General features: G+C 38.9%; 4 protein-coding genes and 1 pseudogene across 8 annotated transcripts in view; 3 read left to right on the top strand and 2 right to left on the bottom strand.

Moving 5' to 3' along the window:
* Positions 1-7798: 7798 nt before the first annotated feature.
* On the bottom strand, positions 7799-13124 carry LOC141440470 (xaa-Pro aminopeptidase 3-like; annotated as a pseudogene).
* Positions 13125-14107: 983 nt separating this feature from the next.
* Positions 14108-49714, top strand: LOC141440461 (histone-lysine N-methyltransferase EHMT2-like). The gene is given in 25 exon segments (XM_074104979.1): positions 14108-14115; positions 14199-14311; positions 14314-14399; positions 14432-14843; positions 15282-15380; positions 15383-15395; positions 16496-16717; positions 17922-17990; positions 24048-24172; positions 25707-25906; positions 27397-27599; positions 29040-29242; positions 30087-30254; positions 31011-31192; positions 32180-32343; positions 32522-32634; positions 32637-32682; positions 33276-33339; positions 34321-34454; positions 34564-34708; positions 36220-36378; positions 40768-40990; positions 43843-43989; positions 43992-44040; positions 45823-49714. Coding segments are annotated over 25 exon segments (3456 nt in total). The 3' UTR covers positions 45932-49714.
* Positions 49715-50593: 879 nt separating this feature from the next.
* LOC141433375 (amidophosphoribosyltransferase-like) lies at positions 50594-106499 on the bottom strand. Of its 4 annotated transcripts, none has more exons than XM_074095431.1 (14): positions 106358-106499; positions 86741-86856; positions 76537-76645; positions 75325-75471; positions 73055-73178; positions 71295-71425; positions 70590-70708; positions 67039-67074; positions 62752-62841; positions 61556-61714; positions 60612-60739; positions 59540-59761; positions 57774-57894; positions 50594-56398 (listed from the first exon to the last, which is right to left on the bottom strand). In XM_074095431.1, exons 2-14 carry the CDS (start codon positions 86850-86852, stop codon positions 56085-56087), a joined length of 1812 nt encoding a protein of 603 aa, XP_073951532.1. In that variant the 5' UTR covers positions 86853-86856; positions 106358-106499; the 3' UTR covers positions 50594-56084. The 4 variants fall into 4 exon arrangements, with proteins under 4 accessions (XP_073951532.1, XP_073951611.1, XP_073951685.1 ...); XM_074095510.1 differs by lacking the exon at positions 106358-106499 and adding an exon at positions 105969-106247; XM_074095584.1 differs by lacking the exon at positions 106358-106499 and adding an exon at positions 90109-90307.
* An 869-nt stretch (positions 106500-107368) lies between these two features.
* On the top strand, positions 107369-116795 carry Paics (PAICS bifunctional enzyme). Its single transcript, XM_074095763.1, has 8 exons — positions 107369-107532; positions 110586-110789; positions 112194-112451; positions 112975-113100; positions 114225-114310; positions 114681-114849; positions 115655-115872; positions 116477-116795. The coding sequence occupies exons 1-8, from the start codon at positions 107514-107516 to the stop codon at positions 116672-116674; spliced, it is 1278 nt and encodes a 425-aa protein (XP_073951864.1). The 5' UTR covers positions 107369-107513; the 3' UTR covers positions 116675-116795.
* A 5455-nt stretch (positions 116796-122250) lies between these two features.
* Uck (Uridine-cytidine kinase) overlaps positions 122251-135261 on the top strand; it is an 18297-nt gene continuing 5286 nt past the window's right edge. The window contains exons 1-6 of one of the 2 annotated variants that reach the window (XM_074095928.1): positions 122251-122431; positions 123532-123791; positions 124811-124953; positions 125954-126051; positions 126800-126848; positions 133616-135261. The exon at positions 133616-135261 is cut by the window's right edge and continues 5286 nt beyond it. In XM_074095928.1, coding sequence (XP_073952029.1) covers positions 122255-122431; positions 123532-123791; positions 124811-124953; positions 125954-126051; positions 126800-126848; positions 133616-133782 — 894 coding nt within the window. In that variant the 5' untranslated portion in view covers positions 122251-122254 and the 3' untranslated portion in view covers positions 133783-135261. Of the gene's footprint in view, positions 122432-123531; positions 123792-124810; positions 124954-125953; positions 126052-126799; positions 126849-127112; positions 127191-133615 lie in introns of those variants that run through there. The other variant, XM_074095995.1, reaches the window with a different exon arrangement.

Genomic DNA, 135261 nt, shown 5'->3' with positions numbered 1-135261 from the left:
GACCTCCAAAGTTCTGCTATCTCATCTATATTAGATATGTTGGCTGTGGTCCCATGCCTTTCAAATGACCGGGTCCAGATGGGTTCGTGATCGAAAATCTGAACCAGCTATTACAATAATAAGTAAAGACCTTTATTTCGGACAATATGGCCCAGATTTCATTCAAAACATTTCAGTCAAGCATATTGAGTGATTTTGAAAATTGACAAATTTGAAATTTGGGACACTAGATGGATGAAAATTAATGTACAGCCAATAAGACAGTTTTGACCAACCTAACTTCTATACTTACTTAGTGCCTATAATGTAATGCAACTCAAAATCAAACATTATTATGATGCCACTATAATGAAAGCAGTGACGCGAAGATACAATTTGTAAGCGGAGATCTTATAAAACTAGCTACTAGCCGCGTGCACCTACCATGCAATAGTCCTAAATACAAAATCAAGGTACCTAGAAGCTTTAAAATATATAATTTGTAATAATTACACATAATTAAAAAAAAGTAAGCTCACAATAAAAATTATCAATATGAGCTTATACAATTCTTCTGATTTTGGTTCTTGATTCTGGGTATCTGTATGCGAGATTGTCATTTTACACGAGTTTCCTTTTCTTCTGTAAGGCAACCTGACAGTTCAGTAGCAATGACACTCGAAACGAACGCCATACTACCTACTACTGTTATCGCGGCCGGCTCAGTCAAGAATGTCTCTAAAGCTAGACATGAGCAAAGTCTAAACATGAGTGATATTATTATCGATATGGATAGTCAATATTTAGTCATCCTGTGACATAGAGCATAACACCAACTCGTTTGTTAAAAAAATTGAACATATAATAATTCTACTATTTTTCTACTACAATGTTTATGTTTCACGTAGAAGAAGATTAAAACTATCGCGAAAAGACTTGTGCTAGACGTTACTAGTGACAAAACAATAAATAAGTTTCGGAATAAGATGTCAAGTAAATATATCGATCTATGCGATCTCCAGGGTGAGACAGCTTCGAAGTTGAGTGTCATACTTCCTGGCGGTGACATGGTGTCGCATGGAATTCACTCATATCAAAAAATTTAGGTACATGAAAACTTATTAACAAAAATGGAACCGACTAAAAAAAAAATAAAAAAAAATTCTACTAGTTTGAAGTACTTTCTGGCGGGCGCTATCTTTTTCACTATGAAGCAGTCTGCTTTTCAAATTTCTTGTAAATCAGAAAAAACGTACGAAATTGTACGCTTATAGATTCTTCGGTTACGATAACTTATATGAAAACATGTTTTGTCGAAAATGGTATGAAATGTTGCCAATACAACATCAAAAACGTCGCAGAAAGTAACGCATCACGGAGACTAGGCTAAGTATCCAGGAAGTAACCTCGTACTGTCCAGTAAGTAAATATGTAATATGACAGTAACGGCTCCTTAAATTTTTGAAAAAAGCAAGCGGGCCATTTACATCACCATCATCAACATCATTTTTATCACCTAAATTATTTACATCCACTACATCATCATCGTCATCATCACTATCATCATTATCATCATCAGCATCACCATCATCATATACCTCCATAATCATCACCATCGCATCACTATCGACCATCATCATACTCATCATCATCATCATTATTATTATCATCAGCATCACCATCATCATAAACCTCCAATTAATCACCATCGCATCACTATCAACCATCGTCATATTATCATCACCATCATCACGATCATCATTGCCATTGCCATCAATTATCATCAACATCGTCATCATCGTCATCATCATCACTATCACCGTCACCATCAATCATCACCATCCTCACCATCATCATCATCATCACCATCCTCACCATCATCATCATCATCATCATCACATCGAAATCACCGTCATTATCATCACCATCATCATAATTTTTCATCATCATCAATTTTGTACAAAAGTTCAAACACGAAGGGATAGAGACTAGGTCATAAGTATAAACTTATTTGATTGAGTCATATTAATAACTTCAACGTTTTCCTTTGCCACTCCGCAAACACAAGTGCAAGACAACTGTGTTTCTGCGACACATGTGTGTGTGTGTCATGCAGAAATCCTCAATAATGCACTTTCATAAAAAGTCAAATTACATATGGTAAAGGCCTAACAAATAAACATTAATGTCGTAAGATATTTAGATATTTTGGTTGTTTTTTTTCTGTGAATATTTAATCGTCACTCAGAACACCAGAACACACATACATACAGAGCAGCAAATTCACGAGCTGCATGACAGTCATGTAACACCATTAAATAATTTACTACATACATAAACACATTTAAAATCCTTCAATTATTGGTCGTTCGTTTTCTGTTATAAATAGAAGACTATTTTTTTTGGTACTATAAAACCGTCCAATTTTGCCCTTGATATTTATTTTGCCCGCGGAGTTAAATATAAGCTGTAACAAAAAGGCCTTAGCAGGATAAAAAAAGGTCCAGTTCGAGTCGGACTCGTACATACGAAGGGTTCCGTACGTACAATGTTTTAAAACAGTTCACTAATAGTTTTAGCAACGCCTAGTAACCAAAAACGCTGGGAAAAAACACGTTTCTTGTAAGACAACTCCATTTATTTTTAATTTTACTTACATTATTATTAGTATTTGTTGTTATGGAGGCCACAGTAATACCTACATAATCTGTCAACATTTCAAGTGTCTAGCACACACAAACATGTATGCCTAAATGGGTATGCAAAGCACACGAAACTTTACAGCTTCGGAGCCACTTTTAGCAATTTTAGGTTTTAAGTTTGACAAAACGGTACAATAGTGACAGGTTGCTAGCCTATGGCTACGGTCCTCAGTCGCCTCTTACGACATCCACGGAAGAAATGGAGAGGTCTAATTCTAACCCGACATCACACGGGTAGCTATTACAGCTCAAGAAATAAAGCCCTGTGACAGACGGATGGACAGATAGACAGACAGACAGACAGACAGCAGAGTCTCAGCAATAGGGTCCCGTTGGCACCCTTTGGGTACGGAACCCTAAAAAGAAGAAGTAACTCCCGTCAGGAATAAAGAAATATTCTAATATCGAGGGAAAAGAAAAGATTTATTCGTGACAAAAGGAAAAAAATGCACAAAAATTATTTAGAAATGTGCATGTCACAAAGTGGTCACAAATCAGTCAATTTTGTTTTATTTCAGATATTTAAAAAATGACAACTTGGGCAAAGTTATCTCAAAAGTCAAAGTTGTACGGTTTTATAGTACTTTATATATAATGTACCTCATCATCTGAAATTACTGTAGTTTCATTCAACAAATAAAAACTACATACTGTTGGTATTCTTGTTTTAGAATCTCCACTAAAATTCCACCCACGGAACGCTAAAAGAAAGATGCCTACGAAGACTTTATTTCATTGTGTACATCATATTTATTTAGAACAAACTTTTTAACACAGCGTTAATAAATAAATCTAATCAGTCGGATATTCCTAAATTTCTTGCATATCAACATTAAACGTTTCTTCTTTTCTTCACCTTGAATATTGCATGACAGCACCATGGCTACTTTCGCAATATAATGATTCCAGGCAAAGTTATATGCAGTTAGTTAGCATTGAATCTGAAAGGAATTGTGCATTAATAAATACAGAAATAGTATTAGCAGACAGACTATAAGATACTTAGGTGGAGGAATCAAGTGACCGATGCCTTTTAGTTACAGCATAAGGACGTAAATCAGACTATCAGTAGGTAAATTCCCTAATGTACATACTGTTGCACGCAACTCTGTCCGCGTAGAATTCGTTTATAGCTATTCCGCGGGAATTATGTGATTAAAAAAAACTACCCTATGTTTTTCTACGGGACTCAAACTATCTGTATCCCAAATTTCATCCTAATCGGTTCAACGATTTAGACGTGAAAAGGTAATAAAGAAATAAACAAACAGACTAACAAACTTTCGCATTTATAATATGAGTGGGATTTTTGTCTTATTTAAGTCATCATCATCATCATCATCATTATCGGCCTATCTTAGCCCACTACTGGACATAGGCGTCTCCAATTGCACGCCACTGAGCACGATCCTCGGCCACTCTCATCCAGTTACTGTCAGCTACCCAGTGAAGATCATCGCTCCACCTAGTCTGAGGGCGTCCCACGCCACGCTAGGCTTTTACTCGTTTACCCTAGCAGTTATCGGTTCTTCGGCTGATATGGCCGGCCCACTGCCACTTCAGTTTGCTTCAGTTTTAAGTAATCCTATAGAAATAGACGGACGGACAGCGTAATATCAAACTATCTGAACTAAGTCTTTGTGACAAAGTTTCTCCATGTCTTTCATTGAATAAAGTAAGAATTCGGCAGCGATGACATACGACCATCATCATCATCATCATCACCATCATCATCGTCATTAAGATCGGTTTGTAAACAATACTTATCTTTTTCAAAATATCCTGATATTGAATTTAGATTTTTGCTATTCCTTTCTGCCTGCATGTCAATTTACAGAGATTAGTGATATGGAGATAGAGTTGTAAAATTAAATATATAACATTGAATTCCATGCTACCTACCCTGGGTATTAAAAATAAACTGGCCAGTCGGATTCGCGCACGATGTCTTCCGTACCATTATCTATACAACATTAGACATAAAAAAAAAAAAAGCGGCCAGAAAAACAAGTTTATTGTATGGAAGTCCTCCTTAAATATTTGTTTTATTTAATTTATTTATTTATTTTTAAAGTAATTATACAGCTAAATATTCTGTGAATATTTCAAGCGTCTACCTGTTGCCGTTATTAACATCATGCAAAAAACGGCTAAACAATCACGTTTGTTGTATGGGAGCCGCCCTAAATATTTATATTATTCTGGTTTGAGTATTTGTTGTTATAGCGGCCACAGTAATACATAACCTGTAAAAATTTAAAGTGTCTAACTATTACGACTCAAGAGATAGAGCCCTGTGACAGACGGACGGACAGACAGACAGACAGACAGCGGAGTCTCAGCAATAGGGTTCCGTTGGCACTTTTTAGGTACGGAACCCTAAAAACTAAATAATAGTTACGAACCAGTAGAATTTTATGTAGGTACATAATAAATCCCATATTTTCCTTATCTTAAATTTCAGCTTTTTAGGATAAAAGGTTTGGTGTGTGCGTTGGTAAACAATCATTAAAAAAATAGGACAATGATTCACTTCGAAACACAGACAGACAGACAGACGGACAGACAGATGGACAGATCAACAGACGGACGGACGGATGAGGCGACGGAAAGGTACACTGACAGACTCACAGTGGCGGATTTATGTTTTTTTATGAGTGTAGGCCACTTTATATCCGCCGCCCTATGTAACTTTCTAAAATAATATTTTTTTCAAATCTGCCGCCCCTAGGCCGCGGCCTATACGGCCTATTTATAAATCCAGGACTGCAGACTCACATACGCATAAAATTAACAACCTGTGTAGTGACACCTGTGTTAGGAGTGCCTAACAGAGACAAATCTAACGATACCTCTTCTGATCTCTCTATCTCCTAACATGAGCTATTTCCCAAGACTCTGCTTCTAATTATCAATAAAATACTTATAAATTTTAAAGGTCATAGTAAAATTTTCGACTAAAGTACAGTTGGTACAACTTTATTCACCATCATCATCATCATCTCAGCCGTAGGACGTCCACTGTTGGACATAGGCCTCCCCTACAGACTTCCAGTTGCTTTGGCTGGCAGCGGCCTGCATCCACCGTGAACCTGCGGCTTTAACCAGGTCATCCGTCCATCTTGTTGGTGGACGTCCTACGCTGCGTTTGCCGATCCGCGGCCTCCACTCGAGAACTTTTCGGCCCCAACGGCCATCCGCTCTCCGTGCTATATGGCCGGCCCATTGCCACTTCAACGAGCTGATTCGCTTGGCTATGTCGGTGACCCTTGTTCTTCTACGTATCTCCTCATTTCTGATTCGGTCCCGTAGAGAAACCCCAAGCATAGCTCTCTCCATAGCTCGCTGAGCAACTCTGAGCCTATTTATAAGGCCTAAAGTAAAGCACCACGTCTCGGATCCATATGTCATCAATGATGTAGTTTTCACTTCACAGACAGACAGACAGACAGACGGACAGACAGATGGACGGATCGACAGACGGACGGACGGATGGGCCGACGGAAAGATACACAGACAGACTCACATACGCATAAAATTAACAACCTGTGTCACTCCTAACAAGACTTATTATACATATGCTCCAAAACCATAACCCTTGCCGTTTCTCACACTTATAAATAAAATAAAAAATCTTGAATCACTTCATAATAGAGTACATACAGTACATACTCGTACATATGCAGACAGACGGTGGGAAGCGACTTACTTCTATGGAGTGAAAATGTTCACGGCGCAACTAAGAGTTAGGGAAATTTGGTATGTTTTCGTAGTAGGTTGCTGCAGACCACAAGTTTGGTACACACGATAAGCCATACTTTGGCCACCCAGTAGGAATGAAATTCTTACAGCCCTGTCTCTGGTGTTCTTGTAACAAATATTAATGTTTCTGACAAAAATGATAAAATTAACATACCCGTGTATTCAATTACATATGTTATCCTCATCATCAAATCGTACATACATAAATAGTTTAAGAGTTGCACTCTTGCTAATTTCCTCTCGTCCGCCAACTTTTTGACTTCTTGATTTGTGTTCAAACCATAATTATTCAAACATAATTGCTTTGAATATCAATCTCATTGACTTGACGTTGTGACAAAAATGTATTATAATGACGTTTAAATTTACTTATCTAGCCAGTATAATAATAAAAAGGTACGAAAAGTACTTCGATTGTGAAAACCTTTTTATTCACTGAGCCTAGATTTAGCGGCCGTAAAAATGCCGTGATGATATGTAGGAATTTATTTGAGCCTCACTGTTAAACTTGATATTCATACACATGCAATGTATGTTGAATGTAGACCTTATTTTTTAACTAATTAGTTTAGTGATTACACCTAGCACCTTTTATTGTGAGAATATATATGCTTTATAAATTAGTGGCGCTACTGTCTACGTAAGAGTAAATAACTAATATCTGTTCAGAATTTGTAAGTTGAATTTAAACCACTTGTCCTAGATCGAAGCACCGCATTATAATGTATGTAAAGTATGCAATGAAATAATTTTTGCCGAGGACTGGGTCTGTTACTTAAATAATTATTATTTTAAATGACAATTTTAAAAGTAACTTACCTGTTTTTCGTCCTGCTTAAAGTTTGTGTCCTTGCATTAATCAGAAATAATAGTTTAGGCGTTTCAACTTCCGAAAATAACAGATTTAAAAACAAAAAAAGTAAATACTAGACTCAGAAACTTGAACTTGATCTCTCAGTGATCTCATGCTTTCTTCATTTAGTTGTCGTATTATCTGAGCCAAAGGTGATGGTCACGTGACCACACGAAATAGTCGATACCTATTTACAATAGTTTGATTTTGTGACACTGACTCACGCACCCATATAAGATGTCACTACATGCTCGCTGCGAACACTGTCAGTTGTACTCATACAATGGTAAAATGCATCAAAATTTACTGCATCACGCTGCACTTTTGATGCAATAAAGTTACTTTTTTTTGGATTTTGCTTGAAGAGCATATCCATAATTTACTATTCTCAAAAATCCTCTAAGAAAACATGTCCGTGGAAGCTATGCGGGGTGTCCGTAGGTTTGTATGGAAGAGCAACCCCCTTAATATGATTTAAGGTATTATTTATCTATAAGTATGTTTATTCCGTTGCCTAGAATACATAGTACAAGCTTTGCTTAGTTTGGAACTATGATATTTATTTATTATTATGTATTATTTAAATGCATGTTTGGCAAATTTGAATCCTATATCATACGGTTTAAGAGTGATCCAGGAGACAGTAACTATAGCAACGAGTGACAAGAATAACCTAACCAACAAAAAATTTAAACCCCCGACTTTGTCACTTCAAAGTTCAATATCTCAAAAACAGCTGAACCGATTTTGATAAAACATGTCTAAGACCATCGCCAGAAAACCTGCTTTCAATAAATAAAAACGCATTCAAATCGGTCCACCGTTTAAGAGCTACGGTGCCTTTTTGCGTTGGGGGTTTAGTCGAGCACATGTATGAAGTTGAAGGCCGTACCAGAGTCCACAGCACCATATCCTCGCCAGTCAGCAGCTGATTGTTGGTCACGTAGTGTATGTGCGTGGCTCGGGCGCCGCCGGCGACCACCGCGGGAAGGCCGGGTGCTCCGGCCGGCCACGCGCGCGCTGTAATCTAGCACCGCTGTCAGATAGTGCTCGCACACGCCTGACACATGAAGGTGTTCAATTAGCTGCACAGTTCATTGAGCTGGTTATAAATAAATATAAATATCACGGGACAATTCACACCAATGAGGGCTATCGCGTATGAATTCGCCGCTAGAGGCGCTAGTGTAGCGTGAGGTCTCCGAAATGTCAAATCTCATAGATTTGGGTGAGCTACGCGGGTTTATTTATAATTAGAATAATTTTGTGAATATTTTGCAATATCTGAAATTAGTTATGGCAAATATGCGTTCCGGGGCAATGAATGTCTGTGTTTTGAGACAGTTTTGTCTTTCGGAAACCTTTGTCCTCCCTTTTTTCCGAACAAAACGGGGACTATGCAACACTGTGGCATGCTCGATATTTTTATGGTGCGGTTTTAAGGTGTATTAAATATGATTTTAATCTAAACTTTGTTTTTCACGCCCGTAACAGACTTTGAAAGCCATACTTAAAAACCTCACGCAACAGTGCGCCATCTAGTGAGACAAAAAACGATAGCCCTCATTTATGACCAGTCTTTACGGATAACTCACCAGGTTTAGTGACAGCCATGGCCATATTGATAGCCTGGCTGCCGATGTAGCATGTCTCTTTCATGAGCTCCTTCTCAGCGGGACTCTTTATGGACCTCATCATGTGGAGGGCCTTCTGGGGGTCCCCGGACGTGGCCCCCGCCTGCCGGAGGGGCGCTAGCAGCAGACTCAGCTCGGGGTTAGACGACTGGTTGTACCACAGGATCAATGGACGAGACGGGGTGGCTAAGCTGTGGAAGGTTATGCCCAGTTTTTTTTAGGGTTGAGGCACCTTAAAAGCCAAAGACATTAGGTCCTTGCTTTTGTATAGTTGTTTTTGATTTTTTTGTTCAGAATTAATGTTGAAGCAGTGAAAAAATCTAAATTTTAAGTACAAACAAATGTGTATGGCAGAAGAAAGAAGATATATCTGAAAGTTTAAAAAAAAAGTGTACAGTCACCAGCACCAATATCTGACGCAACAAGAGTGCATAAATATCTGATACTGTAACGATGTCATACAGCTCGTTATCCTAACTCTTTGTACTGTAGGTTTAGCACCGAAAAATACATTTAAATTCAAATTTTTTCTTTACACCGCAATTTACGTCAGTAGCCATTCTATTCAGAGCTCGAGCTGAACATACCTTTCTTCTATCCTGTTCCTTAAATCTCATAATAAGCCATAATTACCTCTATCGAGGGAAGTTTTTATATTTTACTGTGATGTGCATTTGTGAATGGTCATAAGATCATTAGATCGTAATACTGCTGGATTCCAATGATTTATATAATAAAGAACTGCACGGAAACGTAAGTGATTTTGTATTTATAACTTGATACAGTGTTAAAGCATACCTTTTAATACTTAAAGTCTGTTTGTGCAGGTGTTTTTATTATACATAAATAAATATCACTATGATTCTGTCTTTCCTTCATCGAACAATCCGGACACCACCGTGACATACGACTCTATTCTAGTGTCAGATATTTGCACGCTCTGTGGCAGATATTAATGCTGTCTACCTGTTTTTTTTAAATATTTGGGTAAAATTGGTTTTTCCAACTCAGAATCAGAGCACAATCGATTTAATCGTTAAAAAAATGTGTGTTTTTTCATACAAAATTTTATGAGTCAGTTTTGTCACATCCATACTGTGTACGAAAAAAACGTCGCAAAACTGTCATTTTTTTTTTTGGGGACATTGTTTAAAACTATCGGAATGGATTGTGCTCTTGATTCTGAGTAGGAACCATAATTTTTGCAAAATTTCAAAAACAATGAAAGCGTACACTTTTTATCTACTATGTAGATATTAATCTAGCTTTTTGAATCCTTACTTGGCCATGTAAGTAGCGAAGTTGTCGATGGGCCGGGCCTCGTCGACGGCGAACAGCTTCGCGGCGCTCGCGCAGCCGGTGCGCGGGCCCTCCAAAGCTCCGCGTGGCTGTCCTTGTCGTGCACGAACAAAATTGACTGGGGCGAAAGCCAAAGATCTATATTCGTACAAAGCGATTCTTTTTTCATTCTTATTATTGTTGTGTACTTCGTTTTTCTTGACGCGTCTTTTATTGAAAAACACTTATGAATAATTCACAGCAAATATGTAACACTTTATAAGGACATATGTGTATATGTGTGTGTATGTGTGGGTGTCTGTGTTTTTGTTGTCAATAAATGTTGTGAGTTTCATGTGATCATTTATTCTTTTGGTATCTTAAGTAATATTAACCGTTTTTTTTTTGGCAAACAAGCAAGTGGGTCACCTGATGGTAAGAGATTACCACCGCCCATAGGCACCTGCAACACCAGGGGGATTGCAGATGCGTTGCCAACCTAGAGCCCTAAGATGGGATACCTCAAGTGCCAGTAATTTCACCGGCTGTCTTACTCTCCACGCCGAAACACAACAATGCAAGCACTGCTATTTCACGGCAGGATTAGCGAGCAAGATGGTGGTAGCAATCCGGGCGGACCTTGCACAAGGTCCTACCACCTGCAGATTTGATAAGTTTTTCAATAAAAAGACTCGTCAAGATTGTTTACCCTTTTTCTGATGCTACAAAAAACGAAGTAATACTTAAATAAAGACTTTGAATAAAGTCATCGAAAAAATTGACAATTTGAAATATTAATTATTGACATTTTCTAACATTTTTTTTCCTTGTCACACCTATTGCTATGGAAGTCTCAATTGTTTTCTTCCTGTGTCATAAACCGCGATTCCTCCCCCCACCCCAAATGTGTGACGTAATTTGTTGCTTCGCAGATATTAGGTAAAAATGTGTATAAAAACTAAAAACTACATTGTTACTCTTTCATTTTACTAAAATAGGGATTGCATACAATGATACTATTATAAAGTTTGCAAATATTATAAATGTAATCTTTATAAGGGACCAATTAAACCCCTATCCTCTTGCATATTTTTCTATTACTCTTGTATATTTTTGTGAACCCCTCAATGCAGCTGACTGTAATACTTAGCCCAAATGATTTGTATCAATTAACCTTAAAGTTGTCAGTCTGCGCAGGTTTGATTATGACAAGCACGGCAGCTGGTTCCAGGCATCCTGTCAGATAGAAGAAGTCCGAGTTCTGACGGAACACATACGGTATCTTGTCTGACATGTACTGTTTGTGAGCCGCTGGTATTACTATCTGGAATAAATATTTAAACATGAGTTATTTCACAATATTACACAATCGCAGTCATAACAAATTTTATGAATTAAATTTGGTTTTGTTCCGCGTACCTTGGTTGTCTCGTGATCATGGCGCATGCAACTGTGCCGAAATTTCGAGCTTCGTTAAAATCAAGGTATGCGGCACAAAACCCGAATTAAATCACAAAAAACGTAAGTTATTTATATATTTAAAAAAAAACACATTGTCAGTGACACCGCAATATACTGCGATTACTTGGAGTTAACACTTGACAGATGGGCGTGCCTTCAGTCAATTTTCAACTTTGAGGTCATACAAATACAATAGTTTTTACATAATCTGTAAACGTGGGTAGCGGTATACTAAAAATGGCTTTATTTGTATGACGTCAAAGTTGAAAATTGACTGAAGGCATGCCCATCTGTCAAGTGTTAACTCGAATTAATCAAACTGTACTGTACATATCTTTGTATTCTTTTGCCATCTGAACGAAAATCATCATCACTAGACTGTTTGCGTCTCACTGCTGGCATAGGCCTCCTCTCAGAATGAGAGAGCTTGGGCCGTAGTTCCCATGTGGGCCCAGTGTTGAATTACTTCACAACTGTGTGCAGGTTTCCTTCACTCAAGCATTAAAAATTATACATTATTTTGAATACATAAAAGCCTTTAAACAATATTCCATCCTTCCATCCATCTCCTTTGTACATCTCTCGCTTGTTAACTGTTACTTTCATGTGTTTTAAGTACAATAACCTTAGGCCCTTGCATACTTGGACTAGTCAATGCTAAGAATAACAACCAAATGTACTTCATAAAGTACAAATTGTTCATTACAAAAAGAATCTTAAGAATATTGAAATATAAAAGCTGGTGAACCACGTCTAGGGCGTAAGTAATAAAGTCTTAAAAAAGTCAGGTCCCTGAACAATAAAGAGTTATACAATACAATAAAGTACTCACTATATGAGACTTGTGAACATTATTCACTTCCAATAACAATTTCTGAACTAATATTTCCCTTCTTTCTTTATATCCATTTGAGTAATACCGCATGTCAGGAAGTCTGGTGGGATCATGTGCGGATGAGTATGACATGTTGGCTGACCCATTATGCCCTTCGGAATTTGGAATTTGGGCACCATCTTCTCATCAGAGGGTTTATCTATGATTGACATGCATCTTATGCTCTGTTCCGGTCTTCTTGTAATTTTCCTTCTGCTTTTTGCAGCTAAAAAAAACATTTTGTTTACTATTTTATTTTTTAATTTAGTTGCATATTACATAGTCTTTATTATGCAGGTATTTTATAAACACTTTAATACGCAGCAGCTAGTGGCAGGTGATAAAAAAATGAAAATAAGTTAGTGCTTTGCTTTTGATATTATTGTAATATTCATGGTATTTACGGTTATGTTTATAATTTATATAAGAGCTTACCTGTACTCAGTAAAGTACGCCTTAAACTGTGCATAGTTCTACTAAACAAGTAGTATTTCAAAATTTAGGTTTATATCTCTCAAAATAGTAGGGGCAAGTGGAAGATTTATCGGAAGAATTTTGACCAAAGATTTTGACGTGCAGAATCCTGCGACTGTATTTTTTTTTAAGAATTTTGACAGGGCATATTCATGGCTACTTTTATTTTGCCAAAATTAATAAGGCTCGCCTCACATAATCTACTTTTAATACGCGCTTATACTTATTCAGCAGGGTTACTATGAACCACGCGACTCGAACTTCGTATCGTACCGTCCCTCTCGCTCTAGTATTAAATAGTATAAGCATCAGAGGGCTACTCCGACTCGAACTCGAAGTTCGTGTCGTGCGTCCCTCTCGCTCTTCGTATTAAATAGTATTTTGTCAGATCACGAACTTCGATTCGGTTTCGGAGTAATTCTAGAAAAACTTCTATTTCTAGTCGCCTATCCTCTTTTGTCGAACTACGAGTCGAATTCAGAAAAACTGAAGTAGCTTTTCTTTACAAGAACATTATGCCTATCCGCCTATCCTCTTTACTGCTCTTTACGCAATATAATTAAGTACGGTTTTTTTAATCTTTACCTTCGAAATAGTAAGTACTACGCTAAGGTACTACCTGCAGGGCTACTACAAAATTCAAAACTCGAAGTTTGTGTCGTGCGGTCCCTCTGACACTTATACTATTTAATACGAGAGCGAGAGGGACGGTACGATACGAACTTCGAGTTTTGAGTTTCGTAGTAGCCCTGCTGTTTTTGACTAAAGGGAAAGAAAGAAAGAAAAGATAGAAAGGATGGCAACACTGCACTGTAATGGGTTCCTTTTGGTTTTGGTTTGTGTGTGTCAAAGAGGTTTGTGTTGTACTTGTACTGTTGTGTGGAAGTTGCGTGTGTGGGTTTTATTTTTAATTTACTTTGCACATCGTCGAAAGAATGTAATAGTGTGTAATAGTGTTAAGTATTTAGCTTTGACTCGAATCTACTGTATACCTATAAAATATACTAAAATGCCTAAGCAAATACAATGTTACTTAACATGAGAAACTGAAGTTATTCCTTGACTAAAAATACTTTTTTATTGTGATACTATGTTGAGGTCAGTTGGTGCAAAGTGTGACGGTGAGGTACCCAACGACCTCGAGCAGCGCGAAAACATGCTACCAACGCCTGATGCCAAAGGAAAGCCCGAAACAGCCGCAAATCCTGCCGGGAAGCAAGAAAAACTCGATGCCAAGCAAAAACTAGCGAAGACGACCCGAAGCCTAGGATAGTGCTCACCTTCCGGTCCGAAAAACAGGAACACGCAGCAACAACATGAAAATTGTTTCTTCCGAGGAGAAACACGAGGAAATCTCTCCTAGACGCTCTAGTCGCATTCGTGTCCCTGTTATGTGGGATTCTGAGGAAGAAAGCGAATTCGCGTCACCAAGAAGGAAAAAGCGGTAAGCAGACCCGTCTCTGAGAACGATGAGACTTCTGATGGCAGCACACCCAAGCGTTCCACTCGCAGGCGGAGCAAAGAGTTCTCAGATAGTGTCATAGCTAACGCAATTGCTAGGAAGGAGAAGTATAACGAGCCAGGCCCTACCCAGCGCCCGTATAGACGCATCAAGCCGACCTCCAAAGTCCTCGGTAACAAGGAGCTACGTTGGTTGCAGTCCGCATATAACTCGCAGGAAGCAGATCTCATAGAAAGATGGGAAGACGGTGTTATGACACGGAGGTCTGCGCGACGTAAGAGCTTTGAAGCTGTGGAGGAGAAGAAGAGTGATCGAGGGTATGATGAAGAAGAAGACATGGAAGGCGAGGAGATGGAGTTAGAAGGTAATGTTTTCATTTAGCCTTTCATAGGTTTGGTCATTAGAAAATAGTAAATATCACTAGCTTATTCATTCAGCAGCATTTACAGAACACCCTATTGCATATAGTACATATTTAATAGTATGATTGGGAATCCTAGGCTTGACTTCAGTGAGCGCTGGAAAGCGAAAAAGCTGCCCTGGATCCTCTGCTGCGTTGACTTGTCAGTCCACATGAACCATCAGCCAAACATGTTCTCTACAACCCTAAACTTGATAATCGTTTGCATGTCACAAAACATTAATGCCAATAGACGTGTCTGACAACTTGAAAGTTCAACTAACAACATATTCATTTGATAGGAACTTGTTTAAATATTGATAGACCACTTATATGGCTGATGGTACATTGGGATTTTCTCTTTGTATGATCTTGCGTTTATTGGTTCTCTTTGTACATAAGGTGAGAGTGAAGTGCAATCGCACAATGTCAAGAAGCTGAAGCATCTCTGTGAGCTGGGGCTCCGCGCTATCAACCCTACGGGCATTGACGAGAGCAGCCAGACGGCAAAGATGGGTAAGAAACAATTTTAATAATATAAGTCTATTCAACAAGGCTTTAGTAGTCTATTTCACTAAATGTGACTATGTCAGCCTCATGGGGAGCCTCAAGATACATTTTACACACTCCCTTGCACCGAAACCTAGTCTCTTGATGCATAGGCCTGTCTAATGAAGTTGTAAATCGGCATTGCTTCTTCTGAAAGTGGTTGATTCATCAACACATTTACACCTCCATTCAAGAAACCCATACCATTTCAGATACCTGTTTCTAAATGTCAGTCTTAAAAATACAATACAATTAAAAAAAATCATATAAATATCCAAGGCTCAAGTGCTAATATTGTTCTGTGATATTTTGTTATTGCTAATATAAGCTATCCTAATTTACCTTAGCATAAGATAGCAGTTTTCTCTTTGCTAGTGTTTATTTAATTTAACTTCATTTATATGCATAGTTATTTCTAGTTAAGTCAGTCAGTTTTATGCCTAAAACACAGGATTCATCCTCTATACTTGGTTTGGATAGGTATTTAAGTAAATGACAATACAGACAGAATATATTTCAATACAGAAATGTAAATGTTTAATAGTTTAATGGGGGAATTTCAATATTTAAGACACAATTGAGTTAAATGAACTAAAATAATTTCCTTGCTCACCCGCAACCTTACGATAGCTAAGCTTATGCAAAATATGCGCGTTCATGCAGTTCCTCCACCTCCACACTGTAAGAACACACACAAATCACACAAACCCATCTATCACCACCACCACACTACACTGACGCGTTTCGAACTCAACCAGAGCTCATTTTCAGAGTGACACAACCGTACACCATGCTACCAGTTGTTAGACTCAACAACTGAGTAGTAACAACGGAGTCTAACAACTGGTAGCATGGTGTACGGTTGTGTCACTCTGAAGATGAGCTCTGGTGGAAATTATTTTAGTTCATTGATATGGACCTCCGCAAAGTAACGCCTGATTCAATAAATTACCAATTGAGTTGTTTTGTTTACATTTAGTTTTCTGTTCACTTTTAGTTTTATTAGGCGCATTTTTTTTTATTGTAAAACGTATTTTGAATATAGACTTATTGTTACTATTTTACAGTGACGAGGACATGGATGCAGACATAGACGAGGACCAAGAACTGGACGAGGAGTTGATCAGCAAGCTGGCTGAGGTTGAGACCGGCTCTGACATCAGCGATGACGACGAGGAGTTCTACTGCTCCACGTCGGTCAGCAAGCGGCCGAGGAGGTCCACCAGACTGTGCTCGGGGTATGGGGGCGAGAGCGAGCAAGCTGCTTCACCAACACCTAGCGATGCCAAGTGAGTGTCACAAACCTCATTGTTTCTACCAAAAAAAAATTAATCTAGATTGTTCAGCAGATTATTTGGACATATTTGCTAATAGGAATAGGGTATTTGACAATTGGATATTTCTGGGTAGAAGAATAGTAATCTATTTAGTTGGGTGACAAGCAAGTCACAAAAAAAATTGGTAAAATATTAACCTTACGATGTTATGCATAAGTTTGATTATCCCTCGTGACTTTAAGTGATAATGAGGGCTATCGCGAATGAATTCGCCACTAGAGGCGCTAGTGTAGCGTGAGGTCTCCGAAATGTCAAATCTCATAGTTTTTGGGTGAGCTACGCGGGTTTATTTATAATTAGAATAATTTTGTGAATATTTTGCAGTATCTGAAATTAATTATGGCAATTATGCGTTACGGGGCTATGAATGTCTGTGTTTTGAGACAGTTTTGTCTTTCGTAAACCTTTGTCCTCCCTTTTTTCCGAACAAAACGGGGACTATGCAACACTGTGGCATGCTCGATATTTTTATGGTACGGTTTTAAGGTGTATTAAATATGATTTTAATCTAAACTTAGTTTTCACGCCCGTAATAACAGACTTTGAAAGCCATACTTAAAAACCTCACGCAACAGTGCGCCATCTAGTGAGACATAAAACGATAGCCCTCATTATTGACTTTTGATTCTCACCCGACGATTTAGTCTGTCAAGCGCGTCACAGTTCATAAGTCGGGACCCATTACGTCCAGGGTTCAAGGATATATATCAATGGATATACATCATGATATATATAGTATGTTTAATATTGAATCACATATGCTTTATTTTATGAATGCAGCATACACCAGTTAAATGTTTTAGGGCAGGGTTTCTTAAAATGTTTGCGGTCACGGACCACTTTCACAATTTTAAAAATTCCATGGACCCCTGTTTAAAAATATTTTTGGCAATTTCCTAATGAATATGTTTACAGACTGACCTACTGCGGACCCCTAGGGGGTCCTGGACCCTACTTTAAGAAACCCTGTTTTAGGGAGACATACTATTATTGTGTGAACGGCTGAACTGTGTCGAACACGCATGTGTCACAGACGCATTTACACGTGCCGCGGGGCGTTAAAAGGGAGTTGATTCTTCTATAATGTAGTCGCCAGTCATAGTCTATGTCCCGTATGGTATCCCCTGAACGTGTAACGGGTACTTAATGTCGGCAGATCGCAACCGCGTCGCTCCTCAAGGAAGCCTAGAGCCAATGAGCCCTATTTGTCTGAAGAAAACGAAAGGTAATGATAAAGGATGGCCGTTTTTCCATTAGCCGGCCGCTTTGGGCTTAAAACCACTAAATTTCATAATACCTTGTTCACTAATACCCCAAATTTTCAAATTACCATGGGCTCATAATACCTAAAATGTCAAATTGTCTCTTGTATTATTGTTGTTGTTGTTGTTTCTTTAAAAAAATATGGCTCTGTCCATCGGAGGACAATTTTGCCAGTGGCTAGTAGTTTTTGCCGTTGTACGGTAAAAAAATTCTAGAAAACGAAATATGAGAGGTAATGGTGGATGAACGATGACAGCGCGAATCCATCAGTCGTCTCTTGTATTAATATGAACGAAATTCATTATGACTTTTACTTAAAATGTCATATTGTCTAAATACCTAAAGATTGAAATGCACAATTCATTAAAATACCGAATGACAGAAATGACAGCACACAAAAGGCAAAATGCCTAATTTTTTTTCATGGGTGGTGTTTGAGAAATTTGATGTTGATTATTGACTTTTAGTATAGTTCCTGTTCAACGTTCACATTTAGGTATTTTAACTTTTGGTTGTTTTTAAGCATATGTTGTTTTGCCATGAAAGTGATTTTGAAGTTTAGGTATTATGAGACTAAGGTATTTTGAATTTCAGCCATATTAAGATTCCGGTGTTATAAGAAAACAAAATTAGGCATTCTGCAATTTAGTTATTTTGAGACCAAGAAGTTTTGAAATCTGGGAATATTGATAAAAAGGTAAAATGCAATTTAGAAGTTATAAGCCCAAAGCTTCACTTCAGTGCCGGTGCTGGGCCGGCTCATGGTAAATAAAACAGCCGATGTCTTGCAAATTGGCTTTCAATTGTTTAAGCGTAAACCAGAAGCCACAAGGCTGTCGAACACACGTGCAATCACAATCGCTTTCACCACTTCACTCCGTCACACGGTAAAAGACGGGGGTAGAAAGAGATGGTGAATGCGTTAGCGAAACAGCGCGTTACACAATGAGGGTTTTCCGACAGGCGAGAAATAAATAACGCTAGATGGTGAGGTCCGTTTGACGTTTCAGTCTTGCTTGCGATTGGCTCATTTAGTTGTTTATCCAATCACAAACATGGCGCAAACGTCAAACGAATCTCACGATACTAACGCCATCTAGCGATATTTATTTGTCGCCTGTCGGAAAGCCTTCATTCGGCCTTTGTACGGCAGCGGGTTGGGAGCGCATCAGGTCGGGAGTGCGGCGGATCTTTTTAAGTGGTTGAATACACCGTGTTTTTTTTTTATATCCGTTCCGGCAGAGGACTATAATTAACTTACGAATTACCTGATAACATATCAGAGATTTTGTGATGTTTGTTTGGTTTTTGTTTTTTCTTTTTGACTATTATACATATAAGTATTTTGTTAATTTAATGACAGCGTTTAGTTTAATTTTGTTTATTGTTTCATTGTTTTTTTTTTTTATAATTTGACATGATCTGACATTAAATATTGCCATTACTTGATAACTAGCTTTTCAAAAAAAAAAACTATCTTTTTTTCTTGCATATAACAGCTTCACATTCATTGTTAATTGTTAAAATGTAAAATAAACAAATTTGACAAGTGACATTGACGTGACACATAAGAGAGGCACCAAAAAAATCCACATTAAAATTTCTTTTGCTAAATATATGTGAATTAAACACGGATTAGTTATGGACTCTGAAAAAAAATCATAAAATAAAGACCTTTACGCTGTTTTACTGCTAATAATTAATTATGTTAACACTTGATTATCTTTAAAACAGTAAGTTAGCACACTAGTGTCTTAGAGAAATTAACTTCATTTGGCCTGTACATTGTCCCCTTAAAGTTAGCGGATATCAAAAATAACACGGTGTATAAACGTGACTTCGCCAGCGAGCGCTGGTCGGGTCGTTCCCGGGTGCCGCGGTGTGATGTTCATATACATACAGCCACGTAAATAGGCCCGCTGTGGTCCCGATTCGACCCACTCCCGACCCGCCGTCCGATATGGTTTACGCTTGAATTACTAACTATTTAGCTGCTACGCACTAACACGAGGACTGGTTGCACTAACATATAGTACATTGCTATTTTTTACTAGCAACAGTGAAAGACTCCTCCTTTGCTTCTAGTAAGGTTCGGCCGAGACTGCTTTTTTAATCTCGGGCGAGACCGATTATAAAATATATATTTTCGGCCGAGACCGAGACGCAAAAAAAAAGTACATTTGTTGGCTGTAGGGCGTAATATTTTATATGGCTAGGAATGCCCATACTTAATAATATTAGCGTTTCGCAAGTTACTCTTGTTAGCGGGTGTCAGTAAGTTGCAAGTACCAGACGCACGAGCCCGGGCGAGGCGACCAATCAAAATCCCAAGGAAAGCTTGTGTCGCCGCGGAGTCCCGGTGGCGGCCGAGAAACTCGGCTATTTTGGGCCGAGACCGAGACCGACATCTCGGCCCGATTTTTGGCCGAGATTTGACGAAACCGTCAACATTTCTAGAACCGTCTTTTACATACATACGGAGCTCAGTCCCTGGATTTAGGATCATAGAACATATTTAAGATCACTTTGATCAAAGTCTATGCTCGCGAAACGTACATTTCCCTAGGCTGCCTGTCCTGGAGTGGAGCGAGGCAGCGGAGCGATGAGTGAGATAAAAAAACACCAATAGAATTGCATAAAATCTCCGCTCATCTTCAGTGGTCAGAGAGTTGGTAATTATCTTGAAAATTCTTACAAAAGCGGGATCGGAGCGAGGATGCGAAGAGAGAAAGAGAAGCGGGAAAGCGGGGAGGAGAAGCCAGATAGATAATGATTTAGTTAGATTTCAATATTTAATACACCAATTGACGTTGTTTTGTTTACATTTAGTTAAACAACTATCCAAACCGAGTATAGGGTAAGTATCTGAAAACGCATCGCAGATATTCAACGCGAAATAAAACAGAGGGCCTACTCCGTAAATCGAAGTTCGTATTGTACAGTCCCTCTCGCTCTCGTATTAAATAGTATAAGCGTCAGAGGGACGGAACGACACGAACTTCGATTTTCTAATTTCGTAGTAGCCCCGCAGCTTGCTAACGTTCGCAATCGCATTCAGCATCTCTATCTACCCTCGTCTTATACCGTGTCACAGTAGAAAGGAATGGTGAAAATGATTGTGATTGCGAGCGTTACAAACGTTAGACAATACGGACCATTTATTTCGTAATAAACAGCTTACAGCGGCAACATTCCCGGAGCGTTACAACTTAGGGATCTTTAAAAAACGAGCCTACCAATTCCTTAAAGGGTCGGCAACGCACCTGTGATTCCCCTCGTGTTGCGGGTGTCCATGGGCGACGGTGATCGCTCTCCATCAGGTGACCCGTCTGCTCGTTTGCCCCCTCGTTTTATAAAAAAAAACAATATTTCGGGCTGATTGGTTTAAATGAACTAAAATAGATAAAGCTAGATTCTCCAGTAAAATTGTGGCTGAACCCTACATAGATTAGGCAACGAATTCACACGAAAAGTATGTTTCGAAAAATCTTACGTGAGACGAAAAAGGGGGAGGACTAGAGGCCTCACGATATCTCACCATGGAGGAGAGGGGGGTCGTAAATACAAAATAATTGCTTGACATAGGAAACCCCCTGATTGTCATTGAATTAAAAACAGGTTTATTTACGCACGCACTGCTTCTCTGCACTAGCGCTTCGAAAACTTTTACCGAGTCACCGATATTTGGCAGTTGTCTCACCGCCGGCGAGGAAACGATTGGCTATCGACTATTTTCTCGCTCAAGAAACGAACAAAAGATATAAGATCCTGTGTGAGTAAAGGAGACATATATATTGATAGTTGATCGCTGGCGGTTCACACTGCCGGTGAGAACTCGCTCTTACACCTTTTGTCGCAGCGACAGGAGCTATAAAACTCGCTGAGCTATAAAACTAGCTCAGCGATACTCGCTCAGCGCTGTTAGCTTGGCGGCCGCCCGGCTCGAGCGAGTGGAGCGATTAATCGCCCGTCGTGCTCGAACACTCGCTTTTCACTGCTCGCCCACTTGTTTCTAGTTACTCGCTCTGCTCGCTTCTCGCTCATCGTCGGTGGTGGGACAAGTGCCTTTGGCTGTCCTCTGCAACAGGGCTGTAAAATGCGCTTGTATAAAGTTCGCTTGACAATGTGTTACAGATATAGTGCATTATGGTTTTCCATCGTTTATTGTCGGGAAAACCTGCACAGCTGTATTTTTTTTATTTTGATAGTTATGAATGAAAGTTTCAATCGTTTGATAGGTACAAGGCACTTGTCTCACCGCCAGCGAGGAAACGATTGGCTATCGACTATTTTCTCGCTCAAGAAACGAACAAAAGATATAAGATCCTGTGTGAGTAAAAGAGACACATATATTAATAGTTGATCGCTGGCTGTTCACACTGTCGGCGAGAACTCGCTCTTACATCTTTTGTCGCAGCGACAAGAGCTATAAAACTCGCTGAGCTATAGATACTCGCTCAGCGATGTCAGCTTGGCGGCCGCCCCGCACGAGCGAGTCAAGTGAAGCGAGTAATCGCCCGTCGCACGCGAACACTCGCTTACAGCCGAGCGACAAAACTACACTCGCTTCTCGCTGCTCGCCCACTCGTTTCTAGTTACTCGCTCTACTCGCTTCTCGCTCATCGTCGGCGGTGGGACAAGTGCCCAATAATTGATTGACACTTCGGATGCCGTCGTGTTTCGATTCACATCCGACTTTTCCCGATGGATAGCCATAATGCACTATTAATAGCAACTGTAGTGTTAGAATCCATAACCATTCGAATTCCATAACCTAACCAACAAAGTTAAAAAAACCCCCGACATTGTCACTTCAACGTACTTCGTTTTCTAGATTTTTTTTTATCGTACAACGGCAAAAAAATTCTCCGATGGACAGAGCCCTATTTAAAAAAAAAAAACTAACATTGTTTTCGAAATCTTTCAAATAAAAGATTTCTTTTATTATTTTATTTCGTATTGAGTTTTTTTTTCTAACATCGATATTAAGTTTTTTTTTATATCTATATTACAGTAGGCACTGGTGTAACGAGGGTTACCGCGTATGAATTCGCCCCTAGAGGCACTAGTGTAGCGAGAGATCTCCGAAATGTCCAATCTCACTGTTTTTGGGTGAGCTACGCGGGGTATAGAATAATTTTGTGAATATTTTGCAATACCTGACATTAGTTATGGCAAATATGCGTTCCGGGGCAATGAATGTCTGTGTTTTGAGACAGTTTTGTCTTTCAGAAACCTTTGTCCTCGCTTTTTTCCGAAAAAAACGAGACTACGCAACACTGTGGCATGCTCGATATTTTCATGGCACGGTTTTAAGGTATTATGATTTAAAAGTAAATTTTGTTTTCACGCCCGTAATAACAAACTAACCACTATACTTCAGGCAGGACCTTAGTCTACAGTGGCGCCAACTGGCGAGCGGGAAAACGGTAGCCCTCACTGTGGCAACATTTGTGTGCAATGAACTGTCAAGTTGGTTCGCCTAATTCTGGACTCGAGTATAGTGAAACTTGCATGCAAGACTCTCAAATACGGTATTTGACAACTCCTGAATTTGCCATATCTTAATATTATTATGAAAATATAGATACAGACAGTGTTTAGCGAAGAGAAAACTTAAATCGGTTGAAATTGGATTTATAGTGATTTTTTGAAAAATCTATATACCTATCTCTTTCTCAAACGCTTTTCTCTATGCAGCAAGTATGGCGGTACTGGCGTGTGACGTCACATGTCAGTATGTCTTTCTCTGTCTTATCTTGAATTTCAAACCTTTATAACTTTGTTATTTGTAAAGGTAGCTTAAAAATTGTTTCTTTATTCGCTAACAGGAATTGTGTAGTTTTAATTTATAAAACATATACAAAATAGTCAAATACCGTATTGCGGCGCTCGATTGACCATTACAAACTCGGGTTTGCGGCCTCGCGATGTAATGCACGTTCACGATTTTTCTCGCAAGTCTAAACTCGGCTTTAGACATTCAAAGGCAACTCCGGTAATAAGTGGTTGTGTACAGTAGGCATCCAGCGGGAGGGGACGACGGCTCGGAGGCCACGTGTCCCGAAGAGGAGTCCGGGATCATGGCCCAGTGCGAATGCGAAACACCGAGCAACGTTTACGCTTCGCCGAAAGATCTAGATGGTAAGATTGTTTATTATATTGGATGAGACGTTATGTTTTTTTTTTTATTCGACTAGATGGCAAACGAGCAAGGGGGTCTCCTGATGGTAAGAGATCACCACCGCCCATAAATATCTGTAACACCAAGGGTATTGCAGATGCGTTGCCAACCTAGAGGCCTATGATGAAATACCTCAAGTGCCAGTAATTTCACCGGCTGTCTTACTCTCCACGCCGAAACTCAACAGTGCAAACACTGCTGCTTCACGGCAGCATTAGGTAGGTCCTACCACCTGCAAAACGTTTGACGACCGGGTGGCCAAGCGGTTAGAGAACCTGACTACGAAGCTTGAGGTCCCGGGTTCATATTTGCATGAATAATACGAATGTTTGTTCTCGGGTCTTGGATGTTTAATATGTATTTAAGTATGTATTTATCTATATAAGTATGTTGATCCGTTGTCTGAAATCCATAGTACAAACTTTGCTTACTTTGGGACTGTACTTATTTTTTTTTTAGCATAAGAATGAAGGTAAGCGATCTTGACGTGTCTTTTTATTGAAAAACACTTTTTAAAAATAAGTCACAGCAAACATGTAACATTTAGCAAGGACATATGATCATTTATATGCTTTTGGTATCATAACTAATAGTAACTGTTTTTTTTTAAAACGTTTTTCATTAAAAAGACTCGTCAAGATTGTTTACCTTATTTCTAATGCTAAAAAAAACGAAGTATAGGTCAATTGGTGTCAAGTATCCCACCATCATCCTCCCAGCCTATATACGTCCCACTGCTGGGCACAGGCCTCCTCTCAGAATTAGAGGGCTTGGGCAGTGGTTCCCACGCGGGCCCAGTGCGGATTGGGAACTTCACACACACCGTTGAATTGCTTCGCAGGTTTGTGCAGGTTTCCTCACGATGTTTTCCTCCACCGCAAAGCTCGTGGTAAATTTCAAATGTAATTCCGCACATGGATTTCGAAAAACTCAGAGGTGCGAGCCGGGGTTTGAACCCGCGATCCTCTGCTTGAAAGGCCATAGGTCAAACCACTCGGCCACCACGGCCCCACGTATCCCATGATATTTATTTATTAGGGTTCCGGAGCCAAAATGGCAAAAACGGAACCCTTATAGTTTCGTCAAGTCTGTCTGTCTGTCTGTCCGTCCGTCCGCATGTCACAGGCATTTTACTCGAAAACTACAAGATGTATATCAATGAAATTTGGAGTACAGATGTCTTGTCAAAGCCGCTATTGAGTTTTGTAGTTAAATTATAAAAATAAATATTTATAGGGGGGGGGGGCACCCCATACACGTCGCAGAAATTGAAATCAACGTGTGGCACATAGTTCGACAGCTCTTTTGAAATGATAGTTTAAGGTTTCTCAAAAACTTTTTTTGTTAAGTGAAGATTTCTGGAAATATTCGCTCCTAAAGTAGCGAAAATTTGATAACATAGAAACGCTTCATTTGGTACTAAGTGTCAACAGCTCGACGGAGCTAAAATAGAACATTATTCCTCTCATATATCTCACGAGTGCCTTGTTCCAGAGCCGGTGTTCTGCCAAGCGATCGAGCTGGTGGACGGTGTGCGGGTCGGGTGCTCTCACGGCGCGGCCCGCGGGCCGGCCGGGTACGCGCCGCTGGTGCGCAGCGGCCCGCGGGCGCCCTACATACTGGCGTGCGGGTCGCACCGCGAACAGCTGCGGCGGCATCTGTGCTGCGCCGCTTGCGGACTGTTCTGCTCGCAGGTACGTGGGACTGTTGACGGCGCGGTCCTGGCGGGGATCAGGCTGGGAAAGGGTCTTGAGTGTTGACAGACAGACAGACGTACCAGATTGGAATAGGCTAGTTGACCCTTTTTTAAAGTAGGTGGGGCTTAAATTGACAAGATTTCATATTTCTAAGACTATAATTTGATTCGTTCTCTGTATTCTGTTTGGAAAGAGAAAACGCTGATATTTTTAAAATTTCGCTACGATTATTAATTAATTTATTACAATTTTTTTAAGATGTGCTTATTTTAAAAGGGCATAACTTTCTAGTCTCGTTCTTGTCTAGTCTGTTAAAAAAAAGATCACGTAAATCTGACGTAAACGTTGCATAGAGACGTTGTCAAAATTATGACAGCTCCTTTTTCTGGTGAAAAAGGCAAAGGAAACATATCTATTCTGTCGTAGTGTTGGCAAATTCAGCCATATTTTTTCATTTTTTTGTATTTTTTTAAATATGGAGAAATCAATTATAATAAATATTTTCCCATGTTCAGGAGGCAAAACTCTTTCGATTCCTGTAGTAATTTACAGGTGTTAAAAAAATGAAATCTTGTCAATTGCTAATTATTGTCTAATTAAAGGAAAAAAATACTTATAAAAGTTATATTTTTGTAAACTGCCGAAAACGCTGTCGGCCATGTTAGTCTATGGATTATCTGTGGTGTCACGTCATAAAACTAGAAAACAAAAATTTGTCAATTTTGACATAATATTTATTATTATATTCTTGTGAATGTGAAAACGAAAACTTCGATATTTTTCATTATAAACCATCACTTCCGTCAGTTTATATGAAAAATATAGTAATTATTATTATCGTTATGAAGAATCAATTAAGGCCCCAGGAAAATTATGGGTTAGAGTGTCCAGTGAAATAAATATAATATGCGAAACACATGGGTGTAACTTGTAATTCATTTTTAATTTAAAGTGGCCAGTTATTGAATGGTGGCCAGTAATTGACTATTTACCCTATTCTGACTTTCACTTGTTGTGACCTAAATTGGTTAACGATATTTTGACTGAGTTTTGCACTAGTGCATACCTTTTCCAGTGGCCAGTGATTGAATGGTGGCCAGTAATTAAATAAATAAATATAAATATCACGGGACAATTCACACCAATTGACCTAGTCCCAAAGTAAGCTTAGCAAAGCTTGTGTTATGGCTACTAAGCAACGGATAAATATAATTATATAGATATAGATACATACTTAAATACATATTAAACACCCAAGACCCGAGAACAGACATTCGTATTTTTCATACAAATATTTGCCCCGTCACGGGAATCGAACCCGGGACCTCAAGCTTCGTAGTCAGATTCTCTAACCCCTAGGCCATCTCGTCGTCTGAATTAACGATTTAGTAATTGACGATTCACCCTATTCTGACTTTCACTTGTTATGACCTAAATTAGTTAACGATATTTTGACTGAGTTATTCACTAGTGCATACCGTTTCCAGGGCACATTCTACCGCTGCAGCCAGAACCACTTGTTCCACGTGGAGTGCGGCATCCCAAGTGAGACGCGCCAGCGGCCCGGCTGCCCGCACTGCGGCGTGTACACGTACCGATGGCAGCCGGTCAACTGCGACTGCCACAAAGTGCGCGTACTCATGAAGTGTACCAACAAACGGGTGTTCCTCCCCGACCAGCGGGTGCAGTGGTGAGTACAATATTTTTCATCTCACTTGCTTGTAAACAGTGTCGTAACATGCAGGCTATCTTGGTTGCAACCCCCCAAATAAAACCCTCGACCTTTATGTGCTTGTCATGGAGCCCGTGGTCGGTAAATGAGTCATTGCCCGTACTAATTTTCATGTCATGAAGCCCAAGGTCGGTAAATGAGTGTGATACTGCATGGCGTGCTGCAGCGCGGCGCGCGCAGGTCGGGCACATGCTGCGTGGAGTGGGGCGGCGCGGAGGCTGGCGCTGCCAAGAGCGTAGTCAGCGGTATCGGCAATTTTTGGAAAAATCTTAGTTTTTCTTTTACAAATATACAATTTTACTCGCAAATGTGATGAAAAACATTATATGTCGCACGGGCGGTACTAGAATTACGAACATCGACTCGTTAAAGCCCTCAGTCTTCGACTTCGGGCTTCTAATAGACTCTCGTTCGTAATTCCTTGTTTACCGCCCTTAAGACACAATGTACTATAGTGCACAACATAATCACCTGCACCAGTGTCTGGCAACAGAATGGCGTTATGGCGAATGGCGATAAATGTGTTCTTAAGGCTGACCAGATTCGATTTGTAGCATTCGAACATGGCGCATGTAGACAATATCTAATTTTGCTATTTCTGTTTCTTTGGCTAGTTGAAGTATAATTTAATGCGGCGATTAACCTTAACAGTGAACGGTGATCACAAAATTCGATATTGCTCTCGTGTCTGTCATTTTTTAATGCGCAAGTTGTCTCCGCGTGGCTTCTGGAACTTTACTATCAAAATGCAAAAACTACAATCACCGTACAACGTCCCCCTCAAAGATAGTTTACCGTGACACTGGCGAAATTGTCCTATTAATTAGGACAGAAAAGCCATATCTTAAAAGAGAAGAAGAAGAAAGGCTGATCAGGATTATAAAAAACCTTGCCATATTGTGGATAACCAATAGAACTAATTTCTTGCACTGGTAACACTAAATTCAAATGCCATCTTATTGCTGTCAAAGTTTAATGTTGCTTACGCGTGGTATTTTAATGTTATTTTGAGTTTTTGTGCGTTAAAATGCCGAAGATTATCCATAGCCTTGGAAGGAAAATAATTCACAATGCATAAAGTATTAAAAAAAGTCGTGAGGGATTTGAAAATATTCCATTAAATAATATTACCGAACCGACACCGTTGTCAATATGACTGTTAGTAAGTGTAAAGAATGTTGCAATATAAAACGTAGAAGTGCTGCCCTCGCGTCAGGTTTTTTATATTCCTGGTCAGCCTTTACGCGGACGGAGTCACGGGCGACAGCTAGTTTATCATATTTTTGGCCTTGTCTAGCTTTAGAGAACTTCTGGAAATTTTGAGGCCCTCCCGAGGCTGAGTGCCCGGGTGGGTTGCCCTGCCTCATCCGCCCCACTGGTTAAATCTTTTATTCCCAGCACACCAGCCTACCTGAGCTTCTCGACGCTCGACCCGGCCGTGCTAGAGCAGGAACCTATCATACCGCCGTCGCTGTTGCCGTCCCTCTCGGTCGACCTGGAGAGTCTCCGCGGGCGCGCGGTCGGCGACGCGCGCGACGCGAGCGCGCTGTGCGAGGCGATACAGAGCGGCGCGCCGCCCAATGAACTGTTACCACTCATCGGTGAGTCACTTTATCCTTTTTTTTTCGCTTTTTAGTAGAAAATAAAAAATAGTAGATTATTGTCGTGGCATGAAGTATGAAATTGCTGGCTGAGTATGAGTATATATAGTATATTTTTGCTGGCGGTTTATTTCCATCAAAAACAACACAAGCGTTTCAGACCCAATAAAAAGTCCGGAGTTTCAACAAAATAACTGATACCGGCTTATTACTATGGCTGTTTTAACTTTTTAAAAAGTTTGAGACCCGACGATAATGGCATTTGTATGTGACATTGTTGTCGAGTGTAGCGACATTGCAGGATGTTTTTAACTTATTCATTTTTCGCTGATCATAATCGATGCACTTCGCCTTCTGATATGTAAAAAATAATGTAAAATTTTTGTGAAAAATATTTTTTCACTTCTCATGCTCGTAAAGCTCTTGTTTATGCTGGTTATAGGCGACATAAAGTGACTTTTGATGCGCTAGTGCATAGAGTAAAATCTTCGTCTAAGACCAAGGCAATCAGGTGTTAACAGTCACAAGCAAAAAAGTTTATATATATATTTTTTGAATATCTCTGTATAAAACTAAAAATCGATCATATAGATCAATATAAATTAATAAAACTAATTATTTATAATTATATTAGCAATGCACGAAAAATGAAAGGTACCTATTAAGTAAACAATGTTTCCTCTGTTCTTACTTCATCTCCTCGCAATCTAAGTGAAAAGCAGAGTGTAAAACTCGAGCATTAAACCCATTTCCCCCCTCGACGTGTCCATCCATATGCTATACGACCGTCTCGGGTAAAATGGCTCGTTTTACGCTCTCGTTGTACAATGTACTATTGTTACAGTGTCCTGCCCGGATATAAACGAGCCGGTGACGCGTTACGGCGGCACGGTCGCGCACGCGGCGGCGCGGCGCGGGCACCTGGCCGCATTGTACCTGGCGCAGTACGCAGGCGCGAGCATCGACGCGTGCGACGCGGCCACGCTGACGCCGCTCATGCGGGCCGTCAGGGGTGAGTGAACCCTGTTACTGGGACACCGCTGTCTGTCTGGCTGTCACAAGGCTCTATCTCTTGATCGAAAATACAAACTGAGACATGGATGCACAGAAAAACCAGAAAAAGAGACCAGCGCTGGGAATCGAACCCAGGTCCTCAGCAATCCGTGCTGCGTGCTATAACCCCTACACCACCGCTGGACAGGAATTTAGACACGAATTTTTTCCTATGCATACATATCTCAGGTTGCTTATTTCTACTACGCTACTTATGCAGCAGCACTAGCGACATCTATGTTTCGCTCTCATCGAGAGACGTCAACATTCTTTATCTCATGAGTCGTAATAGTTAGACAGTTGAAATTTACACAGATTGTGTAATACTGTGGCCGCTATAGGAACGAATACTAAAAACAGAATATAATGAACATTTAAGGGGGGCTCCCATACAACAGACTTGATTTTTTTGCCGTTTTTTTTTAGCTCACGTCTAATGTTGTTTAGATAATGGTACGGGACCCTCGGTGCGCGAGTCCGACTCGCACTTTCCCGGTTTTTTATTATAAAAGATGGGGCAAACGATATTAATATAAGATCGATAAAAATTAAACTATCTACCCGTCAACCTTCAATTAATTATTTTTTAATTTTGTCAATGACTTGCAGCGAATACTATACAAGTGCCCCTGACCATTGGATTTTAAATGCTAGATTCCATTCCAACTGAGTGACTTTTTGTAACATTTACAAATAACTCATTTCTCTTTTACAGCGCTCTCAAAGAAGAACGCGCCTAAGGTTAAATCGAGCGACTCCGATCAAGAGATGGACGTTGACCCCGAGAGCGATAAGGAAGACGACGACAAGGAGAGCGAGGGGGACGGCGCTAGCGACGAAGACCTGCTCAAAGTGATACGGTACCTGGTAGCGGCTGGGTGCGACGTTAATATACCCGTAAGTATCAAAGCCGAGGCCTCTAATTTCTAGGCAGTAGTACGTACAGTTTGATTAATTTACAGTTTAACACGAGTGTGGGTTTATGAAACTAGGCGTGGCCGAGTTGGAGCCGTAATGGTCATTACGATACAGCCGTGTTCATAATGGAATCCAATGTCGTAATGCTGGTCATTACCTATGGTTTTTGAACGCATAAATTGAGGATTTACTATATGGGTGTAGATAAAATGTTTAAAATCCTTGAATGTACCAAATCTGGCAGCTGAAGTTTGTTTACATTTAGTTAAAAATACAAACTGAAATATAGATGCACAGAAAAAACAGAAAAATAAGACCATCACTGGGAATCGAACCCAGGTCCTCGGTAATCCGTACCGCGTGCTATACCGCTACACCACTGATGGTCAACGGTACCGACACGAATTTCCCCTATGCACCTCATATCTCAGCTTGTGTTTCTTACTTAGTCACTTAAGCAACGACGCTAGCGACATCTATGCCGTAGCCCTCAAACTTTTTCGGCATTCCATTGGAACTAACCGCTCACCCGGACAAGAGATATCGTTTCTAAGCAATCAAATTAAGATTGGTTTTTTGGAATCTTTTTGTATTTTTTATTTCAATTCCAAATTTTTACTTTTACGGTCATCCCGTAAAACCGAAATTGAAAATACAAACTGAAATATAGATGCACAGAAAAAACAGAAAAATACGGATACCCGGATACGGATATACGGATATCGGTACGGATTACCGAGGACCTGGGTTCGATTCCCAGTGATGGTCTTATTTTTCTGTTTTTTCTGTGCATCTATATTTCAGTTTGTATTTTCAATTTCGGTTTTACGGGATGACCGTAAAAGTAAAAATTTGGAATTGAAATAAAAAATACAAAAAGATTCCAAAAAACCAATCTTACATTTAGTTATTTACTCCAAACCAAGTATAGTAAGATTTGACCGGTTTTAATCTGTATGTTACCAGGGTCCAGAAGGCATGACGGCGCTCCACACTGCGGCCCGCTACGGGCACGTGGCCGCGTGCGAAGCCCTGCTGGGCGGCGCGCGGGCCCAGGTAGACCCGCGGGACCACGGCGGCTGGACGCCGCTCGTGTGGGCCGCGGAGCACCAGCGACCCTTGGCTGTCAGGTAAAATATTTAATTTAGAGTTAATGCAGGTCAACACATGATTTCATATATGGATATAGATAATATATTGTATGCAATTGTACGTAATTAGGCCTTAAAACACTCATGTGTCAAACCCACACTCGTGTTTTAAGGACCCTATTACGATACAGTTGCATAAAATACTAATTATAAACAGGCTGTTGCTGGAGCACGGTGCGGACGCGACCGCGACCGACATAGAGGGCAACGCGGCGGCGCATTGGTGCGCGCTCGCCGGTGACGCGCAGTCGTTGCGGCTGCTCGTGGAGGCGTCCCGCGCGCTGTGGCCGCCGTCAACGCGCACCGGGACACGCCGCTGTGAGCATACAGGGGGGTCGAATGGGTGGATCGACTTTACTTGTTGTTATTCTGTCCCGTCGGCGAGGGACAGAAGTAGTTTCATCCGTGAGCTCTTAGAAAACCTTCGGGTTTCGGGGGAAATCGACGCCGCTGTGAGCATACAGGGGGGTCGAATGGGTGGATCGACTATTACTTGTTGTTGCTCTGTCCCGTCGGCGAGGGGACAGAAGTAGTACAATCCGTGAGCTCTTAGATAACGTCCGGGTTTCGGGGGAAATCGGAAGGATTCGTTAGTAGAAAATGACTATTGTCTTTTTTAGTTAGTAATAATACATCGCGCGGAGAGTGCACTCTTTGTGTTTTCATTGATTTATATAGAGCAGTTAAAACCACCACTTACGTATTTATTTGGTTTGTTATTTTTAGGAAATTGATTTCCATGGCGAGTCAACTTTAACGGGGTATTAACTGTAAATAGCCAATCACGGGAAATTGTTTATAATGTATGCTAATATTTTGAGAAAAGTGTTGATCGTATATAGCCGAGTCTCTTTCCGAAGACCGGTGTGCAATCTTTATGGCCGGGTACTGTAGGTTTTGTATATTTCTAGGCACGTGGCAGCCAGACAAGGACACTACGCATGCGTCGTCATATTGCTCGCGCACGGCGCTAGGGTGAGTCATGTTCAACCATACTAACTGTTCGCCCCTGCTTCGCACGGGTAAGGCACTTCACATTTTTCAGCTCCAAATTTACTAAAAATCCGCGTGTACCCGGGGCGCGGATCGCTTTAGTGTATAATAATGTCGGCTGCCGATCGTAAAATCCGCTAGATCACGAAATTCTTGATTAGTGTCGGTAAAAATGTTGATTGGCCCACCTACAGATTATATATTTCGATTCTGTTATTTTGAATGAAGGTTAGTCTATCGTCAGTTACACTGTTTTAATATTTCCGTTTCGGTTTTATGTTTAAATTGTAATAAACACACAGGTCTATTTTTTTTTGGTAGCCTATAGTGTCCCACTGCAGGTCAAAGGCCTCCCCCATTACAGGTCTAATTACCTAAAACATATCGTGCTAACTGACAATACGGTATTTGACAACTCCTGATTTTGCCATATCTTAATATTATTATGAAAATATAGATAAACAGATAGTGTTTAGCGAAGAGAAAATTTAAATCGGTTGAAAATTGGATTTATAGTGATTTTTTGAAAAATCTGTATACCTGTCTCTTTCTCAAACGCTTTTCTCTATGCAGCAAGTATGGAGGTACTGGCATGTGACGTCACATGCCAGTATGTCTTTCTCTGTCTAATCTTGAATTTCAAACCTTTATAACTTTGTTATTTGTAAAGGTAGCTTAAAAATTGTTTCTCTATTCGATAACAGGCATTGTGAATTTTTAATTTATAAAACATATACAAAATAGTCAAATACCGTATTAAACATCGACAGTCGATAAAACACAATGGTCAATCCCTCGTGACACTCGATTTTTGCTATGAAAATTTTGCTCTTTGATGATGTTCACGGTGGACGCAAGCCGCTGCCAACCGAAGCAACTGGAGGTCTATGGGGGGGGGGGGGGTTATGTCGAACTGTGGACGTCCTACAGCTGACATGACGATAACTATTTTTATTTTTTTAGACGGACGTAGAGAACTCAGCGGGCGAGCTGCCCGTAGAAGTGTGCTCGGGCGAGTGCCAGAGCGCTATATCTCTCAACATGCAGATGGCCATCGCGGCGCGGGACGTCGGCAGCGGATACAGGATGCTCTGCAGGTTAGAGAGAGAGAGAGAGATTTGGTCACTCAAAATCAAAAGTTTAGCTTGATCCCATGGTAAAAATAATCTCGGACTCGAGTATAGTAGCCCCCGGCTTTGTTCACAGTGACTTGTCGAACGGCCGCGAGGAGTTCCCCGTGCCGTGCGTGAACGAGGTCGACGACGCGCCGGCGCCGGACGACTTCACCTACGTGACGCGGCACGTCACGCCGCGTCCCGTCGCCGTCGACGACACGATCGACACGCTGCAGGTAGTGTTGCAGCCTGCCGCCAGGCGGACGACGCGCCGGTGCCGGGCGACTTTGTCCGAATGAGGGCTATCGTTTTTTGTCTTACTAGATGGCGCACTGTTGCGTGAGGTTTTTAAGTATGGCTTTCAAAGTCTGTTATTACGGGCGTGAAAACAAAGTTTAGATTAAAATCATATTTAATACACCTTAAAACCGTACCATAAAAATATCCAGCAACCACAGTGTTGCTTAGTCCCGTTTTGTTCGGAAAAAAAGGGAGGACAAAAGTTTCCAAAAGACAAAACTGTCTCGAAACACAGACATTCATTGCCCGTAACGCATAATTGCCATAATTAATTTCAGGTAATGCAAAATATTCACAAAAAATTCTAATTATAAATAAACCCGCGTAGCTCACCCAAAACTATGAGATTTGACATTTCGGAGACCTCACGCTACATTAGCGCCTCTAGCGGCGAATTCATTCGCGATAGCCCTCATTGGGAACTTTCCAAATACCATTCGTTTACTTTTCTAATTAAACTTTCATCTATCTATCTACATAATACCTATCTATATTTATGAACCTCGAGGTCCTACTGCATTCTATAAGATAACATTTAAAAAAAATCCTAAAACAGCACGGTTCTACATATTTTATGGCAAACGTTGGTATGGCAAGTGAAATTCGGGCAAGTAAAATATACGCTATTGAGGGCTATCGCGTATGAATTCGCCGCTAGAGGCGCTGGTGTAGCGTGAGGTCACCGAAATGTCAAATGTCACTGTTTTTGGGTGAGCTACGCGGGGTATAGAATAATTTTGTGAATATTTTGCATTACCTGAAATTAATTATGGCAATTATGCGTTACGGGGCAATGAATGTCTGTGTTTTGAGACAGTTATGCCTTTCGGAAACTTTTGTCCTCTCTTTTTTCCGAACAAAACGGGACTACGCAAACACTGTGGTTCCTCGATATTTTTATGGTACGGTTTTAAGGTGTTTTAAATATGATTTTAATCTAAACTTAGTTTTCACGCCCGTAATAAAAGACTTTGAAATCCACACTTAAAAATAGGGTTGCCACCTTTTATTACAGGAAATAGAGTATATCTGATTTCAAAGGAGGTAAATAAAGAGTACGGCCTTTTTTTGGTTATGATAATGAGTTTGCATAAAATAACATGACTGGCACTAGTATAGTAAACATTGTGTGAAAAAGAGTATTTTAGCTATTTGTGTTATAGATTATAGAGTACGCCTATATGATATAGAGTACAGTCGCCATCAGATATTTCGGAGCGTGCTAGGTGATCAAAAATATCGATACATGAACTCTAATACCTTAATAATAAAGTGCATGTGCCGATATTTTTGACTACCTTGGCCGCTCCGAAATATCTGATGGCGACTGTACAATACTCTGTTTTAGAGTACGGTTGGCAACCCTACTTAAAAACCTCACGCAACAGTGGCGCCATCTAGAAAGACAAAAAACGAAGGCACTCATTGTCATTTCCGTGTGTGCCAGGGGTGCACGTGCGCGGACGGCACGTGCCAGGCGGACACGTGCGCGTGCCAGCTGCTGGGCGTGCGGCGCTGGCTGGCGCGCGGCCGGCTCGCGCCCGACTTCCCCTACCATGAGCCGCCCATGCTGTTCCAGTGTCACCACGCGTGCGCCTGCAACACGGTTTGTGCCACCCATCTATTCTACCCATCTTGACGACCAGATGGCCTAGTGGTTAGAGAACCTGACTACGAAGCTTGAGGTCCGGGTTCGATTCCCGTGTCGGGGCAGATATTTGTATGAAAAATACGAATGTTTGTTCTCGGGTCTTGGGTGTTTAATATGTATTTAAGTATGTATCTATCTATATAATTATATTTATCCGTTGCTTAGTACCCATAACACAAGCTTTGCTAAGCTTACTTTGGGACTAGGTCAATTGGTGTGAATTGTCCCGTGATATTTATTATTTATCTATAGTATTTTTCACCTATGATGAGTGCTGTGACGTTTCGAGTTTGTCAGTTTTAGAGATATACCATTTATCGAGTGAAGTATCGATTTTTCTAAGAGTTATTAGTGCCTATTTTTGGAGAAGTTGTATTATATTTACAAAAATATTTTTCCAGTTTTCCGCCCACGGGTGGCACGTGTAGTCTGGTTACATCAGCTAAAAGAAATCGTTATCAACGTGCAGTTTTCATAGCAAAGTATGGTCGGCAAACAAATAAAATATAAACCTACCTACCGTAATACCTGTAGAATAGAAAGTATTGTATGTGCTAATCAATATGTTAAAATAAAACAAAAAATACAAATATACAAATTCTTGCAAATTGTGTTTAAAAAATTAAAATATCTTAGTGTTCACTGTTATCGTATAATGCACCGCGGCAATTGCCGATAATTTTGTGTCACGTCACTACTCTGTTCCGTTTCACGCATTGCGTCTTTTAAAAAATAAATATTTTTCTATCGTATTCGATGGGGTCTATTTAATGGACACTGCTATTGCTATATATTTTTAAAAAGTACAGTTTTACATTTTTTTTATTACTTTGCTTCAAAATAAAAAATATTTTTTAAAAATATTTTGCGAACTATTATGCATAATTCGAAAAATTTCAAGTTCTGTAAACTCATCATAGGTGAAAAATATTAGTGTTGTAAATTAAAAAAAAAACTCATTCTAGAAAAACAAACATGAAAAACAACTTCACATCCATGTATTTATATTTGACTAGCTTTTGCCCGCGGCTTCGCTCGCGTGGTATTCGGTTATCGCGCGCTGTTCCCTCGGGAACTGTGCATTTTCCGGGATAAAAAGTAGCCTATGTCACTCTCTGGCCCATAAACTATCTCTATGCCAAAAATCACGTCGATCCGTCGCTCCGTTTTGACGTGAAAGACGGACAAACATACAAACACTCAAACATACAAACCACACACTTTCGCGTTTACGAGTATAATATTATACTAGATGAAAACCCGGCTTCGCTCGGGTAAAATGTAGACTCATAATAATATGTTTGAAAAAATGTTTTGCCAGTAAAGACTGTCGTACTTATCGAAAAATCTGACGTATATTCCCAGCCTTAATTATTATCACAAACACTTTAACGGCTAACCTACGTATCGGTATTTCACCAGTAGATATTTCTCCTAAATCTTCCCAAAATAACTACGTAGTCAGTCCCAAAGTTCTGTCACAAATGAAAATAATGATAAATACAAAAGTACCAATCAGTTTTTAATAAATTATATACCAATTTAAAGTACATTTAATAAAAAAATAAATTTAAGTACTTAAAATTATTCAAAATGACTTTGTTTTTAATACAGGCCCTTAATCGGCGCAGCCAGTCGTCTATCGCAGCACGCACCATTTTCATGTCTATTTCAGCGACTGCTTTTCTTAAAGATGACTTCAGGCTCTCCAAATTTTTATGGGGTTTAGCACAGACCTTCCCCTCTAAGACCTGCCAAATTTTAAAGTCCAGAGGATTAAGGTTCGGACTGGAGGAAGGCCAATCTTCGTGTCTTATAAAGTCGATTTTTTGACGGCCAAACCAGGCTTGAGTGGTCTTGGCTTTGTGTGCTGGCGCAGAATCCTGCTGGAACACAAAATTATGACCTGAAAATAGCGTGTTGGGTAGATCTTTGACATGCTTATCCAAAACCGTCTCTTGGTACACTTTCGCACTGTTTTTGACCCCTTTTTCGCAAAAATGAACCTCAGTTGGCCCGTAATAAGATCAGAGAATACTCTTCAGAGCTCCTAGCGTACACTCTATCATTATGTTTATTGTACTTCTCTTCAATATCGAAAATCTTTTCGTCTGTAAAGAGGATATCACGGTGTCGATTTTTCGCGTACCGCTTTAACAACTTCCGGGATCTTTTAAACCTTATTGTTTTTAGACGGGCATTAAGTAAGTGCCCACTCTATTTTTTGTATGCTCGCAGACTTAAGATCTTCGTTTAAAACCTTTTTGACGGTTTTTCTACTGACACCCATCTGCAAAGCCATCAACTTCTGTTTTCGGACAGGATTTCTTGCTATGCGTGCCTTGATCGCTTTGATCACTGCTGGTGTTTGTACGGAGCGAGGCCGGCCAATTCTTTTCTTGTCCTCAACACTGGAGACTTCATTGTACCTGTCAATCGTACGGTACACAAACCTAAGCGTTATATTTACATTTTTGAGCAACTTGAAAATGGTACTTGGCGAGTGCCCACAGCGGTGCAATGCTAAAACAGCTATTCGGTTTTCTTTCAACGTCCACTCCATCGTGAGAAATTGCAGCGAATGACTGTTTATTGTTTTAAAATAATTGACAAACATTCAAAAATGGAATTCAATCAAATTTTCTTAAAATCATGTTTTAAATTTAAAAATAATGTGCCAGTGACAGAACTTTGGGACCGACTACGTATGTCTGTCTCATAATCAAAGAAATTAGACCTAAAGGCCCCATATAAGGTACGATCCGTCTGTACGATCGATCTGATGAAAATCGACGAATCGTACCGTGTGTGGGGCCTTAAAAGGTCACAATGGAGAACGAAATGCAAACCTGTGACACGTGATGACGTGACACTCACGCCACTTTGATGTGATGACTTTGACATGTTTACTTCGCAACGCCATTATATATACTCAGTAATTTATTCCATTTTTTATTGAAAATACTCGCTAAATCTGAATTTTCTACCTACAAGTTGTCGACTCGAACAAACGTCAACAACTGAAGATAGTTATAGTTGAAGGTAGTTGGTGATAGTTTTGAGTTTTGATAAGATCCATTCAAGTTTTCCGGCAAGACGTTTCGTTTTACACAGTCACATGAGTCACAGTTCTTTGTAATGGATACTTTTTTGGCGTGACGCACGCGATGTGTTGAAGGCGAGCCGTATCTAAGAGCTAGCTAGTATGAAACGGAACGTTTATTAACTACCCAAGATGGCAACTGCGGTTTGTTTGTCAGTGCCATTAGAATTTAACGAAATTCTCCATAATCCGAATTTTGCGGATATATGTTGTCGACTCAGATAGACTAATTTTTTACGCTCTTCAATTTGATGTGCATTTCGTTCGAGTCTACCGTACCCCTGGACGAAATTATTAATATAGATTAGTATGGATTAAGTACTAAATAATGTGAAACATTGCGAGTCTCTCAGTATATTTAAAACCAAATTGAAACAACACATTAATAACACTGTGTAACTTCAACAAATCGTCAGGCGATCATGCTGAAATGCTTAATTATAAGGAAGTGGGATGTTGACACCACCAATCAATTGACGTACTTTTTATGAGCTGTCAAAACACAATCCTCCCATAGAGCTTGAATGGTAATAGCAACTTATGACGTCACTTGTTCGCACACTCAATCAACTAACTATTTATTTGTTTTAAAGCAACAAAAATCTAATTTTGCAGTTAACCGAAAATTAATCTGGTTTTCAGGGCTGAAATAAAGCATTTTTTTACTGGAGTCGTGTCTTCGAATTATTTTTTATCTACATGCATATCATAACTTCCCTATTATACGTTCAGAAACGACTATCAAATGGCCTTTATTAAGAAACCTGGTATCTGCGGGTGCATCTTAATGTTCACATTAAAGTACAGTGCATCTTAATGTTTACATTAAAGTATCGGTAATACTTTTTTTAACAATGCATATCTGTACATATTGTAGAAAACTTATGACATGCATGTAGATAATAATTATTATTCACAGTCAAAGTCAAAGTCAAAATACAGGCCATATCTGAACATATTATAGAAAACTTATGATATGCATGTAAATAAAGTTATGTATGCGGCTATACATAATTAGGCATTAAAACACTCGTGTGATCTTATTATGAAACTCGCCTTCGGCTCGTTTCATAAAACCACACTCGTACTTTAATGCCTCTCATTATGCACCAGCCACATAAATAACTATTAATAGTGTCAACATCCCTATTATGTAAGCTCATTTTAAGTGAACTGTATTGTTCTTAAAGTAAAACAAAGCATCTCTTAACTTAAACCTAAACCTAAATCATCGCCAACAGAAGCTGTGCACGAACGCGAGCATAACCCGCGCCACCCAGAAGGGCTCGCTCATGGTCCGCGCGGCTGTGTTCCGGGCGGGCGGCGCGCGCGGCTGGGGGCTCCGCGCGTTGGCACGCGTGCCCCGCGGCGCCCCCGTCGCGACCTACTGCGGGGAGCTGCTCAGTATGGCCGATGCGGATACCCGCTCGGCGGATCATTACATGTTCGCGTTGGATCTCAAGCGGACTTGCTGCAGGTGAGGGCAAATATAGTTATTTTCACACTCTCCTTCAGAAAAGTAACTTTTCCTCCCTGACGAGAGGGAGCAAAGTGCAACTTTTCTGTTCAAGGCTTTTCTAAGTATTTTATTGCAAATGCCATTTTTTGAAGTTTATAATTGTAAAGCCACGCCATTTTCTATGCTGGTTGATCTTTAATAATATTTAGAATTTGTTTTTTTTCAAGTTTCTTAATGCTCGGTGTGAAAAGTTGTATGAGCCACTCGGGAGCAAAATTATTTTCATCTTGGGCGTTAACACTTGAATCCCTCATTACGCTCAGGATTCTACTTTAGAATCCCTCGCTACGCTCAGGATTCTATTGTAGAATCCTTCGCTACATTCTGGATTCAACGTACGCCCTCGCCGTAAACACACCATTTTGCTCCCTTGTGACACAATAGTTATTTGTGAAGGATTCTATCCTGAGTGTAATGAGCGGTTCAAGTGTTGACGCCCAAGATAAAAATTATTTTGCTCTTGATTGGCTCATACAACTTTTCCACCGAGCATTAAGAAACTTGAAAAAAAAATATTATTAAAGAACAACCAGCATAGAAATTGGCGTGGCTTTACAATTATCAACTTCAAAAAATGGCATTTGCAATAAAACACTTAGAAAAGCCTTGAACAGAAAAGTTGCACTTTGCTCCCTCTCGTCAGGGAGGAAAAGTTACTTTTCTGAAGGAGGTGTGAAAAATAAATATCCATACTAGTTTAACCCTTTATAAGACCCCATTTATTGGAGCATACTACCACAGAATCAAAAACAGATCGAATACATGCGTGACAAAGAATATTTTTAAAGCTAGTCGTATTTTCAATAATTACAATGGAAATTGTGACGTATTATGAAAGCAATAAGGTTCAGTTTACAACTGGTCGCTAAATCGTCTCTGCCTTATAAAGGGCTAATGATTCAGGTCCAGTGTCCACTTTCTGGAAAGTCAGGGAATAGTCAGGGAAGCTCAAGGTGGTCAGGGAAAATTAGGGAAATTTGCTAGAAATCCATTTTGACACAAGTCGTTCCAGTTCTGGGCGGCGTGTTAAAGAGTGGTATTATAACAACAGTCAACGAAAAAGTGAGCACGTTCGGTGTGCAGTGATTTCCCATCATCGGGTCTAGCTTGAAGGAAACAAAGAAATTCATGACAAAGTAGGTACGAAATGACAAAAATAAATTAATAAATAACTAGATGAAAACCCGGCTTCGCTCGGGTAAAATGTAGACTCATAATAATATGTTTGAAAAAAAAAAATTGCCAGTGTAAAGACTGTCGTACTTATCGAAAAATCTGACGTATATTCCCAGCCTTAATTATTATCACAAACGTACTTTCACAGCTAACCTACGTATCGGTATTTCTCTAGTAGATATTTCTCCTAAATCTTATTTGCCCAAATAACTATGATGTCTCTGTCTCATAATCAAAGAAATTAGACCTAAAGGGCCCCATATATGGTACGATTCGTCTGTACGATCGATCTGATGAAAATCGACGAATCGTACCGTGTGTGGGGCCCTTAAGAGGTCACAATGGAGAACGAAATGCAAACCTGTGACACGTGATGACGTGACACTAACGCCACTTTGATGTGATGACTTTGACATATTTACTTCGCAACGCCATTATATACTTAGTAATTTATTCAAGTTTATATTGAAAATACTCGATAATCCGAATTTTCCGCCTACAAGTTGTCGACTCGGATTGTCAATTTTTTTACGCTCTTCAATTTGATGTGCATTTCGTTCGAGTCTACCGTACCCCTTGACGAAATTATTAATATAGATTATTAATATCTCGGGCAGTAAAAAAATAAGTCGTATAACCTGCTTTGAAATGTACATGATTGGTCAGGGAAACTTAGAACATTTCACCAAGTCAGGAAAAAGTCAGGGATTTTTTACAAGCTTTTATTTAACTTGCCCTGTTCGTTTGTTTATTTATTTGGGTCAAATCTTTCAAGTTAAATTTAACCCATTTCCAGTTGTCCAATCGACTTGAAATTTGATAAACTTATGTAAATCTATTTATTTATTTATTAGACATGCCAACAGTACATGAACAAGACATTTAAATTAATCTAAATTATAAGTTATAGCCCCCGCTCATGCACCAATAACAGGCATGCAACAGCATTGATCATGTTCGGGGAAATACACTAACAAGTAAAACTATAAGACCTAATGTAATTATACTAATTAAAATTGAAAATACAAACTGAAACATAGATGCACAGAAAAAACAGAAAAATAAGACCATCACTTGGAATCGAACCCAGGTCCTCGGTATTCCGTACCGCGTGCTATACCGCTACACCACTGATGGTCAACGGTACCGACACGAATTTCCCTATGCATCTCATATCTCAGCTTGTGTTTCTTACTTAGTCACTTAAGCAGCGACGCTAGCGACATCTATGCCGTAAGCCCTCAAACTTTTTCGGCATTCCTTTGGAACTAACCGCTCACCCGGACAAGAGATATCGTTTCTAAGCAATCAAATTAAGATTGGTTTTTTGGAATCTTTTTGTATTTTTAAAATAAAAAATACAAAAAGATTCCAAAAAACCAATCTTATACTAATTAAATTAATAACAAAAAAAAAGTAACTAATTTTGAGAGGCGTGCGATGGGTTCAGCATTTTTGGTATTCAAATGTAGTTTGGGTGACAATACAAGTACAGTCAGCAAAAAAAGCTTGTATTAAAAACGATTTTTTTATCAACAATTTATTTTAGGCTTTGTAGTGTACATTCTGAGTCCATTCACCCCGAGTGGCAACCAAATCCCCGATAACTTTATAACATGTACGTATTTCTGTCAGCAATGCGAGTACAAGGTGCAGCTGTGCGTGGACGCGGCGCGGTACGGCAGCGCGGCACGCTTCGTCAACCACAGCTGCGCGCCCAACGTGGCGCCGGTGCGGGTGTTCGCCGGCGGCCGCGACCTTCGGCTGCCGCCGTGTGCCTGTTCGCGGCGAGGGACATCGCGCCGGGCGAGGAGCTCACGTGAGTGCCCCCACTGCCATGACCGACCCCTGGGCAACGGCTGTCTATTTTTGCAGTATCGGGCGATAAAGATTGCACATCGGGCTTCGGCAAAAGGCATTTCTCGAAATTGATTTGTAATAGTTGACTTAACTAAGAGAGACGTGGAGAGTAAGACAGCCGGTGAAATTACTGGCACGTGAGGTATCCCATCTTAGGCCTCTAGGTTGGCAACGCGTCTGCATACCCCTGGTGTTGCAGATGTTTATGGGCGGTGGTGATCTCTTACCATCAGGAGACCCACTTGCTCGTTTGCCATCCAGTCGTATAAAAAAAAAAAAAAAACTAAAAAAAATATGTCGACGAGAATGGAATGGAGATGATGAGATGATGATGAGAGTACTACCGTCTCGCCGTCAGGATGCGTTCATGATGTAGGTACTTGAGTGAGAGCTTAAATAATAACTTGTTTTGGAGCACAGTTGTTCTATTTCACCAGCCGATAATAATAAATTTATTTGTAAACACTTGGCTTGTCTATTTACAAACCCCGAGCTATGCTGAGCCTGTATCTCGGGGCCTAGCAGTGCGCTGTATACATTGATTCTATTATGGAGACACGTCACAGATGAACAAACAGATAGACTAAACAGAAAAGCTAATTACACAATGTCGCTTAATTTTACTAGAATTTAAATTAATATCTAATATAAATGTGTGTGTTTGTGTTTGTGTGCGTGTTTCATCACTACATGCAGAGATGGAGGAGAGCTTCTGTGTCATTATATGTCAGGGTCACTAACCACTTTTTTAGGATAGCCTTTACCATTCCCATGGGGCGCTGTTAGATGTCACACACTTTACAAACATTATTATAGACATGAAGATGCATACACGCTGGGGAACGTTTTGCAAACGCAGACTGTCGCGGCGGGACGGGGACTCTGAGCGTCCGTTTTTTTAGAAGTTGCGCATGATTCGGCAGTTTAACAAAGTAACTGACAATCTGTCAAAAAATGCACTAGTACTTTTATTTAGACAAAAGGGATGTTGACACCACCAATCAATTGAGGTACTTTTTATGAGCTGTCAAAACACAATTCTTCCATAGTTTGAATAGAAATAGCAACTTATGGCGTCACTTGTTCGCACACTCAATGAACTATTTATTTGTTTTTCTCAAACATGCTCGGAAATGTATGCGTTAATGTCACGAAATGGAGACATGAAGTTTCTCATTTATGGCTCCCTACCACCTCCCTACATAACTTCTTGGCCTAGGCCACGAAGTATGTATGAAAATCCATTATTGTCCGCTGCTCTAACTTTTTAAATTTGCTTACTAACATTAAACTGACAAAGGAAAAATTACGAACAGCCAACCACCACTACTCTGTAAGCATTTGCGATACTGCGATGCGATGCGATGCGATGGATGGATGAAATATTTCCTCACATTGTTTGAGAAAAGCACTATACAAGCCTCGGCCAGAACAGGGATTGCTGGACTCGTTTTATCCGGCCTCCGACTCGGCCGTCTACCCCGAACTCGTCCATCAATCCCTTACTTCATGGCGTCTGCAGTAATGTACTATTAAAGCAACAAAAATCTAATTTTGCAGTTAATCGAAAATTAATCTAGTTTTCAGGGCTAAAATAAAGCATTTTTCTACTGGAGTCGTGTCTTCGGATTATTTTTTAATGGTGTCAACATCCCCATCCCTATTGTGCTTACAGTAACCGCTATTTATTATAAGCTAAGATTAGAACGCTGTCGGCTGCCTGATAAAAGTGCTGTTCCAGGTTCGACTACGGTGACAAGTTCTGGTCGGTCAAATCTAAATGGATGCGGTGCGAGTGCGGCGCCCCGGAGTGCCGGTACCCCCTGCAGTCCAGCGACGACGCCGAATGACCGACAGACTCGGAGTAAACACGATAAGTCGACTACAGATATACCGACACGGTGGAAGTTACACGAAGGGGCATCGTTCTGAATTCCTTAGTTTTCTAATGTTTTTTGTAGCTTATTATACTAACAACAACGGCTTTAAGCAATATAGTATCCCATATTTACTTCAAAGTTTGCCTTCGAGATATTTGGCATCAAAGTTGAACAGTTTTAGGCAAAAAAACTGGTTTTCTTGCGATAACTTTTGTGTTAATTAGTTTCAAATGAAAACCCTCGACCAGTTTTTCGAGACGTCAAAGACGAACCCAAATATGTAGATTTCGTATATGTTAGATCTTTCACGTCAATAGAGATGCGAAATAAGTGTTTTTGCAGACAATGTTTAAAAAAATCATACAAAATTAAGTATTAATTGTTTTTTTTTTTTCAAAATCCGGTAGACTAAAATGGAGATAAAAGCTTGGAGAACCGATAGCCGTTTGACTTATAATTCTATCTGTAGTGCAAAAGTAGGAGATACGATTCAAAACTTGTCAAAAATCGATGAAAACCTCGGGTAGCCCCTTAAATGACGCAACATGAGTTTTTTTTTTCAGAATTAGGTAATTCTGGATTCTCATTTTGTGAGTGTCCCTAATTTTTTTGACAGTTTTTTCATTATTTTTCATATTATTATCATCTATATGGGTCGTTACGAAATCCTACTAAGTATTATAAATGTGAAACTTTGTGTGAGTGAGTGAGTATGTTTGTTACTTCTTCACGCTGAAACGGCTGGACGGATTTGGATGAAATTTGGCAAAAACTTTGTTTATAATCTGGTTTAAAATATAGGATACTTTTTATCACGATATTCTCACGGGATGGGGATAAAATCTTGAAATAACAACCGCTGGGCTTAGAGTCATGAAATTTGGTATGTAGGTAGCTGGACCTCTGAAATAGCACATAGGCTACTTTATATCCCGATATTCCCACGGGATAGTGATAAAATCTATCACATGTCATGTCATGGTGAAATGAGCAATTTGATTTTTATGGTCAATTTTGTATAAAATCTGTATTATATTGTACTAATTACGATAACTCGTATATTTTATTTTAGTTATAATTTATCGTATTTTGATGTTTTTAATTTATTAATCAACACACATTGTAACGTTAAACTCGCCATTGTATTGTAGTCTAGTTAGGTATTCTAAAATTTGTAAAAGTGTACAGTCACCAGCATTAATATCTGTCACAGCGGAGCGTGCAAAAATATCTGACACGTCCTTCCGGCCCTAGAAATAGAGTCGTATCAGATATTTTATGCACGCTTGTTGTGTGATATTGGTGCTAGTGACTACTGTTGTAGCTTGTACAAGGTTCTACTTCGTTTCTAAGGTAACTCATCCCTTCTCGATGTAAATCCAACTAATATAATATCAGGCATGTTATGGATATAACTTTCGGTTTCGGTTACGGATATTGGATTTTTAAGGAAGTGTAAAAGTAAAATACAAATGTTCAATGCAATGTTCTGTCGGCTCGGCTGGGCAAAGAGAAAAACCTGTCACAACATGTCGCATTTAGACTCCGCCCGTGTCCGAAATTATCCGAAATTTTTCCGAATTTTTTTTTGCAGGTGGCAGGACCTTGTGCAAGGTCCGCCCGGATTGCTACCACCATCTTGCTCGCTAATCCTGCCGTGCTTGCACTGTTGTGTTTCGGCGTGGAGAGTGAGACAGCCGGTGAAATTACTGGCACGTGAGGTATCCCATCTTAGACCTCTAGGTTGGCAACGCGTCTGCAATACCCCTGGTGTTGCAGATGTTTATGGGCGGTGGTGATCTCTTACCATCAGGAGAACCACTTGCTCGTTTGCCATCCAGTCGAATAAAAAAAAATAAATTATATCGGATTCGGTTACGGATAGTTTTTTTATTTCGGATATCCGATAGTTTTGGTTACGGATACGGAGCTCCATGACATCCCTGATATATATATATGCAAACTCTTGATATACCCACGGGATCGGGGTAAAATCGCTAGTGTATTTTAGGGAATTCCCATGAGAACTTGGTAAAATCGCGATTCAACTCAACTGTTGGAGCTTAATGATTCAGGCGTGCAAAGCCGCGGGGAAATTCTTGTAAAACATGTACAGTCACCAGCACCAATATCTGACACAACAAGCGTGCATAAATATCTGATACGACTCTATTTCTAGGGCCGGAAGGACGTGTCAGATATTTTTACACGCTCCGCTGTGGCAGATATTAATGCTGGTGACTGTACCAGGCCAAAATACAAGGTGTTTTAAAGTTACTCCAGAATTACTGTCCTGTGAAACTCTCTTGTTTTTTTTTTAAATCAACAAATGTTTTCATACAGCGTGTATTTTACAGCGGCGAGAGATACTAAATTGTTTAAAAAATGCTATAAAAATCCCTTACCGGGTTTTTCAGTCGAACTTATTCAATCATCATCACGTAAAATATTTAGAGTGACTTTCACGCAGTATACAACGTTTTTTAATATTACTGAAAATCATGTTTTTTTTTAATTATTCTTTTTTAATACTAAGCTCTTCGTGTACTGTGATATGTATGTGACTTTCACGATGTTAATTTTAAGTAATATAGGTATATATAAATAAATCACAATTGAATTTGTTTGCAATATGCGACATAATATAATTTAAGATATACATTCGACGAAACCATTTTTAATAATCTTCGATCATGATACCACAGATTACGGGTCAATTACCAAGCAGATAATCTGGTCCACAACAGGTTTAATCCCAAAGTTATTACAATTACAACATCTAGTAATAGTGACAAACCTCTAAAGCTAAATCTTATTCTTACTGTATTTTAACTCGGACCAATATTAGTGTCAATGAGGGCTGTCGTTTTTTGTCTCACTAGATGGCGCACTGTTGCGTGAGGTTTTTAAGTATGGCTTTCAAAGTGTGTAATTACGGGTGTGAAAACAAAGTTTAGATTAAAATCATATTTAATACACCTTAAAACCGTACCATAAAAATATCGAGAATGCCACAGTGTTGCATAGTTCGTCCGTTTTGTTCGGAAAAAAGGGAGGACAAAGGTTTCCGAAAGACAAACCTGTCTCAAAACATAGACATTCATTGCCCCGGAACGCATATTTGCCATAATTAATTTCAGATATTGCATAATATTCACAAAATTATTCTTATTATAAATAAACCCGCGTAGCTCACCCAAAAACTATGAGACATTGACATTTCGGAGACCTCACGCTACACTAGCGCCTCTAGTGGCGAATTCATACGCGATAGCCCTCATTGCCAAGAATTATTCAAAAGCTTGCGCATCTGGTCACATAACTTTTATTAGTCATAAACTTAATTTCTCGGCGAAATCGAAAACTTTTCAAAAAAAATAAATTGTTGTCCGTAGAACTCTTTAGGTTAGGTTAGATTTCTTTTATAACAATTCTGAATAATTAATGGATTTAAATTAAAATTACTTTGAACAAACATTACATCACCTTTAACAATAATGCGAGCCGTTGTGGACAATTATTCAAAGTAAAATTCACTTATTCACTATTCAAGCGAGGCGTTTTTGCCGAGAAGAGTTGAGATCTCGTCATCTTTGGTATTATTGATCTTACGTCATAACTTACTATTGTTTTGTAGTCCCGTAGGTACTCTATTGACCTCACGTGAACATCGTGTACAAGCTACAGATGCTTAGTTAGCGACTGTAGTAAAACAATCTGTTTTGATAATTAATATAACATTGAGAAATCCAAGTGTTTCTTTTTACTTTCCTGCTGCGTTATTCCTATACGCATAGCCCTCTAGTCTATACGAACAAGAAAGTGATCTTACAGAACAAAACTGTGCCAAGACGTTATTAAATGTTATACACCATGAAATTATCTATTTTGTTGTTATGATAAAGTTATTATGCCTCTAACTAGTGTCTATACTCTGTGGAATTTCCAGTCGTCCATAATGGATTTTTCCCGATTGCACGCACGCCGCCATCTCCTATATATTTTGAAATTAAGAGCTACGGTGCCACAGACAGACAGACATACACACAGATACACAGACGCATAGCGGTCAAACTTATAACACCCCTCTTTTTGCGTCGGGGGTTAAAAATAGAGATTTGGTGTGGAGATCTTTGGTATGTAGGTAGTTGAGATCCTGAGAAGAATATAGAACAGTTAGAAAAACTAGGTGTTACCCGCAACTCCGTCCGGATAAAAGTATGAATAACCTAACCAACAAGATGGAAAACCCCCGACTTTGTCACTTCAGAGTTCAATATCTCAAAAATGGCTGAGCGATTTTGATAATACATGTTAAAGAACCATCGCTAGAAAATCTGCTTTCAAATAAAAAAACCGCATTCAAACCGGTGCACCCGTTTAACAGCTACGGTGCCACAGACAACACATAGCGGTCAAACTTAAAACACCTTTTTTTTCGTCGGGGTAAAAAATAGTTTACGTCCTATTCTCAGACCTACCGAATACACACAAAAAATTTCATAAAAATCGGTCAAGCCGGTCAAGGAGTTTGAGAACTTTTAAGTATTAGAAGAAAAGAAGGTAGTATAGTCCCCTCGGACGAAGTCGCGGGCAGCAGCTAGTAAGGACATACAAATAAAACTGCATACATTTAAATAGATGAATGTTTAATTCATTATGAAAAATATCGTTTTGCTTAGAATTAACTTTTAAAATTTATAATAACCAATAAGGCACAAACGTGGAATGTACTTAAATAATAAAATCTAATTTAAGTTACTTTCACTCGAACGTTATTGTTTCCGACACATTTTTACTTAAGTACAATTCAATAGAATCTGTCAATTTTCTACATATTTAAGACACCCTATCGTGGGCACACTTGATTATATATGTCCCTGTTGTTGCAATTATCATCTAAAAGGAATCAAAAAAGAATAATAGTCACATCACAAAGCCTGAGGCAGCCCGGTGTTTATATTAGTAGGCTGGAAGTGTCTACAGGATTGTCAGATTCTATTGAATTGGAGTTTAGACTGAATATTCGTAGATTCATACAAAGTATAGAACCGTCACTACGGGAGCCCGGCGTTAGCTCTCCACAACCCCACAGTGTATTCAGAGCAATAGCTGTGGGGTAGCGGCAGTGTGATAGCTGAGGCCGTATGCCTAACGTTCCTGACGCTCACGATAGCAATCAAACGACAGTTTATGTTTGCGGAATCTGTCATTTGATTGCGATAGCGGCAGAAACGTTAAGCAAAAAGCCCTAAGCTAATAAAAGGAAGCTACAAAATACAAACTAAGGGGAACACCGTCAAAATAACAAATTCATGTCGCGCGTCGAGTTGAACATGATCTTGGACTTAGAGAGAACTTTTCAGATCTGCTTATTCGAGGCTGCTCCTAGTTCACGTATTGCGACAAAACGCAACAGCTACATGTAGATGTAATGAATAATCCTTTCCGATCGTATTCTCTCGGCTATTTCTCGGAAACATTTGTATTCTTGACATGCTACTTCAGTCAATCTGAGTACCTTTTGAGCGCCACCGACACCTGAAAATCGTGTCATAAGCGCCATATCGGTACTACGTCTATGGAGCGATTTTTCAATTTTTTTTTTGTAGTATTTGGCCGACCGTTGCGTTCAAAAGGTTAACACCCAAGTTAAGATTTTCTATGTAATTTGATCATGGAGGTTATAACATCTGAGTGTGCTTTACTTCGTGTGTGTGACTTTTGCCACTAATAAATTAAGTACTATATTTATTTGATAAGCCGTGGTGGCCTAGTGGTTTGACCTATCGCCTCTCAAACAGAGGGTCGTGGGTTCAAACCCCGGCTCGCACCTCTGAGTTTTTCGAAATCCATGTGCGGAATTACATTTGAAATTTGCCACGAGCTTTGCGGTGAAGGAAAACATCGTGAGGAAACCTGCACAAACCTGCGAAGCAATTCAATGGTGGCCCAATACCTATGGCCCAAGCCCTCTTGTTCTGAGAGAAGGCCTGTGCCCAGCAGTGGGACGCATATAGGCTGGGATGATGTCACTTACTAACACAATAATGCATAAACACGTCGGCAGCAGTATGTTCGGATGTTTTATGACGGGAACTTATTATTCACTACTATTTATATGCGATTATTACGATTTAAATTTGCTTTCAATAAGTAATATTGCACTTTTAGTTCGACTCTAAAAGCGGAACAGTACTTTTAACATTCGAGTTATTAACAGAAATATGTTACAACGATAAGAATTGATCAACATTCTAGTCATTTATCAAATCGGCCCAAAAAGTCCTTTCAATAAATCAATCATTACATTAGCGTATATGAAAAAAAAAGGAAGTTTATTTAAACCTAGTCTTAATGAGATTATAGAAATTCTTACTGCCGCACGCAGAAACCAGAATTAACTATAATTGAGTCCTAAGCTGGAAAATAGTAATCATTAATTTATTATTAAATATCGTATTTCTGCGTGCGGTAGTGATACAAAGTGTAATTACAAACTCACACAATCAATATAATTTATACTAAAATGTATAACAGCAACCGTTAAAATTGGGACCCAGGTTAACTTTAAAAATATATACATTAGATGCACTTAAGATTGGTTTTGGAGTCTTTTTGTATTTTTTAATTCAACTACTTTGTTACTTTTACGGTCATCCCGTGAAATCCATATCGATAATACAAAAAAGAAGGCAAGCTGAGATATGTGGTGCACAGGAGAAATTTTTGTCTAGACTCCTGACCAGTGGTTGTATAGGGGTATAGCACGCAGCACGGAATGCTGAGGACCTGGGTTCGATTCCCAGCACTGGCTTTTTCTGTGCATCCACGTTTCAGTTTACATTTTCGATATTAGATGCACTGAAAATATACTATGCCGGTGAAGTAACTGACACTATGAATGAGTTCTACTTCGGGTCACAATTAGAACAGTTTGACTAATAATTAAATAATGTTCAAAATGTCAAATAGACTGGCAGGCAATAAAAAATGCCAGCCGATAAAAATAAAAGTAATTAAAATATATCTCTAAAAGTTTCTTGATATGACGTTGTCATAATCATAAAAAAAATATAAGTACAAGACTTCGAACACGCAGAGTATGTGAATGCGATTCATCAAGTTCTATAGCGAGTAACGCGCATGTGCGTTCCCATTGCCCCGAAGGCGAAGTTGTTACGTGACCTAAGAATACAATGGTTCCATCTTACTTGGCCAGTTGTAATTGGAATCGTAAGAAAGACATTATAGGGTCGATAATGCCTTCTAGACTCTCAGCAGTTGGGACCTTTCTATTCAGAGATCACAACTAAATAAACAGTTTTAACATCAAATATAAACTTAATAATAACAAAAATACATTACAACCGTAACGGTGCGCTGTCATTGAAACGGAGGGGGAGGAACAGAATCACGCAATATCGTTAATATTTTCCTCTAAAGATAAACTTCTCTAGAAGGTCCATTTTTTCGAATGATGCACACTTTAGCAAAAGTGCACTTAAGTACGCTTCAGCATAATGTGCACTTCCCAATGGCAGCACTTTCTCAAATGGTACAGATTTCCAGAATGTACACTTTTATACAGAGCGGTATTTGAATTGAACATAGACATAATATATAAAACGGCAGTGTCAGAAACGTGTACATTTTGAGAAAATGCGCGCTTTGGACAAAAGAGGTAGTGTACGTTTTGAAATATGTTTATATCAAGCCTCCATTGTTAAAATGCACGTCGCATTTACATTACAAGGAGGGCGCGGCGAGATGTGGATTTCAACTAATGTGATCGGTCGAATCGCACGTCTCTGCTCCGTCCGTCTCAATGGAAGCACCGCTTAATGAGAAAAACTTGATCGATGACATATCTATGATTCTACCGACATTAGACTCTTTGAGGTATTATCCAAAACTTGTAGAAACAGTTGTGTGAAACGAGGAAACTATATGTTATCGTTAGGTTTTCTCATTTCACATACAAAATAAGAGAAAGAAAAACTATCTAATTCAAGTCGAAACCAGCACGACTAACTTACTCTAAGAAATACAAGTCATTAAAAAAAAAACATTTTCAAAATAATAATTTTAACTTCGGTTTGTTTATGAGAACATACAGTCAAACTTTGACACGTTTAAGTGACTCGAAGGCAAAAGTTGCTTCGTTATTATTATAACGTTTGAAATGCAAATATTAAGACAGAGCTTTATGGTCATTGATCACCCGAGGATAACGCCAAAGGTACAAGGTGTTGATTAAATAACTAAATCCTGAAAGTAGATTGTTCAGAATCAACAGTAGAATCGGTTACACATGTATACTTTACAGCAGGCTGTATTTTTTTAATACCGTAAACTGCTTCAACTTTGCGCTCTGGCCCCAACATTGCCTGATTCGATTTAGAGTCGATAACTTAGCACCCTTAAGGTTTTTAAACTTTTATCTCCCCGTAATAATTCCTGTGTAGATAAAAGTTTAAAACCTATAAGAGTGCTAAGTTATCGAATCTAAATCAAATCAGGTAATGTTGGGGCCAGAGGGCAAAATTGAAGCAGTTTACGGCACCCTTTTCACTGTGTCCAATCTATGTTACAAATGCAAATCCCAGTTGCATATTATTTATATACTTTTGACTGGTTACGGAAAGCCCTCTAAAAATACTTTAAGAGTCCCCTGTACGCTCGTGTCCCCAGACAAACGTGGTTTCGTTCTAATTTACAAGCAGCACTACAGATCAAAACGCAACTTTGCAACTATAATTGGAGCAGCCATTACGATGCTTATAATTAGGTTTGGTTGAAATAAAATGTAACGGAAAAAAAACAATAATGAATTTCCATTTTTCATACAAAACTTAAAATTAATGTGATTTTGTTTTGTTACATTGAATATGAACAAAAACTAATTATAAGCATCAAAATAGCTGCTCCCGTTATAGTAGCAAACTTTTATTTTGTTTCACTGTGTTGTTTGTAAATTAGAACGAAACTAGTTTGGTATGTAAATGCGATCAGCGGCGAGCGTACTGGCGACTCTTAAATAGTTTGACAATTATATTCTCACAAAAAAACGGAAAGTTACAGGACCGCGATGGGACTAGGAATAGAACACTGTCACTCAACCTAAGAGGTCATATGGTATAGTTGAATAAAGGTTCCTCCTCGCATCGCGTTTAGGGTCATTCGAGAGCTCTGACCATCACATTTTTGTGGTCACTTTTCTGTAAAAACGGCCGAAGATTCTGATATAGGTAGTTCAACGAGAGTTGAACTGAATGATTACACACACAGCTACAAAAACAACTGATTGCACAAAAGGAATGAGTATGGTCACTTGTAGACGTCCGTAGTTTTCACCGGGCAACGGACCGTTTTATTTTGCCGGATTTGCGGTGTTGTATGACTTAAGATGAATGTGTTAGTGATGTAACGAATATTCGCATTCGCATTCGCGAATATTCGCATATTTTTGCGTATTCGCATTCGCAAAATTTCTGCGAATGTTTTGCGAATATACAATTATTAGATAATAGACAGGTTAATAAAATCAAAATACATTCATTTCTTATGTTTTTTTATACAAAAAAATAACCTAATCTCGTAATCACATTATCAGTCTTCACTTAATCATTTGGTATTATTATTCATTTATTTACTTTGCGATGCGTTCGTATAAACTGGGTAATTCTCGGAACAAAGTACAAACTGAACGCACTTCGTTCGAACGAGACTGTCATAGACAATTTGGCGCCAAAACGAAAAACTGAATATTCGCATTCGCATTCGCGAATGTTCGAAAAATAACATTCGTTACATCACTAGAATGTGTGTACAAAGTGTACACGCACCGGACACTTGTCCGGCGACTTAACCATACAACAGTAATAAAAACGGTCCGTGGTCCGCTGAAAACAAAGGACGTCTACAAGCGACCTAAATGTCAAAATCCTGCTGCCACCTCAACTCTGGTGGAACTACCTATACAGTTATTTAGGTACCTGGCAGAAATACAGAAACTAACAAATAATCAAAATCCACAGCCAACGCGTAAAAATTACCACGAAAATGTGGCGGTTGATAAGCTCGACAAATATGTAGCAACAGTATAGAATTAGGGGATGTTTCACCATCCATTGATTAGTCTTAGCTGTCGGTTAAATATGATGCCGTCTCCGTCTATTCGAACAAAACAAATAGAGACGGCATCACATTTAACCGTGAAACAGCCCCTTAGTAACAAAGAACATGTTACCCACAAGGTTTCTCCACATGATCTAGGGTGCACTTCACCAGTCGGCTTCGGGCAGCCCCCAGGGTAGTCCCCGGTCAGGCAGGCGGTGCAGTGGCCGCCGACGCCGTCGCTGGGCGTCGTCTTCATGTTGTAGTGGATGGCGCTCACCAGACCCTCCACGCTTAGGTACTCGAGACTGTCCGCGCCTGAGAAAAGGGTTTTGTGATTGGCTTTTTTGGAGTGAATTCTAACGAATTTGGAGTTGAAATAAAAAATACAAAAAGACTCCAAAAAAAAACAATCATAATTTGATTGCTTAGTAGCGACATCTCTTGTCTGGGTGAGCGGTTGGTTCCGAAAGAGTGTGACGTCTCTCGATGAGAGCGGAACATAGATGTCGCTAGTGCTGCTGCATAAGTAGCGTAGTAGAAATAAGCAACCTGAGATATGTATGCATAGGAAAAATTCGTGTCTAGATTCCTGTCCAGCGGTGGTGTAGGGGTTATAGCACGCAGCACGGATTGCTGAGGACCTGGGTTCGATTCCCAGCGCTGGTCTCTTTTTCTGGTTTTTCTGTGCATCCATGTCTCAGTTTGTATTTTCGAAAAGGGTTTTGGTTTAGGCCGATGCCGTCAGAAGGTTCTCGAAGAATTAGATCGCATTTTTCCTATTCTCAATTTCCACCAGATTTCCACAATGATTTTTACATTCGCATATTTGCCCACTGTATTTATTTATCAATAGTTTATTTCCTTGACGGGTTTTTTTAATCATTCGCATGTTTTACCACATTTTTTGTCAATGGGCAACCCATTACGCCTTATGCCGGCGGAGCCCCGCTCTATTTCTGAGCAGTTTGCCCTTCGGAAATCTGAAGATACCTAACTAACTTAACCTACCTCTCCGTTTGTGTGGTAAAATATGCGAATGGTTAAAAATCCCGTCAAGAAAATAAACTATTGATAAATAAATACAGTGGGAAAATATGCGAATGGAAAAATCATGTATGGAATAAATACGTCTGGAGTAAATTAAGAATGGGGAAAACGCGAACGAAAACCAATTCGAGTTGGTAAAATGCGAATGGAAAGTTTGCTACGCGGAGTTAACGAGTTTGGGGAACGTCCGCGGACCGGGAGACGAGTTGTCGGCAGGCCTCCGACAAGATGGAGCTACGACCTGGTTAAGATCGCGGGATCGCGGTGGATGCGGAAAGCACAAGACCGGTCTGAGTGGAGAGCCTTGGGGGAGGCCTATGTCCAGCAGTGGACGTCTTTCGGCCGACATGATGCTGAACTGAGCACCGAACAGAGCCTAGCATAAAGGCAAACATTGCTACGAACATCTACACTATCAGTCTAGGAAACCCTGTAAACTCTTCACAAAATTTTCATTATTTCGCGTTGGCAGGCCTCCCACCAGGTGGACTGACGACATCGTGAGGGTTGCGGGAAACCGGTGGATGCAGGTGGCGAGTAATCATTCATTGTGGCGTTCTAAGGGGGAGGCCTTTGTTCAGCAGTGGACGTCTTCCGGCAGATGATGATGATGTGATGCATTTTAAGAGTTAAAATAGCTTACCAACAAGTTCGGCGAGCTTGTACGCGTCCATTTTGTTGGCGATCAGTTCCTCGCGCGTCGGGATGTTGATACCCATGTAGCAAGGGTACTTGAGAGGCGGCGACGCTATCCTTATGTGGACCTGAATCAAATTGTATTTAAATGTATACATAAGCTAAAAACGACATATGTATAGCTTATAAGCTGTCACACGACTGACAAAAATATAGTGTATGTCATTGCGCAACGAGGGTTCCGTGCCATCAGCCAAATATGTCTACCACCTTAAAGTTGATAATCGTTTGCATGTCATAAAACAATAATGCCAATAGACGTGGTCTGTCAGATCACAAAATTCTATATTGCTCTCGTGTCTGGCATTTTTTAATGCGCAAGTTGTCTCCGCGTGGTTTCTGGAATTTTACTATCAAGTTGCAAAAACTACAATCACCGTACAGCGTGCCTCTCAAAGAGAGTTTACCGTGACACTGGCGAAATTGTCCTATTAATTAGGACAGAAAAGCCATATCTTAATAGAGAAGAAGAAGACGTGGTCTGTCAACTTGAAAGTTCGACTTTAGCGACATATACATTAAATAGAATCTTGTTTAAAAATTTATAGACCACTTATTTGACTGATGATACAAATTAGTATGTATCTATGTTATATCCAGAATTAGCAGAGCCCCTCTTTTAAGCAGAAAAAAAGTGGAGCGGGGCCGAAGCCGCCAGCAACAGCTAGTATACATATAAAATTCAAAGGCCTGACTGACTGACTGATACATCAATGCACAGCCCAAACCGCTGCAGCTTAAGACTTGATATTTAGCACACATACGAGTATACCTTGAATGTCATCAAGTATTGGAGATTTTACGAAATTTGGGTTCTGGCGCACAAGGTCCCATTCGCAAATTGTTCCTTTCGCAAAAGGACCCTTTTAAAATGTCCTATTCCCAAAATGAGCCTTCTGCAAAATATCCCGTTCTCAAAATGTCCCTTCACATAAATTACGTCCCTTTCGCAGAATGTTCCTTTCACAAAATATTCCGTTCGCAAAGTGTCCTTCGCAAAAGCTCCTTTCGCAAAATGTCCCGTGCAAACCATAGGTTTTACGATAAAGTCGTGAGTCGTTTTACGGGATGACCGTAAAAGTAACAAAAAATTTGGAATTGAAATAAAAAATACAAAAAGATTCCAAAAAAAAAACAATCTTAATTTGATTGCTTAATAACGATATCTCTTGTTCGGGTGAGCGGTTAGTTCCGATGGAGTGCCGAAAGAAAGTGCCGAGATGTGATATTTCGCATACGAGACGTTTTGCGAAAAGGGCATTATGCAACAGGGTCGTTAAGCAAAAGGGGTTTTTAAAGAAGGGACATTTCGCGAAAGGAACGCTTTTGCAAATGAGACTTAATTATGGTTAAGGACGAAGACATTTTGCGAAAGTTTTGGGAAATTATGGCCGAAAGGAACGCAAATGAGACTTAGGTGGACAGAGAATAAATGACATTATTAACAGCTAACCACCAAATGACTTAATGTAAGCATTTGCGAAACTGCAAATGCGATTATGGATGGACATGCGAAAGGATTTGCTCACTTATTATGTGAGACATTTTCCGAAACTGCAATGCGTCGGAGGGACAAAAGGATTTTGCTGGACTTAATTTTTTGAGCCAAATGCCGGTGGAACATCGGCCGTTGCTGAGACTCGAACTTTTCCGATCAATCCTAATACCTCATGGCCCGACTCCACTGGAATGAATAAATTATATTGTCGGTACCTCAGCAGCGCCGGCGTCCCGCAGCAGCTTTATAATCGGCCCGATGGTGTTCCCCCGCACAATGGAGTCGTCTATCAGCACGCAGCGTTTCCCGCGCACGTTCTCCGAGAGCGCGCCGAACTTCTTCGCGACGCCGAGCTGCCGGAGCCGCGTCGACGGCTGGATGAAGGTGCGGCCCACGTAGCGGTTCTTGCAGAGCACCTCCATGAACGGGATGCCCGACTGGAAAGGGGGCGTTGTTACAGTACAGCGGACTATCTTCAATATCAAGGGCACAGGCCTCCTCTCCGAACGAGAGGGCTTGGGCCGTTGTTTCCACGCGCGCCCAGTGCGGGTTGGGAACTTCACACGCACCATTGAATTGCTTCGCTGGTTTCCTCACGATACACGAAACTATTCCGGGTTCGAATCCCGGCCGGTGCAGGTATTTGTATGAATAATACGAATGTTTGATCTCGGGGCTTGGATGTTTAATATGTATTTAAGTATGTACAACAAACACAACACATTTGGCACAACAAATGTAAATAAAAAATGTAACTCTTAGCAGAAATAAACTTTTCTATCTATCTATCTATCTTTTTATTGAAAGCAGGTTTTCAAGCGATGGTACTTAGACATGTTTTAACAAAATCGGTTCGGCCGTTTTTGAGATATTGAACTTTAAATAAATAAATATAAATAAATAAATATCACGGGACAATTCACACCAATTGACCTAGTCCCAAAGTAAGCTTAGCAAAGCTTGTGTTATGGGTACTAAGCAACGGATAAATATAATTATATAGATAGATACATACTTAAATATATATTAAACAAAACACCCTAGACCCGAGAACAAACATTCACACATATTTTTCATACAAATATCTGCCCCGACACGGGAATCGGATCCAGCACCTTAAGCTTCGTAGTCAGGTTCTCTAACCACTAGGCCAAAAAATAAAGCAGGTAAATAAAGTAGGTATTTTTGAATATCTATGTATATGTATTTTTCTATAGTGCTTTTCTATATGCACCAAGTATGAGGTCACAATCTAGTATCTCTTTCTCTCATTCTTTGCCGTCTCACCTGGCGCGCGTAGCCGTGCGCGGCGGCGGTACCGGACTCCGGCACGGATGACACGATGTCCGCGTCCACGGGGGACTCCCGCGCCAGCATGCGCCCGCACTGCATACGCGCGGAGTACACCATCTGGCCTGCAACGCGTAAATCATTAGACGAGTCTATATCGAAAATACAAACTGAAATATAGATGCACAGAAAAACCAGAAAAATAAGACCAGCGCTGGGAATCGAACCCAGGTCCTCGGCATTCCGTGCCGTGTGCTATACCGCGGGTGAGCGGTTAGTTCCGATGGAGTGCCGATAAGTTTCTCGATGAGGGCTACGGCATAGATGTCGCTAGTGTCGCTGCTTAAGTGGCTAAATAAGAAACAACACAAGCTGAGATATGAGGTGCATAGGAGAAATTCGTGTCTGTATCGTTGTCCAGCGGTGGTGTGTGGTGGTGGGCGAATGCGTATATCTGCTATCGATATTCGCCAATGCGAATATTCAGTTTTTCGTTTTGGCGCCAAATTGTCTATGGCAGTCTCGTTCGAACGAAGTGCGTTCCGTTTGTACTTTGTTCCGAGAATTACCCAGTTTATACGAACGCAAATAAATAAATAATACCAAATGATTAAGTGAAGACTGATAATGTGATTACGAGATTAAGTTATTTTTTTGTATAAAAAAAAAACATAAGAAATGAATGTATTTCGATTTTATTAACCTATCTATTATCTTAATTGTATTTTTTTCTGATATTCCTATTAGCAATACATTCGCAGAAATTTTGCGAATGCGAATGCGAATATGCAAAAATATGCGAATGCGAATATTCGTTACATCACTAATAGGAATTATTTGAGGTGTCCCGATCTCGTTAACAGCCAACCTTATGAACAAAGCCAAAGAAGGTATTCCAAGTCTTCAAGTGCATAATCCTCAGTGACGTTTAGTGTCGTTACCTTCGAAGATGCTGTCCGCTCTTGCGAAGTACACGTACTCGAATATGCAGAAGGCCTGCTGCTTGTCGGCCGGCCGCTCGACCACGTCCACGGTGCGCACGCCGTGCCGGGACATCTCCACTATCTCGCCGGGGAGGACTTCGCGCACGTAACGCGCGCCTGGGACAGGACCATGTCAAAGTCAAAGTCAAAATAACTATATTCAATCCATACCGTAAACTGCTTCAACTTTGCCCTCTGGCCCCAACATTGCCTGAGTTGATATAGAGTCGATAACTTAGTACTCTTATAGGTTTTAAACTTTTATCTACACAGGAATTATTATTACGAATCAGGCAATGTTGAAGCAGTCTACGGTACTAATATTATAAATGCGAAAGTGTGTGTGCTTGTATGTTTGTCCGTCTTTCACGTCGAAACGGAGGCACGGATCGACGTGATTTTTGGTATAGAGATAGTTTATGGGCCAGAGAGTGACATAGGCTACTTTTTATCCCGGAAAAATGCACAGTTCCCGAGGGAACAGCGCGCGATGACCGAATTCCACGCGGGCGAAGTCGCGGGCAAAAGCTAGTTTAGGCTATAACAAGCTATTATGAATTTCAAAAGAAAATCTAACACCGGTTCGGAAAAACCTCTGTTGAGAAGAATCCGGGAAGAAACTCAAAGAGTTTTATATATTTTTTTAAACAGATTTACAATATCATCAAATGATATCTATACATCACTAGTATTTTACACAACTTTATTTTAAACACAGTAGGTTCGCTATTTGAAGGGATCGCTAATGCGGATCGGAATTATTTGCAAATATCCCCTGTTCATGATATAATCATTAACTTTATAATACGCCTTGGATATTAATGTCTTCTTGACATTAGATTTGAATTTTTTAACAGTCTCATTCTCAGTCTCAACTAATATTTTTTTCAAGAATTGCCGATACCGCTGACTACGCTCTTGGCAGCATGTGCCCGACCAGCACGCCAGCGCGAGCAGCACCAAACTCATTTACCGACCTTGGATTTCATGACAAGAAAATTAGTACGCGCAATGACTCATTTACCGACCACGGGCTTCATGACAAGCACATTAAGGTCGAGGGGTTTATTTGGGGGGTTGCAACCAAGGTAGCCTGCATGTTACGACACTGTTTACGACCAAGTGTGATGAAAAAGCTTATAAAACAAACTCACCTATAGACAGAAACCCGCAGGACTCGGACGACACCACCCAGCCCTCGGCACGTTCATCCACGCCGTTCTTGGCGCACCCGTTCATCAGAACTGTAACCAGATAAATGACAAATAAATATCAGCACCTGGGCGACCGAGCTTTGCTCGATGATAACCGTTTTCCCAGAGATAAGATTAAGCTAGATCGATTTGTTAACCCCGTAAACCCACACGTACCAAATTTCATCGAAATCGTTGGAGCCGTTTCCAAGATCTCCGAAATATATAAACGAGAATTGCTCGTGGATAAAGATACCATCAGCCAAATAAGTGGTCTATCAATTTTTAAACAAGTCCCTATCAAATGGATATGTCGCTAAAGTTGAACTTTCAAGTTGATAGACACGTCTATTGGCATTATTGTTTTATGACATGCAAACGATTATCAACTTTAGGGTGGTAGACCATACATTTGGCTGATGGTACATAAAGGTATAAGATTAGATAGATAGATAGGACAATAGGGAATATTACGCCAAACTGCGCAGGGGGCGAAGCTAGCACAAACCAAACCGCCATGACAAGGGGATCCTTACGACTTTCGACTGCCATAATTTTATAAGTCATAATGTGATTTCAATTCCAAAATTTTTGTTACTTTTATGGTCATCCCGTAAAACCCATATCGAAAATAGAAACTGAAATATTGATGCATAGAAAAACCAGAAAAATAAGACCAGCGCTGGGAATCGAACACAGGTCCTCTGCATTCCGTGCCGCGTGCTATACCGCTACACCACCGCTGAACAGTGACAGAAGAACAGCTTGTTTGTTTTCATATTTAGCCACTTAAGCAGCGACACTAGCGACATCTATGCTGTAGCCCTCATCGAGAAACTTTCAGCACCCCATTGGAACTAACCGGACAAGAGATTGGAATCTTTTTGTATTTTTTGTTTCAATTCCAAATTTTTTGTTACTTTTACGGTCATCCTGCAAAACCTATATCGAAAATACAAACTGAAACATAGATGCATAGAAAAATCACTGTCCAGCGGTAGTGTAGCGGTATAGCACGCGGCACGGAATGCCAAGGACCTGGGTTCGATTCCCAGCGCTGGTCTTTTCTGTGCGTCTATATTTCAGTTTGTATTTTTTTCATAATGTGATGTTTGTCATAATTATTGTAAGTCATCGTTTTTTTTTTCAAGAAGAGGTTATGACTAACAATCTTCCACCAGTCAATATAGACCCCATGACAACGTCAGTTCTCTTTATAGTTAGTCGCCATGACGGATCATGATCTATTTATTAGTAAAAAAATAACATGATATTTACATCGATAGAAGTTTGCAATGTTTTCTGTTTAAACCCACGTCACATAACGTTAACCCATAACCATAACCCATATAACATTGTAATGGAAGCGAACGCAAGTGAACTTCCACTGACACGATTAATCGGATTATTCACGTCTCCACTCTGTTCGTCATCTACGGAAGCCCACTCTCACTCATAACAATACCATAACCACATAAAATTAAAATTAACAAAAATAAATCCACAATGTACCCCCAATAAGTAAATAAAGTATGATTGGTTATTTGGAGTCTTTTTGTATTTTTTATTTCAACTCCAAATTTGTTACTTTTACGGGTATCCCGTGAAACCATATCGAAAATACAAACTGCCGCTGTCCAGCGGTGGTGTAGGGGTTATAGCACGCAGCACGGATTGCTGAGGACCTGGGTTCGATTCCCAGCGCTGGTCTCTTTTTCTGGTTTTTCTGTGCATCCATGTCTCAGTTTGTATTTTCGATAAGTAAATAAAGCATCCTTATTATTTACTTTTCTTTTCGCGTAAATAAATCCAATATGCCCTGATGACAGCGATTATTATACAGCTTGTATTTGTTATACTAACACAGACAGTAACCAGACGTTAGTTTTAGAGCCCTAGCCCACGGCGACTTTTGGTAGCGATGCTGTCGCGCATTTCGTAAACGAGCGACGACAGCAGCGCTACTAACGCACGTTAGTCGCATTCGCAACGCGCTACTAACGCATCGCGACTGTATCGATGCAAACCATTTGTTACTTCTTTATCTCAAAAGCATAAATTCCTTGTAGCGTTTCACCGAATCGCATTTCATATCGATCATATATTTAACTAGCTTATGCCCGCGACTACGTCTGCGCGGATCTAGGTTATCGCGCGGTGGCGCCCTCTATCGGAATAAAAGGTATCCTATGTTGATCCTTGGGGTTCAAACTACCTATGTACCAAATTTCATCAAAATCGGTTCAGTGGTTTCGACGTGAAAGGGTAACAGACAGACAGACAGACAGACAGACTGAGTTACTTTCGCATTTATAATATTAAAGTAGGGAATATAGCGTCCTCTCACAATCGTTTATTTTTTTAGTCGCTATAGTCGCAATTCACCTCGACCGTGCATTTAAGTATCGCGTTGTATCTTAATCGTGTTTTTAGTCGCTTTTAGTTTTAGTCGCATTTCACCACGATCGTGTATTAGCGTATTTTAGTGCAAACATCAATTAACGCGTCAAATTAATTGGAGTCCCAGGAAAACATCGATCGCGGCAACATACGTAGGTACAGGGTAAAGTAAAATACTACACGAAAAATGAGATGCTACAAATTTATTTTCACACCTCTCCTTCAGAAAAGTAACTTTTCCTCCCTGACGAGAGGGATCAAAGTGTAAGTTTTCTGTTCAAGGCTTTTCTAAGTATGTTATTGCAAATGCCATTTTTTGAAGTTGATAATTGTAAAGCCACGCCATTTTCTATGCTGGTTGTTCTTTTATAATATTTAGAATTTGTTTTTTTCAAGTTTCTTAATGCTCGGTGTGAAAAGTTGTATGAGCCACTCGGGAGCAAAATTATTTTCATCTTGGGCGTTAACACTTGAATCCCTCATTACGCTCAGGATTCTACTTTAGAATCCCTCGCTACGCTCAGAATTCTATTGTAGAATCCTTCGCTACATTCTGGATTCAATGTACGCCCTCGCCGTAAATACACCATTTTGCTCCCTTGTGACACAAATAACTATATACTAATGTAAAAAGCTACGCGAAAAATTGCCTCAAGTATTCTATTGAAACTTTGTTAGTTCGAGGTGGAATGCTATTCGATGAATTGCTACAAGAAACTTATGCTTTTGAGGTAAAATACTAATGGAATCGTGGTTATGTGGGCGAGGGTACGCAGCTAGCGACCGCATCGCGACCGTATCTATGCGAACGCGCGACAGCATCGCTACTGCATCGCTACAAAAAGTCGCCGTGGGCGAGCGGCCTAAGTAAAGAAGTCGTATTTTTTTATAAAACATTATGACTGTATGTTTTTTTACTACCATTTTTTGTGGTTATAACAAAAATACACGCTTTAAAATGACTGTAAATAAATGAACCCAAAGGTCAAGTTAACAAACGTGGTGAGTTTAGAAATGAAACTGACAGTTTAGGCTATACAAAAGAGGATTCAGGAGGGTGATCACGACCCTCATTACGGAGGAATGCGACACAAGGAGGAGGTATATTTTAAAAAACAGATATCAACACAACTACACTTTAACACACCTGATTCGCTATTTGAAGTAAATAAGTGAATGCCAATGCGGATCGGAATTATTTCAAAACATCCCTGCCCATGATTATTATAACAAGCCATCTTTGAACAAGCCTTAGATATTAATGTCTTCTTGACAATAGATAGATTTGAATTTATCTGTATTATATTGTGGAATTTTGGTACTGATGACTTTTTGGTTTTGGCCAGTCTGTGAGATGGAAGAAAAAAGTTGCATGCAAATAAAAGCGGAATAATGAGGGCTATCGCGAATGAATTCGCCGCTAGAGGCGCTAGTGTAGCGTGAGGTCTCCAAAATGTCAAATCTCATAGTTTTTGGGTGAGCTACGCGGGTTTATTTATAATTAGAATAATTTTGTGAATATTTTGCAATATCTGAAATTAATTATGGCAAATATGCGTTCCGGGGCAATGAATGTCTGTGTTTTGAGACAGTTTTGTCTTTCGGAAACCTTTGTCCTCCCTTTTTTCCGAACAAAACGGGGACTATGCAACACTGTGGCGTGCTCGATATTTTTATGGTACGGTTTTAAGGTGTATTAAATATGATTTTAATCTAAACTTTGTTTCCACGCCCGTAATAACAGACTTTGAAGCCACACTTAAAAACCTCACGCAACAGTGCGCCATCTAGTGAGACAAAAAACGATAGCCCTCATTAATGATTTAATGATAATGTTCCGTGCTTTACCCTCGGTGTGGCGTGCTGATGAGTGTTTGTAGACATCTGAAAACATTCAAAGTAATAATAACATGCTGTTATTGCTGTAACTAGTGAGGGGACTCGGCCTCCTGCGGGGTATCTGACAACGGGGCTTTGGATCCAGCAACTGAAATCTTTCTGGAATAACTGAGAACTTTCGCTCTGCGACTTATTCGAAATATGACCACTGCTATTTTTTTAGGGTTCCGTAGCCAAAGTGGCAAAAACGGAACCCTTATAGTTTCGCCATGTCTGTCCTTCCGTCCACGGCTTTGCTCAGGGACTATCAATGCTAGAAAGCTGTAATTTTGCACGCATATATATGTAAACTATGCCGACAAAATGGTACTATAAAAAAATTTAAAAAAAAATTTAGAGTACTTCTCATAGACGTAAAGTGAGGGTGATTTTTGATTTCACATCCAACTTTGTAGTGTGGGGTATCTTTGGATAGGTCTTTTAAAACCATTGGGGGGTAGCTAAAACGATTTTTCGATTCAGTGATTTGTTTGCAAAATATTCAACTTTAAAGTGCAAATTTTCATTCAAATTGAGCCTCCCCCCTTCTAAATCTAAAACAGAGGGTGGAAAATTTCAAAAAAATTCAGGATGGTAGTAAGTATATCAAACTTACAAGTAAAACTATAACAGTTAAGTTTTCTTGAGAATTATTATTAGTTTAAGAGTACAAAATACGAATTCCTTTAAAGATATTACTTAATTTTTTCGTAATGGCCACGGAACTTTATTTCGGGCGTGTCCGACACGCCCTTGGCCGGTTTTTTCTCATACAGAATTAATGTAATTTTACATGCATATGTAACTGACAACACATTGATAAATGTTTATCTTAGATGTGTTAAATAAATGTCAAAAAATATTCAAAGGCGACCAAGAGACACGATCCGATACACTGATTTAACGATTAAACTTTGAGGATCAATAAATGGTCTAAATTCAATGGTTTTAAATGTTACAAAACAATAGTAGCTCACATAACTCACACACGCATATCTTGCATAAACCTAGCTATAAAAAGTAGCTCAGTTAAGAGAGTAGAATCGAACGAGTCTCTGGCAGTTGTCTCACCGCCGGCGAGGAAACGATTGGCTATCGACTATTTTCTCGCTCAAGAAACGAACAAAAGATATAAGATCCTGTGTGAGTAACTCGCTCTTACATCTTTTGTCGCAGCGACAAGAGCTATAAAACTAGGTCAGCGATACTCGCTCAGCGCTGTTAGCTTGGCGGCCGCCCGGCTCGAGCGAGTGGAGCGAGTAATCGCCCGTCGTGCTCGAACACTCGCTTCTCGCTGCTCGCCCACTCGTTTCTAGTTACTCGCTCTGCTCGCTTCTCGCTCATCGTCGGCGGTGGGACAAGTGCCTCATGGTCAGAGACATTCTGTTGACCGTTGAACGACAACGTGCGAGCTGCAAGCGCTGTGAGCGGTTACAGCAAAATATAGAAATATGCTCACAAATATGATACCCTACAATACAGTATACCCGTGACCTCGACCAATGGAATGTGGTCGAAACGTCGAGGCAATTATAACTCGTTGTTAGCGTGATAAGCAGAGCCCGGAATTTGGACGGCATTTTTGATCTGTCATAGTGACCTCATTTATTGACTCTACTTAAATGATGCCGATAATGATGACAAGGACACTAATGGAACACTTGTTAGCACTACTATAGACTTTGAACATGAAATTGAATTATTAAATTGGAAACTGTTAACTATTCAATGTTTTTATTGCATAATCCCGTGCGTGTTTTTAGTGCATAAGCCGTGGTGGCCTAGTGGTTTGACCTATCGCCTCTCAAACAGAGGGTCGTGGGTTCAAACCCCGGCTCGCACCTCTGAGTTTTTCGAAATTCATGTGCGGAATTACATTTGAAATTTACCACGAGCTTTGCGGTGAAGGAAAACATCGTGAGGAAACCTGCACAAACCTGCGAAGCAATTCAATGGTGCGTGTGAAGTTCCCAATCCGCACTGGGCCCGCGTGGGAACTATGGCCCAAGCCCTCTTGTTCTGAGAGGAGGCCTGTGCCCAGCAGTGGGACGTATATAGGCTGGGATGGATGATTGCATAATCCATATTTATGTATATTTCACGGGAGCGCCAAAGTTAGCATAATCTTCGCTAGTCATACCGTAATCGGGTACCTTAAGTTTTCTAGGATAGTGCATGTTATATTTTTTATCGATAGTAGATTTATAATGCAGCTCACTCCTGTAGATAGATATTTATTTGTAGACGACCGGATGGCTAAGTGGTTAGAGCACCTGACTACGAATCTTGAGGTCCTGGGTTCGAATCCCGGCCGGGGCAGATATTTGTGTGAATAACACGAATGTTTGTTCTCGGGTCTTGGATGTTTAATATGTATTTAAGTATGTATTTATATATACATATAAGTATGTTTATCCGTTGCCTAGTATCCATAGTACAAGCTTTGCTTAGTTTGGGACTAAGTCAATTGGTGTCAAGTGTCCCATGATATTTTTTTTTATTTATTTGCACTTGCCGTTTCTTTGTAAAAATAAATTGCAACTTTGTTTCGGCAAACCGCACGTTCGGTGAGATTAAAAAGTTTTGAGCCTTGGTCGGTTTGATTTAAAAAAAAAAGGACGTATCGACAGCTGTCAGTTGTCAAATGTCGCCATACAACATAGAGGAAGGAGACATATACGTAACTCTTTTTTTTTAAATCAAACAGACCAAGGCGCAAAACCTATTAATCTCACCGAACGTGTGGTTTGCCGAAAAAAAGTTTCAATTTATTTTTACTAAAAAACGGAAAGTGAAAAAATATATCTATCTACAGGAGTGAGCTGCATTATAAGTCTACTATCGATAAAAAATATAATATGGACCATCGTAGAAAACTTAAGGTACCCGGTTTTTGTCCGAATCATCGTTTGTCATAATTTTTTTCCACTGAAACCTTTTTTTTGTAATTTTAAAATGGTCACCTATAGAAAACTGTAGGTTAGGTTAGGTTTGTTTTATAACAATCATCATCCCAGCCTATATACGTCCCACTGCTGGGCACAGGCCTCCTCTCAGAACAAGAGGGCTTGGGCCATAGTTCCCACGCGGGCCCAGTGCGGATTGGGAACTTCACACGCACCATTGAATTGCTTCGCAGGTTTGTGCAGGTTTCCTCACGATGTTTTCCTTCACCGCAAAGCTCGTGGTAAATTTCAAATGTAATTCCGCACATGAATTTCGAAAAACTCAGAGGTGCGAGCCGGGGTTTGAACCCACGACCCTCTGTTTGAGAGGCGATAGGTCAAACCACTAGGCCACCACGGCTTCATACAATAACAATACTCAACAATAATTGGATTTAGAGAAAGAAAAGTTATGACAAACGATCGTTCTGACAAACATTACATTCGAACTTTCAATAAGTATGCGAACTGATATCGACCCCCGTATTGAAATCAAAGTTAGGTCGTTTATGGCACGCAAGACAAGGTCGACTAGCATCATCCAGTTGGGTGCAGGTGTTCGCTGGATGTACTCACACGAGGATCCGAGGGGCAGTATCTTGCCGAGGCAGAGCGGCCGGTTGCCGTAGGGGTCCCGTACGGCGTAAATCTTATCCTTGAGCATGATCACTAGCGAATAACTCAGAGGTGCCAGCCTGCGAACAAACAAAAGACCTATTAGTTTAGCAACTCTTTAAAAGAAATAAAATTGAACCGACTAGGATAAAATAGAAGATTGTACAACAAGAGCATAAAACGAGCCATTTTACCCGAGACGTTCATATAGCCACCCGAGCCGGTACGGCGAGGGTGGATAGACATGTCAAGGGGAAAATGGGTTTAATGCTCGAGTTTTACACTCTGCTTTTCACTTAGATTGCGAGGAAATGAAATTGCATCAGTGGAAACAATATTGTTGTAATATTTCATTTTTTTATTATTTAACTGATTAATTTTTATCGCTTTGATTGATTTTTAGTTTTATATGAATTAAAAATAATTTAAAAAATATGTAGAAACTTTTTTGTTTGTGGCTGTTGACACCGGATTACCTTGGTCTTAAGTTGGTCTTAGACGAAGATTTTACTTTATGCACTAGAGCATAAAAAGTCATTTTAAGTCGCCTAGATCCAGCATAAACACGAACACCACGAGCATGAGAAGTGAAAATAATATTTGTATTATATTGTACTGTATCTGACTACAACTGTATGGTATGTACGAGTAGGATGGGGTGGTTACCTCATGAGGTGGTTGATCCGGGCGGGCCAGTCCGGGCCGTTGGTCTCCCCCTCCGGCGGGTTCAGACAGAGCGCCTGCGTGATCAGCTCCGAGTCAGAGTGCGTTGAGAGACCCACGCCGCGACCCAGCACCTGCCGATAGTCATTACCATCATCTCAGAGCGAGAGGGCTGTAGTTTTTTTTATTTTTTTTATTCGACTGGATGGCAAACGAGCAAGTGGGTCTCCTGATGGTAAGAGATCACCACCGCCCATAAACATCTGCAACACCAGGGGTATTGCAGACGCGTTGCCAACCTAGAGGTCTAAGATGGGATACCTCACGTGCCAGTAATTTCACCGGCTGTCTTACTCTCCACGCTGAAACACAACAGTGCAAGCACTGCTGCTTCACGGCAGGGTTAGCGAGCAAGATGGTGGTAGCAATCCGGGCGGACCTTGCACAAGGTCCTACCACCTGCCCACAGAACAGTTCCCACAGTTCCCACGCAGCCCAATGCGCATTGGCAACTTCACACAAGCAATTGAATTGTTTCACAGTTTTTGTGCAGGCGTAGAGCTCGTGGTAAATTTCAAATGATTTCGTACCAGCGCTGGGAATCGAACCCAGGTCCTCAGCATTCCGTGCTGCGTGCCATAACCCTACACTACCACTGAACTGGAGTAGAGGCACGAATTTCTCCTATGTACCCATATCTCAGGTTCAGCAGCACTAGCGACATCTATGTTTCGCTCTCATCGAGAGACTTAACACTTTCGGAACTAACCGCTCACCCAGACAAGAGTATACAGTTTGTATTTTCGATATGGTTTTACGGGATGACCGCAAAAGTAACAAATTTGGAGTTTAAAAAAAATACAAAAAGACACCAAATAACCAATCATAATTCGTACATGAACTCAGAGGTGCGTGCCGACCTTGCTTGTGAGGCCACAGGACCTAGCCTCTAGGGGTCACCAATTAGTTTATTCACGGGTCCAGTTTTTAAAATAAAATTATCATCGCGGTCCGGACGTCCGTTGTCGAATTGACGGCAACTAAGACAGGTAATGGATGAAAATTTTTAAACGCTTCAAACTTTTTTCATCGATAGGAATAACCTTCCAGAAAAAAATATCAGATTTTTAAGTAGTATCAATTAATTAAAAAAAAATGAAAGAGTTTTCTTTACCACCAAATTAAGACAGTCCGGTCGGTTACGGGTTGTTCCATAGTCCAGAATAAAAGACATTAAAAAAGAATTTGTGTTTTTGACACGATCGTTTTGACAGGTGACACTCTTTACCAATTTACTCAAAACCTCTCAAAACGAAGAGTCAAACACAGATAACTTCTTTTTTTTATTTTATTTTCTGGGCTATAGAACAATCCGTACGTAACCGACCGGACTGTCGTAATTTGGCGGTAAAGAAAACTCTTTAATTTTTTTTAATTCATTGATGCTACTTAAAAATCTGTCATTTTTTCCTGTTAATCAGAAAGGTTATTTCTATCGATAAAAAAAAGTTTCATGCGTTTCTAAAATGTTCATCCATTCCCCATTGAAGTTCGGATACATTTTTTTAAACCACGTCTCAGTAATTCAATACAAGATACTTTATTTAAGGTCCGCACAAAATAGGTCGGCGATCCGGATCCAAAAACTACATTATTTAAAACTAGTGTTTACCCCCGGCCTCGCACACGCAAATCATTACATCCAGCAGTTGAACTGAAATTCCGCACCCCAAAACCGAACAGTGTATCGTTATAGAACGCACCATTTTCCTCAAGCTCGAACAGTTAACGAGTTCACCATTGTGTGCGACGGCGAGAGCGCCGTGCGCGGTGTGCACCACGAACGGCTGGCAGTTCACCTCCTCCGACGCTGCCGACGTCGAGTACCTGCAACCAGGGCTTGTTAACGTTACCAAATTCACACTATAAGTAACGTTAAATAACGGTAAAAATCATAATAATACCTAGTACCGGTATTAAAATTTAACGTTAATTGATAACTTAAAATTATTTAACGTTACCTAATTACAGATATTTTTACCGGTAAATTTACTTTACATTGTAGGGCTTGTTAACGTTACCCAATTCACATTATTATAACGATACCGAAGTAACACTATCGGTAATTTTTGCTATGCTACCGAGTGTTGCCAATTTAGCGCGTGCATACTCGCTCGATAAATTAGGATAATCTGCCATTTAACGTTACCCAAGCTTACCGGTAAATAGTAATATAAATACCGTTAAAATGATTTAACGATACTTTTGAATTAACGTTAATTTAATGAATAGCTGATAACGTCACCATTTTTTATACCGGTAAAAAGTTGTATAAGTAACGTTAAATCGTTTAACGTTAATTATCATTTAACGTTAAATCGGTTTGACAGTTGGTAACGTTACCACTTTTTAACGGTATTTAAAGCCCTGCATGCAACGACACGTTATCACATCAGTGGCGATCCTTACATAGAAGCCCAAAAGCCGGGCTTGCCTTATAAACCGAACAACGTCCAAACGAGAAAACAAGTTCTAATAAAATCACTTTAATAATTTAGCGCGCTTTATTTTACGTAAATGGCATGTTGGCTAGTGGCGCTGATTGCGACCGGCGGCCGGCGGCGGCGCGGCGAGTCTACGCGGCGATAGTCTATGGTGCTGGTGACTGTACTTCGTTTAATTTAATGTTTGAATTAACGGTCAAATTGTAACACAACAATTGATTGATTGTTTCGAACACAAATGGACTAAAAATACCTACATTTAAAAAAAATAGATATGCATTTTAAAGGTGATATTTCTCGAGGTAATCAGGAAGTAATTTTTTTTTAAATAACTAATTAACCGCCATTTTTTGAGCTAAAATCGCATTTTTCACTTCCAAGTGCTGCAAAAAATTAAAAAATAAAAAATCTTCCTGATTACCTCGAGAAATACATCACCTTTAAAATGCATTTTTTTTTTGTTTCAGACGATCCGGTAACGAGTTCGACGATCTTCTGCTTGAGAGGCCATAGGTCGAAAGACTAGGTCACCATTTTGTTAACTAGTTAGCTTTTAATACTTACAATGTTGCCGACAGTATGCAAGCATGAAAAATAGAATAAAAACTGAATTTTGAATATTTTCTTGTTCTCAATTCTACGTGTGTGGCCCATAACACCGCAAATAATTAAAACGTAGGTCGTACTCGTCAAACTCAACAACGCGGCAACGTTACTTCAGGGACTTTTAAAAATAATTAGTTTTTTAATTTTTATTACACTTTAAAGTTTATTCGAAGAAGCAATGTAAAGCAAAATCTTTGATGTTTGTAGCGTGACAGGCGACGTCAGTTGGGTTCTAGGATGGCGTACATTGAATTAAGATTACGTTTGTTAGAAAAAAAAAAAAAGTTAAGTTTTGATTTTAATTAAGTGATGCAATTACCGGTGATCTATAGAGCCTCTGTTTTTTATATTATCCCCGGTTCTGGGCCACACATTATATTTATTAAAAATGTCGGTCACGCCCAATATAGGGTTTCGTAGCCATTACAAAAAAATCAAGTAATATTTTTCTAAGGATTTCGTATTGTGTACGGAATCTTCCAAGTTTAGGTACTTTTATACCTTACGCTGCTATTTACTCTTAAACTACTAATAATTCTCAAGCAATCTTAGCCGCTATAATTTTCCTTGTAAATTTGATATACTTACTACTATCCTGATTTTTTTTAAAGTTTTCCACTCAACAGTTTAGATTTAAGACGCTCGCTTTTAATGAAAATTTGCACTTTAAAGTTGAAAATTTCGCAAACAGATCGAAATATTGTTTTGGCAACCCACTAATGGTTTCCTTAGCTATTCCCTAACCTATCCAACGATACCCCACACTATAGGGTTAATAATGATATGTATGTTAATGCCAAATTACAGCTTTCTAGTACTAACGGTCTCTGAGCTTAGCCGCGGACACAGTCGGACAGACATGGCGAAACTATAAGGGTTCCTAGTTGACTAAGGAACCCTAAAAACCTGAAAAGAAACATTACCTCGTGTGCCCTATTCCCAGGTTGCCTTTCAGCTTCCTCATCGCCTCATCGGTGAATATGTTGTTGATGAGACCCATGCCTTTGTGGGCGTTGAAGGTGCGCGCGCTCTTGCCCTCGGACGTCACTATGCCCGCTGACTCCTGGCCTCTGCAAGGGAACAGACCCTATAGCAGGGGTGGTCGACCGGTCGATATCACTAAGGGGCTGTTTCACCATCCTTTGATTAGTGTTAACTGGCGGTTAGGTGTGATGCCGTCTCTATTTGTTTTGTTCGAATAGACGGAGACGGCGTCAAATTTAAACGTCGGTTAACACTAATCAATGGGTGGTGAAACAGCCCCTAAATGTAACAACGTCAATTGGTGTCTTAAATATTGAAATTCCCTCCTCCTGTGAACAGGATTCTTCATTTGAAACACTCGATTATAACAAACTAGCTTTTGCCCGCGACTTCGTCCGCGTGTACTTTAGTTACATGGGCATATGTTTTAATTCAAGAACTTATAGGTGTATTAACCCCCGTTATAATCACCTACACAGATAACTTTTAATTCTAATCGAGAACTTGTATACCTACCTATTTTCATACTTCTAAGTCCAGAAATGTGAAAATTTCCATATAATCTTTACTCCCCCATTTTACCCTTTTAGGGGGTAATTTTATCCATTTCACTTACACAGATAGTTTTTAACTGTAATCAAAAACTTATACACTTATTTTCATACTTCTAAGTCCAGAAATGAGAAAATTCCATATAAGCTTCACCCCCCCCCCTATTTCACCCCCTTATCCCGAATTTCTAAAAATCCTTTCTTAGTGCTCATATAAATCATAAAAAGAACCCCTGTACCAAATTCCAAGTTTCTAGGTCCAGCGGTTTGGGCTGTGGGTTGATCTATAAGTCAGTCAGTCAGTCAGTCAGTTTCTTCTTTTATATATATAGATATAGCGTCGTAGCGTGATGTACCTGTGTTGTAATGCGACGAGGCCCAGACAGTTGACCTGCGCCACGTCCACTTGGGTCGGCCACTCCCCGGTGGCGATAATCAAAAAACTGTTTTATAAATGCTCAATTTATTTACTTCCATCTACCTATTATTTTCTCGTAGTGTAAAGTTGTTAGTCTCGTGCCTTGAAACCCTCGCCTGCGCTCAGGATTCTTATTTTGAAACACTCGATTATAACAAATATAGCGTCATAACGTGATGTACCTGTGTTGTAATGCGACGAGGCCCAGACAGATGACCTGGGCCACGTCCACTTGGGTCGGCCACTCTCCTGTGCCAATCGCGCCGAACACGCCGCACTCGTGTGTGAGCCCTGTAACATTATCATAAATATAGATACTCGTTGGTCATGTATAGTTAGATGACCATTGGCGTGTGAGGCCTTCCATTGGCTGTCACGACTGGATGACTGGCGGTGAAGAGATTAAAAACATCACGTGTAGGGGACCATCATTTTTTACAAGCTTTTATTTGACGTGCCCTGTTTATTTGGGTCAAATCTTGCAAATTAATTTTGACCCAATTCCAGTAGTCCAATCGACTTGAAACTTGGTAAACTTATGTCAATCTGGTGACAATACAATAATCTGATAGTGATATCCCTTTAGTCCGGCCAGGATCGTTTCCACAGGACGGAACTCTTCAACGGTTAATGGCATCGACTTGAAATTTGGTATTCAAATGCAGTTTGGGTGACAATACAAGTACAGGCAACAAAAAGTACAGTCAGCAAAAAAACGCTTGTATTAAAAATGCGTTTACTACTTTGCGTTGCAAAAGCCTACGACTATTACACACATTGTACAAGCTAAGCGGTGGACGAGCAGATAGATAATGCTGAACCCTAAAACAGGGCACACTTAATAATTTTCGAGGTGTATGGTCGCATTTTCCAATCGTCGCATGTGATTGCTACCCGTCAGGTGACCCGCAAGCTCATTTGCCCCTCATGAATAAAAACTATAGTAGTAGATAAGATGTACGTATTTATGTAAGCTCAAGATACTATAAATATGACATCACGTGAATTTGCGATACAATAGATAGTTTATTGATTATAAATTGGCACTATCGCTTGTAATTTCTGACCGCATGCACCTCTGACCTTTCATGTTTCATCATATTGAGCAGAAACTCGACAAATAAATGATAAGACACTTATTAATCTTAACAAAAATAGTACATTGTGTCTTAAGGGCGGTAAAAAAGGAATTACGAACGAGAGTCTATCAGAAGCCCGAAGTCGTTGACTGAGGGCTTTAATGAGTCGATGTTCGTAATTCTAGTAACGCCCGTGCGACATACAATGTTTTTCATCACGCTGACTGCGCTCTTGGCAGCGCCAGCCTCCGCGCCATCCCACCCCAGCCTGACCATGCGCGCGCTCCAGCACGCCATGCAGTATCACACTCATTTACCGACCTTGGGCTTCATGACAAGAAAATTAGTACGGGCAATGACTCATTTACCGACCACGGGTTTCATGACAAGCACATTAAGGTCGAGGGTTTTATTTGGGGGGTTGCAACCGAGATAGCCTGCATGTTACGACACAGTTTACGAGCAAGTGTGATGAAAAAACTTATTAACATTAACCCACCCACAAAACCACACCCACCTATAAAACTTCCATAACACAGTAACATAATTGTAACAATGCAATAATTTATGCAATTCTAAATTACATAATGTACTTATTTAAGAGTCGCCAGTACGCTCGCCGCTGATCGCATTTACATACCAAACTAGTTTCGTTCTAATTTACAAACAACACAGTGAAACAAAATAAACGTTTGCGACTATAACGGGAGCAGCTATTTTGATGCTTATAGTTACTTTTCGTTCATATTCAATGTAACAAAATAAAATCGCTAACGATGGGCCTCATGAGAAAACTCAAAGTCACTCAGAGGGCTATGGAGAGGGCTATGCTCGGGGTTTCTCTGCGGGATAGAATTAGAAATGATGATATCCGCAGTAGAACTAAGGTTAATTGCGAAACTAAAGTGGCAGTGGGCGGGGCACATTGCTCGCAGGACTGATGGCCGATGGGGCCAGAAGGTTCTCGAATGGCGTCCGCGGACCGGGAGACGAGCTGTCGGTAGGCCTCTAACAAGATGGAGCGACGACTTGGTTAAGATCGCGGGATCGCGGTGGATGCGGAAAGCACAAGATCGGTCTGAGTGGAGAGCCTTGGGGGAGGCCTATGTCCAGCAGTGGACGTCTTTCGGCTGACATGATGAAAATAAAATCACATTAATTTAAAGTTCTGTATGAGAAATGGAAATTCGTTATTGTTTTTTTCCGTTACATTTTATTTCAACCAAACCTAATTATAAACATCGTAATGGCTGCTCCAATTATAGTTGCAAAGTTGCATTTTGATCCGTAGTGCTGCTTTTAAATTAGAACGAAACTACGTTTTTATGGGGGCGCGAGCGTACAGGGGAATCTTAATACTTATGTTCTTATAGATGATGGATCCTGCATGCAGACAAACTGTGAATACAATTTTGCATGGCTATGTACAGTCAAGTGTAAAAAGATGAACTTGTTCAAAGTTATCTATAAGTATGTGTATCCGTTGCCTAGTATCCATAGTACAAGCTTTGCTTAGTTTGGGACTAGGTCAAGAGGGCTATCGTTTTTTGTCTCACTAGATGGCGCACTGTTGCGTGAGGTTTTTAAGTATGGCTTTCAAAGTCTGTTATTACGGGCGTGAAAACAAAGTTTAGAATAAAATCATATTTAATACACCTTAAAACCGTACCATAAACATATCGAGCATGCCACAGTGTTGCATAGTCCCCGTTTTGTTCGGAAGAAAGGGAGGACAAAGGTTTCCGAAAGACAAAACTGTCTCAGAACACAGACATTCATTGCCCCGGAACGCATATTTGCCAAACTATGAGATTTGACATTTCGGAGACCTCACGCTACACTAGCGCCTCTAGTGGCGAATTCATACGCGATAGCCCTCATTGGTGTTAAGTGTCCCATGATATTTATTTATTATTTAGTTTTTTTATTATAACAACTGATCTGAATCATTCGTCACGGACCGGTTTATCGGTTGCATGCGTAATTCGCTTGTCCACTAATTGCCATGTAATTGATCGTATAAAATAAATCCATAGAAAATAATCTAAACTACTGTTTTGAATGCGCAAGTGAACCTGACTGTTGAGTAATTAACGAGCAAACTCAATCAGATTTCGTATCAATTCAGCAATGCTTTTACAAGCTCTACGTTTTCACTTTATCCGTGTTGTTTCAAACCAATATGAATTTTTAGTGACCTAGAACGAAATATTTGTACGCATTGCATGCTGAACACATATTGTGCTAAACTTTTTTCAAGATCGTTTTACTGTATTCTTACAAATAAATCAGCTAACGCTTCAGCATAATGCTGAGTCAGCGACCGTTTCACTTTCGCGGGGACACACAACATTGTGTATATTGTATTTAATATTTTCATGTGTTTTTCTGTATTTTTTTATTTTATTTGTGTTAATTTTGCTGTATATGTGTGTCTTCTGTGTAAGTGAATAAATGTCTTCTTTCTTTCTTTCTTCTTTTTTTTTCTTTCTTTTTTATTTGAATGCATTTGGTCTCAATCAAATTGATCCTCTCTTTCGTCTAAAAAAGCAGCTAGTCTAAGTAGCAAGTGTTCTAAGAAGCAACTGGTCTAAGTAGCAAGTGGTCTAAGAACCAACTGGTCGTTTTTGTCGAAAAGCGCCTGAGCCACGCGGAATGGGAGCTCCGTCGACTTTGGGTTAAATAATTTTAGAGCACTTGATAATTAGACGAGTTGCTACTCAGACCAGTTGCTCACTTCTTTGTTGACTGTTTTTATGGTGCCACTCTTTAATACGTCGCCCAGAACTGGAAGTCGCTCAAAAAAAATAATCAAAAAAACGTGATTTCCTAAAACTTAATGCTAAGTTTTTGGGAAATTCACTAGTTTTTTCCCTGACTTTTTGGACTTCTAGCAAATCCTGACTTTCCCCGACCACCTTGAGCTTCCCTGACTTTCCAAAAAGTGGACACCCTGCGATATAGCACAAGTAACTAGTAGTGGGTAACAGACAACACTACACCGTATCATACTATGACCGTAATAGGAACGTGCCAGGAACGGAACGTCAAGCGCATACATGACACGCGACGGCGTCGGTTGGTTAGGGAACGTACTAGTGGGCATAGTTTTCAATACAATGAATATATTTGGCTGACACGTTGCTATTGTCATGATACAACACTCGTACGGTGTAATGGGGTCAGACCTTACGGAGTTATTATATCACTTGAACGGTATCGAACGGTTGTTGAGAACATTGTAATGTGTGAACGCAACGTGATACTGTTACCGCAGCAGAACCGCCATGCGGTTTCGGGTGAGATCAGCCAGCAGGGCTACTACGAAACTCGAAACTCGAAGTACGTGTCGTGCGGTCCCTTTGACACTTATACTATTTAATACGAGAGCGAGAGGGACGGTACCAAACGATCTTCGAGTTTCGAGTTTCACCCTGCAGGATTATTATGATCCATGCATCTGGGGTCAACATACAGCAGGAAATTATCTTTAGAGCTCGGTTGTTTCACGCGATAACACGGTATCGCCGAGAACCGCAGCGAGTTTGCTGCGTTAGCGCCAAAAACGCCATATTGTAGACTCTCGTACATTAATAGGGTGTCTTCAGCGAACCCGCTACGATACCGTTGCGCGCTCGCAGCGAACTCGCTGGGCGCTCGCTTCGCTTTATACTCGCCCGCAAATCGCTGGAGTAATATTTAAGTCAACGCAATCAAAAGAAAGATATAGTTTAAAAAAACCGGCCAAGAGCGTGTCGGACACGCCCAAAATAGGGTTCCGTAGCCATTACGAAAAAAAATCAGTAATATTTTTCTAAGGATTTCGTATTTTATACGGAATCTTCCAAGTTTAGGTATATTTTATACCTTAGGCTGCTATTTACTCTTAAACTAATAATAAGTCTCAAGCAAACTTAGCCGTTATAGTTTTCCTTGAAAGTTTGATATACTTACTACCATCCTGATTTTTTTCAAATTTTTCCACCCACCGGTTTAGATTTTAGAGGGGGGGACGCTCGATTTTCATGAAAATTTGCACTATTTCGCAAACAAATCACTGAATCAAAATATCGTCTTAGCAAACCCCGAATGGATTTAAAAGACCTATCCAACGGTACCCCACACTATAGGGTTGGATGAGAAAAAAAATCACCCCCACTTTACGTCTATGGGTCTATTTTTTTAGAATGTTTTATTGTACCATTTTGTCGGCATAGTTTACATACATATTACAGCTTTCTAGCATTGACAGTCCCTGAGCAAAGCCGCGGACGGACAGACGAGACAGACAGACAGACATGGCGAAACTATTAGGGTTCCGTTTTTGCCATTTTGACTCCGGAACCCTAAAAAAGGGGTTCCATACAAATTGCCGCCACCGAAATACCTCTGGTTATTGTATTTCTGGAGCACGGTCGATCTTTGCGTAGATTCATGCAATCAATCAATCAATCAATCATTTATTGTCAGAAAGTGAGTGATTACATAAATGGTAACAATTGCATTGAAGTTCGTCACAATCAGCCAGTGTATGGCGCACAATATTCGGCAGATACGCTAATACGCTCATTATATGTCACCGAATCATTGAAATTGAAGAAAAATAAAAATAATAATAATCAAGATTTAGAATACTTAACAATAAAATTAACAATCTATATATACAGTGGTGGTCATGTAATTAAGAACGATTTGAAGTTCCAGATTATTTTTAACTAAATCATGTCATGTGTAGTCGTGGTTCCTTCTTAGAAGTAACTAGTTACGTTATGAAACAGCCACATGAATAGAGCAAACGGGATTAAGAATAAAGAATAAAATTGCTGTCATTTTTTTACAAATTTTGTGTTTATTTTCTTTAGTAACAAATTCAAATAGTAATGAAGCTGGACAAATAATTAAGAACGATTTATTGAACGGTTCGAAAGTTTTTTTATTTGAAACTTAGATTAACTAAATCACACTAACGTGAAGTTTGTACACAAAAAAAGCAATGTAATACATTTAACTAAAATTAATAGTTAGTAGCATGTCCACGGCTTTTTATTACTGCCTTACACCGGCGAGGCATTGAATCTATCAATTTTTGACATTTCGCGAGAGAGATAGAGTTCCATTCTTCTAAGAATACGTCATACAGTTCTCTTAAATTGCCACACTGTCGATTTGAAACCTTTTCTTGACTTCGCACCAAAGATGCTCTATTGGGTTAAGATCGGGGCTGTTGGCTGGCCAATCTAAGACAGAAACTGATTGCGATGTGAGGAATTCCTTAACGGTACATGCAGTATGCTTGGGATCATTGTCGTGCTGGAATGTCCAAATAACCGGAAGCACGCCTTCTGCATATGGTAACATTGTTTCTTCCAGTATGTTTTTGTATTGAAATTGATCCATGTTTCCTTCTATCAGCCTAACAGGTCCAACACCATGTCCAGAAAAACATCCCCAAATTTTTACATTTCCCCCGCCATGCTTTAAAGTCACTTTTGTGTACTTTGGGTCGAATGCTTTATTTGGAGGCCGTCTTACATATCGTTTGCCATCAGAACATACCCTATTTATTTTGTCTCGTCAGAAAAAAGAACGTTTTTCCACTGTCTGACTGTCCAGTTTTCATATCTTCTTGCAAATGCAAGCCGGGCTTGCCTATGACACCGTTTCAACATAGGCACCTTCCTTGCTATCTTTCCGTGCAACTTTTCTTCTACCAAACGCCTTCGAATAGTGCGTGCCGAGATTGCTGAAGGTTGTTTTCGCCAAAATATTCTTTTCTCAACTCATTAGACCCTTTAAAAGGATTTTGTTTTGCCAAACGAACGATATTTCGATCATCTCGACGAGATGACTTTCTTTGTTTAGGTACACGCGGAACATTTGAAGTAGTTTGATACGTGGCAAAATGCTTTATGGCGTGGAAAACCATAGTTTTTGAACATTGCAGATGATCGGCTATGTGTTTATACGACCAATTCTTGTCGCGAAGTTTTAGTATTACTTCTCTTGTAGATTTATCACAACTTTTATTTTTCCCCATTGTTTTTATATGAAGCAATCGCCTTTAAGACTTTTACGGCACTAAATGGCGCCAAAATTATTCGAATAATAACCTAAAACCACAAAGCGGCGGTCCGTTCTCTATTTAAATTTGAATAAAAAATAAACTATTCAGCGTTCTTAATTATATGACCAGCCAGTAAGTAGTAATACTAGGTTTAGATGTAATGTATAAAGTTTATCTATTTATTTTTTAGCCAATTATATGTATAAATGAATTTACCGCTAGTACGGAAAAGTTTTACGATACCGAGAGAAGTACAAAATATACATGCAGTTAGTAACACTTGTCAGTTTGAAAAAATCTTCTCTATAAAAAATCGTTCTTAATTATATGACCACAACTGTATAAAAGAAGAAACTGACTGACTGACTGACTGACTGACTGACTGACTGACTTATAGATCAACGCACAGCCCAAACCACTGGGGCTAGAAACTTGAAATTTGGAATATATGTTCCTTAATAGATGTAGACGCGCACTAAGAAAGGATTTTTCGAAATTCCCACGGGATAGGGAAATATCTAAACTTTTTTCGCTTTTTTGTTTGTAGTCGAATCTCTGAAACTATTGAGCCGACTTAAAAAATTCTTTCAACGTTAGTAAGCTACACTATCTTTGATTGACATAGATTACTTTTTATCCGGGATAATGCAAAATTCCCGCGGGATAGAAATAAATTAATTCAATTTCGGAGCTGATTTAAAAAAATCTTACATATTATGTGATATGATTATCCCCAAATGACAAAGGCTACTTTTTCTTCGAGAAATTACAAAATTCCCATGGGATAGAAAAAACTGAGTGCAACTTCGGGGATGATTTTAAAAATTCTTTCATCAATAGAAAGCCACACTATTCCTCATTAGTATAGACTACTCTTCTTCGGGAAAATGCAAAATTCCCGCGGGATAGAAATAAGTGAATTCAACTTCGGGTCTGATTTTAAAAGTTCTTTCAACAAAAGTAAGCTACAGTATTCCTGATTGACATAGGATACGTTTTTCCGGGAAAATGAAAAATTCCCGCGGGATAGAAATAAGTGAACTCAACTTTGGCACTGCTTTCAAAAAATCTTTCATATGACTATCCTCGATTGACATAGGCCACTTTTTTTTCGGAAAACCCAAAATTCCCATGGGATAGAAAAAACTGAATTCAACTTCAGAGCTGATTTTAAAAATTCTTCCACTAATATAAAGCTACACTATTGCTGATTGGTATAGATTACTCTTCTTTGGGAAAATGTTAAATTCCCGCAGGATAGGTACATAGAAGTAAGTAAGACAATCCAAATTCGGAGCTGATTTTATAAATTCTTTCGCTAATAGTAATCTGCAGTATCTCTGATTGACATAGGCTCCTTTTCTACAGAAGAATGCAAAATTCCCGCAGGATCGAAATACTTAAGTAAATTCATCATTGGGCTTGATTTAAAAAGATATTTTACCAAGTGGGAGCTACATTATCCCTGATTGGCATACGCTACTTTTCTCCGGGAAAACGTAAAATTCCCAAGGGATAGCAAAAAGTGCTTTCAACTTCAGGGTTGATTTATTTATAATTCTATACCTAACTCTACCTGAACAGTACCATGACTGGCTGACTGACAGACAACGCATAGCCAAAACTACTGGTGCTAGAGACTTGAAATTGGCATAGATGGACCTAAAGTAATAGAGAGGTGCACTAGGGAAAGATTTTTAGAAAATCCCATGGAATAGAAAAATATCTCAACTTTGTTTGTTTCTTTGTTTGTTGGGGGTAATCTCTGAAACTACTGAGCTGATTTAAATAATTCTATTACCAATAGAAAGCTACAATATCCCTGATGGACAGACTTCTTTTTTTTTAAATGCAAAATTTCCGCAGAATAAAAATAAGTGAATTCAATTTCGGGGCAGTTTTTGAAAATTCTTACAATAATAGAAAGCTACAATATGTCTCTCATCGACAATTAAGAATATTAAAATAGATCATAACAGTAATTCATATCCCGCGGGGACTTTACAATTTCTCGAGATACAATCCTATATCGTGTAGGAAGACGCCGGCAAAAGAAACGCGTAGTACTTTAACGTCTTTCAGCGAAACAGGGTTTCAGAGTTGGTACGAATTATGAATGATTAATTACGTATGAAGGTTGATTTTTGAATTCCAAAATGTGCACAATTTGTCTAAACCAACGTCTTACTGTATCTATATTTCCATGTAATCCTCCAAAAAATCAATCAAAACACGAAAAAAAGGATCGCAGAAAGTAAATGTATGTTAATGTTACCCCAAATTTAACGCGAGCGAAGCCGCGGGCAAAAGCTAGTAATAATATAAAATGTCAATGTCATGTACTGAACGTGCCCGTGCGGATGCAATGTCCATAGTAGGTACTATACAACAAATAAGTAGCAGATCATACCACAACGACGACGTATACCTAGAAAAGGGCAGCCTCAAACAGCCGGCCCCTGTACAGTCCAGCACCAATATCCGACACAATAAAGCGTGCCTTTATCTGATGCGTCTCTAATCCAGCGGCAGTAGGAAGTGTCAGATATTGACTGTACCACAAACGTTACTAGTGCTACGATTCCACATAACGGTCACTTTTTTGTATGACAAAGTTAACAATTACGTCGGTTTGTAGCACATGAATCTTCATGGTACAGTCGAACCATATGATGCCTGACCCGCCCAAGACCGTTCTCCAAGTAAGTGTCACAATAAAATCATTGCAGGGCGTCGCCAGCCAAGTCAAGTCAAAGACTTAGGACTGGTTTGGTTGCTTTACTTTTGGCAACTTTTTTAGAATCTCTAGGGGGGGGGAGGCAGCTGCCCCTCCCTGCTCGCTCCCAGAGGCGTCTTTACCTATAGTGCAGGGTGTGCGTTGCACACGGGCGCAGTGGTTTTAGGGGCGCCGGCCACGGCACTTTGTACAGTCGAGTTCACAAACTTGTGAGCAAGAACACGCTTCTACGCCGTTAACAATAGAGACGTGTTCAGATACTTTAGATCAAATTTTTGCTCACAAGTTTATGAACTCGACTGTACCTATTTCATTTTGACCGCGCGCTTCCTAGATGGCGCTTAAGCAATTATTGCACTGATTGCACTGCACACGGGCGATACATGGGGTAAACACGCCGTTGCTCCCTCCTGGCGGAGCCCTTGATGACATTTTCTACGAAAAGGTCCCACAATGTGTTACGATTCAGTTGGATTGAGTGTACAAGGGGTTGGTCGCGTCCTTACCTGATTCGACAGCGCCCCGGCCATGTCTCTTGCTCTTGATTTTCACTTCCCCGGACTCGCACTTGCAGTCCGTCAGCCTCTCCTCACACGAGGGTCCTTGGGGACCGTCCATGGTTCTGCGAAAGAAAAAAAAAACTAAATCTTTATATCCATGTCTCTAGAGGCATAGCTAGCAGTGCAGCAAATTGGTTATTTTTCCACACCGTCTAATGGTGAGTTTCCACCGGCGAGGCGAGACGAGACGCGGGCCGCCGGCGCCGCCATACAAAATTCAATTCTCGTCTCGTCTCGCCTCGCCGGTGGAAAATCACCTTTAGACTGCGTTTCAACTAGAGAAAAACCACTGGTTTTGAATAGAAAAGCTTCATTTACCTCAGCTCGCTTCGCTCAGCTGTTTCCACCAGAGATATGCTAAGAGGATAGGTAAATGAAGAGTTTCTATTGGTTCATGAATAACATTCCAGCACATACTCGCACATCTCTGCCGGAAACGTGGCCCTAAACCATTACACAACCATAAAATCGCATAATTCAGGGTTACTTTTTAAATCTATGGAAGCAACGAAGTCAACTGTTGAAGTATCGGTTTACATTAAATATATATATGTGTAGAATTATGAGTATGGTCCATGTATGGTCATTACTATGTGTGGTTTATTAAGGATTGGCATTACAGCACTTAGAAACGCCAGTGTTGCCATGCGTGGCGCGCTTGACAGAGCCTGAGATCTGGACGCGGGAAAAGCGATCGTCAATGAGGGCTATCGCGTATGAATTCGCCGCTAGAGGCACTAGTGTAGCGTGAGGTCTCCGAAATGTCTTGTCTGAGGACTTTTGTTAGTTCTTCAAAATAGTTTCATTCTCTGCCCGAATCCCACTTGTTATGCCCACATTGATCATTGGGTCAGATCCCGACTCTCTAAATCCTATCTTACGACATATGTATACTCGTATACGCGTCGAGTTAAGAACACCCTCAGTTTTAAAAATACCGTAAACTGCTTCAACTTTGCCCTCTGGCCCCAACATTGCCTGATTCAATTTTGAGTCGATAACCTAGCACCCTTTAGGTTTTAAAACTTTTATCCACCCGTAATAATAATTACCGTGTAGATAAAAATTTAAAACCTATAAGAGCGCTAAGTTATCAACTCTAAATCAACTCAGGCAATGTTGGGGCCAGAGGGCAAAGTTGAAGCAGTTTACGGTACGTTAAAAAAATTCGCAATGCTGCCAATGCTACCGCTTTTGTATCAATTGCTTAAATAATAAATCGTCACTACTTAAAAAAAAGTATCTCAAATCAAAGCGTCAACAAAATTGACCCTTGTAATTATGTTCATAAAGTTCACTCAGACAAATTATCGATATATAGATACGATAGGAGCACTTTAAAAGTAGTTATGAAATGTTAGGGGCTAACTGACGATTAAATGTGATGCCGTCTCTATTTGTTTTGTTCGAATAGACGGAGACGGCATCACATTTAACCGTCAGTTAACACTAATCAATGGATGGTGAAACAGCCCCTTACAATGATACAAAGTATCACAAAAGTAAATTAAACACCCTTGTACCTAAATGTTTTTCAAGATTTTTTCATTCGGTTGCACAAATATAGCAGTAGGTACTTTGCTCCATTATTGTGTAGGTGTAAAGAGTCCAAAACAAAACGCCATTGTAAACATTTCGACTTGGTCAGCCGCTTCGCAGAATTATATCGAAATATACATTTCGTGATACCTTGTAGACTTGTAAACAATGCGGACAAGAAATATGCTGATTCCAATTAACTTGAGGACAAAGTTCGAAAAATTACAAAATTCAATCTTTAGTTAGTTCCCACGAAGCCATAGCACTGCAAATGTAAATACAATTTAGAAGAGCGACCATAGTCATTTTACTAACTTGACAGTACACGTCGAGCTATTATTACTACGTAGTACTACGTACGTAGTAATAATAGCTCAATGACAGTACAAATTCATAGGCTGCGCTTGCCACGCGGTTTCCATTCGAGAACTTTCCGGCCCCAACGGCCTGTGGGCTACTACGAAATTCGAAACTTGAAGTTCGTACTTCGTATCGTACCGTCCCTCTCGCTCTCGTTTTAAATAATATAAGCGTCAGCGGGACGGCAAGATACGAAGTTCGAATTTTGCACTTCGTAAGGCCAGCAGGGCTGCTACGAAACTCGAAACTCGAAGTTCGTGTCGTGCGGTCCCTCTGACACTTATACTATTTAATACGAGAGCGAGGTCGCTAAGTCAAAACTGGGCATATGAGTTTTTAAGTTTAATTTCGTAAAGCGTGGACGATTGCATATAGAACACAAATATCCAACTGATCATTTAATAATGGAAGACACACAATGACCAAGTTAACACAATCAAGTTGATAAACGTCTCACCTCACAGTTCCATGATCAGTTGGAGAAATCTAACGTTAACCCTACGAACAAATAATAAGTCTTAATATTAAGACTTATTATGTGTTCGTAGCGTTAACCCCATATAGGAACCAACGAATGTACACAGTATAAAATGGCGGCAAATGAAAAAAAAATGGTAACACGCTTCACAGAAAAAAAATGGTCCCAAACAAGTAAAAGCGATATCAGATTATCCGATCTGACATGGTATTGGACGCCGATACGATACGATATCGGGGAAAGTAAAATGTATGAAACCTGATCCGATATCGGACCGGATAATCTGCAAGACAGGTACATATTTCATACATTTTACTTGCCCCGAAACATGCGTATACTGTTGTACAGTATTCATCATCCAAGACATTGATGAGGAATTAATGGCTCAAATTCCTATTCTGTTATTTTAGTACTTATCTTCGTAAGTATGCATTTTCAACATTGATCACATACACACATATTTGTGCGAATGTGAATAGCCTGGCTTTACATTTGTCGCAATTAATTTTACATTTACATTACGCGGGAATGATATTTAGAGTTGTCATAATGAGATTCACTTTACATTGCTACTGCGAAGATTCTCTGGTCTTACTTTACTTCAAAAGGGAATAGTTCAAAAGGAAAAATACGTAAACATAAGTAAACAAACATGATTTTTTAATTAAATAACAGGGTATTTGACATCACCAATCAATTTACTTTATCTTTGGAGTTGTCAAAACTCAAAACACATTCTCTTCATATATTTTGAAGGGTAATACTGAACTGTGCTTAATTAAATCTCTATTTGTTTCAAAATAAATTTCACGGTTAATTAAAAAATAATTTTAAAAATTCTGGGTTAAAATTAAAACTTTTTTTTTATTAAAGCTGTATCTTGGAATTATCGGTGAATAGTGTCAAATACCCTTTTAAGATAAACAGTAACAAATACCTTCCAACGAACTATTGTATGATATGTAGACTTGGCCAACTTTTCAAAATAACTTCAAACCCACAGAACAGTTCAAACCCACGATCGCACAACTCAAACACCAGTTCTCAAGTCCTGATACAATAAGAAAAACAAGCAAAGCATTGACAACTGTTCCAATTAAATTCTATAATGGCGGCTTGACGTCAAGATGGCCAGTGGAAACAAAGATCGTTTGGCGATTGTTTTATAAGTTGATTATGGAATTATTTATACGTTTGGCTGCCGCGACGTCACTGATAAAAGTTTCTGGGGTGTTTTTTATACACTGTGATAAAAGATGTGACTGACCGTGCCGTGCCCTTGCGTCATTTCGTATTGACCAGCAAGTAAACAGAAGAAATAATAACACAGATTACAAATTATCCATCGTTACTTAAGAAAAACATGAAGATATTTATTAGTAGCATCTAGTGTAGGAGATTACAAAACCAATACATATTTATGATCACTCCTCATCACACGTCGTCTTCCTTCTGAAGACCAGCGTTGGCCTGCTCGGCCAACACTATGCTGACCTGGGACCGTTACGCGACTTCGCAAAAACTTGCTTTTTTATATATTTTTTTGGGTTACATATTTGAATATCGAAAGTTAAAATATCTACGGGTAAAATGTCGATGTTCAAAATATCGAAAATTAAAATATCGATTGTATCACAATATCGAAAGTTGTTATACCTATGGTCAAAATGTCTAAGATTGAAATGTCGATTGATTAAAATATCGAATGAGTAAAAATATCGATAGCCAATATATCTAAGTTGTAAATGTCAACATATTTGAATGTCGAAAATTAATATATCGTACATACAAATCGGCTTTATTTATTGCTCCTTTCTCTTAATAGCATTTATTTTACATAATCTAGTCATTTTTGTTATGGTCACAGTTTTAACCTAACCGAACCAAATATTTTTGGTAATTCATGTTCAATAGGTTAGGTTAGGTTAGTATGACGTCAAGGCGCGAAGCGCCTAAACTGAGCGGAATAGGAGCTCCGCGAAGCGGAGCTCCGTCGACCCCGTCACGTGATAGTTCATACATAGGATTTTCGATACTCTGTACTTCGATATTTTGAACTTCGATGTTTATATCTTTCGATGTCACTTTTGTAGATAAATATATTTTCGATATATTGGACGTAGATTATCTAACCATTCGACAATATAAACTTTCGTTATTTTAATTTTCGATATTTCGATACAGTCGATATTTTAATTTTCGATATTTTGGACATCGACATTTTACCCGTAGATATTTTAACTTTCGATATTCAAATATGTAACCATTTTTTTGTCATAACTTGTAATTGTTTACTATAAAACTGTTTTTGCGAATAGCCTTGCTAGCTTATTCCTTGCTTACAGAGAAAGAAGGGTGTACCTACAATCTTACCCAACAGTTCGAAAATAAAGAGGGTAAATTCCGCTTCCTGAAAACACTTGTGAAATAGTTATTTGTGATACGAGGTTGATAAGTAAGCTTTTACAAATGAGTTGATGAGTGATAAACCCGAGCCGCAAGCCGAGGGTTTTCATCGTCACGAGGTTGTAAAACCTTGCCAAACGTGTGTCATACGACGTTCTTCAATATATTTGTGAGAAAACAGGCAATGAATAACACAAAATTGAAAAATAAAAACAAAACAACGCCGTTTTACAAAAATGGCGCGTCCGTAACGCTCATGTGTAAGTTTTTTAGGGTTCCGGAGCCAAAATGGCAAAAACGGAACCCTTATAGTTTCGCCATGTCTGTCTGTGTGTCTGTCCGTCCGCGGCTTTGCTCAGGGACTATCAATGCTAGAAAGCTGTAATTTTGCACGAATATGTATGTCTATGCCGACAAAATAGTACAATAAAAATTTCAAAAAAAAAAAAATTGTGTACAGTCAAGGGCAAAGATATCGAAACGGCCAAAGTAGCAAAAATATGTACACGACTTTATGCATTTAACATTAAGGCCGTGTATACATATTTTTGCAACTTTGGCCGTGTCGATATCTTTGCCCTTGACTGTACCTCCCATAGACGTAAAGTGGGGGTGATTTTTTTTTCTCATCCAACCTTGTAGTGTGGGGTATCGTTGGATAGGTATTTTAAAATCATTAGAGGGTTGCTAAAACGATTTTTCGATTCAGTGGTTAGTTTGCAAAATATTCAACTTCCCTTTAAAATCTAAACCGGTGGGTGGAAAAATTTGAAAAAATTCAAAATGGTAGTAAGTATTTAAAACTTTCAAGGAAAACTATAACGGCTAAGTTTTCTTGACAATTATTAGTAGTTTTACTCTTAAATAGCAGCCTAAGGTATAAAATATACCTAAACTTAGAAGATCCCAACTAATATTATAAATGCGAAAGTAACTCTGTCTGTCTGTCTGTTACGCTTTCACGTCGAAACCACTGAACCGATTTTGATGAAATTTCGTATATAGGTAGTTTGAATCCCAAGAATAAACATGGGATACCTTTTATTTCGGTAGAGGGCGCCACCGCGCGATAACCTAGATCCGCGCAGACGGAGTCGCGGGCATAAGCTAGTTCCGTATAAAATACGAAATCCTTAGAAAAATATTACTTATTTTTTTCGTAATGGCTACGGAACCCTATTTTGACGTGTCCGACACGCTCTTGGCCGGTTTTCTTACAAGTCTGACTAGGCTTTAAGGTCATTGCTCGTAATGCGGTCCACAACTATAAGATAAGTCCAACACCCGCGAACAGTGTTTACAAGACCGCCTGTTTGTTGCAGGAGGGTCGGATGCTATCATATGATAGACGGAAACTTCCGACGGAGTAACTGTTCGGAAATCAATATAAAAATAATATAATGTACTATTAGTTTGACTAGATCTATGCGAGAGCGACATGTTCGCCCACAGGCCTGACAAGAGAAGTCTACGGATGTTCGTGCTGAACCAAAGACGTTGTGCACAGGCGACACGCCAAAATTCGTCTGGAACAGACGCGTAGGCCTAATAAATGACTATTAGGTAGTTTATAAATTTTGAAAAAAAAAATACCAATCCTCTATATTGTATTCCAATTCAATTTATGAAAAGTGTAAACAAAGACGCCATTAACCCGACCACAGACATTTAGTGATGTGAAAACCTAGAACCTATTGCAAAATAATTAATCTGTTCAGTAAATCGATTAATTTATATAATGAAAGTAGTTTTGCCTATTTTGTTATTTACAATACTTTATTTAATTCCAAATACGGTTTATTCAATTATAAAAGCAGCTATTTTTTAATTGTAAGGTAAGTCAATGTAATATTTTCCACCATCTCTACGCTAGTCTATGCTACTACAGATTATACGAGTACACATGTTTCATTCAAGAAATAACGTCAGATTTTGAAGAGAATTTTTCAAATGAAAAATAAATATTGGAATCAAGTGAATTTTGGTGATAAAAGTGAGAGGCTTTTTTAAATCTCGATTTAAGGCTTAAACTGACAGTTCTTGTATGGATCTGACAGGACTTAAGGCCACTTAAACCTAGATTAAAAAGCCTGCAAGTGACATATTTATTTATTATATTTTTAGTACTTGTTGTTATAGCGGCCACAGTAATACATATTCTGTGATAATTTCAAGTGTCTAACTATTACGACTCGAGAAATAGAGCCCTGCGACAGACGGACGGAAAGACAGACAGAGAGCGGGGTCTCAATAATTGGGTTCCGTTGGCACCCTGTGGGTACGGAACGCTAAAAAGAGAGTTGGGGTGTCTGAGGCATTTTGTTTAATAATTCATCGGATATTTCGGATCGGCCAAGGTTATCAAAAATATCGAAACTTTAATTCAGAATAGGGTGCACGTGCCGACGATTTTTGACCACCTTGGCCGCCCGAAACGTCGGATGGTGACTGAACAAGCTTCGCACTTGTCACTACTAAAGTCACGTAAAGATTCAGGCGATCTGTACCCTTAGTGTAAGTTTTCGGTTACAAAATACGTCTCGATCGCGTTCGCGTTAAAATCTCAATTTATATGGAAACACGAACAGCGCCATCTAGCGGAACGTTTGCGAGGAATCGGCTTGTGTTCTACGGAAAATTTGGCTTCATGGCATGGGTGTTGCGTCGCTCTCGGACGCAAGAGTTACCGCTATGTCATCATACAGCGGGGGGTCCTTATCGAATTGACATTCGAGTACATTTCCAAAGCAGCAAACAACGATAGCGGGTTATTGGTCATTACCAACGCCAATAAACTGATAAGTTATATTTAGCTGGCGTTAATTGTCTGTGAGATGATGCAAAATAGTTTGAAAACAATCTGTGACGCGGGGAACGGTTAGCGCGGAGTTAAGGTTTAAGTAGCATTTCCACCAGAGATGTGCGAGGATGTGTTGTGAGGGATGTGTTTTTCATTAGCCAATAGAAACGCTTAATTTACACATCCTCGCACAGCATATCTCTGGTGGAAACAGCTAAGCGGAGCGAGGCGAGGTAAATGAAGATCTTTAAAATCTTTTTTTAAGGAAACAGGTATCCTAACCCCGCCGTCGCTTTATTTTTTTGAAATAATCATGTGTTAGGAAGAACATATGTGATTTTTACACTAACGTCGATAAGCCAAAGGCTACCAGAAACACAGGGAAGTTTAAAGTTCCATCTTACAGACTGGCTAAAACCAAAAAGTCCTTTCTGGGACATTGCATACGTTTTTATAATAAAATTCCAAAAAATATAACAAATGAAACGGATACAAAATTCAGATCTATTGTCAAGAAGACATTAATATCTAAGGCGTATTATGGGATAGAAGGATATTTGGAAATAATTCCGATCCGCATATCCCTCAAATAGCGAACCTACTGTGTTAAAAATAAGTTGTGTTAAATACTTCTGATGTATAGATATCATTTAATAATATTGTAAATCTGTTTAAAAAATATTATCTCTTGCCGGATTCTTCTCAACAGAGTTTTTCCGAAACCGGTGTAGATTTTCTTTGACATTCATAAGTGCTTGTTATAGCCTAAATTGTAAATATTTTGACTTGACTTTGAAGCGGGTGAAACGCTGCTTTATCGTTACACCGATATCATAGCGTAAAGTGGCCTTTTGGCAAATCTTTTATCTGCTAATCTATCTGTCTGAATTAGCTCGTTAAAGTGGCAATGTGCAGGCCATATAGCACAGAGAACAGTACCACTACCATGAGTTTACAGTGACCGTACTCGACAGCGACGGCGTAAATTATTTGTATGGAGAATTGTACAGTACCACTACCATGAGTTTACAGTGACCGTACTCGATAGGTCGCTATCGAGTACTGTCACTGTAAACTCATGGTAGTGGTACAGCGCCCCTACAAATAATTAACGCCGTCGCTATCGAGTACTGTCACTGTAAACTCATGGTAGTGGTACAGCGCCTCTACAAATAATTTACGCCGTCGCTATCGAGTACTGTCACTGTAAACTCATGGTAGTGGTACAGCGCCCCTACGAGTACAAATAATTAACGCCGTCTCCATCGAGTACTGTCACTGTAAACTCATGGTAGTGGTACAGCGCCCCTACGAGTACAAATAATTAACGCCGTCTCATCGAGTACTGTCACTGTAAACTCATGGTAGTAGTACAGCGCCCTACAAATAATTAACGCCGTCGCTATCGAGTACGGTCACTGTAAACTCATGGTAGTGGTACAGGCCCTTTATGTACTACGAAGTGCAAACTTCGAACTTCGTATCTTGCCGTCCCGCTGACGCTTATATTATTTAAAACGAGAGCGAGAGGGACGGTACGATACGAAGTACGAACTTCAAGTTTCGAATTGCGTAGTAGCCCACAGGCCGTTGGGGCGGAAAGTTCTCGAATGGAAACCGCGTGCCAAGCGCAGCCTATGAATTTGTACTGTCATTGAGCTATTGCCTATTATTACTACGTAGTACTACGTAGTAATAATAGCTCGACGTGTACTGTCAAGTTAGTAAAATGACTATGGTCGCTCTTCTAAATTGTATTTACATTTTCAGTGCTATGGCTTCGTGGGAACTATCTTTAAACCAGTGGTTCCAACAGTGGTCCGAGTGGATTCCCAGGGATCCACGGGAGACCAGACGGGGGTCCACGTTGGCGTTAAAAAAAATGGGTGGGCAGAGGGCCTACTACGAAGTTCGAAAATCGAAGTTTGTATCGTACCGTCCCTCTCGCTCTCGTATGAAATAGTATAAGTGTCGGAGGGATCGAACGGCACGAACTTCGATTTTCGAATTTCGTAGTAGCCCTGCAGGGGGTCTACCGAAAACAATAAATCTTTGATAGTGCAATGGTCTACGAGAGAAAAACGTTTGGGAATGTCTCTGTTAAACCATCTCGTTGTGAAAAGAGGGCGACTGCTGCAACGCGCGCACTGTCGCGTTGCTCCGGGAAGAAGGGCTACGTATCAGCCCGAAACATGTCGAGCTAAACTCGATTTAAGACGCGAGTTATCCGGTCTTATTTCATTAAACATGAGCGAGTCTCACGGTAGTTTCAATTTTTAACATACTATCGTACATATTCGATTTTTCTTTACATAATTATTAAAAAAATGCATCACCGAAATATGCACGCGCATAACTTCCGAACGCCTGAAATAAATTGGGTTGGTTTATTTAGTTCGTTAATGTATGGAATTAAAAAAAGCTTTTACTCGAAGCTTTGTTTCAGCCAGTGGCGTAGCTGGGCGCGGGCGGAGTGGGCCTTCGCCCACGGCCTCGCACTTATAAGAGCCTCACGAGGCCTCTATGCGATGCGACCATAGAAAAGGGGCCTCGCTGATACGACTTGGCCCACATTAGTCCATGCTACGCCACTGATTTCAGCTTTTATTTTAATTTAAGTAAAACTTTTTTTTTACTTTTTAGTAGGTACTACAGCCAAATATGTGGTCTACCACCCTAAAGTTGATAATCGTTTGCATGTCATAAAACAATAATGCCAATAGACGTGTCTGTCAACTTGAAAGTTCGACTTTAGCGACATGTCCATTTGATGGGAACTTGTTTAAAAATTGATAGACCACTTATTTGGCTGGCGGTACATCATTCTAGTAGAATTTGATTGCTACGACGATATGCCAGCAAGTTGCTAGATCGTTCGAGCACCGCAGTGGAATGTTACTGTGCCCTTAGTGAAAGTTTTCGGTTACAAAATACGTCCCGATCGCGTTCGCGTTAAAATCTCAATTTGTATGCAAACACGAACAGCGCCTCTAGCGGAACGTTTGCGATGTACGTGTTTCCATACAAATTGAGATTTTAACGCGAACGCGATCGGGACGTATTTTGTAACCGAAAACTTACACCAAGGGTACTGGATTATTTGAGTGAGACAGGGCTTAAAAACTTTTCTAGCCAACAAATCGTTCGTGAGTGACTTTACAAAATATACAGGGTGTCACTAAACAATCATTTTATTTTTCAATAAAGATTAAACGTAATTTTCAATGTATGCAATACAATTCTAAATTGACGGCACTTTGACAAAATAATGTTCTTAAAGATATGTCTGCAAATGCTTAAATATTACAGACCCCTGTACCATGAGACGGGCGTTAATACCGCCATGTTTGTTACGATTTAACGATTAAACTTTAAGGATCAATAAATTTACTAAATTAAAGTTATTTGAAAGTATGATTGGTTTTTTGTAGTCTTTTTATTTTTTTTATTTCAACACCAAATTTGTTACTTTTACGGGTATCCCGTGAAACCATATCGAAAATACAAACGGAGACATGGATGCACGAATAACCAGATAAAGAGACCAGCGCTGGGAATCGAACTCAGGTCCTCAGCAATCCGTGCTGCGTGCTGTAACCCCAGCCATGGACAACAGCCAGCAATGGTGTAGGGGTTATAGCACGCAGCACGGATTGCTGAGGACCTGGGTTCGATTCCCAGCGCTGGTCTCTTTTTCTGGTTTTTCTGTGCATCCATGTCTCAGTTTGTATTTTCGTTATTTGAAAGTTACTAAATTAAATCGGTCCACCCGTTTAAGAGCTACGGTGCCACAGACAGACAGACAGACACACATAGCGGTCAAATTTATAACACCCCTCTTTTTGCGTCGGGGGTTAAAAATAAAACAGTATTTTAGTAGCTAGGTAAAAGATCTCGGAATCTGTTGGCTAAACATGCAAGAATTTAAAGCGTCACTTTACAAAAAAAAAAACAAGAAAAACCGCGGAAGATTTTTTTTTCTATTTGAATATTGGTAAAAGATTAGCTATTTATTACTTATTAATAGGAACCTGACTACGAAGCTTGAGGTGCCGTGTTCGATCCCCGGCCGGGGCAGATATATGTATGAATAATACGAATGCTTGGTCTAGGGCAGGGTTACTCAAAGTGGGGTACGCGAACCCCTAGGGGTTCGCTATTCGACGGTAGGGGGTTCGCGACAAGGTTTACGTGACTCCAAAAACCACCAGGCTGCAAGACTAGCAAGATGATTAAGATTGGTTTTTGGAGTCTTTTTGTATTTTTTATTTCAACTCCAAATTTGTTCCTTATTTGTTGTTGTTTGTTTCAGTTTGTATTTTCGTTGGCAAGATGATTCTTACCTATATTTGTTACCTTTTATTGAAATAAATAATATACATTATATTATGATGATAAGCCGTGGTGGCCTAGTGGTTTGACCTATCGCCTCTCAAACAGAGGGTCGTGGGTTCAAACCCCGGCTCGCACCTCTGAGTTTTTCGAAATTCATGTGCGGAATTACATTTGAAATTTACCACGAGCTTTGCGGTGAAGGAAAACATCGTAAGGAAACCTGCACAAACCTGCGAAGCAATTCAATGGTGCGTGTGAAGTTCCCAATCCGCACTGGGCCCGCGTGGAACTATGGCCCAAGCCCTCTTGCTCTGAGAGGAGGCCTGTGCCCAGCAGTGGGACGTATATAGGCTGGGATGATGATATTATGATGATGATTGAAATAAAAATAACCTTACTTTCTCCAACAGTCAATTTTATTACTTTCTTTTGAGGGGGGGGAGGTAGGGGTTCGCTATAGTCTAGAAACTTTAACAGGGGTACGTGGAGCCATAAGTTTGAGAAACCCTGGTCTAGGGTCTTGGATGTTTAATAGGTATGTATTTAAGTATCCACAGTACAGCTTTGCTTAGTTTGGGACTGGGTCAATTGGTGTCAAGTGTCCGATATTATTATTATGTATGTCTTTAAAGAGGGCGATTTTGGGCGCTTTCTTTGGATGTACGAGTGAAATGCCGTTGTCACCGCTTGGTGCTTCGCGGGGCGGACCGCCCCCTCCGCCCTCCCTTACGTCGCCACTGGGTCAAAGACACCCTGTAGATCGATAATGTGTAAATCGAACTTATCTGCAAGTTGCTAAATAGGCCAATACCTTGACCTAATGGCTAATAGATAACGCGTCATTTAGATCTATCGTTGGTTATGAAACAGGAAATATTTGACGAAAATCATTTCAATCATGAAATACTCAGCGGGGTCTTAGTGAACGTGGCAAAAACGGAACGCGGCCATCTTGCAAATCTTTACTTGAAAATCGCTTTTTAGGGTTCCGTAGCCAAGTGGGAAAAAACGGAACCCTTAATGGCTTCGTCATGTCTGTCAGTCTGTCCGTCCGTATGTCACAGCCACTTTTTTTCGAAACTATAAGAACTATACTGTTGAAACTTGGTAAGTAGATGTATTCTGTGAACCGCATTAAGATTTTCACACAAAAATAGAAAAAAAAACAATACATTTTGGGGGTTCCCCATACTTCAGAATCTCGAAAAAAAATTTTTATCGACCCCATACCTGTGGGGTATCTATGGATAGGTATTGAGGTTTCTAATATCATTATTTTCTAAACTGAATAGTGTGCGCTACAGACACTTCCAAAGTGGTAAAATGTGTGTCCCCCGCTGTAACTTCTAAAATAAGAGAATGATAAAACTAAAAAAAATACATGATGTACATTACCATGCAAACTTCCACCGAAAATTGGTTTGAACGAGATGTAGTAAGTAGTTTTTTTTAATACGTCATAAATCTTAAAGTAAAGGAAACTTTTATATTTTGTTACTTGCTGCTACGGAACCCTTCATGGGCGAGTCAGACTCGCATTTGGCCGCTTTTTTGTATCTTTTGCTCCCCTCCTCCGGAGCAGCTGCGACCGCGATGCCGTGGTGGCCTAGTGGTTTGACCTATGGCCTCGCAAGCAGAGGTTCGTGGGTTCGCACCCCGGCTCGCACCTCTGACTATTTTGTAATTCATGTGCGAAATTACACATGAAAAAAAGGCAGATACCTGTCATGAAGCTTGTGGAAGTATATTTTATTTATTTATCGATAATATATAAAAAAAGACATTTGCAAGTAGACTGTACGAAATCGGAATCATTAATAATCTACGTAGGCATCGATCCTGATTTTAAAAAAAACCGGCCAAGAGGTTGTCGTACACGCCCAGGATAGGGTTCCGTAGCCATTACGATAAAATCAAATAATATTTTTCTACGGATTTCGTATTGTGTACTGAATCTTCCAAGTTTAGGTATATTTATACCTTAGGCTGCTATTTACTCTTAAACTACTAATAATTCTCAAGCAATCTTACCCGCTATAATTTTCCTTGTAAATTTGATATATTTACTACCATTCTGATTTTTTTCAAATTTTTCCATCCAACAGTTTTGATTTTAGAGGGGGGGGACGCTCGATTTCAATTAAAATTTGCACTTTAAAGTTGAATATTTCGCAAACAGATCACTGAATAGAAAAATTGTCACCCCGCCAATGATACTCCACAATATAGGGTTAGTCGAGAGAAAAAAAACACCCCCACTTTATGTCTATGGGGGTTTTTTTTTTTACTTTTTTTATTGTACTTCTTTGTCGGCGTGACTGATATGTATATTCATGACAAATTACAGCTTTCTAGTACTAACGGTCTCTGAGCTTACCCGCAGACAGACAGACAGACAAACATGGCGAAACTATAAGGGTTCCTAGTCGACTACGGAAAAAATGTAGGTCACAGGCCTCCTCTCAAAATACGAGGACTTGAGCCATAGTTCCCACGCGAGCTCGTGCGGATTGGGAACTTCACGCACACTGCACGTACGTGCAGGTTTCCTCACGATGTTTTCCTTCACTTTAAAGCTCATGGTAAAATTTAAAATGTGAATTTGCACGTAATTCCCGAAAAACGCAGAGGTGCGAGTCCGGGCTCGAACCCATGTTCCTTTGCTTGAGAAACCACTAGACTACAATGGGTATCTTTTTTCATATTAAACATATGGTATATCAGTTTTTAAGATACTTGCAGAAATATTACACCACCCATATACACGGTGCTAACAAATTAGGTAAGTGGGCCAATCCACTATTTTACCGACACTTTGGGCGTCTCCTGCGTTACCAAAAAATCGTACTTCCAACAAGATATTTCACGGTTTCATAGGTTGAACTTACGTAAGATGGCATGTATTCATGTACACCATCTATTAAATTACAGAAAAAACATGTTTACTTACAAAAATCTGCAATTGTTTGAAAAATGTCGCGGACAGATTAGTGTCGGTAAAAAAGTTGATTGCCCCAAGTACCAATATTTTAAGAGAGTTAAATTAGATCAAAACAATTAACTTTAAATATAAATTAAGAAAAGTTTTAACACAATATTTTTGTTTGAATTTCCTGAACAAAATAAATAAATTATCATTCCGCCCAAACATATCAGCCTGTGCATTTGAGTGACAAGATATTTAAAGGATTGAAAAACATACATAAAATCACGCCTCTTTCCCAACGGGGTAGGCAGAGACTACATCCTTCCACTTACTACCATTCTGGCATACAAATAAAAAGTAACTATTAGTACTTATATACCAAATGAATGTAAATGATCATATGTCCTTGCTAATTGTTTCATATTTGCTGTGAATTATTTGCGAGATAGCGCTTCTTACCATACACATATTAGTAATCTGTGCCATACATGCAAATCTGGCCATAGAGTTGCCACTCTTTTTCTATATAGGTACTTATACTCTTTGGTCAAAAGTGTTTTTCAATAAAAAGACACGTCAATATCGTTTACCTTCTTTCTAATGCTAAAAAAAATGAAGTATAAGTGAACTGGCCAGTAACTCGTGACAGTGAAGACAGTCAAAGAAGTTTTAAATCACTGACTATTCATAATTTTACGCAGTAAAGTTGATTCTCTAATTATCTCCAAAAAGTAACAAACTTTTCCATATTTTATACTTAAGTCTACTCCTAAAGATGAGTACTATCAGCTGTAAAAATATTGGTACCTAATTAGTTAGCACCTTATATTTATTTAACAAATAATATATTAAAGATTCATTATCAGCCTCTACTATCCAAAATTGAGCAATGACCTTTGTATTTAGAATAGAATAAATTCATTTCACATTTAAACAAGACTAAGTGGGTGAGGCTGGGTACCTACTGCCTTTTTGCAACGTAACATTTGGCAACCTGATGGGCTACTGCGAAACTCGCAAATCGAAGTTCGTATCGCTCCATCCCTTTCACTCGCGTATTAAATGACATAAGCGCCAGCGGGACGGCAACACACGAAGTTCGAGTTTTACACTTCGTGATAGAGGGGCCAGTGTATTCATTTTGCAAACTCTAAAACTGTAAATATTTCAGGATTTATTTCAGGGCCATCGTGTAGAATCCTTTAGGTTAGGTTAGTTTTATTAAAATCCTGAAATATTTACTGTTTCAGAAATATTAAACAGTTGGGAAATGAAACAGGTTGCCAAATGTTATTCGCTGAAACATTAGTAAACGGTGAGGCTTATGCTTTGTCTTGGTCTTTCATTTTAGCAAAAGAAAATGATAGAAATACAGTTACAGCATAGCATAAACCATAGTAAAATAGAAGCAGCACTGCAGGAGTTGGTCAAATTCAAATATCAAATCATTTATTCAGTAACTACCAGTGCTTTCGGAAATACCATCATTGTTTAGAAAAAAGTGCCGCAAGAAACTTGGCAGAAAGCCATTATTTCAAAATGAAATAATTACAAATAAAATAATTTATTGAATCAGGCGTTACTTTGCGGAGGTCCATATCAATGAACTAAAATAATTTCCTTGCTCACCCGCGACCTTACGATAGCTAAGCTTAAGCAAAATATGCGTGTTCATGCAGTTCCTGCTACCAGTTGTTAGACACTTACCAGTTGTTTGAGTCTAACAACTGGTAGCATGGTGTACGGTTGTGTCACTCTGAAGATGAGCGCTGGTTGAGTTCGAAACGCGTCAGTGTAGTGTGGTGGTGGTGATAGATGGGTTTGTGTGATTTGTGTGTGTTCTTACAGTGTGGAGGTGGAGGAACTGCATGAACACGCATATTTTGCATAAGCTTAGCTATCGTAAGGTCGCGGGTGAGCAAGGAAATTATTTTAGTTCATTTACAAATAAAATACTTAAAAACTTACAGTGTTAAATTAAAGAAAAAATTAAATGAAAAGAACAATAATAATGTATGGTGTCCCTTAGTTACAAAACGAAAACCCTAACTATATCTATGTTCAGTGTAGAATGCTTCTGTCATAAATAAATAAAAAAAATGATTCTGAATATACATTGAAATGTCAACACATGTCCAGATTTTTGTGTTATTGTCAATTATTTTCTTGCTGCTGTCAAACTGTCAACCGCAACCCTGTGCAACTGACATTGGCCCAAGCCTTAAGGCCGCCATCAAGGGGAATAATAATAATAATAACACATCCAGAATCAATGACTAACGTTATAGTGTGAGTAAAAAGAGATAGTAAATGTGATCAGTAGTGTCCGCTCATTAAACAACATGTGTTCTGTATCAAATTTTACCATGCACAAGGGGATATACGGAATATGGTAATAGTAAAACTGTAAAGACCAGTAGGGCTAATACGAAATTTGAAAATCGAGGTTCGTATCGTACCGTCCCTCTTGCTCTCGTATAAAATAATATTAGCTACAGCGGGACTGTACGATACAAAGTTCGAATTTCGTAGTAGCTCTACAGTACTGTAGTATTATCTTGTCTTCTTTTAAGTGTTACTCTTCCCAGGGAACTACTTGTGCTTGCATTTCGTGTGCGATCTGGTCACACACATTCCACTAAATTATTTCCTAAATTTGATGAGAGTAGTACAATCACCCTTGTGTATAGGTTGTAATAAGACTGAAGACCTTCATTTTCTTCTGGAATGTGATCAGAATAAGGACACCAGAAACAGTTATCTGGATGGTATGGATCTGTTGAATGGAAGTGTAAATGTCATTCTGAGTCAACCACTTTCAGAAGAAGCGATGCGGATTTACAAGTTCATCAGACGGGCCTTTGCATCCAGAGATTAGGTTTCGGCACAAGAGAGTGTAACATGTGATGCCCCCCATGAGGCTGGCATAGTCACATTTAGTGTACTGAAGCCTCGTTAAAATATAAGATTAAAAAAATAAAATAAAAGTGTTACTCCATTATGCCATTATGTGGACATATTTCCTGCAGATAGTAAAAACCAATGACTTTTGTATTAATTCTAATATAATTAATGATGCATTCTTAAGAATTGATTTTTAATATATCCAGGAGAGAATTATCCATATTCAAGAGCAGATTCAGCTTTATAGCTGGTCAGCATCACATGGTCAAACTGTAGTTTATTTTGCACAGAGGCATCTTTACCTATAGTGTAGGGTGTGCGTTGCACACGGGCGCAGCAGTGTTAGGGGTGCCCACTGGCGTATCGGGTTATTTTTAGAAACATCCTGGGGTGGGTACTAGACCATACTGGGGTGGACACGGCACACCCGGCCCCCCTCTCTATGTACGCCTATGTGGGCGCCGGGGGCGGCACGTTGTACCTATTCCATTTTGCCCGCGCGCTTCGTAGATGGCGCTAAAGTAATAATTGCACAAGGGCGCTACATGGGCTAAAGACGCAGCTGATTTTGCAAAAACAGTGAAACTCATTGATTGTAAAATAATAAAATCAATTTTATTGTATTGTGTTGTTGCAGAAAGATATTAATCAAGATCAGAAAAATATTGACTGTTGTCAGGGCAACTCCCATGACCACCTCCCCCCCTCCCTGAATCCCCCTTGTCCATATTACCTCTTTAAGTTTCTTGCCAGATTTTCCACAAAGGTTTTTTCAAGCCAGTAGTAGATTTTTTTAACATTCATAAGTGCTTTAAAGCCTAAATTTAACAGATATTTTGACTTGACTATGGTTCATCAAAATGGATACTGTGACTTTCTTATAAAAAAAGTGGTTAATGTAAGGTAAGACCTAAAAAAAAATAAGAATCTTTTTAACATAAGTTAAGTAAGTGAAGTTTTGATGTTACTAACTTTAGCAGAACTAATACAGTGGACACATTTTGTCACAAAGTATTCATCTATTCAGTTAGTTAAAAATAGTATTAATTACTATTTTCATTGTGCTTTTAGAACTATTCCAGTCAGCCGTGTTGTATGTTTTTTTAATGCCAACCCTAGCCATACCAGTTCAAATAGCTCTTAAAACATGTATTTCTGACAACTTATGTAAATACTAAAAAAAACCCTCGCTTGGCCGGCAGAATAGATTATAAGTACATGGCAGGTTACACGTCGTAAGTTGAACATCTAAAAACTAAAAAAGTTTACTAAAGCTTTTGACTTCTGAATTTCTTATTAAAAATAACGTATTATATGAGACAATAGTACAAGAAGCAAGTTTAAAATCTCGATCAAATCTTTTGCAATATGTATTTGTGATAGACCTGCAGTAAATTTAAATAAACAAGTGAAAAGAAATACTTACCAGACGCGTTCAAAAAACTTTCGTGTTGTTAACCACAAAAATCACCCGCAACGTCTTTCAAACTTCTAAGATAATCAAGAAAGTTACTTTCACAATTCTATAAAGAAATTACTCGTAATTTTAATTGTTCAAGTCGCTTATTTGTTGTGCATTGTACAAAGTTAAGACCACATGGTACGAAAATAACATCAAGTTAGAAAGAAACTGTCACTTGACATTACCGTAGTAAATTAGAGAGTCCATGGCAGTCACAGAAAACTTGACAATATCCATAGACAACTTAAAAATGTCGAATAATATCGAAATCATTTTTTATGTAATTTTTACTCCAACGATTTTAAAGATTTTAACTTAAATATTTCAATGTAACATTAACATAGAGCACTTACCGGTTTAAAAACTCTGCAAAAGTTTCAGTAACAAGTCGAAAGTAACTTCGTTGCGTAGCAGGCTGACTAGTGTAAGTGTATCAAGAAATTAATTGATTCAATAGTTGTATTTGAAGTTAACGTGTGACGGAGATAAGCACTTTGAGAGAATGAAATAGCAATATGTTATGCCGACGGAATAGTCTTGATACTTTTGAGACGTGCTTAAGTTTTTATAAAATAATCTATAATGCCGAATAATTAACATGAATTTGAAACTCCCGTTTTAGTATCTGAATTAGTTGGTTAATAATAATATCTTTAATTTAAAATATTATATTTGCGTTTTCATAACCATTTAAAATCTATCAAAGAAGCCTCTAAATTTCCTAAAGTAACCCGGTTTACGTATCTGGGAAATATCATTTGATCGATCTTCATTACAGGGGAGCTACTACAAAACAAGCAAAACCAAAGTTCGTATCGTACCGTGTGGATGGTACAATTGGTACACCATTACGAACTTCGGTTTTGTGAATTTTGTAGTAGCTCCTATTTATCATCTCAACTCGTAAAATAATATTTTCACCGGCAAGGGCCATACTACGAAATTCGAAAATCGAAGTTCGTAGTCGTTACCATCCCTCTCACTCGTTTTAATATAGTGTATTCAACTTCGAGAGCCCGAAATCAGGCGATCGCCTTACTATCGTGTCAGGTACTACGAAACTCGAAACTCGAAGTTCGTGTCGTGCGGTCCCTCTGACACTTATACCATTTAATACGAGAGGGAGAGGGATGGTATGATACGAACTTCGAGTTTCGAGTTTCGTAGTAGGCTAGTAGCCCTGCTGTACGGTTAGCTAGCTAGCATCTTGGTCGCCGATACGTGTCTTACGAATTTTCGTTTCCTATTTGTTGAATTTTACATTTTTGAACTGTTCTTGTTAATACGCGAGATGTAAATTTAGCTTGGTCGGGTAGTACAAACATTTATGGCCACTTTGCCAGTACCAAGTATTGGTCGTCGTTCGCACATCCTTATCAGACCGGCGGCCGCTGCGCGCGAGCACGTGGTGTATGGTGGCCCCACTGTCCCAGAACTTTATAAAAGGAACTCGCTCAGGCTAGCTCCCATCGCTCAATCAAACACAACACGCTTCGCCCAACCGAAATAATGTCGCATCCAAAAGAAGGTAATTTTTTTCTTTTACCAACTAACAAAACAAGGTCCCTACTAACCGCCCGAATACAATACCAACCAGCGCAGGATGACACTATCGTAAAATGAGGTTCTCAATTTTGTCGGGTTATGTTACGCAGAATACGGCCTTGGTTGAAACGGAACAGTGTTAAATTTTTTTTCATTGATGTATTTGATTTATAATTTTACGCCTGACCTCGAAGACCTAGTCTGACAAAAATTAAGATATATTTTATGACTGTCATTTAGCCAGAAATAAAGATTGTGTGCTTACCGTTATACCGTCATACTTTACTTAGATTAACCGATACTTTACTATCGTAACTAACATACCAAATCATTATTGTATTTTTTATTTATCCAAGAACCTTGATTTAATGTTATTACGATTAGGATTCTGCCTTTGCTAAATCCTGTAGGTACATTTGCATATCTATTATAAGCGTCTTCATCAACGTAAAAAACATATTTTATGTACTATCAGCCAAATAAGTGGTCTCTCAATATTTAAACAAGTTCCTATCGCTCGAATATGTCGCTAGTCGAACTTTCAAGTTGACAGACACGTCTTTTGGCATTTTTGTTTTATGACATGCAAACGATTATCAACTTGTAGTTGGTAGTTGGTAGACCACATATTTGGCTGACTGATGGTACATTAGTCTTCTAGCAACTTTGATTCCATCTTTGCCGATATAAAAAAAGTTTGGTAGTTTAAATAAAATACGTGTAAAATAGTTGCCATTGCGCTTTCCATTGCGGCCTATTTACTGACTACCTAAATAAATGATTTAAATTTGAATTTGTTTATTGCAATTTTTGTTTAAAATGTTACCTATGCCTACCTAAATATGTCTAAATTAAATCTCAAATAGGTACATTATGTATACTTTAACTAATTTAATATTATAATTTGGAAACATTCACAGTAAGTAAGTACCTATATTGCACTCAGCAATTTTCACGGAACTCCACTCCAAAATTAACGGTAAAAATTAACGCTCATTGGGGCAATATTCACACGTGACTATCAAATTCTGGATATTTTCCTAAAATTTCTAAATTTTCAATTAAAAAAAAACAAATTTCGGCTACGATATATATGGCAAAAAAAAACAAAAATACCTCGGCTATCACCCCCTAAAAGCTTTGCACGTAGCTACCAAACACCCTGTATACCACGCTACAAAAAAAAAAAAATAAACTATCTGATTTATTTTATCTAGGTATTTTTTTTATGAACGATTCGTATTTTATTTTCCTCAGCCATATCCATTCCATATTGTAGGTAAGCATGTATGTTTATTTAGCCTAAATAATTTAAGTCGAACTCAAATTTCACATGCCATATTTTAACGAAATAATCATAAACACTTATTTATACATACAAATGTAAACTGAATAAAAAGCTTGTAAACTACTTTTTTTTAAAGCTGGGGGGCCTCATTCAGCTTTGCCGCCCCGGGCCTCGTCCGCCAATGCCACTCCTATGACGGAACATGTAGTTAGTCAATCACCATATCGATTAGGTATGGGATGGGATACTATACAATGTCCAGTCACCAGCATTAATATCTGCCCCAGCGGAGCGTGCAAAAATATCTGACACGTCCTTCCGGCCCTAGAAATAGAGTCGTATCAGATCAGGTGCTGGTGATTGTACAGTTATGTTTAGCTTTTGTTTAAGTACCTACTCACATGAGTTAGAACCACCCAGAAGGGTTCCCACAGTCAATTTCATTATGAATTCCCTTATCAAGCAATGCGATGTCACTATGAACAATTTGCACAAAATTAAAAGTGTAGTATGGCAATTGACCACTTTTAGTGTTTAGCAGTAACACAATTAAACTTCCATTTCTTCCACTTCCATTCCATAATGGGTTACGACAACTTATAGTTGGTTTGATAGTACTTGACGAGACGAGAGACACGTGCAATTGTAGGTATAAACAATAATATTCCGCTTCTCGCCGGTTACAATTGGAATTGGCTCTAATTTTTGTTGTATTTAAATCTCTCAATAGAAGATTCAGGAGACCTTGATCGTTGTCATTTAATTGGTTGTAAAATACGTCATACACCATACCTAAGCGTATATCCTAACTAAAAGTAACAAAAATCACATAAGTACTTCGTGAAATCGTGACTGAAGTAACTGGAGAGATGTTCAAGAATCTGATAGCTATGAAAAAAATCTAAGAAAAAAAAAACTTTAGTAATCTCAGCGTATAAGAAATGTTTTTGGTAAAAAAAAAACATTTTACAAGCTTTTTTGTTGACTGTACTTTTATTGTCACCCAAACTACATTTGCGTACCAAATTTCAAGTCGATTCCATTAATCTTTGAAGAGTTCCGTCCTGCGGAGACGATCCTGGCTGGACTACCAAGATGTCACTACCAGATTATTGTATTGTCACTCAATTTACATAAGTATATTAAATTTCAAGTCAATCCAACACTGAAAGTTGGTCGAATTTAACTTTCAAGATTTGATTACAGACAGACAACGCCACAACGGGACAGGTGAAACTAAATAAAAGCTTGTAAAATGGTCTCGTTGAACTGTATCTTTCTGATATAACTCGTATTATATCGCTCCATGTCTTCGATCATCAATACGTAGTATCGTTCATCGAAGCTCTATGTCTTCCAACACTGATCTAGTGATATATGTAATCTAATGATACCTTACCTTAATCATATAATAATTTCTTTCATGGGTACGTACATAGGATCTTAAACTAGAATAAGATATTTCCAGAACATGAAACCCTGTAGTAAGACTAGTAGGGCAGGGCACTGCAACATAACTTACCTAAAGCTATTTTCATGGTATGCCGTAGTTGAATGCCAGGAAGAAAGTAGAAGAAATTTGGATTCTAATTAGGAAATTATTAAATACACATTACATTGGGGGGGTCCATGACGGATCCGAAGAAAATTGGATTTTAATTAGGGAATTACTAATAAAAAGACTAATAATAATTTACACAATGATCTGTTTTATTTTTTTAAATTACAAAATCACCAAATACTTTCAGTCGGTGGCTACAAGCTCGGCAGCCTGATCATAGAAGGCAAGACGAAGCAAGTATTCGACCTCCCTGAACACCCCAAGCATTGTTTGCTACTGAACAAGGACAGGATCACCGCTGGAGATGGAGTCAAGGCACATGACCTGGAGGGAAAGGCAGCCATCTCCAACCAAACCAATGCTAAAGTCTTCGAGATCTTGAAATCCGCTGGTGAGATTCTTTTTAATTTATAAAACCCATTACCTTGCTATCCTTCGACAACACGTGGAATAAAATAGAACATAACATGCATTATATTTTCATATATGACTTTTATGCTATATTTTAGGGCTTTTTTAAAAACTACTATATTATGTATACTATTTCTGCGCTGAAGCAGTTACAGCAAAAAGACTTTTTCTATAAATACTACTGAAATGCTTTTATTAGGTACTACAAAGTATTTTAGAATCAACTCGTGGCTCGTCTCACTATGTAAAAGATCGTGTTTTTTACTCATGACATAAACACAGACTCGGGCAACAAAATAAATGTGTTATCAACGACAAACATCGTTGTATGTCACACACAAGCTTATGCAATATGGAACAACCTTTCGTTAGGACATTATCTGCTTCGTATGTCACTAGGGTCAATGGAGATCAGCAAACTAGGTATGGACTAGCGAATAATATCAGCGATAGCAAAGTTCCAGAGTTAAGGCTGTTTATGTAATACAAGACCACCAGCCGGGAGGATCACTTCTTCCAAAAGATAATATGTACCTAGTTAGTGATTTACCGATTTATATCTTGCACCTTCGGCTTCACCGCTGAAACAAGGCTGAAACTCTCCATAATCCGTGAGAGTTTTGGAAAATCATTCCTCTAAATTCAAAAAAGTTTTGAATCGTGAGTTGTTTCTGTTCGAGCGTAATGAAACTGAAGCTCTATAAATTGAAACCGAGACAGCAAAACCTGACTGAAGGTAGCCCATAAAAAGTTATATCTTGGAATATGACTTTTACTAAACCTAAGATTTTAACAGGGCGACGCTTCTGATGATCTATGTATACTTCGTTTTTTAGCACTAGAAAAAGAGTAAACAATCTTGACATGTCTTTTATTGAAAACCCTAACTATATATAGATGAGCTACACTGTCTTAAAAATGACACGTCGAGATAGCTTAACTTCTTTCTAATGCTAAAAAAACAACCATGGTTACGGCAGGATATCCTCGATTTACCTGATATCCTGTGTGTAATAAGTAATAAATAATACAGGTTATTAGATCTATGGTGCCTAAATTCATTCAAATTCGATCCGCTATTTTAAAAGTAACAAACATGTACATTATGTAGACATACACACAAATACTCAGAAACTTCCGGATTAACAAGATTAATTAAAAAACTGAAATATAATTTCAGAATACTCTTGCTGTACCGTAAAATCGCGATTCCTCGTATATTTTACGTGGTAATAGCTAGCGGTAACATAACTTATTTGCTTAGATCTAATTTTATAGTAATGCATTAAAAAATATCTGATTCTCAGAGCCAATATAGTATTTTTATTGGAGTTGCCCGCTACTAAATTAAAGGCACAGTTTTGATGAATATTTCAATTTGCAGGTATCCATACGGCTTTTGAGAAACTGGTCTCGCCAACGGCTTTTCTATCAAAGAAATGCGACATGGTGCCCATCGAGTGGGTGACCCGTCGGCTGGCCACTGGCTCGTTTTTGAAGAGAAACCCTGGTGTACCTGAAGGCTTTAGGTTCACGCCCCCGAAGCAGGAGACCTTCTTCAAGGACGACGCCAACCATGATCCCCAGTGGTCAGAGGAGCAGATCGTATCGGCTAAATTCAAGTTCAACGGTCTTGTTATCGGTAAGTTTTTTTACCAAAAAAACTATTTTCGCACAGAAAGTGAGGGAAAAAACAAGAAACCGAATACACTTTATAAATACTACAAAACTGTTACTAAAAATCTGCCATGTGGGTTTTCCGACAGGTAAAATATCGCTAGATGGCGTTAGTATCGTGAGGTTCGTTTGACGTTTCAGTCTTGCTTGCGGTTGGCTCATTTAGTTATTTAACCAATCACAAACGACGCAAATGTCAAACGGTCCTCGCGATGCTATCGCCATCTAGCGATATTTCACCTGTCGTTAAACCCTCATTAAAAAATTCCCTGAAACTTTTACCAAGGTGCCAAGGTAGCCAAAAGATTGTTGAAAAATAGGCCAGACCTTTGATCACATACAATTTAGTTTTATTATCTTCTGTTACTTTTTTAATGATTATCTAAGCCTGATATTTTGTCACTATGATCTTAGAATCATTGAAGAAATTTTTTGATCGTGTTTTACCTGCCCAAACAGCAATATGAAGTAATAAAATGGTTAAACAGGTCAAGATGAGGTGGACTACATGAGGAAAGCAACCATCCTGGTATTCGAGATTCTAGAGAAGGCGTGGGCTCTTCGTGACTGCGCTCTCATCGACATGAAAATTGAGTTCGGAGTCGACTTAGACGGTAATAATTATGTGACAGCAACTTAATATACCTACGTAGTTAGGTTAGATTAGAATCAACAATTAGCACTGGTCTCAAAAAAACAATGTTTATTTTTATTCATTTTTTTTCATAACATCGGCGAAATTAAGAGACCTATTTGATGGATTTTGGTTTTAGTTGGGTTTAAATTTTTTTTTCCTATAAGTTCAATAGTTAGTAGTGTCTTCTGTCAGTGTTAGGATTAGGCGATTTGGTTACATAACGTTTATTTACGATGAAAGTCAAACAAAGGTCAAACGTTATTTTGCAAATATACACACGATCATTAAGTATTTTTTTAACTAAAATATTATAAAATGATTTAATAAACCTATTCCTCGAAATTATTTTGGAATTAGACCACATTGTAAAAAAGTGATCAGTACCAATTAAGGACACAAAAGGCAAAGATTGCTTTTAACGTAAAATATTTTATCACCATAAAAACTTAACAAGCAAATAGCACACCTTTATTCAACTAACCGGAGCGGGGCACATGGCTTCCTTTTGAGGCAGTAAGATTTTGGAGCAGTGGGTGACGGAAGATGAAGTTTTATTACCTATTAGGCTTCCTGGTCGGATATAAATACAATCTAATGAAACTGGCACAAAAAGACTAAGAATTTTGCTGTTTTGAATTTGACCCGTTTACCTTTCCGATTGTACGGAAATATGCACGTTGAACCTCGTAGGTTGAACCCAATAAAAATATGATCAGCAGTAAATTATAATACCGGGTGTGGCCTGTGATACGAGCAAAAAAATAAAACATATCTCGTCCTCGACAAATTAAACAACATTAGTTCAGCGACTTTTAAAAATAATGGAGTCTTTGAATTTTCCTTTTTTCATACAAATTAAATAATGCTATCAATGTACTCCATCCTAGAACATAACTGACGTCGCCTGTCACGGCACAAGCATATTGCTTTACAATGCTTCTTCGAATAAACTTAAGTGTAATAAAAATTAAAAAACTAATTATTTTTAAAAGTTGCTAAACGAATGTTGTTCAGTTTGAGGAGTATGATCTTTGTTTTGATTATTTTCTCATATTACAGGCCACACCCGGTATATAAATTACAATGCATTTTATTTCGCAGGCAACATTGTACTGGCTGACGTGATCGACTCTGACTCCTGGAGACTGTGGCCTTCCGGCGACAAAAGACTGATGGTTGACAAACAGGTACAAACAGAACAGGATGTTTATCATCACCGAACCATTGGATTTATTTTAATATAATAAAAAAATGTTTTTTTTATGAGTTGCCAAAACGAGATTTTAGTAGCAATAGCCATAGTGAGCTGTGATCATTTTCTAAATCGTTGACCAAATATTTATTTACTTTAGATTAAGTTTAAAATAACAAATAAAACAGTCATCTCCCGTCTTCGCATTATAATTGTAGTACCTTTCATTCTAGACTGTTATTTTAATAATTATTAAAATTCGCACATAAAATATTACTTAAACAATACTTATATTATACTTATTTCTTATCCAGCATAAATTCCGATTCAGCATTTATTTTTTCCTAAAAAGCTATTCTTTTCAGGTATACAGAAATCTGACCACTGTTACTGCTGCTGACCTAGATACCGTCAAACGTAACTTCACCTGGATCAAGGACCAGTTGGATCATCTTAGGCCAACCATACACCACAAAGTGGTCGTGTTCATGGGATCCCCAGCTGATCAGGAGCATTGCGTCAAAATTGCCAAAGGTATGTTACCTGAAGGCATATTGCCTATATAATACACCCGGGAACACAATAGTTATCACTACTTCTTTCCGTCGTACGGCAAAGATGAAGATAGAAAGAGATAGTCAATGCGATGGCGAACGTATGCGTGTTAGAAGATACGGCCTCTGGTATGCTTTGCCTTTGTATTGCCATAATATAGCATTTGACATCACTAATTAATTTTTTGTCGGCTGTCCAAACTCGATGCCCCTTGATTTTTTATGGCAATAGCGAAATGAGACGTGACTTGTTTGCCAACTCAATGACTGTTTATTCAGTTCAAAGCAACTAAAAATCAAATTATGGAGTTGAAATAGGATTAAAGAGTATAATATCTTATCCCGAATATGCGTGATAAATATATACAACATAGTTTTTAAAAAAATCCGATAGAACTTCCATTTAAAATCAAATCGGAGTCATCCGTTCATACGAGGAACTATTCATACAAAATTGGGTTGCCGTGCCACGAGGTTGCGCATTTCAATGTCGCTTAATATCGCCACTTATTGGGGGTTACTGTAACAGGCCGCCTCTAGAAGGTGATTTATATTGCGCAATAATGCGAATTGCACCATATTTTTCCACTGCATCGTGTAGGATCAGTATTGCACAATATTTCAAACACGAAAGCATTGTGCAGTTAGTATTGTTGTTCAATACTCGTATAATTCATCGGTTGGATTCAGGGCGCGCATAGGCTGATGGTACAATAAAATGTACAATGTTATTGTAGGTCTAGGGGTCGGCTAACTGAAATAACTTATGCCAATCTTCCCGGCAGCTGCTCGCGATTTAGGCCTCGATGTAGACCTTCGTGTCACCTCAGCCCACAAGGCCACAGAAGAAACGTTGCGCATCATGCAACAGTACGAGGACACCCACGGCGCCCTGGTCTTCATCGCAGTCGCAGGCCGTTCCAATGGACTCGGACCAGTCCTCTCAGGAAACACCTCCTACCCTGTTATTAACTGCCCACCACCTTCAGACAAACTCGTCCAGGTAATTAATAGAATTAAAACTTTGTTCGCTTGTGTACTTTTTAAGTAGCTTTTCTATGCTTACTCGGAGTGTGAATAGAATTATAAAGTTCGTCGTAGGAACTTTTTAATAAGGCGCCCTGCTTTGGATCTGAGTATGGACTGCTTCAAATATGTAGAATCTTAAATGTAGAATGATGCTGAATCAAAACTCAACAGTTGACTTTGATAAGAAAATTATAATTTAGTTAATCACGATGTAATGTGCTCATACAAGTAATTGAAATATCGTTATTTCTTAAAATACGATATTATGAGCTTAATCGTCTTTCAATTTGTGATTTTGATATTTTTTATGGGACTATACTTTTTAAGATATATACTGTGCTATCGTATTTTTTTATATTTTTAAATAGGTTTCAAATCGGAGAAAATATCAACGCAACGTTGACAACAATCCATTATAACGGACAAGTTTTCGATTCGACTACGTGATTTTTTATCATTATCACCGGATCAGGATTTATAAATAGAGAGAAATAAAGAAATATTCTCAGATTTTATATGCTGTGGATGTCTGAAAGTATTGACTTACAAGTTACAATGTAATGACATTTTCTTTCCAGGACATCTGGTCTTCTTTATCCGTGCCATCAGGCCTGGGTTGCGCCACAGTGCTGTACCCGGACAGCGCAGCTCTAATGGCTGCTCAGATTATCGGTCTGCAAGACTACTTGATCTGGGGACGCCTTCGAGCCAAGCAGCTGGACATGGCTGCCGGCCTCCGAAAGGCTGACAGCAAACTCAGAAGCCTTCAATTTTAATTGATGAAATGTTCGGTGCACAGTATTGTTTGAGTGCGAATGTTATTTTTATATTTGTAATGCAAAATTAATTTTTATTTACACACCTTCCTACATTCCTTAATAAACACTTTTTATTGGATATGCTCTTTAATTCTTCAGTTCGCCTTTTTTACCTTTTTCTTTTGAAATAAAAACATCTGAGGCTGAAATATTGGTCGCAGCAACGGTCTTAGCGGCGAATAAAGTTAAACGAAGAGCAAGTATCAAAATGTATCGTTGAGTACATTCTTTTATTATGTATTGTGTTGCCATATTTATAAAATATTTCGAACTAACAGAAAAAAAATGCAAGTAATGACACAAAACACACGTGTACTTTTTATTATTACAACAATTGATACACTGAGTTTACACAAAAATTAATTGAATTAAAGTTGTGAAGTAGTGACACCTCTAGATTTTTTCTAAAAATAGACATGTTTATTCAAACGGTGTTTTAGCGATGTCGTATTTATACAAATACAAACTCCTCTATTGTGATTGAGTTTTGTAATGAGCGTCATATTTATAAGTAACATTATAATAACAACAATAGTTTGTATACGACACACGACACTAAAAAACACCGATTGAATACAGAACTTGGCCACACATATTCCTGATTTGTTTTTGATGGTAAGTACCGCCAGGAAAATGTAGATATTTAGGCAAGTAATTGGCCAATATATGGTCTATTCTGAGAAAAAAATTACGTGTGTTAGGTATGTGCTTTTATTTTGTCTTTTTTTTTTTTTTATATGTTAACTTGTATTAATTTTTTGGGTGGAGATGCGAAATTTGAAGCAAATCGGTGGAATACATCCCGAAAAAAAAACATTAAGCAAAATAAATTAAAAAAAACCTAAGTCAAAAACTGTCACAATTAGAATCGCATATAATTCGCCACTAAAAGCGCTACTGTAAGAAAAACTCGAAATGTCAAATCTCATAGTTTTTACGGAAACCCGAATATCGCCTTTCTGTACATTTTTATGTAAAAATATCAATCGAAGTCATCAGCCACCCTTTAATAATAATATTTTTTCCTGTACTGCTTGCTATGTGTTGGTGTGCAATAAAGTTATAGTATTGTATCGTATTGTATTGAATTGTCATCCGATTTACATTCGTAGTCGTGCAAAATTTCACCTCAAACGGAAAAAGGGAAGTGGGGCAAAGCTTCCATGATTTAACCCACACTTACACTAACATACAATGAGGGCTATCGTTTTTTGTCTCACTAGATGGCGCACTGTAGCGTGAGGTTTTTAAGTATGGCTTTCAAGTCTGTTATTACGGGCGTGGAAACAAAGTTTAGATTAAAATCATATTTAATACACCTTAAAACCGTACCATAAAAATATCGAGCATGCCTCAGTGTTGCATAGTCCCCGTTTTGTTCGGAAAAAATCAGGGAAGACAAAACTGTCTCAAAACACAACATTCATTGCCGACTGCTTGCTATTTGCCATGCAATAAATTTCAGATATTGCAAAATATTCACAAAATTATTCTAATTATAAATTCGTAGTCGCGCAGCTCACCCAAACGGAAAAGATTTGACATTGGGGCTAACAACACTAGCGCCTCTAGCGGTGAATTCACTCGCGATAGCCCTCATTAACAGTGCAAGTTACATAAAAGCTTTAATAACGTTAAGTTCTTTGATTGTATAGTCAAAGGTTAAGTTATATTTTTATATTTGCTGACTGTACCTTTGTCCCTGGTACAAATACAAATATGTTTATTTTGCACATATTTTGCATAAAGTCAAGACAAATCTAATGAGCCCAAACTCGACCTAGTATCAAGCAATTGCGGACGCGCTATAACATCTATTATCGGGTGTTTGCTTGCGCTTTTACAATAGTTGCCAACCATGCGTGCGCAGAGCGAAAGACGGAGAAAACGTCCGTCCCAAAGTGCCACAGGGCTACTACGAAACTCGAAGCTCGTATATGTCGTGCGGTCCCTCTGACTGGCTCTGACACATACTATTTAATACGAGAGCGAGAGGGACCGCACAACACAAACTTCGGTTTCGTAGTAGGCCTGCTGGTGACTTTATTTTTGATGGTTCAAGCCTTAAGCGACGGCGAGCCTTTACCGGCACTAGTACGTACTTCTAATTCTGATGTGGTATCAGCAGGGCTACTCCGAAACTCGAAACTCGAAGTTCGTGTCGTGCGGTCCCTCTGACACTTATACTATTTAATACGAGAGCGAGAGGGACCGCACGACACGAACTTCGAGTTTCGAGTTTCGGAGTAGCCCAGCTGAAGGATCACTATGCTGTCACCTTGCTGTCACTATTAGAAGGTCTCGATTTTTTCATGGCTCCAGCAGGGCTACTACGAAACTCGAAGTTCATGTCGTGCGGTCCCTCTGACACTTATACTATTTAAGATAGGAACTTCGAGTTTTTTGTTTCATAGTAGCCCTGCTGGGACTCGTATGAATAAGGGCTATTGTTTTTTTTTTGTCTTTCTAGATGGCGCCACTGTTGCGTGAGGTTTATAAGTGTGGCTTTCAAAGTCTGTTATTACGGGCGTGAAAACAAAGTTTAGATTAAAATCATATTTTCATCACACTTGCTCGTAAACAGTGTCGAAACATTCAGGCTACCTTGGTTGCAACCCCCCAAATAAAACCCTCGACCTTAATGTGCTTGTCATGAAACCCGTGGTCGGTAAATGAGTCATTGCGCGTACACATTGTCTTGTCATGAAGCCCAAGGTCGGTAAATGAGTCCGTGCCCGTAGTGAAGGTGCTGCGCATGGTGTAGCAGCAGGACCACATGCACACGCGGCTCAGGCACATGCTGAGGGGGGGAGGGCGACGCTGCCAAGAGCGTAGGCCAATATTTGGAACAATTATATTTTTTCTTTTAGAAATATAAAATTTTACTCGCAAATGTGATGAAAAACATTGTATGTCGCACGGGCGGTACTAGAATTACGAACATCGACTCATTAAAGCCCTCAGTCTTCGACTTCGGGCTTCTAATAGACTCTCGTTCGTAATTCCTTATTTACCGCCCTTAAGACACAATGTACTATTACATCATCAATCATATTTAATACAGTTGGTCCGCAATTTATAATGATTCAAAATTAGAGCCACGATCCGTACGAAACTTGCCATCCCTACTTCCCTACTTAATATTATAAATGCGAAAGTAACTCTGTCTATCTGTCTGTGTGTCTGTCTGTTACGCTTTCACGTCAAAACTAATAAACCGATTTTGATGAAATTTGGTATATAGGTAGGTACTTACTTAGTTAAACCCCACGGATCAACACAGGATACCTTTTATTCCGGTAGAGGGCGCCACCGCGCTACAACCTAGATCCGCTCAGACGAAGTCGCGGGCATAAGCTAGTTCTTAGTTAGCAAAGAGTATTAGCACCATTATTAGCACTTCATTAGTACCTATGTGAACTAGATGTGAGTAAACTCTATGCGATTCGAATGAGTATCAGTGATGTGTTGCCATTATATGCAAAATGAAAATCAATAAAAATTATCGCAATCTCCTAAAATAGATTTTTTTAAGCTGTGATTTAAGATCAGAATTTGATGCACATTCTACCCAACTAATGCGAAATTAATTCATTGAATTGTTCATGCACACTGGCAACAATCTCACAAAACGAGGGATACCATCTCTCCTGCTTTTTCGGAAGTTAATTGATTATAGCATGGAACGAATCATTTACGATATTTAATGTTTAACGTTTTTGACAGACATTTTCCATTTTTTTTTCTCATGGAGCACTATACTTACATGTATGCAATCGGAGACCGCTGGTGGACGGGTCAAATCAAAATGAAAGAGGTCAAAAATATTAGCAATTTGTTGTTTTAGAAATACTGAGCACCCCATACGGATGCAGTCAGTTTTCTAGAATAAAATTAAATTAAGTTTAGTCCACAGATTTTAGTAGCAAATATGTCTTTAAAATGTAATTAATACTTAACTACCTGTCGCTGATGTCTTTCATTGAGTGTAATACTAACATTGTTGAGAAAAACAACATTGAAACTATATCGAAAATACAAACTGAGACATGGATGCACAGAAAAACCAGAAAAAGAGACCAGCGTTGGGAATCGAACCCAGGTCCTCAGCAATCTGTGCTGCGTGCTATAACCCCTACACCACCGCTGGACAGGAATCTAGACACGAATTTTTCCTATGCATACATATCTCAGGTTGCTTATTTCTACTACGCTACTTATGCAGCAGCACTAGCGACATCTATGTTCCGCTCTCATCGAGAGACGTCACACTCTTTCGGAACCAACCGCTCACCCAGACAAGAGATGTCGCTACTAAGCAATCAAATTATGATTTTTTTTTGAGTCTGTATTTTTTATTTCAACTCCAAATTTGTTATTTTAAGGGTATCCCGTGAAACCATATCGAAAATATATATGCATAAAATATATATGAGAAATATATATGAGATATGTATGCATAGGAAAAATTCGTATCTAGATTCCTGTCCAGCGGTGGTGTAGGGGTTATAGCACGGATTGCTGAGGACCTGGGTTCGATTCCCAGTGCTGGTCTCTTTTTCTGGTTTTTCTGTGCATCCATGTCTCAGTTTGTATTTTCGATATGGTTTCACGGGATACCCGTAAAAGTAACAAATTTGGAGTTGAAATAAAAAATACAAAAAGACTCCAAAAAAACAATCATAACATTGAAACTAAATGAGCTCCACAAAATTTTAGAACTTCGTGTACAGATTATTCTGTCTGTAACGATATTGGCAATTATCGACAGTATCGCTGGAACTATACAATAAAAACTGGTCATCTATAGTTTCTGCAGCACTCAGTTTAGTAGTTTTGAGTTTATTCGTAACTAACATGCAAAAATCCAAACATCCAGAAATCCAAATCTTTCCTCTTTATAATATTACAATATTGTATACTAGAGTATAGATATACATATAGATAGATTATAGGGTATGCGTGTAATTAACACGACTTTGTTTTATATTTATTATATATAAAACAAAGTCGTGTTAGTTACACCATTTATAACTTAAGAACGCAACAATTTTTTTAGGATAATATGTATTAAAAACATTAGAAAATTGACGAAAAAATTAAATAAAAGAAAAAACATTTTCCCATATAAAATGGTCAGTTATAGACCACACCCCTACACACTTACAATAAGATAGTTATTTTATATTTACCTCGAAAAATATTCACTCAAAACAACGTTAGTCAATGGTTTTGAAACGCAATTGGACCCGCTAGATGGCGCTGTTGTTTGTATGTTATCATAATTTTAATGTAGTGTTTTTTTTCGGGCAGGACAACGTCTGCCGGGTCCGCTAGTCATTAATTAAAGGCAATAAATGTTTTACTTGATCTATTTTTTTTATTAAAACTCTCCAGGAATGACAAAGGAAATGCTATGCATCCCCTTTGCATAAAGGCCGGCCCGGTTCCTCAGTGAAATATTGTGTAAATGTTTAAATTTTTTCCTGGTAATACTGGTATCGTATGGTAATAATAAATACGACGAACGAAAGTGTCATGTCAACGCTCTTGCTGCGCTGTCGTGTAGCTGCGCATTGTGCTTCGAAATCTGTTAGGAACTTTTACACATTCAAGAAAATGACTGACAAAACTTTAGATTACACCACAACAAACGGACTGGAGAGTAAAACTCCGTTCTTGATCGGCGTTGCCGGCGGTACGGCGAGCGGCAAGGTGACCGCATTGCTTTTTTATTGATTTACCTTCAATTTCCAACCAAATAAGCTTATGTAACGTTTCTAATAGTAAAATTGTATTTCTGGCTACGTATTTTCGCAATACGAACCACCGGAAGTGGGATTGCGTTGAAAGAATTTACATAACCTTTTGGAATGTGCTAATGGAGTTTTGGATTTGAAGGCAAACATCCGACGCTCTCGATTGTTCGTATCGCATTCATTGTTACTAAGTTTATTTAGCACTTGAGATGGGGGCCGAAAGAATGGGTAGAATCGATTTGGCAGCATTTTTTAACATAAACATACATTTGTATGGCCATGCTTACATATTGCAACATGACATATTTACGTCGCAATAGTCTTGTTTTTTTTTTTTTTTTTTTAAATTTATTCTCAAAAAAAAGGTACATAATTTTATTTACATAACTAATTTCGCCAAACTATGACGTTTATTGGCGAATATTGCGCTCACTTAGAACAATTGTACCCTACTTAATTAAAACTTAACTACTTAATGTTATGCTTACCAAGTACAATTCAAGTACAATTTTGGATAACCATAGTTGAACCCTGAACACCATCCCATGGATATTATGACAATTTTATGAAACAACCCAATGCCCTTCCCAAGCTCTAAAATTTTCTCCATACCAATTTTCATCTAAATTGCCTTAGCTTTATAATGTGAATAGGTAACTAAGACAGACACTTAACCCCTTTATCACCATCCATTGGTTAAATTTATCTAACGGATAACTATGTGATGCTGTCTCGTTGTTTTGTTGGAATAGAAAGAGATGGCATCACATTTATCCGTCAAATAAAACTAATGGGTGGTGAAACGGCCCCTGTCTTTTTTATGTAGCATATACAGTGTCCACACAAAGGCTACTTTTATTCCAATATTCCCACGGGATAGTTGTTCTTAACACAACACCTCAATGAATATTACAATATAAATTTTGGGATTTCCCACAGGAATTTTGTAAAATCCCGGAATTTCAATTGTAACTACCAGATCGAATAGTTTACGCGTGCAAAGCCGCGGGTAAACTCTAGTTTATAATATTATTAAGGATATGCTCGTATTCCCAGTCAACAGTATGCCAGCGCATTGTGGAGAAGTTAGGTCAGCAGCACAAGGAACAGACGGAGCGTCGTGTGGTCTGCATCAGCCAGGACTCCTTCTACCGCACCCTGTCACCATCGGAGAGGCTGCGGGCTGAACGGGGCCAGTTCAACTTTGACCATCCGGATGCCTTTGATGACAAGAAACTCCTGGCCACACTGAAGGATATCCTGCTAGGGAAGAAGGTTGAAGTGCCAGAGTATGATTACATCGCTAATTCAATAAGGTAATTACTTTAAAATCTGAGTAGGACATCATTGTTCATACATCATTATCTCTCATTTTTCGTTTTCTAGAATTTTTTTACTGTACAACAGCAAAACTTACTAGACCCTGACAAAATTGTCCTCGGATGGACTCCGTTGGAAAAAACATAACTATGGTCATTGCTCATGTTGGCTTTCAGACTTAATGCAAGTTGTTTGTTTGTTTTCCTCATGACTGCTATCTCTTGGAGCTGTTGAGTTCCTTTTCATTAATTTTTTAATCAAAGGGCCTTTTGAAAGTGTACTTTTGTACTAAAACTGTAGGTTATTTCCCTTTGACCTAGAACCATGAAATTTTGCAAAAGTTAAGCCTGACAGCACCATCATGGGAACAAATTCAAGATTCACTGAACCACAAGAAATAACTATCACAAAACAGATAGGTACAGAAATCAATCTACACACAAAGTGCGCTTGAGCAACGCACACATAGACACTGGTCACGGACACGATATCTCGGACCGGTTGGGACCAGTGCGAGCGCGAGTGCCATCCGCTTGAGACAAGCGTCTGTGAACTTCTTGTGCAATAATGAAGCAACAAAAAAAAGTTATAACTGTTCTGTGGACGGTTTAAATTCAACATTAAATGATGAATTGTCATTTTTTAAGCTACCAGTGGTAACAATAACATTAAAATTAAAATACTTTAGCTATTATTAATTTATATTTCCATTCTTCCCGCCCGTTTCATTCTCAACAATAAATCCAACTATATACGAGTGCCACTACCACAATAGTTTTTTGTGCATAAGCCATAGTTGACAACCCTAGAGCGACCGCCGAGCGTAGGTATGAAAAGTGAAGTACATACATGAGATTGACTTCTGTTACTATCTGTTTTGTGACTCTATCTTTAACCAACATCAAAAAAAGGAGGTTATATAACTTTGAAATAATCCCCCCTGCGAGTATGAGTCGCATTTATCCAGTTTTTTTATGTGTGAAACAAAATCTTATAACACTACCTCTGCCCGCAGTACAAACCGTTCACACACAATCTATCCGGCGGACGTGGTGCTCATCGAGGGCATCCTGGTGTTCTACTTCCCCGAGGTCCGGGACCTGTTCCACATGAAGCTGTTTGTGGACACGGACTCCGACACGAGACTGGCAAGGAGAGGTGAGATCAGACTTATGGTTGGTAATTGTCTGTTAGCCACAGATTCACGATTTACTGCCCTAGTATCGTAGAATAATGCTGATAAAAAGGATACTGTCCATCCTGAATATATCCGAAAATGTTATATTGTCTGACTGATAAAACCGGCCAAGAGCGTGTCGGACACGCCCAAAATAGGGTTCCGTAGCCATTACGAAAAAATTTAGTAATATTTTTCTAAGGATTTCGTATTTCATATGGAATCTTCCAAGTTTAGGTATATTTTAAAAACTAAAAACTACTAATAATTCTCAAGCAAACTTAGCCGTTATAGTTTTCCTTGAAAGTTTGATATACTTACTACCATCCTGGATTTTTGCAAATTTTTCCACCCACCGGTTTAGATTTTAGAGGGGGGACGCTCGATTTTAATGAAAATTTGCACTGTAAAGTTGAATATTTCGCAAAAAAATCAATGAAAGTCGTCTTAGCTAACCTCTAATGGTTTTAAAAGACCTATCCAACGATACGTTACCCCACACTATAGGGTTGGATGAGAAAAAAAAATCACCCCCACTTTAAGTCTATGGGAGGGAGGTACCCTAAAAAAATTTTTTAGTTTTTTATTGTACTATTTTGTCGGCATAGTTTACATATAAAGTGTATAATCCGTCCAAAATTACAGCTTTCTAGCATTAATAGTCCCTGAGCAAAGCCGCGGACGGACGGACGGACAGACAGACAGACATGGCGAAACTATAAGGGTTCCGTTTTTGCCATTTTGGCTCCGGATCCCGAAAAATGCCATTTTCATGGAAATTCGGTTCTAAATAATTTTCAGCTACTAATTGTTTTTGTAGTCCCAAGTCAAAAGCAGCTTCATTTCATGACGTTGACTGTACTTATATTTGATGCTAAGTCACCAGTGATTCCCTTTTTTTAATTCGTCCGTCCGGACAGGCTGAGGTCCAGGAATGTCTGTGGTGTTTTTTTATCAACTTGCTTGTTTTTTTTTCAACAGTACCAAGGGACATAATGGAGCGTGGAAGGGACCTTGAGCAGGTGCTTAATCAGTACATGAACTTTGTCAAGCCAGCCTTCGAGGAGTTCTGCTTACCGGTCAGTGCCAAACTTGTATTGGTCCATTAGACTATGCTATCTAAGTAAACGGGCGTTTTTTTTTAAAAAAAATTACTTTCTTTTTATTTGAAATTTTGGAAAAAATATGGTTTTTCTTTTTCCTACTCAGACATTTTTTTAAACAATTGGAATCGATTGTGCTGTTGATTCTGAGTAGGAAAAACCCATATTTTTACCAAAATTCCAAAAAAAAGGAAAGGGTACACTTTTTTTTGTAAAACGCCAAAACTGATAATATTAATCGTCTCTATAATAGAACTTAAGAATAAACTAACAAAAGCATTTGCTAGAAAATGTTGATGCGCAAAATATAAATTCATAAGTACCTACGGATTAGTGTAAATACGTTTTTGGTAAAAATTTAATTTTTAATACAAGCTTTTTTTTGCTGACTGTAGTTTTTGTTGAGTGTACTTGCATTGTCATTGTCACCCAAACTACATTTGCATACCAAATTTCAAGTCGGTGCTATTAACCGTTGAAGCGTTCCGTCCTGCGGAGACGATCCTGGCCGGACTACCAGGATGTGACTACCAGATCATTGTATTGTCACGCGATTTACATAAGTATTCCAAATTTCACGTCAATCCAACTACTGGAAGTTGGTCGAATTTAACTTGCAAGATTTGATTACCGACAGACAGACAAACAACGGGACAAGTAAAGGTAAAAAGATAAAAGATCGCTGCCTAGTACATGTACTACACGAGCCTAATTGTGGTTTCAGACAAAGAAGTTTGCTGACGTCATCATCCCCAGAGGCGCTGACAACTTTGGTGAGTGCCCTTTTTTTTACTATCTCTTGCTTGCTTATTTATGCTCGAGTCCAAAATCAGGCGTAATAGATTGACAACTAAAAATGTTACCAGAAAGTAAAAAAAAAAAATAGGCATAGGAATACGTCGATACAAATTTGTCGATATAACCTTGTGTAGACGGGAAATGAAAATGTTTGTGACTGACTTTGTTTTTATAGCTTCAGTCAGGCCTAAAAACGACAAAAAGGATAACAGCAAATAATAACGTAACGAAAATTTCAGATCGGAAATAGTTCCAAGCAAGCCGTTGGCAGTTAAGTCGAATGACATATATGAGATGTCAATAAAACAAAATGGCGAACGGCGTCCTTACCGATGTTCAACATTTTTTCGAAATCTTTCAATTAAAAGATTTCTTTTATTATTATATCGTATTGAGTTTTTTTCTCACATCGATATTACAGCACTAGTGTAACTGGCAACATTTGTGTGCAATGAACTGTCAAGTTGGTTCGCCTAATTCTGGACTCGAGTATAGATACCAACTAAAATATCGCCAGGACTATTATAGTATAGGATTCTTTCGATAGAGTATTTGAAACCAACAGTCAATGAGGGCTATCGTTTTTTGTCTCACTATGGTCTGTCCCAGAATTCGAGATACTAAAATGACAGTCTGAAATGTCAAACGTAAAAATAATGTGGCCAGCATATAAGGAACAGTGCTGCTCCGTGATTTCGGTTTCGTAAATAACCGATAAAATGTTTATTTTACGATAGCAAAAAATAACATGAATGCATTCAATATTCTACTTTCCATTTTACTTTATCATACGATAAAGTGATGAAATCTAAGCACAGGTAAAAATACAGTGTTCATCACTTAGTGCCAACGTAAAAAATAATACAGAGGGGCTACTACAAAACTAGAAAAAACGAAGTTCGTATGGCACCGTCCCTTTCACTCGCGTATTGAATGAGATAAGCGTCAGCGGGACGGTAACATACGAAGTTCGAGTTTTGCATTTCGTAGTCAGGGCCAGCAGGGCTACTACGAAATTCGAAAATCGAAGTTCGTGTCGTTCCGTCCTTCTGACACTACTATTTAATTTAATACGTAAGTGAGAGGGACGTTACGGTACGAACTTTGATTTTCGAATTCCGGAGTAGGCCCTCAGATATCACACAACGTCATTGTTCATGTTTTTCGTATTCAGGTGGTATTCAATCGATTTTCGTTACTTTACTCGTATTGTCATCGGATGTGATCAGTTGCGTTTTCTCGTGTTTTTATTTAGATATTCATATCATAGAATAATAAATCAAATATTCATTATTCTCATATTATTTAGTTAATGTAAAACTTACTTAGAATGAAATTGAAACTTAAACATCAACATCTATAAAAAGTCGAAATTTCTCGAAAACGGTCGCATTTTTATTAGACCTATTTTACCTTTTCTAGAATGTCCTAAGTGCCCTACATTTTAGTATATCACGGATCCGTTCATATCTTAATATTTTACGACATACATACATAGGTACCTACAAAATCTTTTGGTAATAACCGGTTGCGGCACATCACTATTTATGAGACGCAAAAAACAGGTAACACATGAAACGTCATTTTAGTATCTCGAATTCTGGGACAGACCTTAGATGGCGCTGTTGCGTGAGGTTTTTAAGTATGGCTTTTCAAAGTCTGTTATTGCGGGCGTGAAAACAAAGTTGAGATTAAAATCATATTTAATACACCGTAAAAACCGTACCATAAAAATGTCGAGCATGCCACAGTGTTGCATAGTCCCCGTTTTGTTCGAAAAAAAGGGAGGACAAAGGTTTCCGAAGACAAAACTGTCTCGAAACACAGACATTCATTGCCCCGGAACGCGTATTTGCCATAATTCATTTCAGATATTGCAAAATATTCACAAAATTATTCTAATTATAAATAAACCCGCGTAGCTCACCCAAAAACTATGAGATTTGACATTTCGTAGACCTCACGCTACACTAGCGCCTCTAGCGGCGAATTCATACGCGATAGCCCTCATTGGCGTATTGTGTATGAACTGTCAGAACGCGTCGCATAGAATTTTCATGATAACTGTGACGTCACTTGTTGGCCGACACAATTGACTGACCATTTGTTTATTTATAAGGAACTAGATATATCGCTACAAGTTTTTAATATCGTTGCCATTAATGGCGTTAATATCAACTTATTAAATTCGTATCTTTAGGCTACCCAACGAAGGAAGTTCAGGGGAAAAACTCGTGTAAAAGCGAATTTTGGTATAGTTGTAGGGAATGGTGTTTTAAACCACATACTAAAAGTACTCATGGGTGGGGTGAAGCTAACTTGGGTGTAAAGATTCCTCTTTTTAGTTTTTTCGTAAATAACTCGTAAACGCTTGCCCAGAGCAAAAAAAATACGTTTTTTCTCTGAGAGATCAATATTTCATGACAAATGGAGGAAAGAAGATGGACAATAAAAAAATAAACACATTATGGGCCACCGTTTACGAGTTTTTTCCCCTGAGAGGCAATTTTTGGTCTTCGTTGGGTAGGCTACTTGAGTACCTTGTCAAATCGCGTAGGTTACAACACCTTAACATGCTTCGTAATAAGGTTAATCAACTTTTTCTTGTTTGTTATTCACTCCCGTTGTCCAAGAGACAACGGTGACAGTTTAAAAAAAAAGCTGTTATGATATGTGTCGCTAATGTGCTTAGCAGATAGTCCATGAAATAACTACGACAAAAATGTACGCTCTACCAATTATAACCACGGAAAACATATACAAAATCATGGGTTTGCGTAGTCCAGGGGACGTAACCATGACAACCACGTACAAGAAAAAGATGATTGAACCAATAATTAAAAAAAGACCTTGAAGTAGGTTTTCCGAAGAGCTAGAAGTTAGTAGTGTGTGCGGCTTTTAATCTTGAGTTAAGATCGTTTTATTAGACTAGGTGTATAGTCAAGCAATTTGATTCTAAAGCCACTGTAGAACCTTATCATAAAAAGTAAACAATTTTATTTGGCAGTAACAATGTGCGGTGACCTAGGACTTAAATTAGTTGACTGTACCTAGCAGAACGTTTGAGGGGAATGCAGTTTTTTGTTGAAGGTTTGTTTTTAATCCTTTCTGTAATTCCTTGTATTGACACTACAAAAAACTGTTTATTGTACATATATTTATAGATTTATTAGGTGTTTGTTTTATTTATAAAAAGCACATAGTCATAGCCACTGCAATATTGATAAAAAAAATGAGTACAATTATTACTTAATCTTTCATATTTCGTCGTTGAAATTGCATCCAATTAGCCGATGTTACGAAATGCTTCTGGAGAATTATAGTACGATACTTGAGCTCACCTTTGGATTGTTGCTACATGGTTTCCGTGGTCAAAACTGGAATTTGACAAGATTCATTTTTTAACATCTATTAATTACTACAGGAATCGAAAGTTTGCCTCCTGAACATGGAAAATATTTATTATAATTGATTTCTCCCATATTAAAAAATACAAAAAATTGAAAAAATAATGTCTGAATTTGCCAACACTACCACAGATAGATATGTTTCCTTTGCTTTATCACCAGAAAAGGAGCTGTTATAATTTTGATATTGGTCTCTATGGCAATGTCTACGTCAGATTTACGTGATCTTTTTTTTAAGAGACTAGACAAAAGTAATGGATTTATTGTGTCGTAGTTTTGGAGTTATGCCTTTTAGAATAAGCACATCTTAAAAAAAATGTAATAAATTAATAATAAGTTGTAGCGAAATTTTTAAAAAATTCAAGCGTTTTTCTCTTCCAAAACAGAATACAGAGAACGAATCAAATTATAGTCTTAGAAATATGAAAATCTTGTCAATTATCTTAGATTTGTTTTTATTATGCGATAAACGGATCGAATAATTGCAAGAGCGATTAAAACATAATTCGTTATAAAAACGTAAGACACCGCATCTCAACTCCATGACTAAAGATCCTGGGTATTCGGAAACTTTGTGAAAAGATAAAAATCTATGTATGCCATAAATTATGTCAAATTACACTTTTCGTCGCGGACGAATGGCATCGCTGAATACATTATTTGACAGCTACTGAATTTGCGCTACCGGTTCGCTACAACTAAATAGCATAATACCAAGTTTGTAGTACGTCGCAATGTCAAAACAGATTAGTTTCAAAATGTCTAAAGATTGAAATGACTTACACCTACTTATTAAAATACTTATAAATTCTTTTTACCAACTATACATTTTGAGTATCGGATGTAATGTGTAAACGTTATTATGACATTTATTGTATTGAAAATATATCTATTTGCGATTTAGATCGAGTCAAATACGTAACAGAGTGTTATGACACTTGGTTGTAACGAACCGGTAGCGAATTTGCCATATTCTGTATATTATAGTGGTTTTTGGAAAAATCTATATACGAGTATCTCTTTAATACGGTATTAATTGATATTTTTTATATGTATTATAAATTAAAACTTTACAATGCCTGTTATCGAATAGAGAAACAAATTTTAAGCTACCTTTACAAATAACAATGTTATAAAGGTTTGAAATCCAAGATTAGACAGAGAATGACATACGCCAGTACCGCCATACTTGCTGCATAGAGAAAAGCTCCAAAAAACCAATCATAATTTGATTGCTCAGTGCTTAGTAGCGACATCTCTTGTCTGGTGAGCGGTTGGTTCCGAAGAGTGTGACATCTCTCGATGAGAGCGGAACATAGATGTCGAGTGCTGCTGCATAAGTAGCGTAGTAGAAAATAAGCAACCTGAGATATGTATGCATAGGAAAAATTCGTGTCTAGATTCCTGTCCAGCGGTGGTGTAGGGGTTATAACACGCAGCACGGATTGCTGAGGACCTGGGTTCGATTCCCAGCGTTGGTCTCTTTTTCTGGTTTTTCTGTGCATCCATGTCTCAGTTTGTATTTTCGATATCCGAAGTTTACATGTAATTAATTTGACGTAAACTAATTAAGCCCATAAAGGTGCAGTATTTATTTGATATAAAACGTCACTTAATAAACACGATGGTTGACGGCGGCCGCCAGTGTTCGGCAATCGTCGTGAACAGCCAATTGTCTTTTTCTGAAGACCGATGTGCAGTCTTTATCGCCGGGTACTGTATGAAACAGCTTAACGGGCCGGACCTTAAGAGCTAAAAGCGGAAACATTCTAATTGATGGATTATTTCAAACGAACGATCGATTAGCTTCCCAAGCTTGCAGCGGCTATGTCTTATGTAGCTGCCATACCGGACTATACAAGGTGTTTAAAATTGGTTGGGTTAGCTTGATTGAATACCCGTGTAAAAAAAATTCAATTGCAATTTTGTATTCCAAATGTTGACGCTACTTTTGTAGTGCATCAACTACTGCCTTTTTGACATTTGATGCTAAATAATAAAATACCATATTAATGAACAAGGTGCGGAATTTCTCATAGCAAAAATCAAACATCAAAGGGATTGAACATAAGTTTTATCGACTGTTCCAGTTATCGATGTTATCGAATCGACTTGTAACATTTTTCTGTAACATTTGACCTCTTTCATAAGCGACTTGCATCTCCATATTAAAATAAAATAAATCCCGTCAACGTCACATATTATGATATTTATGTCGCTTGAGATTTTCTAAGTCATTCCCGTGTTATTAAAATGATTAATCCTAAAAGAAAAACGATCGACAAATGGAAAAAAAAACATCCCTTACTTATTTACAATGAAGATTGAAGATTTTAATCAGCTCAAGCTCTTTATATTTTAATTGTAACTAACTTAAAAAGTGCTATTTTAAAAGTACTTACTATTTTCTGTTTTATTAATTGCTGAAATATTTATCGATAGTCGATAAAACTTATGTTCAATTGACAAGATTTCATATTTCTAAGACTATAATTTGATTCGCTGTCTTTATTCTGTTTGGAAAGAGAAAAACGCTGATATTTTTAAAATTTCGCTACAACTATTAACTAATTTATTAAAAAAAATTAAAGATTTGCTTATTCTAAAAGGGCATAACTCCAAAACTACGACACAATAGATCCATTACTTTTGTCTAGTCTCTTAAAAAAAAGATCACGTAAATCTGACGCAGACGTTGCATAGAGACGTTGTCAAAATTATAACAACTCCTTTTTCTGGTGAAAAAGGCAACGGAAACATATCTATTCTGTCGTAGTGTTGGCAAATTCAGCCATATTTTTTAAATTTTTTGTATTTTTTTAAATATGGAGAAATCAATTATAATAAATATTTTCCCATGTTCAGGAGGCAAAACTCTTTCGATTCCTGTAGTGATTTACAGGTGTTATATAAATGAAATCTTGTCAATTCCTTTGACGTTTGATTTTTGCTATGAGAAATTCCGCTCCTCGTTAATGAATATGAAAATGTCACTCGTTTATAACGATAATCGACTGGCGCTTCGGGTGCCGTCGTCTTTCGATTGAGATCCAACTTGTGCCGATGGAAATCGTCACAACTTTGAAAAAATCACGTATCTCAAATCAATAAGTCATCAAAATTGACCCTTAAAATAATGTACATTAAGTTCACTCGAAAAATAATCGATTTTGAGGTACGACCTTTTTTCAAATTAGCGACGAAACACTATATTTGTACTGTAAATAAAAAAAATCCAACCGTGTTCAATCAAACTAAATCCAACCCCACCTAAAATTTGCCGGAACGTTAAAACAACTTGCATACGGCTATTTAAAAGTCCGTTTCTGTTGCAGTGGCTATTGACCTAATTGTGCACCACATATGGGACATAATGTATAAGAAACGGCCGGCGCCCACTATAAAAGTGACCAATGGTACGTGCAAGCCTCACAGCGAAGCGGACGAAGCGGCGAGCGCGAGACGTCTCTCGGGCAGTTCGGAGGACACGCTCAGTCGATAGTCAAGGATTGCTGGGGGTGGAGGGTTTTGGGGGGGGGGGCGATGCGATGCGTTGAGTCCGCTTTGACCTAACTGCGCTCTTAGGCCAAGCGCGCACTACGACTTTAATTCTTGCGACACGATTTTAGAATCGCAAATTCACTGCGCGCACTGCGATCAAAAAGTCGACGATTTGTTCATTCCCATCATGGATGTCGTACCAGTTGGCTCCTTCGGAGGAGTAGAAAAAAGATATTATTAATACTGGACTCATCATTTTACAGCTGAAAGAAATGTCAAAGGTTTTTTTTATCTGAAACATAATCAACTTCGCCTGTACTTATCCTAAAAATTCTTAAACAAGCAGCTGTTGTAATGTTAACCCTTGAAGAGCGAAATGCCGGCTGAGCGCCACCGCGGGGTCCGGGGTGCGATTTCATTATCGCAGTGCGCGCGGTGCCATACAGCTCCGTATGCTGCAAATTGCAAACCCTAAGCGCGTTGTATGTTGTATTGAAACAGTCAAAGGACAGTCGCGTCTCAGAAGTCTTGGACGTTTTTTTTTTCCTTATAGATGTACGTTTTTTCCTTTTAAGTATATTGTACCTCAAATTTTTACATAACCTTATGTATCGTTAATTACTGATTCGACGCACACGTGAAGTTTTCAGACGTAAAAAATAATTGATCAAAATATTGACGACCTATCTACATTCAATTCGTGATCGTCACAGAAAAAGGAAATGGCGGCTTGTCGCTGTCTCTTTTCTATAGTGCTGCTCGGAAAGGGATACACTGTAATTGGTCGAATTTGGAATCTTTTTTTTTTTTATATCACGTGTGCGTCAACAGTTTGCCGAGTGTATTAATGTGTTAGTTATTTTACTAGATAAGTTCCAATTATAAGTAATCGTAAGAAAGCCTCAATTAATTTACTGTGACAGGAAGGGAAGCCTTGAAAATAAGCCTTATTTTATGTGAACCATTCTGCGATGTGACGTCTTAATATTCTACATTATTCGGCTGATGTAGATTTTCCAGCAATTTTAAAGTGCAATCATAAATTGTCATAATATTTTTTATTCTCTACCATCAGTCAAATATGTGGTCTACCACCCTAAAGTTGATAATCGTTTGCATGTCATAAAACAATGATGCCAATAGACGTGTCTGTCAACTTGAAAGTTCGACTTTAGCGACATATTCGTTTGATAGGAACTTGTTTAAAAATTGATAGAGCGCTTATTTGGCTGATGGTACATTGTGCTGCATTTCAAAACTTGAAGGTAATCAATTTTAGTTATAATCATTGATAATTTTAATTGCATGCATTTTAGTTTTTATCCGAGTAAGAATATATATCAGATTATAAACTAACAATTTTACAAATTTTAACGATTTCTTCCTACAGCGCCGTGTCCTATATGCGTAGTTATGCAGTAAGTTTACTGCTATCTATCTTTTACCTTTAAACAGTTAAATCCTGAGCTTTTTAGGCGCA

Source organism: Choristoneura fumiferana, chromosome Z, assembly GCF_025370935.1.
Source record: "Choristoneura fumiferana chromosome Z, NRCan_CFum_1, whole genome shotgun sequence".
Lineage (NCBI taxonomy): Eukaryota > Metazoa > Arthropoda > Insecta > Lepidoptera > Tortricidae > Choristoneura > Choristoneura fumiferana.
This window is presented reverse-complemented; position numbering and strand designations above follow the sequence as displayed.

Bases quoted from the DNA above. Each gene is read 5' to 3' on its own strand.
- Paics (XM_074095763.1), top strand. The intron at 114,311-114,680 runs GTACAAACAGAA...TATTCTTTTCAG, and splicing joins GACTGATGGTTGACAAACAG to GTATACAGAAATCTGACCAC. The intron at 115,873-116,476 runs GTAATTAATAGA...TTTTCTTTCCAG, and splicing joins CTTCAGACAAACTCGTCCAG to GACATCTGGTCTTCTTTATC.
- LOC141433375 (XM_074095431.1), bottom strand. From the start codon at position 86,852: ATGGACGGTCCCCAAGGACCCTCGTGTGAGGAGAGGCTGACGGACTGC. The intron at 73,179-75,324 runs GTAATGTTTCTT...CCCTGGTTGCAG, and splicing joins CTGGGAATAGGGCACACGAG to GTACTCGACGTCGGCAGCGT. The intron at 57,895-59,539 runs GTACCGACAATA...AATTTGATTCAG, and splicing joins GGGACGCCGGCGCTGCTGAG to GTCCACATAAGGATAGCGTC.